At 37.8% G+C, this 144179-nt stretch overlaps 1 protein-coding gene across 5 annotated transcripts; it reads left to right on the forward strand.

The window, feature by feature from the left end:
• The first annotated feature begins 17753 nt into the window (after positions 1-17753).
• Positions 17754-119928, forward strand: LOC131076624 (pre-mRNA-splicing factor ATP-dependent RNA helicase DEAH7). Of its 5 annotated transcripts, none has more exons than XM_058013906.2 (18): positions 17754-17949; positions 18057-18198; positions 18755-18898; positions 19000-19215; positions 19884-19936; positions 20148-20583; positions 20730-20900; positions 21053-21201; positions 21337-21446; positions 21601-21709; positions 65244-65421; positions 65630-65859; positions 65981-66160; positions 66294-66365; positions 66488-66664; positions 109070-109131; positions 117936-118088; positions 118180-119928. In XM_058013906.2, exons 3-18 carry the CDS (start codon positions 18787-18789, stop codon positions 119777-119779), a joined length of 4008 nt encoding a protein of 1335 aa, XP_057869889.2. In that variant the 5' UTR covers positions 17754-17949; positions 18057-18198; positions 18755-18786; the 3' UTR covers positions 119780-119928. The 5 variants fall into 5 exon arrangements, with proteins under 5 accessions (XP_057869889.2, XP_059077265.1, XP_057869890.2 ...); XM_059221282.1 differs by having other exon boundaries at positions 18057-18178; XM_058013907.2 differs by having other exon boundaries at positions 18106-18198.
• The last annotated feature ends 24251 nt before the right edge of the window (positions 119929-144179 follow it).

The following is a 144179-nucleotide window of genomic DNA, read 5'->3' on the forward strand; positions in this document are numbered from 1 at the left end:
CTCAACATGATTATCTCTAGTACGGATGTCATTATCATTCATTTCCCTTGAGGTTCATCATTCAAATCCGAAATATTCCTTTATATGCCGATACTTTATTACTTTGTCTTCAAAATTATCTATCCTCTAACTTGAACCCTGAACCACTCAAAAGTAGTTCAGAGGTTCAAGTTCAAGACTGCACTAGAGAACAAAACATTCAGCCAAACAAGGACTCACACTTTATGAACGCGACTCACAAAAGACTTAATACAAGATGTTTGAACCTTGAACCTTGAACCACTAAAAAGAAGGTTCAAAGGTTCAAGTTCAATGACAATTATCACAGTTTATTGACACCCTATTAAACACAGCCATGACTTTATAAACCGACTTTGAACTTTGAACTTTGAACCACTTTTTTGAAAAGTTCAAGGTTCAAGTTCAAGGAAGGCCACAAAATGAAAACTTTCTTTAGATGCGAAAAAATTAAAAGAGCAGACTAACAATAACACAAGATGTTTGACGTGAAAACCCAAATGGGAAAAACCACAGTGAGCAGAAACTCACAAGTAACTATCTACAGAATAGAAACCAAACTGGTTAAGGTTATACAATGTTCTTCACCAAAATAGATCCTGTTAGGAATCTAGATCTCTATTAGGAGATAAGTCCTATTAAAAAATACCTTGTTAAAGGATTTTAGATCCACAGTTGTGAACCACCTTGTTAGAGGATTTACAAAGGCTTTGCTGGGCCTACCCAGTTAAGGGTTTCAGACTTGTCGAAGATATTAGTAATCAACAAGTGAATGATCTAGATAATAGCATAGTATGCTTAGTTAGATCCCTGACAGCTCATTGTCAATGCATTTAGCATTACTTCACTCTTCAATATCTCCACACTCTATCTCTTCACATAGATCTAATATTCTCTTCGATGATCGCATATAATCTTTTCTATATCACACATACAAACCCTAAACATGATGTCCTTATAAAAGAATCTGATTTCATGTCGGTCCAGTAGGATTAGACTACAAGTTCCTAGGCTCAGTGCATCTAGACACATTTGGTAACATGACACAAAATCACCGCCAAAGTGTCAGTGGATGATAAATCATCACACATTACAGAAATACCGATTGGTAACTCATCACCGAGTAATACCGATTAATACAATATACCGATTACCGGTTGTCAAAAATGAAGACTGGTAGATCGTAGTGTTTCGATCAAAGGCTAACTACCGCTTGGTTCCTTCGTACTGCTTGAGCTCCTCGTATCGCTTGGGATCTTCATACCGCTTGAGCTCTTCAGTCAATCTGTAACCGGTAAACATCTTCTGCAAAATACCGAGTCTAAAGACTATACATTCAATAACACAATACCAGTTGGAGCAATTACCGGTTGAGCATAACTCATACATCAAAAAAGTGCGTATCCATCATCAAGAAAGTGTGTGTCCATCAATGACAATCAAAACATCATCAAAATGCTAACAATCTCCCCCTTTGGCATTGATGGAAACACAGGAAAATTTTGACATCTAAGTGTTTTTACAACAAAAATACCATAATCAAAATTACTCCCCCTAAGCATATACACTATCCCTTTTGTAGAAATTACAATGTACACTACTTCCCAAAATGGTAACATGAAAGTATACATGAAATGGTAACATTCACCAAAATTTTAATGTACACTACTCCCCCTTTGCCAACAATGACAAAGTAATGCAAAATAACCACTTTTTGCTTATAATAAAATAGAGTAGACGTTCATGACAATAAGGAATGAAATTTCTCAAAAATAGATTTAAAGTCCTAAATAAAAGTTTTCATGGCCAATGTCCATGACTCAAGTAATGAGGTAGCAACCTCACTTTCAAGCTTCATCTGGAATACCATTTCTTCCATTGCATCAATGGTACTCATGTCTTGAGTTACCGTGATAGCTTCTAGGTTGAGAAAACATTTCTGAAGAATCTACAGTCTTGGAAATAGGAGCAGTTGAAGCTCCTACAAATCTTTAGTCCGGTTGCTGATCTCCGAGTCCATCTTGACAGTCTGATGCTGATAATGATGAACAGTTTATCCATAGGTAGTGAATGAATCATATTGCATCTTGAAATTGTTGATATATGTCTGTAACTCCGATTAGAGTTTAGCTTTCTAGTTAAGCACATCGTCACAAAATAGATGGGGTTGGCAGATTTTACTCAACAGTAATTTACTTTCACCCATAGCAACATTGATATCCTTTTGTTGCTTCAGTAGTTGTGTCTGTAGTTCATTCATTTGCTTGACTAAGGCAGTATTGAGTGCCTTTTCATGGTTCTTCTTTGCAGTTGCTTCAACAACATCTTCCAAGAATTGTACTTGGTCCTCCACTACGGTACAGAGAAGTTTGAGCTTGAATAGAGAGGAATCAGTACTGGGGAGGTTGGTACCGGGAATTAGACTAGTAAGGGTGTCCACCACAGTTTGTATGACATCATGTTCCTTCTTCCTCCGTAATTATTCCAGTCTCTCCTGTGCAAGTTTGATGCCTCATAGCATCTCAGACTCATCTGTTGATTGAAGATCAATAGGACTGGTGGTATCAACCTGTTTGGTTTGATCACCGGTTGCCTTAAGAATCTCCACTTGTTTTTTCTTCTCTGCTTCCTTCTCCTCTTCTGTTTTTTTCTTATCCTCTTCTTTCTTCTTTTGCTCCTCTTCTTGTTTCTTCTCCATTTCTTCTTTCTTCTTGTCCTCTTCCTGCTTTTTCTTCTCTTCTTCATTCCTTTCTTCTTCCTTCCTCTTGTCTTCTTCTTTCTTCTTCTCTTCTTCTTTCCTTTTCTCCTCTTCTTTCCTCTTCTCCTCTTCTTTCTTTTTCTCTTCCTCTTTTCTCTTGTCTTCCTCTTTCTTTTTCTCTAACTCTTTCCTCTTGATTTCATCTTGCCTTGCATTTTCCTCTTCCGCTTTCTCTTTGTCCAGTTTCTCTTTTTCAGCTTTTTCCTTGTCTCGTTTCTCTTTCTCTTTGTCAGGAGTGACATCCTCAGTATCTAATGCACCAACATCAATAGTATCAATGTGTTATGTAACTCTTTCACCTTCACTATCAAATGCCTCTTCTGATTGGCCTGAGGATAGGTCAGGTGCTTGATCAGCCTGCTTAGCAGCTTCAGATACTCGGTGCATTCTGACAGTAGCTTTAGCATGTATATGTGTGTCCTTTTCCACTTCAGAAGCTTTACCTTCTAGTAGCTTGAGTCTTCTCCTTCTCATGAAGAAAATGCCTTTGTGCTTATCCATTATTTCAAATAATTCAGAATTTAAGGCATCAGGAAAGTATTGTGCAAAAATTTTCTCCCTGATCTCCTGTTCCTTTTCAATGGCAATGCACCATTTATTATCTAAAGAATTATACAAATAATCTGGTGTAACCAATCTAATCTCAGATGGCGACTGATCATTAACACATAAATATTTGATGACTTCATGTTCTACTTCTTCTTTCTCACTATCAGTAAAATCATCAAAATATTCCTCTAAATCATCGAGCACTTTCCTCTTAATATTCTTTAGAGTCATTTGACAATGTGTCATTGGCTTATAAGAGGAAATATCTATATTTACCGGTTCTAAAGTTGTAGGTACATTATTGGTAGACTTCGCCTTCTTGCTTGATTGCCTTGTCTTCTTTGTTTGAATTTCTGGTTCAGTGTCCTTTGACTCCGGTGAGTTGGTTTTGGTTTTCCACTTCCTCTCAAATACCTTTGCTAGAATAATCTCAGGTTTCTTCTTAGCTGGTGACCGCTTGGTCACTTTCGGACTGGCAGAGGTAACCGGTGCAGATACCAATGGTACTGTTTTGTCCATTTTCTGTTTTGGTTCTTCAACTGGTGTGACCCTCTCCAAGTAGGTACCGATTCTGTTTTTCTTTGCATCCAATGGTGAGGCAAGTAGGGTAGAGGCATACCCGATCAATAGGTCATTCACCACTTCATAACCCATAGGTTCAATTGCTTCCTTTCTCGGTTCCACCGCTTCCATTATGCAGTCATCTATCCTTATTATGAAGCAGATGTCATCTTCATATTCTTTCACAATATCATCAAATTTCCTCATTCTCTGGTTCATTTTCCTCTTGAATTCATTAAAATACTTATTTATAACCTCAGGATATCCAATTCCTACTGCTTGTAGACTTTTCTTAATTTGTCTAGAAACCGGTAGGTCAACAGACCATTGAACATCACCTACTCCAGGGAAATAACCTTGAAAGTAGAAGAATAAGCCGACCAGAAGTTGGCCAAACTTGAACCTTAGAGAATTGTCCTGTTTGATGGACTTCAGGTTCAATAGCAATTACTTCTATAGACAGGTACATAGGTCAAATGTAGTGTCTTCCTTGATCATTCTGTAAGCGGCATTCATTGCAGTAGCAGGGACATAATTCATTCAGCTGGCATAAAATATCCGGTAACCAATCACCATGCAAGCATATTTCACTAGATCATCTTTAATGGTGTTGACGGTAATTGCTCGTTGGTCACTCATAGAATCGGTGAGCTTTGTCATCTTAGTTTTGGTGACCTTCCGTAGAGCTGGTACCTCTCCAATATTGCAGAAACTGATGACAACATGAATTGCTTCTGGTGTGATGTCATCCGTCTACTCGAGATACATCTTATCACCATGTACTCTGCTGAGGATGATGCGGATATGTTCTTCTGTGAACTCTTCCAGAAAGTACACCGCATTGTGCAGTTTCATCTTCTCAAGGACACTATACTCAGGTTTGATCTTCTTGTCATCCCCACAGATGGGAATGAATCACTAGGGATCCTAGCTCTTCCAATTTACAGTCTATATACCTTGAAACATCTCCCTCAACAATAACTCCAGCGGGTATTTGAGATAGGGCATTATATTTCATTTTATTTTGAAGAAATTCGGCTGAATCTACAGGTGCACTAGAACTAGAGTGTGATGTAGAAGCCATGATAAGAGAGAATTTTGAGAAATACCTTCACAATCCGAAATTTAGGGTTTGCCAATGTCGCCCACAATACACCACTTCGATTGCTAGATTACTGCTTAGTGTTCTTCACTGATAGATTGAAAAAGATCTCTGGATTCCTCTGCAAGATTTTTGAATTCACTTTGAATCGCTAGACGAATCGCTCTTTGTTGCTCTGCTCTTGAAAATTCTTCTCTCGAAAATAGATAAGTGATAATGACGTCGAAAATCCTTTTAAACAAACTTTTACCTACCATAATAAATGCATCACCGTTAGGGCACAAACCCTAATTTTGCCTTTTACCACTTCAAGTCTTCTGCCGATTGACAGGTAACATATACCAGTTAAGGTCTTTACCGATATAAACCAGGGGTTCAAAATATTTCACCGATATGTTCCCCCTAAGCTTTTTTGAAGCTCAGTTTGCTGGTTCAGAGACTTCCACACTAGGTGCAGAAACCGGTTTATCCTGTGACACTTCTTTTGATTTCTTTTTCCAAGTTTTATTCATTTCTATTTGAATGGTTTCAACATCAATCTTCCCTTCTGGAGTGATTGATATATCATCCGATAGGTTCTTTCTCAGTTTGCAAGTTTTGGCAGTGTGTCCTGGTTTGTTGCAATGATAACATACTGTGTAGGGGAAAAAGCGAGACTAGGTTAACATGCCCTAATCCTACCTTTTGACACACATTACGGAATACGAAAGAGCCTAGAGATATCACACAATTTGCTACTTCTTTTTGTGAAAGAGAGAGCCACGGGATATCTATTAGGATTTCTATTCCCTTGTTGAAATTGAAAGCTAAAGTGATACAAGTTCAAACCCTAACCTCAAAATGTAAGTATGAACTAGTAACAAGTTTGCAGAATTGAGATTAAACAATGAACAGCTGTAAATGTAAGGATAAAATAAGAATGCAGATATGTACCTGGAGTCGAAATCAGACTGAAAATGTTCGGGACGGGGGCGTGGGCGCCACTGTCCTAAAAACTGCACCGGAAACCACTGTTTTGCACCCTGAAACACTGTCTGGAAACTGTCGGAAAGCTGTCTGTCCAGAGGACCAGGGCGCCCAGCGCCTCTGTCCCAGGGACCAGGGCGCCCAGCGCCCCTGTCTTGGCAGGACCAGGGCGCCCAGCGCCCCTGTCCCAGTCTTCTGAGCTGCAATTGCACACAGAGTTCTGTCTCAGTCTCCTCTTTCCGGATCTGTGTCCTGCGGCGTCGTCCGAATCCCGAAACCTGCAATAATATCTGAAAAGGGGGAAGGGCGGCTATATAGGGTTTTGCCTTAGTCAAACCCCCGCTTTGGTGATTTCCACCTCCACGAATAGCCAAGTTGTTTTGTAAAATGTATTGTGTGTGCAGACCTAGTGTGTGTGCAAGGTCCAAAATGCAAGAAAGCAAACTAGAGCAACCTAGGAAGTAAACCCTAATTGCTTGTAAATGATAATGCAAATGCTCTAAATCAAGATGCAATGTGATCTAAAGCATGAATAAATGATGTATCAAAGCTTATGTAAGGACATGAAAACAATATGAAATCATACCCAACCCTCAAGGGAGGAGTACAAGCCAATCTTCAGTCGGTAATCTCCTATTGTTCTTCAATGTCTTCCAAGCCCTAATTGGATGAATGAATGAATTTGATAGATGCTTGATAGAATGATGTTGAGTGTTGTTGAAGTCTTCAAAGATCTGCCCTTTCGCTGCATATGAAGTTCCTGGAAACCAAAAATCGGATCCTTTCAAATGAGGAAAGAGAGCTCTTATGTATGAAACCCTAGGTTGTAAATTCGTATTTTGGCCGACCTAGAGATTGAATGTCCCGCCAATTTCTTGGGGTTAAGCTTTATTTTATGATTGGATCGTGCTCCCAAAATTTCGGGAAAAATGTTCGGGACCATGTTGCACGGGCGCCATGGTCCCGACAACTTTTCACCAAATTTTCAGGGCCGTCAGATATGATGATTTTAGAGAGAATCCCGAAGTTACAGGTGATTTCGAGATGTTTTGACCCCCGAAATCAAGCCCCCAAGTTCAAAATAGGACCTAATTAGGGTTTTTGATTAAATGATGTACTGGAAGAATAAAATGAAAGGGGCACACTTTAATGAAAGGGCCCAACTTTATGATATGGGAGATGATAAAATAGGACCTTAGACCTAATTAATTTAATTAATTAAGTGCTAAAGGGGAAATGCAATGCAAAATGCAAAATGCGCCAAGGCGGGTGCTAAACTAGGTGTGAAATTGTACCACCCTAGCAAGTGCGTACAATTCACGACGCTACATTTAGCCCCCACTTTAGCGGTCATATGAACACTACGTGCATATGCAAGCTAAAGTACAGAAAAGTAAACATTATTTGAAAAAGGATATATCCATAAGTCTGTCGAACGAAGCCCCCAGCGGTATCTGCAGTACACAGTTAGGAACCGCACCCTACAAAACACACGTTAGATCACAAAATCACCTAATGCTTACTAAGGAAGGTGATGAAAATTCGAGGGTAGCTATATGCCCCCCCCTGTTTCGGCTTGCTAATTTTAGTGAGTTGAAACGGGGTATCATGTTTACCACTTCGAATTGTTAAAGAATATTGATGACAAATGCTCACAAGAAGATTTGATATGAGATCAAAAACTAATGGAGAATCATTTGGTAAGAAAGAGGACTAAATCTCAATTCCAACACAACAAAGAGTGTGAGGATTTGAGAGTTCTCTAACACAAGATGAAGGATGTACATGGAAACAAAATGCAAAGAGAAGAAAAAGAAAGGAAAAAAAAAGGCATGAATACACACATTGGTGATCCATGAGTTAGACAAATATAACATCTTCTAGAATAAGACAAAGAAGAGAATAAGAATGCAATACTTCCCTCCTTTGCGAGGTGAAAGTGATTCTTAATGAAGGATGACGCTCTTTTTAACCCAATTAGGAGAGTGAATTCATTATAGATGTATTTTACCAAGTGCAAAAGAGGTTGTAGTCAAGGACTTACACCTCTTGTAAGAGAGAATCCTTGAACAAACAACAAATGCATACAAGGAATAACATCAAGTAATAAAGTTCACACCATCCACGAAATAGGAAAAAGTGGATCCTTAGATAAAAATGAGGAAAGATCATTGCCTCCCAAGGATAAGGTCAATGAGAAAGACTTACACAATCTTCTAGGGAGAGATTTGGACATAAGCAAAATAAGAGATGTATGAAATCACTCTTGTCCCCATAGGAACAAGAAAATTAGGCTATTATGTTGCTTCAAAAAAAAAATATGATTGCACTTGACATTGTACCATCATGAATGACAATGAGCCCCCAGTAAATGAGCTACCAATGTCACATAATGATGAGCAACATAATAGCCATTAATGTTATTTAAAGACATGATAGATTGAATGAGGTATTTGAATATGACATGCTAAATGCTCAACTATAAGTGAGATCAAAAACATGTATAAAATTGAAGAAGAAAAGTCACAAGAACTCTTAGAAGAGGGATAAGTGTAATTCATTAGAGCCTTATCCCTGGAGGAAAGGACTTTATGATGAATAGGAGATAAAGATTCATAAGTGGATTTAGAAATTTGAGGGGATTCATAAAGAGATTTGTTCATTGCCAAGATTTCCTTATGAGGGGAATGAGAGTTGATAGAAGTAGAAGATGATTTAGTTGAAGTGAGATCATCATCACTACTAAATATAGCATTCACATTGAGAGATGGTCTTTTAGATGCTTTAGTGCGTTTGCAGGGATTATAGCCAAGTCCAAAGGCATAATTGTGAAAATTAGTCTCTAGAGGAACTTTTATCCCTTGTTCATGAGCGCCACAACCATTTCCATGATACCCATGCTTAGCAAAAATGCGAAAACCACGACCATAACGATCAACCATTTCAGGAAGAGAAGGTGGTTTTTCATAAGAAAAAGAATCAAACTCTTCATAATTAGAGGTGTGAGGAGAAGAAGTTTGAGAAGTGGCCACAAAATTATTGCTCATAGATTCAGGTAAGACTGATTGATCTCCAGTTTCTTCCTTCTTTTTACCTTTAAGATCTCTAGGAGGAACCCTATATTCACCTACAAAGGTGGGATTAAAATCAAGAGATCCCCAATCGTCTTCCGCGAGAACCTTCTCAGGATCAAAAGCCTTTTCATGTGTAGACTCAAGTCCAGAAGGATCTTCTTCAGGAGCTTTAGGCTCATCCAAAGAATTTTGATTATTAGAGGGTGATGATTTATCCATAGGTATCTTGTTCAAAGAGTCATTACTAGAAGAGGAAGGCTTAGAAGAACTCCCTTTGGAAGTAGATGTTTGCAAACAAGCCTGAAGATTAGTATCGCCTATCAAGGTATATGTCTTATTGTTATAAATGAATTTAACTTGTCTATGCAATGTAGAGGGGACAGCTTGCATACTGTGAATCCAAGGTCTCCCTAATAACAAGTTGTATGTTAGATTTCCAGACATAACATGGATAGGAGTAGGCAAAGTAACAGGTCCCACTGTGATTGGTAAGGTGATAATACCTAATGAAGACTTAGCCACATTATCAAAGCCTCGAATGGGATGAGAGTCAGGCTCAATAAGGGATGTATCCACATTCATCTTATGCAATAGATTAATGCTACACACATTAAGGCCAGAGCCATTATCTACCAGTGTTCGTCTTATAGCAGTGTCATTTATGATAACCACAATCATCAAGGGATCATATTGATGTTGAATTTCACCAGTAGGCAACTCATCTTGGGTAAACACAATTTGAGCTTTAGGATTCATCACAGAGTTAACCAAAGACACTATATTACTAGATGTATTAGGTGGAGGAACATTCAAATCTTTCAAGGCATCTTGTAACATTCCATGATGAGCAGAAGAAGTTTGGATCAAATCCCAAAGGGATATCTTAGCAGGGGTAGCTTTAAGTTGTTCTATGAGATCATAGTCCTTACTAAGCATTTGTGAAATACGAGGCGCTTGAGGAAGAATAGGTTGGGAAGGAGGAAGTGAAGTGGGGATAACTGGAGGAGGACTAGGTTGCCTATTGTTTCTTGTGTTATAGGTATGGGCAACTGCATGATAACTCTCTCTAGTTAGTTGCTTAGCATACTCATAAGGGCTCTTAGAAGAATAACCTCCTTGCACAGTAATAATAGGTTTCTTAGGAGTGCAAAAAGAATCATTAGCATAACCACCTTGAACCACTAAGATAGGCTTATTTAAAGGTTGAGAATTTTGAGAAGGACAAGCACCTTGGACAGTGAAGAGAGGTTTGTTAGGTGTCTCATTCACATGTATCAAATTGATTGAGGATGGTTTAGAGGAATGAAAAAAAATGTTGGAAGAATTGTTGATAGTCTTCTCTTGCACTAAAATCTCATCACGAATCAAATCAATTTTAGGAGAGAGACAAGGGATAGGCATTGATGTTCTAGTAGGAAGAGTAATACTAGGAAAGGTCATATCATCCTTTATCATCACAGGATCTACATGGGGAATAAACTCTCTAGGAGAAAGATCAACATTACTCTCTAAAGTCTCACTTTTGAGAGGGAGATCTTTGAAAGACATGTTAACCATCTTGCTTTGAACTAGGGTTTCCTTATGAGTAGAACCAAGTTGAGGAGAGGGAGAATAATTGAGATTCAAGGAAGGTGAGAAATTATCAAGGGAGAGAGAATAATCTACACCTTCTTCTAATGGTTCATCCCAAATAGTGAAGTGGTTGAAAGGAATGTTTGAAGTATTGTTAATTTCGGGAGAGGAGCTAACATTGTTTATTAATTCCTCATCCTTAGAAGGGAGAGCATCAATAGATGTGTTAAACTCATCCTCTTTCCTCAAAATATGTTCAATATGATCTTTAGGGGAGAGAGAATTAAGGAAAGTGCTTATTATTTCATCTTCTTTCTCTAAGGGATGCTTATGGGTAAGACAAACTTTAGGAGAAGGGTAAGCATTTATCATTAATTCATCATCTCTAGTGGGAATTTTGTTGGAAAAGGAAAGGCCATCACTAGGAAATGTAGGGATAATGTCCTCTTCTTGCACACAAGGATCCTCATGAAGGGAGCATTTTTTAGGAGACACAAAGGCATCAAGGGCATCATTCAACAAAGCATGATCATATCTATTAAAAGGTTTATCTTTTGATTCAAAAGGAGATATCTCTTCATAGAGGGGATCATTGAAAACAACCATGTTACTAGATTTAGTGGAAGAGCTGATAGGAATGTACCCTTGAGAGGAATCATTCGACTTATCTTTCTCATCACAACGAAATGGCATAGTAACAATGTTTATGAGTTTTTGGTAAAATGAAGGTTTGGTATATTTAGGTTTCAAAAATTCATCTAAAGCTTCATCTAACTCATAATCATCACAAATATGAACATCTTGCAAATAAAAATCTGACATTTTGAAATTGCATAAAATTTAAACACACAATGCAAAGAAACACACTTTTTTTTTTTTTTTATAATGAAAATGAAATGAAAACACACTAAATCTAGATCTAGATCTAACAAATGCAATGCAAGAGGAAGCAATGATAGATTCACGTTGGGTTCACCAAAATGTGTAGGGGAAAAAGCGAGACTAGGTTAACATGCCCTAATCCTACCTTTTGACACACATTACGGAATACAAAAGAGCCTAGAGATATCACACAATTGGCTACTTCTTTTTGTGAAAGAGAGAGCCACGGGATATCTATTAGGATTTCTATTCCCTTGTTGAAATTGAAAGCTAAAATGATACAAGTTCAAACCCTAACCTCAAAATGTAAGTATGAACTAGTAACAAGTTTGCAGAATTGAGATTAAACAATGAACAGCTGTAAATGTAAGGATAAAATAAGAATGCAGATATGTACCTGGAGTCGAAATCAGACTGAAAATGTTCGGGACGGGGGCGCGGGCGCCACTGTCCTGAAAACTGCACCGAAAACCACTGTTTTGCACCCTGAAACACTGTCTGGAAACTGTCGGAAAGCTGTCTGTCCGGAGGACCAGGGCGCCCAGCGCCTCTGTCCCAGGGACCAGGGCGCCCAGTGCCCCTGTCTTGGCAGGACCAGGGCGCCCAGCGCCCCTGTCCCAGTCTTCTGAGCTGCAATTGCACACAGAGTTCTGTCTCAGTCTCCTCTTTCCGGATCTGTGTCCTGCGGCGTCGTCCGAATCCCGAAACCTGCAATAATATCTGAAAAGGGGGAAGGGCGGCTATATAGGGTTTTGCCTTAGTCAAACCCCCGCTTTGGTGATTTCCACCTCCACGAATAGCCAAGTTGTTTTGTAAAATGTATTGTGTGTGCAGACCTAGTGTGTGTGCAAGGTCCAAAATGCAAGAAAGCAAACTAGAGCAACCTAGGAAGTAAACCCTAATTGCTTGTAAATGATAATGCAAATGCTCTAAATCAAGATGCAATGTGATCTAAAGCATGAATAAATGATGTATCAAAGCTTATGTAAGGACATGAAAACAATATGAAATCATACCCAACCCTCAAGGGAGGAGTACAAGCCAATCTTCAGTCGGTAATCTCCTATTGTTCTTCAATGTCTTCCAAGCCCTAATTGGATGAATGAATGAATTTGATAGATGCTTGATAGAATGATGTTGAGTGTTGTTGAAGTCTTCAAATATCTGCCCTTTCGCTGCATATGAAGTTCCTGGAAACCAAAAATCGGATCCTTTCAAATGAGGAAAGAGAGCTCTTATGTATGAAACCCTAGGTTGTAAATTCGTATTTTGGCCGACCTAGAGATTGAATGTCCTGCCAATTTCTTGGGGTTAAGCTTTATTTTATGATTGGATCGTGCTCCCAAAATTTCGGGAAAAATGTTCGGGACCATGTTGCACGGGCGCCATGGTCCCGACAACTTTTCACCAAATTTTCAGGGCCGTCAGATATGATGATTTTAGAGAGAATCCCGAAGTTACAGGTGATTTCGAGATGTTTTGACCCCCGAAATCAAGCCCCCAAGTTCAAAATAGGACCTAATTAGGGTTTTTGATTAAATGATGTACTGGAAGAATAAAATGAAAGGGGCACACTTTAATGAAAGGGCCCAACTTTATGATATGGGAGATGATAAAATAGGACCTTAGACCTAATTAATTTAATTAATTAAGTGCTAAAGGGGAAATGCAATGCAAAATGCAAAATGCGCCAAGGCGGGTGCTAAACTAGGTGTGAAATTGTACCACCCTAGCAAGCGCGTACAATTCACGACGCTACACATACCATTCCAGGTGTTCTCCATGGTATGTTATTCATACTTTCATTCTTCCTTCTGCATGTTGTAGCAGTGTGACCGCTACCATGACAGATCAAACAAGTTGCTCTTTAACTAGTAACTACTTGATAACCACCTGACCGATGGTCATAGGTATTGTACCGGTTGGGATTCTGGTTCACAGAGGGTTCCGGGATAACTCCTTGAGTCCTTGGAGGATATCTCCCAGTGTTGTGCAAAAATGACTTGCATTCAAATGCTTTATGCCCAAACTTGTTGCATGCATAACAGTTTCCGTTGAATCTATTGGATCTAGGCATATTGTTTTGAAAATAAGGAAAATTGTTATAAGCCTTGCTTCTACATACATTGGCAGTATGTCCTTCTTTGAGACAATTAAAGCAAACAGGTTTAAATTTTTGCTTACCTTTATCCTTGGATGTCGATTGCTTCTTTGATGCTTCAGCTTCTGTTCTAGAGGTCTCACCTTCCTCATATCTAGAGAAACCAAGTCCAGTGGTATTCTTTACTGGTTTTGCCGATTCCAACTTTTGCTCTAGCTTAGCAGTACTCTAATTGAATTTGGCAAGTATGTCCTTTGACTCAGTAAGTTACTTGGAAATAGCAACATTGGATTCCATCAAGGTTGCATTCTCATAAATAGCCATGTTTAGTTCACCTTGCATTTCTTCTTTTTCCACTTTACTCTCTTGGAGATGAGTGGTAAGGGTACCGATTTCTTGCTTCAACTTGGAGATCTCATGATCTTTATCTTTTACCAAATCTTCAGCTTTCCTTCTATTCTCAAGCTCTTGACACATTTTGATAGTTAGTCCTTCCAACTCTTTTCTCAGATTGGCTTTAGATTCATTCAGTTTTTCAACTTCTTCAACTAGGGCATCCATGTCAGATTCATTAGAAGAGCTATATTCAGTAAGTTCCATTAGTTTTTCAACATGCTCTCTTCTTTTGGCCAAAGAGGCTTTATACTTGACTTTGAGTTCATCATAGGCTCTCTTAGTCTGAGTGAGACGATGAGTAAGTTCCCTCACATTGTATTCCCCCATATCTCCTTCCAAGTGGTTAGACTTATAGAAAGGTTGGCTTTGATACCAATTGATGAATACTAAGAGGGGGGGTAATTAGTATACCAAAAAATACCGTATTCAAACTTTTAAACAGTTTAGTAGATAACTGGTACAACAGATTCACTAATAAACCGGTTAAGATAAATGCAAACCAAATAGCAAACAAAGCATTCACCCATAAGAGCACAATCATCATAACACAAGATGTTTGACATGGAAACCCAAATGGGAAAAACCATGGTGAGCAGAAACTCACAAGTAACTATCTGCAAAATAGAAACTAGACCGGTTAAGGTCATACAATGTTCTTCACCAGAACATATCTTGTTAGGAATCTAGATCTCTGTTAGGAGATAAGTCCTATTAAAGACTACCTTGTTAAAGGATTTTAGATCCACAGTTGTGAACCACCTTTTAGAGGATTTACAAAGGCTTTGTTGGGCCTACCCGGTTAAAGGTTTCAGACTTGTCAAATATATTAGTAATCAACAAGTGAATGATCTAGATAATAGCACAATATGCTTAGTTAGATCCTTGACAACTTATTGTTAATGCATTTAGCATTACTTCACTCTTCAATATCTCCACACTCTATCTCTTCACATAGACCTAATCTTCTCTTCAATGATTGCACATAACCTTTTCTATATCACACATACAAACCTTAGACATGATGTCCTTATAAAGGAATCTGATTTCATGTCGGTCCAATAGGATTAAACTACAAGTTCCTAGGTTCATTGCATCTAGACACATTTGGTAACATGACACAAAATCACCGCTAAAGTGTCGGTGGATGATAACTCATCACACATTACAGAAATACTAGTTGGTAACTCATCACAGAGTAATACCGGTTAATACAATATACCGATTACCGGTTGTAAAAAATGAAGACTGGTAGATCGTAGTGTTCCGATCAAAAGCTAACTACTGCTTGGTTCCTTCGTACCGCTTGAGCTCCTCGTATCGCTTGGGATCTTCATACCGCTTGAGCTCTTCAGTCGATCTATAACCGGTAAACATCTTCTGCAAAATACTGATAGTCTAAAGACTATACATTCAATAACACACAATACCAGTTGGAGCAATTACCGGTTGAGCATAACTCACACATCAAGAACGTGTGTGTCCATCATCAAGAAAGTGTGTGTCCATCAATGACAATCAAAACATCATCAAAATGCCAACACAAGTATAGGTCTATTTTGACCGATATTAGGTTATTTTTTATTTACATGTGGACTATTTATTTATAATATATAGTATAAATTTGTGGTAGGATTAGATATTATGAGCACAATTGCTATAACGATTATTGGACCCCGTTCAACTACTGGTCCCTCACCCCTATGTCGTTAGCAAACATTCTAGGGAAATAACAGTTTTGCAGGCTTCTTGAAAACCGATGCCTTCAATTCCATGCACCCACCGCATTGTAAGGTGTCACATTGTAAACATAGTTTTACCGCTTTTTGTATAGGTAAATGCAGGTGATGATATTAAAGGAACAAGGCAAATGTGTGTATTTCAAACTTTTTAAAGAACTTTTCCCAACGTTACAAGTTTTTATATCTATTTTAAAATAATCCAATTCTTTAATGTCCTTTTTGATTAGCCATTCATTTTCTTATAAAATTTGAAATTCTAATATTATAGATTTTAATAATAATTATATTATAATATATAATGAATATCATATATAAATAAAAAATTATGTTTAATTTTTAAAATTTTGATTTTGTTTATTGTAATGATAATTTGATTTTTGTAAATTATATAAATAAACAATTTTAATATATTTTATAACTAATTTTAATAATAATTATTTAACTTAAAGAAGTTTATAATAATTATAATTATTTTTTGAAATATTGTTATTAATAATTATAAGTTATATTAATTAAATTAATTAAATAAATAAATTATGAATTGACTTATAATTTTTTAAACATGTTTCTTTTTTTAAATTTTTTTTAGTTTGGTTTCATTTGTAATATTTTATATAAAAATTAAAATTTAGCTTTAACAATCCTTAAGTCTATATGGCTTCCTTATCGAATTTTACTAATGTTAAATTTAGGTGAATGAAACAATGTTGATTAGTTGTGGGATTGTGTAAGGAGTGTCAATGGATAATATTGCCACCAAGAGACACAGTGCTGAAGGTCATAGCATTGAGAGACACACCACTAATGTGTGTAACAAAATAGTACCAAAGATAGAGACAAAAACTGATCTATCATGTCATTGTTGAATCCCATGTAGGTGATGGACTTTAGATTTAATTGCTGTAAAAACCTTGTGGCAAGGTTTGTGACCTTCATTGTTTGTAGGCCTTTCTATAATTTCTCTTTTCCACCACCATTGTTACAATATGTGAGATGCTTAGGAAGGTGCATGGGTATACATGTATAATTATGAAATAAAGAAGAACTAATAATTTGACCAGGGGTACTGGGCATCATTGATACCATTATAAATATACAACTTAAAATTAAAATATAATTGTGATAAACTTAGACATATCAAGACACACATTTAGATAAAATATTTTAATGTATATCCATACTAAGTAAACTTTTTGTATTGAGAAGTGTATAATACAATGATCTTCAACTATTGTTTATGTTTTCATATCTTTTACATCGCAAGTAGGGAGACATTGGATTTTGTCATTCCTTATCCTATTTATGTAAAAAAACTTGTAATAGGGTAAATTGGAAATAATATGACTATAAAAAGTAAGCATCTACTAATCTAAAATGATAACTCTATTTGATTCAACTATTATATAATGATACAATTTTATTTGAATCTCAACTTCTCTTATCATAGAAATGTATCTCAATTTCTTCATCATTAAAATGCTTCATAAATGACAATTTAGGATAATTTTGAATGTACCTCTAAGAATTATGTAAACTAATAATATTCTTGTAATCAATCCTCAACCATATATTATATCTACAACCATGTATTAAACATAATATTTCCCCCTTTCTAATCTAATACATTTAAGCATAACCCAAAATCTAAAATGATAAGCTTGATCTCAAACAACAATTCCAAACACTAAAATTGTGCTTAGATCCATAGAATGATTATATGTAAGCCATGACGTTGACATGTTTTTGTAAGGAAAACCATTAATACTCTACCAAAAGATTTAGAGGTTTTGTTTCCATGTGTTTAGATCCCTATAAATGGATGCATATTGGTTTGGAACTATCACTTCTCCATTCAATATTTAAATGTATAAACAAAATGATTTGCTAAATGATATATTAGTTGATTTCATTAATTAATAAACCTTCCAAACCTCTTCAATGAGTAAGCCAAGGTGCAATTGCTAGTTTTAAAATTATATAAAACTAAAAAAATTGATCTGTTGATAAGAACTTGCGAGTGAAACCGTAGCTGTTTACTTACTTTCGAATTCCTTACACCTTCAGCAGCAAGCGTACTCCTTTCTAAAACGACGGCTTAAATTTGTCGTCGAACAATTCCAAATTCTAGATTTGAGTCTGGAATCCTAAAATTTTCGAACGTGAATTTACAGTGTAGGGGAGTGGTCGTCGCCAACGTCAATATCATCACATACAAACATTCTCAGGATTGGGTACATACTTTCTTTTTTATCTTATAAGCATGGTATTGTGTACATATATATAGGTCTGCCTTAATAACTTTCAAACTCCTCAAAGTCGGTGTTAATTATCCTTACAGGATCTATTTTATTGATTTGGCATTGTTTTTGAGGCTGATCTGGTTTAAGAGGTGGTGATTATGTACAAGGAAATATAAGCTCGCTGCAGCCCTCGTTCAACTTTCAAGGAAGATTTTAACAGGTCTCTTAAGTCCATTTAAGGTATGCCTCTTCATTTCAATTACTGTTTTTCTTTTATGCGAGCATGTGTATAGGGTTTTAAACGCCATGGAAATGTGGGCAAATCTTCTCAATTTGAATCCTGTACATGGATTTTTTCTGCCAGTAACGGAAGAAGTATTTTGGGTCGAACATGGTTGAGGGATTGATGCTGATACCTGTTTTCTCTTATTATTCTTATTGCTTCTATTGGCATGTTAATTTTGGGGTTTATGATGATGCCATAAGATTAGTCATAAATATATAAATGGATAAAGATTAGATATTTCCTCCAAAATGTAAAAATAATGCATCAGGTGGTTTTTAGGTCTGTAGAAAGACACCGAAGGGGTCGGTGCATTTACCTGCTGTTAACATTACTAGTTTACTTGTCACATCAGCACTTCTTTCCTTGTTAATCACAATCAATTCTTTCGATGTCAATTGGTCAGAGATCATTACAATTCGGGAGTGAATATACATACCAGTCTTTTTGTAAATGATTTATCTTTTGTAATAATTGGACTGAATTCATTTTTCTCGTTGGTTGTTATTTTAGGTAAAAACTAAAAAGTGATTTGCTGCGCAATCATGTTAGCTTCAAATATGTTGGAAGCTGAGGAAGAAAGTAAAGGGGGTCTTCAAATCCCTGGGAAAGATAGAGTTATATTTAGAGCACCTTCCACCGGAAAATCTATTTTGGGTAGTCTACTGTTTCTTAAATATCAAGTTCATCTAATGATATTTGGAATATGCCAATGTTTTTTCATGTACTAAATGGTTAGGATTTTGCATAATTCTTAGGTTTGGATACTCTGGCCCGGGCAAAGAGGGCAGCAGTCGAGAATGGGTCAAGCTTGCATAAAACAACTACTCTTTCAACTATGGAAGAGGGTGAAAGAGAGGAAAACCTGGTCATTGATGGCAATGAAGAATCTTCTGAAGCTCTTGATCATAGAAAAGATAGCAAGGTGATGCGTAGATATCGAGAGCCTCGTCTAGAAGATACCCCATATGTTGGTAAATAATCTATTCAGAAATTATTTGCTATTGATAATGTTATTCAATTTTCTGAAGTATCTGACATCTGGTGATCGAGGGCATGCACTATAATTTGACAACAAAGTTAATTTTAAGAATCCACTACATTTCTTCTATAGGTATATAACAATTCACTTATCCTTTCTCACTTGGTATTGTTAGATGCTATTGATAAGACAAGTGTATATTTGCTCATTTTGGAATTGTTTAAAGTTATCATGTTTATGATTCTAGGCTATGGGCTTGTGTGTGCTTTGGTCAGATTTAGGCGCTTCATTGTGTTGGAGGTGTAGTGGTGCCAGCTTGTTTTTATAGTATTTGGGATCACTAGGACACATTTATTGTGCTTTTCTAAATTGGTATTTTTGTTTGTTCAATAGTGGCCTTAACACTCCACTTCTGGATTATTATGTGATTTGTCCTGCAATAAAAAAGATGTTTAAGCTTTTAGCAGAATCATTATTAAGTCATTACAAAGCAGTGGAGTGAGACCATTCGTTACATTTATTCAAATCAAAAGTTGCAAGGAAATATATGAAAATTATGTTCTTCTGTAACACGAAGGAAATCCTATAGTCATCTTTTTCTGACAGCTCAATTTTTGTAACATAATTATCATTACTGAAATCAAAGGAGTGGATTGACAGGTGGAATAAATGCTGCTGACTCAGAACGATTGTATGATAAAGGATCAGCTGAAGTATGTGAAACTTCCTTTGTGAGATGTTTATTGGTTCTCATTTAAATCTTTTTTAATCTTGAGGAATATTTATGACTTTTAGTTTTAGTCTCAAGTGCAATTGTTTTTGGATGTTTATTAATTATTTTTAAAACTTGGTTTTCAAAATCTGAACTGTTTTCCATCTTATTATGTTGTAATTTGTGAACTCGTCTACTTTCTTGTTTCAAAGGATTCAAGCCTATCTAGTAGAAGTCCTTACAGAGGAGGAGATCAAAGTAGAGCATTTAGTAGAGACAGAAATAATGATCGGGATGGTGGTCAAGACAGATACAACACTGAAAGAAGGAGATCTTATAGCGATGTGAAGAATGATAGAATTAGTGAGAGTGATAGACATAGAGGAGAAAGGAGGGAATCTAGCAGACATTTAAGAGATAGAAGGGACAGTAGCAGAGATAGGCAAAGCAGTGAAAGTAGTAGAGAATCTAGCAGAAGTACAGGGGATGAGTGGGACAAGAGACGAGAGAAATGGGGTCATGATTCTAGGGAACCTTTGAGAGATGCTAGAGAAGGGTGGTCAAGTGATAGAGATAGACACCGCCGGAATGAATATGAAAGGCATGGTGCAAAACGACATAGAAATGATTACTCTCCAAGGAGATCAGGTACATAATTTAGTATAGCATGTATACATGCTTTGTGTCATTTTTATGTAACTTTATGTTGGACATTATTACACTACAGTGTGAATCACATGCACAGAAACTCATGGCATACATCTTATATGAGTCTTCACATGGGATATGATCAGGTAGGTCCGACTGGGATGATGGCAGATGGGAATGGGATGATACACCACGTCGAGATAAAACACCTGTTCATGAGCCTCATCTTCCAATGCCTTCTCCAATGCTGGTTGGTGCATCACCTGATTTACGCTTAGTGTCACCATGGCTAGGAGGAGATACGCCCTGTGCTCCAGGTAAAGGGCTAAACAAATGGTATAAATACTGTTTCTTTGGATCATGGATGGATACATGAATTGGTAGAATCTACATTCTAAAGCATTTGCAAGCTTAATCATATATAATCCATTAAATAGCTCACTGATAATGATGATTATAAACATGGCAGGGTCTGCAGAGTCTCCTTGGGACTATATCTCACCATCTCCTGTACCAATACGTGCTGGCGGATCTTCAATGAAAATAACCAACTCTCGTTCAGGGGTCAGGTCTCATCAGTTGAGTTTTAATTCTAGAAGCACAGAATCTCAGAATGAGGTATGAAAAATGTTTGCATTGTCTAATTTTACTAGAATTAATAGCATCTATGCTTGTATTTTTGATGATTTGAGATTTTTTTTATCAAATTATTTTTTGTATTTTTGTTTTCATTTTTTATGCTTGCATTATCAGGAGGATGCAATTGAAGATAAAGCATCTTTTGGCAAAGAAGATACAAATGCTGTTAGTAAACAGATGGTGGAAGAAATGGAGGAAGCAGAACGTGATGCTGACCGAGCATGGTAAAAGAGTTTGTGATTATCGAAGATCTTTGGTTATGTAAATGAGGATTAGGGTAGTTTTCCAATTTCAACTCGCCAAATAGGTTTGATAATAACTGTTTGCTTCTTTGTTAAGATAAAAGTCTGCTAAGAGCTTATAGCTTTGTTTTTGTAGGTATGACAGGGAAGAAGGGGGAACAATGCTAGAAGGTGACAGTTCATCATTGTTTTTCGGAGATGATGCAGCATTTGAGAAACGGAAGAATGAAATGGCAAAGCGATTGGTACATTGTTTTACGCCCACAAGTAGATACTAGAAGGGATTAAGAAAGCAATGAATGAGTGTTTTGTTCAATGTTGTATATCATTGCCGGTTTGCACTGAATAGTTTGATCTTTGAGTACTTATGTTTGATACTAAAATAGCTACTGGTATAGGTAGCGATATGACATTTTTTTTGAAAAATGGGAGACATGTACTTGGAGAAGGCAAAGATTAAATATTACATATATAATGACAATGAGGATAAAAAAAAATGTTAAAAATAAAAAAATTGTTAACATACTTAAATGTGTAAAAATTAACATTTTAAAACATAGAAATAGATGGCAATGAAGATTTTAAATAATTGATAATTATATTAAATGTTGACAATTATGAATGAATGAAGCACGGTAGCTACCAAATGTGAAAAAGATGAAAAACATAAATGGTATATGGAAATTATATATGATGACTCATCTAATGGAACATAAACAAACCCAGAACTGAACGTTGCTTTGGCTATGTCATTGGTCTGCAAGTAGGGGTAAATCATTGAAGCCATTTGTCTCGACTCTCAATGACCTCATCCTCCAAGACCTGGGGTACTCTGTTAGATGGAATTCGGTTCCATTTGGTTGAAGAACCCTTCTTGTACCCTGTGTTTGTACAAGAGACAAGATGAGGTGGGCTATGAATGTAGACCAAATTCTTTGCCTTCTTCAACTGTGGTTGGTTCCTCTTCAATGAATGAATGAACCATAAGCACTAAATTCCTCTAACAAGTTGAAGAACTGGCTACTTGTGAGAGTAATTGAATTGTTTCAGGTGCTTCAGCTCCCTGGTTCCACCACCACTCAATCGGATCTTTTGTTGCATGCATATCATACAAAGCTATCATGGTAGAAAAATTGCCAAAGCCATGTGAAAACTCATTCCATTGGGTCCTGATAAGGGGAACATCCTCTTTTTTTTCATTGCATGAATTTTTTTCTTTTTTATTGCTCCTCTTTTCTCATATGAAGGCCTCTTCTTGTTTATTTTTGTGTTGTATGATGTGCCATTTTGGATTTAAAGCATAGGCAGCACTATGAAGATGTGTGTTAAATTTGTCCATCTTCCATGTTTTTTTGGCTTCATCAAAGCATATAAAGAAAAGAATCCCTCAACTTCTGTAAGTTTGTCTTTTACTTTTCTGTTTTTTGCACCTAGAGAATCAATTTTTCATAAATCTCTCCTCAACATGGCTTCTCAGAACTTGTAAATTGGATTACCTCACGAATGGGTTGGATGAAGTCAATTACAAAGTTATTGTTGGCCTAGAAACAATTATTGACGATTCTCACCACAAATCTAGTATCAAATTTAGATCAAGTCCAAGATCCTTGTGTTATTGACTATTGTGGAATAGAAAGCCCCTTTGGCCACTTATAGACAATTAAGAAGTGTGAAGTATGAAGCAAATTGTTTATCAGGAGGTTTGAGGAGTTCTACAAATTTTCAATAAGTGGCTTGTAAGTGGTGATGATTACATGTGAACAGATTTATTTTTCTACCATTCTCAGTGAGCTATAAGCTTCACTGAACATGCTAGTGTCTTTAAGTGCATTATTAAATGAATACTTCATGTCTAGCATAATTTGAGGAATGCATTAAACTTTTTGGACCAACAAGCCTGCTTCTTTACAAACACCTTTTCCCTTCATGTGACATTTTTTAGCTCCATCCTTATCTATGTGCCTTGCTAGGACTTTTACAAAGTACTGTGTTGTAAGAACTTTCACTAAGTTACATGTGACAATAGCTGTTCCATCACTCTCTTTACCCCCTAAAAAAAGATCATCATACTAGTGCAGGGGAAAGATGGTCTCGTTCCCTCCTACCATTTTAGATACGAAAATTGACTTTTTTTGTTAAGCATGGAAAGTGGGCCCCTCTCCCTTAATATTAACATTGAAAAAAGAAAAACATTGATTTCATACAAAATATTTATTTGCAATTGAAAACAAGAGTTAATAAGATCAGGCCACCAAAGCCTACTTAAACAAGAGAAGCAACAAGTCCTTTAGATATCCCTATTATTCTCAATGGGATAGTGTTGCCCTAATTTCCAAGCACCCAAATTTTAAACTTTTGCATTGAAGCTAAAGTTGGGCAAAATTTTAATGTGTACTTTCAAGAGTTTTCGAGATATGTGATTATGTGGTTTTAGTTCAAGGCCATCATCTTCGAGTCTTGTCATGTGTTGTTCTGTCTTGCATTAGTCAAGATGCAAAAACAATTAAATCTTGAGAACCGTAAAGCGTCGAGGGGAACAGTCTCATTAGCATGTCTTTGTTACCATTTTGAGCAATGTTTCAAATGTCCATCCAAACCTAGTTCATTGTTTGTGATATTTTAATGCTTCAATTTTCGTCAGCCTCCGTTCGGAAAAAGTTTAAATCTTGCACTTGGGACTGTTGTGACATTTTCACACATCGCCCCATTGCCAATGGGGACCCCCTCTTTTTGTTAAATAGACCAAGTCTTTTGCAGTCCATGTTGTCTCCCAACCCTAAGGAATGAGTTATAAGGTCTTGTTGGTTTGGATTCTGGCCTTTGGAAGTAATGAAGTTACTAAGTAGGGAATGGATTCCTAAGGAATATACAACCTAGACAAGATTCTGTCTTAATATTGTCATCAAGTTGAGAATAAGGGTTTTAATGTATTGAGAAATGCATTGTGCTTATTGCTTTATCCTTCAAACTTTGCATTTTGCTAACTATGAACTTGATTAATGCTTGTACTTCACAACGTTTCATTGTCTTTCTTTAGGTATATTATGGGGAGCAAGACTTTGGATGCTAAGAGGACATCGTTGAGTGGGTGATATCATTGTCCAAGGAAGAGATTGCAATAATAGGACAAAGAATGTATAGTCAGAGGAAGGGAATGATGGACTTTGGCTAAGTGTCAAGATAACCCTGAGAACAGATATGAGGAAATCAAAAGGAATCCTTCAAGGAAGCCACTAGTAAAATTTGAGCATTTTTTGAGAATTTTCTATTTTTAGAAAGTTTCACTGTGGCCCCATTTGGTCTATTTTTGCATTTTGGCAAAAATTTATCCTTCAAAGGGCCTCCCAGTAAAATTTGAGCGTTTTCTGAGAACTTTTCCTATTTTTAGAAAATCTATTTTTTAGAAGTCTATTTTTAGAAAGTTTCACTATGGCCTTGATTGGCCTTTTTTGGCGTTTGGTCAAACTTTCTATTTTTAGAAAATCTAGTTTTAGAAAGCCTTTTTTTAGAAACAATTGAACTTTAACTGTAAGTGGAGCAGGTATCGAGATTCAAGTCCAGAAGAATGAAGATGAAATGCAGAGCATCAAAAGTCAGTGCAAAAAGGGAAAAATCATCTTCTAGGCCAAAACTCCACCCAAGAGTGGAAATTCTTAGTGAAGGAGGAATTTGTTGAAAATTGAAAATCCTCCTGTAGCCCAAAACTCCACCCAAGAGTGGAAAATCCACCCTGAGGAGGAATTTTCTGTGAGGACAAAAATCCTTCTTTGTCACTCCAAAGGTGCCCAAGTCTTGGAAATGGCTAAATTTGACTAAGTGTGGGAAAATTCCTTCTTCCCCCTCCAAGTGCACCCAAGCATTTCCATGTCATGAAGTCATGGAAATGAAAAATTGGTGCTAAGTGTTGGAAATTCCTTCCTTTAGGACAAAATTCTTGGAAATCATCAAAAATTGGCTAAGTGTTGGAAATTCCTTCCTTCGAGACAAAATTCTTGGAAACAATGAAAAATTGACACTGTCTTGGAAATTCCTTCCTTAAAGACAAAATTCTTGGAAACAATGAAAAATTGGCTAAGTGTTTGAAAATTCCTCCTTCAAGACAATGCACACACGAGCATTCATAGAACATGATATGGTAAAACTTCACAAGGAAACAAATTTTTCCTTCTCTAGGGTTGATATGTGCTCAGGAATTCCTCAGAAACAAAAAAGGTCATGAAATTTTTTCCAAGGCAAAGATATCTTCCAGTTCCTCCTAAATGCGCGCAACTTCATGATGGAAAGGAAGGATGAAATTTCACCAAGGAAAATTCCTTCCCCAAGCTCCAAATACGCCTATCTCTTGGAAGGGAAGAAATGATAAATTTTGCTAAGTGTTGACAAATCCTCCTCCAGGATTAATATGTGCTCAAGGATTCCTCATAAATGGAAACTCAAAAATTTGACTATGGAGAAATTCCTCTCCAAGCTCCAAATGCGACCATCTCCAAAATGTCAGAAAATGATAAAACATCAAGGATTCATCTATCCAATCCAAAGGCAACATCACGACATCAAGAGGCATGGAGGTCCAAGACGAGCAGTTCCAATTTATGACATACACGTTCAAGAAGGAATCCATACTTAGGAAGTTCATGGAGGAAGAATTCTAGTTCTAAACGTTGAAGAGGACATTCAAACTCCAAACATTCAGGCTTCAAGGCAATCTAGTTCTAGACCCCAAGGTTCATTTCAAAGATCAAAGTTCAATTGCAAGTGTAGAAGGAAGAATTTCCTCTGAAAATCCAAAATCAAAGGTCAGAAAGTTCAAGTGTGAAAGATTTGAACTTTGATAAAATCTTTGACAGGAAAGTCCAATTCATTCCAAGAAGGTGAATTCCCGAATCCAAGTACAAAGAAATGAAATGAAGAATCAGCTCGGCTAAGGGGGATACTCAAAGAAATTTAGATGGAAATCCTCTCCTCAATGGAGGAATTGTTTGCACAAGAAATGGGAGATAAGGAAATGACCACAGATAATTTGAAGAGCATGGTCAAGGAACATGTTTTCAAGGACATGAGTTCTTTCTCGAGAGTTGCCTCGATGTCATTTCCATATTCATCAGTTTCACGAATAGGATTCAAGTACTCAAGCTAGCAAGCGAGAAGACTCTTAGTTAGTGTGAAAAGGATACAATAGTCATGGAGTACAATCATGAGACTACTCCAAGTGTCTTTGTAGATGAACTCGAGATAGTGATGTCTAGGTTCATTGAATTTGCCAACAAAGAGAGAGATAAGGGATGCTTACTTCTAGATAATGAGTTGTTTGATGATTAGTTCACCCTCAGTTATTGTCTCTTTACTCTAGTTCTTTTGAATAAAAGGTGGTCATTTACTTTGAAACCCTTGGAGTTCCATCTTGTAATCTCGGCCCTTGATTACAAATCAATCTTGGCTATTCATTTGTGGAAGGATCTCTATAAAAGGCCCATGCCTGCTCATTTGTAATCATTAGATAGCTCATTAGAAATAGAGATCTCTTGCTCCTTAGAGTAGAAGTAGAGTAGGAGAAGGAGAAGACATTGTTGTAAGACTTGGAGAAATAAAATTTGATTTCATTGAAGATAAGGTGGATTCATGTTTATATCAGCTTGTTGCATGGTGTTCCTTCGATTTCCCAAGTTGTTAGAAGTGCATTGATGTTAATGGAGAATGTAATAATGTTTTATGAATTTCAATGGTTCATACTTTTTGTACTTAGATGGTTTCTATTTGTAGTGTAAAGTTAGCCTGAACCTTTTTTATATGGATGCTTGACTTCAATCATGGAATGTACATTGTTCATTATGATGGTGTTAATTGTGATATTCTTTTCATAATCCTTGGAAGATTGCACTAGTTCTCATGGAGTTGTTGCTGAGCATGGCAAAGAAGGACTTGGTTATTGGGAATTTGCCCATTGGAGCATGATCCATTACCCTCATTGTCCCTAGGAGTAGATTAGAACTTCTTAACCCTTTCTTGTTTGTCCTTTTTTTTCAGTTCCAGTTAAGTCTATTTAAGGAAGATGCATCATAATCTTGCAATATCCAATGGTGAAGTTCCAACCCTAGCATCAAGAGAAGTGAAGAACAACAAAAGCGTAAGTTCCTCTTGGATTACCAACATACATCAGCCAAAAGAGATCATATCCAACATTAAGTTGCATGTACGCAGTAGAAACCTTGGAGTCGCCTCAGTGAACTTTTTTTTGCAATCTTAGCATGTGAGGAGTCTTCGTTCAAGAGAGGATAAAGTGTCTTTGGCATTTTTATTCTATGTTGGTGTGGTCACAAAACACCCATTAACAAGGACCTCGTCATGAAGAAATCTCCTTAGGTTATGCTCACCTAGCATCCTTTAATGTCTGGTTCAGATTTTGGAGCAAAATTTCATCTTAGTCAAAAGATGTGTATTCTTTTGAACTAGGCTAATAGGTTTCAAATGGGAAACATTAAATTATTTGTCAAAATAATTTTAATATTTTTAATTAATTTAATTTATTTCCCATATTAATAACTTGGGAGGGAAATATTTAAAACACCTTAAATCATACTATCCTCCCTATTGTTGCTCAAAAATCCAAAAAGTTAAAGGTTAATCCCTCATCCCATTTTGTGCGAATTGCTCACAATGCTTACTTTTAACCAAGTTAATGGTTAATCCCTCCCCCTATTTTGTGCAAAAGGCTCACAATGCTTAACCTCTCAACTAAGTTAAAGGTAATCTTTCATCCCATTTTGTGTGAAAAACTCAAAGTGATTAACCTATTGACTAGTTAATCTCCTGTGCTCCATTGTACATTTTTCAAAAACCTATTAACCTCCTTACTTTGTAACTGTCATATTGTATGGTTCAAAATGCCCTCTTTTTGTGAACATGAGTGCATGATGTGAAATCAATGGTCAACCACTTGAATTATTTTGCGTTATACCTTAGAGGGATAGTTCTCAGTGCACAATGATTGCAGCTTTATGAACAAGGAAGATTTGGTTGAATAGGCTGTAGAAATCTGGAGCAAATACATTTTATGTTGAAAGCACTTCAATATGGCATAGGTGCGAGGTAGAAAGGCAAAAACAAGGTACATAGATAGTTTGACAAACTGCCTTAAATTCACGTCACCTCATGGAGTGCAACGATTGCAGCCAAGGCGCAAAATCGAGTAAATGCCATTAGAAGATGTAAAGCCAACTTGCTGCCCGCCTAAGTAGCAATAGCAACTATGAAACAAGCTTCTGGATATCCACTTACATACATGAATGGTTCGAAAGAATTCCTCAAAGAAATGTCAACTCATGGACATAGATGATTGTAGTTACAATGTCAACATGCATGTAAAATGTGCGAGCAGAAGCAATGCGTGCTTGTTATCTGATAGAATGTGAGGAGATATCATCTTATGAAGTTTATCGCTCTAGTCAACATGCATTCAAAATGCATAAGAATAGACAAGGCTTCCTAAATTGTCTCAAAAAAGTACCCCATGGAATGTGATGATTGGAGGAGGTGACAAATGCCTCAAGGAAATATAGATTGCTGAAAGAGATATCATCATGTGGGATTCACACATAATGGATGTATCGAAAAGGCCTGAGAAACTTAGCAAATTTAGTTAGTAGGAGTAAAGACAAATACCATTCTATTTTCCTCTATTGTACATGGTCTTGTGAGGAGTATAGTCAATGCAAGTGAACTGTTCTACACCATACCTCAAAGAAATATCATCTCTTGGAAACACGTGATTGGAAAATATACACAAATATATTGAAGCATCGAAATAGTGTGCGGACATGTGTGCAAAATGTGAAATAAGATACAACGCTCTTGAGTTATTTGATAGGATGCATAAAGATATTGCCGGATGGAATGCAATGGTTGCAGAATGTGCACAAATGGATGTGTTAAAAGGGCTTTATTAACTTTTTAAGCAAATGCGGCGAGCAGGTGTAAAGCTAAACTCCTAAACCTTTGCTAGTATTTGTCCCTTGCATGCACAAGAATGAGAGCTTGAAATACGTTATGGACAGCAATCAGATATATAATTGCAAGTACATTAATTGACACACACAAAATGTGGAATCTTAGACAAACCATTTGAAACATGGAGGCATAGATGGCATGTGAGATGTTTGACAAAATGTTTCTCAAAGAGGTGTGATCTCATTGAATGCAATTTCTATAGAATATTCATCGAATTGAAGCTACCTCAATGGACATGTATATAAAGAAATGGGGACATGGATATGACTACAAGAATGTGTTTTCCTTTTGCTTGTGGATCAATACGAATATAGGATGAATTGCACCCATAGATATGGGAGATCAACACAAAGTTGGTGGAATAAGCTTGATACATGGAGGCAGCATGGAGAAGTGCTATTAAGGATTCTAAGAATCTTTGAGTATGTTTTGATTGGTACACAACATACAAATTCATCCTCCCAGCTTGCGTCGAATTGTGAGCTTTAGAACAGAGTATCAACAGTTCCATGAGCAAAGCATCGTAGACACATGGTGGATCTTGTTCAAAAAGAGGTTAAATCCTTGCTACAATCAGTTTTGGTAATGGTGCTTATTGTGATATGTGCTAATCCAATTGTACTTAAGGTCCTGGTGCACACTTAGAAGCAAGTGAGAAAGTTGACGACAAAGCATTACAAGAATGGTTAAAGTTGGTTATTGCTCCTGTAGAGCTGGCCACTTTTATTGAGGGTTCATATGTTCTTCTAGAAAAGGTGTATTTGACAAGTCCAAAAAAGTTGAATGCTACTTGACCTCCCACGCGCGCGTTGTGAATGCTACAACGGTACATGATGGGGAGGTGAGATCAAGCATCCAAACTCTTATATCAAACGCCTCAAAGAAATTTCATCTAATGAAATGTAATGCTCATAGATTCGAGGTTGATGTGCATATAAATGTGGAATCCATGAAGCAAACGCATTGATTCATAAATGCTCTAGTCAATATGCTTGCAAAACGTGAAAGGTCTAATTCATTATTTTTGATATGCTTGATAAAAGGATACTGGTCAAGAAGGCATTCTGTATATTGCATTGCTAGTTTTGTGATAAGGTTCTCCATTATGAAGATGATCGTTGTGTATGCATTAGAGGTGGTTTCTCTCTCTCTCTCTCTCTCTGCCAAAGTGAGTGTGTAAGGAAGGTATAGACATTGAAATCGTTGTGCTCTTAGAGAAACAAATTGTGTTGTGTTTTTGTTGCAAATGATTGTGAGATGGCGAAATCGTAATGTCCCCTTTTTAGGTGACAAGAGATGAGCAAGGGTTGACCTATCATTCGAGCTCCCATAGGTCAATGGTATGGTTAGGGGACTCATTCTAAGGGTCATGGAGCTTTGCAGGGGCTCTGTGAGTTGTTTTGAATCTTCAGACGACAATTCCTACTTTTTAGGGAGGTCTCCTATTTTTTAGCGAGAACTGGTAGTTGAATGGATGACCACTCGGGGAACCAGGGAGTAGAGCAGGATCCTTTTGAGCAGTTATAGGTGTTTGGAGAGTGGTTCCTATTTTTTAGGGCGAGTCCCTACTTTTTAGGAGGAACTGTCAATGGGCCTGTGCAAGACTCGGGCATCCTTCAGTGGTATTAGAGCCTTGATCTTGTCAACTTGTGGGATGTTGAGGTTGTTTACAAAATGGAGATGTTAGAGATGATTACAGAAATGGAAGAATGGGAAAATGAAATTGCTGCCACTAAAATTGCTAAGTGGTATAACAAATATCAAAAGAGGAAGAATCTTCTAACATTTCAAGAATATCAAAATTCATTAAGCTTGACTATTCTTGTGAATGAGGAGGTTATCATAATTTTTGATGAATATTTAAGTGAACTTGAGGAGGTCAAGGCTACCGAATCTTTTGACAGATATTACAAGAAAAAGATGCTTGTATCAATTGAAGATTTGCCACCAAGATATGACCATAATTCCGAAGTTCATAATAGCAGTGACATACCTTCTCTTCCTCAAGATATGGCAGCCTTTGGTCAAGAAGAGAATAATGATTTGCATTCTAGATTTGAGGGTGCAGATGGTGCTAGCATGGGTTATGATGATGCGAATGATACAAGCCATCATAAATCAGATTTTGTGTACTTTGGGGCAGCAGATATAGAGCATTGCCAAAGGTTGAATGAGGATTGGTTACATAGAGAAACCCAAGCAAAGATACTTGCTGCCCAAGCAAGACAACACCTCCAAAGAATCAAAGAATGCCACAATCAGCTAGATGATGCAAGGAAACAAAGGGAATCATCCATTAGATCTCTATTTCTTCCAAGGGAAGAAGAGGACAGCGAAGATTTATTGAAGAGGTATAAGCATAAGTCTGATTTGCTGAGTTTGATCAACAATTCTCTTTCATCTAATGAGTCAAATTTGAAACCTTGCATTGAGAACATTCAAGTTGGGATGGCTAGTTGTGAAGTTGATTCCTTTCTACCTAGAGTTGATGAGATATTGGGTGGTATTCATAGTGGACCAGCCACTAAAGGTTTGTCCATGTTGCAAAATGAAAACATCTACTATTCATCTGTGGACTTGTCACCTCTTTCATATGATAAGGCAGCGATGTACTTATTGTTTGGCGACTTAGTTTTCTTAGATTTGACAACGGGCTATGAAGATCAGCATGTAAGGGACTTCATTTGGTGCATGGCTAAACCAAATATTTACATGGCATCCTCCAATGAAGACATACTAACTTTTGGAGAAATTGGGCAAGCTGCAGCCGCTGATCACAGGTTTTGGAGAAATTTCCATCACACCTTCCTTGTTGGAAATTGACTCACTGATGGGTTCATATTAGCATTGATGGTTGGTGGTACTTGTGGCTTCAATTGGAGTGAAGTTCTCAACCGGTTAGGTGATGTGTAGTTTCCCAATAGTAGCATAATGGGTATTGACATGACGGATGGATATGACAATACAATGATTTGGGATCTTGGTATTGACATGTGTGGTACACTTCTTCAGTGGATCCATGATGAGTTGCTTCACTTGGAGTATACAGATGTTTATATCAGAGTAGCGTAGTAGTTTGGTGGAGCATTGTTTCTTAGATTGGTATGAGATCCAGGAATTAGTTGTCATTGTGCAGGTGCAGGGAGGATTGTAATGTCCCCAATTTTTTAAAAGTGACATTAATTAAATTAATTCTTATTAAGTTGCCCAAAATAAATATTATTCAAAAGGATGACTTATTATAAAAATTATGATATGTCACTTTAGGTGTCTCCGCAGGCAAAATCAGAGGCTAGGAGATGATTGGCTAACCAAGGGAGACTTAGTCATTTATTTGGCCTTGGTAAGCTTATAAGGTGAAAATTTTATAATATTTCACTGTAAGTCACTTTTTTAAAAATAGAAATATTTTATGTAGTGACTTTATAATGAAGGTTAATTAAACTACATAACCCGAGGACGCGTCCCCGGGTTAAAATCCCCCGTCCCCATACCGGGGACGTTTCGGGGACGGCTAGGGGACGTACCCTCGCCGTCCCCAAAATTGCAAAATTTGTGGGAAACGTCTCGGAAACTTGGGGACAATAGTGACTCTCAAAGGGGACATCCCCCCGTCCCCTAACTGTCCCGGGGACGGCCAACTATCCCCCTTTTCCCAGCACATTTAAAAAACAGAAAAAGATTCAAATGCTCAAAAAAACATTTTTTTATTTTATTATAGGTCTATAAAATTGGATTTTTATTGATATGATGGGTAAACATGTCTGAATCACTTCCAAAAGCACTTATAAATAATGAGCAGCAGCCTGGTAATAAATTTCACAAACACTTAGAACACGGTAGTGCGTAAAAAAGTGGTTGTAGGTCTGCAATATTGGACTTTTCACAATTATGAAAGGTAAACAGGTCTGAATCATAGCCAAAAGCACTCAGAAATATGAATAACAACTTGGTATATAATTTCACAAACATCCAAAACTTTGTAGTGCATATAGAAGCGGTTGTAGGTCATAATAGAAATGGAAGACTATCAAAATATCCTTCAACCAGAAATAAACAATGAACTACATGCAAACAAGTGTTGGCATATTGACAATGTATTTTCAATTATGAATGCATATTGAGTATTGACAGTGAATTCTGAACATAAATGTGGTATGTTAAGGTTCTATAATGTACATATACTTGCTTTATCCATGTTTTCATATGAATATAATGTATATATACATGCTTTATCTATTTTTCAAATGAACATTTCAAATTTCACTATATATTTTAAATTTTCCCTATATTTTATATAGCCATCTTTATCTATTAGAAAACACGGATATAATATCTTAAAAGAATACAATGAAGTAGATTACTATTGTTTTTTACACCTTTTTTACATTTGCGCCCGAAATATTATCATCTCCTCTATGTACCAAAGAGTCTAGAATTGAACTTAAATTTTCATTTATTTGCCACTCAAATTGAAGCGACTCTTCGGGTCAAGAGTTAAATAAGAAAACAATAAATAGAAAATGAGTCCGTATCCAAGCAATTTTCAAGGATCGATCCTTCCTTTTTTACCCTTTGTCGTCCCCCCGCCGTCACCAAAATTGGCAAAAAAATTTGCCGTCCCGGAAACTCGTCATGTCGTCCCTTGTCGTCCCCATCCCGGAAACTTGGGGTAACATAGATTTTATTTAAACAAACTTGTCAGATTGTGCCAATCAGCATTCGGCATCTTACAGTGGCTGAAAGATGCCTGAGTCCTGCAAGCCAACTGACTGTTCCTCCTAAAAAGTAGGGACTCACCCTAAAAAATAGGAACCACTCTCCAAACACCTGTAATTGCTCAAAAGGATCCTGCTATGCTCCCTGGTTCCTCGGGTGGTCATCCAGTCAACTACTAGTTCTCCCTAAAAAATAGGAGACCTCCCTAAAAAGTAGGAACTGTCGTCTAAAGATCCAAAACAACTCACAGAGCCCTTGCAAAGCTCCATGACCCTCATAATGATTCCTATAACCATACCGTTGACCTATGGGAAATTGAATGATAGGTCAACCCCTACTCATCTCCTTCCGTCTAAAAAGGGGACATTACAGTCCTCCCTTTTCGAAGATTGCTTGCCCACAAGCAATGCATCACTTTCCCACCAGAATCCCACACTAACTGTAGGTAGAACTCTATATGCTTCTGCTGCTCCACTTTGATTACAATACCCGCACACCACAAACCATGAAGCAACAACACACTAGAAACCATGCGAAACGATGTGTCAAACAATTCAACACTCGGGTCCCAAATCATTATGCTACCATATCCCACAGATTTGAGGAAATGAAGGTATCTCCAAGTAGCTTCAACACCAAACAATTCTCCAACTCCAATTGATCACCCAAGGATGTGTAAAACATCCATTATAGGTGCAAGGAAAGGTATAGCAGCCCTTCCTAGGTTGCTGATATAGAACAGAACAACCACTGTAAGATGACTAATGCTGATTGGCACAATCTGACAGGTTTGTTTAAATAAAATTCTTTGGCCCGCGAGTTGATGTTTTGAGTTTCAAAGAGTTTTGAGGTTTGCTTGCATGTTATTGACTTTTTGAATGTTACACAATGAAGAGATATGCAAAATACAACTAAACTAATACTGAAAATTGAAAATCAGAACTCTTAGTTTTGTTACAGCAATACAATTTGACAAAGAATGACAATTAATTTTGCCCAAGGTGCAAAACTTGCATACCAGGAGTCCTGAGCTTGCCTGGTTGAGCTTCCTTATTTGACTTAAATTCAATATATGCTGATGTAATAGCTTACTGAGTGTGGAATCAACTTCAAATGACTTTATTGACTCTAGAATGAATTACCAAAAACAATTGGAGAGGAACTAAGCAGACTCAGATGGAATTCTGATTTCTTACCAGGTGAGCCCTTCCAAGAATGAAGAATTTCCCTGTATTATTGAATATGCTGATCACAAATGACCTTATTTCTCCAAAATAACTACTGACTTCTTCCTATTTGCTGCTAACAATGAATTTTGAACAAAAATACTGCTGCAAAACCCCTTATTTTATTTTATTGAAAACCCCAGGTAAGCTGAAATCAAAGAAACGGGACTCAGACTCGGACTCGGGACTCGGTCTCAGACTCGGCTCCAGACTCAGCTGGACTCGGGAAAGTGAAAAACTCAAGAAATTTAGAGATTTTTAAAGATTTAAAACTTGTTTCAGGCACCTTTTATTGAATACACCTTAAAGACACAATAACATCATCAAACTCGGCTCATTTGATTACATACACAAGTATACATCAATCGCATAAGCATAAACGCAAATTGTAGTTGAAGGAAATAACAAACATAGATATATAAATATTGTCAAATGTATACAATATTACAAAACTCATGGAATAAAAAATCCATGTCATTATATGATCATCATCAAATGTATCATACAAATACCAAAGGTAAATACAACTACAAGCCTATAGCTCAGAGGAGCCTGCACCCTTCGGCCTCGGCCCCCTGCGAAGGCGTCTAAGGTAGGTCCTGGATGATTTGACAGCCATAGCCGCTCCCCGTGACACCATGCCATGCTCACCAACATCAGGAACATCCGTGTCACTATCTGCCTCTGAATCTCCTGTCTGTGCTCGTGCTCTCCGCTCCTCCTCTGCCATGGCTATAGTCTCAGCCTCTATATCTACCTGGTCGATCCAATCAGTGTCAGACTCAGAGGCTAAAATTTTCCCTACTTCTATCGACGCAATTTCCCCCCATATTTTTCGATGGGGGTTTGGGGGCAGCGCCCCCAAGGTGGGGTCAAGGGGCATTGCCAATAGGCAATTTATGCCGACAACATCACCCCCCCCAAAAAAGAAAAAGTTGTCTTCTAGACGACAAGCAAACATCAAGTAATATTTGGGAAGACTAACGACAGACAGTGACTTCGACTGGACAACCCCAATTTGTAGTGTACTTGCGAAATCAAATGGGGGTTTGGGGGCAGCGCCCCTTGCGGGGTTGAGCGCCCCTTGCGGGGTTGAGCGCCCCTCGCAGGGTCCCTTCAAATTGCAACCTTGAAAACCACACGGAACTCCATGGCGCCCATGATTTTCGTGATTTTTTAAGACGCCAAAAACATTGATTTCTACCTCAAATCCACACGGCGTGCGGTTTGGACTACGTACGGACCACCTCTCGTCTTTGTACAAAAATTCCTCTTCTACTTGTGCGTACGGAATTACCCCCGCACCAAGCTTCCCTCTCGATTGGTCGCCGTACATGTTGCCTGCGTGGTCCCCTTCAACTAAGTCCGTACAAATTGTGTACGATTTCCTTCCTCTAGCTGATTGTGTACGAACTATGTACGAATTTTTTCCTTCGTACGTATTTGGTATTGATTGTGTACGGATTTCTGTTGTCTTGCACAGTTTCGTACAGGTGCCTTCTGCCAATTCCTTCGTTTGTTCCGTACGGTTCTTGTACGGACATATAGTGGTTGTTGCACGATCAATTTCGTCGTCCTCCTCATGGACTGTGTTGTGCCTGCCACTGTACGGACTTACCTTCCAAGCTAATTCCGTACGGATTTTTTCCAATTTCTCTCCAACTTCGCCTAGCAGTTCCGTATGGTTCTTGTATGAACAAATGGTTGTTGTTGCACGATCAATTTCGTCCTCCTCATGGATTGTGTTGTGCCTGCTACTGTACGGACTTACCCTCCAAGCTAATTCTGCATGAATTTTTTTCAATTACCTACAAATCTCAGCAAATTTCCTTCGCACACCCTCACACCTTGTACGGATTACTGTACGTATTTCTCTCTCCAATTCTACGCACTCCGTACGGATTTCTCCTTTAGTCAGTTCCGTACGGATTCCTCCTTGCAATTTTGTATTCCCCGTACGGATTTCTCTATACGGTTCTGCACACCCCGTACGGATATGGTACAAATAGTTTGTTCTGGCTCGTACGTATATGTACGACCCACTTCCTTGTTGATGTACGACCATGTACAAACTACTTCCTCTGCCTTTATTGCCTTCTCTGCATCGAGTTCCTCCTGCGTCCTGGCTGCATAATGTGCTTAGAGTGGCCAATTCTCCTTCGTTCCCATACAGTGTATGGGCTAGGTTCTGCGCGTATCTCTGTGGGTCTGGGTCGTATGGTCCTCTTGTTGTGCGATCCCTTACTCCGTAGGGTGTATGGCTGGTGTCGTACGACCAAGATGGAATTCGTTGCGGCTTGTACGGTTCCTTTTGTTTGATTTTTCTTCTTAGTTCCATATTCTTTGACAATACGCTTGCATACGATCTGACTCCGTACGGGTATGATTTCCTTCCATGCAAGCTCCTTTGTTTGTACGACCCCTGTCCTTTGCCGGTGGGCTTTTTCCGTCCACTTCCCATCTCCATACTACCAAATGTATCATTCATAACTTTACATGCTTCCATCAGTTGCTTTTCACCAGGAGTTGTAGCTTCAAGAAAATTACATGTTGGTGAAAATATCTCATAGTCCTCCATTTGCCAGTGGAATAGTCCATTCAGGGATCTTGTCTCATCTTCCGAGCAATCTTCTAGTTCGAGCACCCCTTCATCGTTGGGTTTCATGCCTTTCCTCCCTCCGTCCATACCTAACTCTCCACCCTCAGACTCAGAGTCCGAGGGTGCCATTTTTTCACTCACCGCCTGGTTCCTCAAGTCAATGACGTGCTTCCTCCCGTCACTCTCGATCGAGAGTGTGTTTCGCTTCCAGTTATGATTCGCCTTGGCAGTAACCAACCATCCCCTCCCGAGGAGTGCATCGTATGCCTTCTTCTGTAACCAGATAACTACAAAGTCCAAGAAAAATTGTTGTGTCCCAATCATTACTTTTTGTGCCATCAATGTTCCCAACGACTGGATGTTGTGTTGGTCGGCACCTACCAAGTGGAAGGTTGTAGGGCAAAGCTTCGGCTTCCCCAGACATTTCCATGTGTCTTCTGGCAGTACATTTACTCCCGAGCCTCCATTGACAATGGTGTTGGTCAACTTCTTCCCCATTATTTCCATCTCGACGACCGCCGACTTCCTCCTGATGCTCACTGTCAACAACATTAGATCACTGGACTCATTCCCTTCGGTTGATGGTTTTCCCGTCAATTCCTCCTCGTGTGGCTTACATTGTTTCTAGAAGACTGTATCATCACTGACTGTGTTGGCAATTGCCATTCTTAGTTGCGGCATAGTTTGAAGAAGGTCTGCCACCTTGATGGGTATGGTTGTTTGTAGCACCTGCTGGACTATGTTCTTCTCTGACTCTCGCAATGACATACTTGCAGTTCCATTGGAAGTTACTTGTTCCTTCGCCAACACTTGTTCTACTTCGACTTGTCTCTTTTTCGTACCAGAGTTTGAATACATCGCCTTCTTTGTTTGTGCTCTTTTGATTGCCAAAACTATGTCCTCTTGTTCCTCTACGTCCAACATATTAATACCCTTCTGATTCGGGCAGTTGGTGTCTTCATGGTCACTTGGTCCACACCATTTGCACAATAATTGTATGTTGTCTTCTTTGTTATGGCAGTCTCTCGCAAAGTGTCCCCATTCACTACATTGTTGACATTGTATGTTAGGACGTCCTTTGGAGTCGTACTGCATTTGGTTTCGCTCTCGTTGATTTCCATAACCACTTGGCGATACATTTTGTGATTTCGATGGGCTAGACTCTCCCTGTGTAAAGAGTACTTGTGTACTTCTCATCTTCAAATTGTACGGGCACTCCTTGATTGAATGCCCCAGCACTTGGCAAATTTCACAAAACATACTTCTAGGACAATTACCTTTCCTGTGTCCCTCCCTTTTGCACTCAATACACCATAGTTCATTACCTTCATTGTTGGTTCCTTTCTCAGCCTTCAATTCTTTCATCATTCTCAACATATCCCATCGAAGGGCTCGTACGGTTTTGGATTCTTCGTCACTGCTACCTTCGGTGCTCTCATCATCATCAGTCTTCCTCTTCTCTCGAGAGGAGGTTTTATTTTCACTCTTGATGTCCATCGCTCGATTGTACACATGGGCGTATGAGGACGAAGGCACTACTTTCATCTTCTTGTGTGGTGAGGGTATCAATCCCTCCGTGAACCACCTCTTCTTCAATCCGTTGGCTGACTGGTTCTCTATCTTGTTCAATAGTTCTTTGAGCCTACAGTTGTAAGCGCGTACATTCTCATTTTTCCCTTGCTTAGTATCATAGATTTCAGCCACGATCTCATTATCATCCTTCAAGAGTTTGAATTCCTCCTAGAATGCCTTCTTCAGATCACTCCATCTCGTCTTGTGTTGGGTGTTGAGGTCTGTGTACCAGTCAATGGCGATCCCCCGAAGGGTGGCGGGAAATGCCTTTAGCCAGTAGTCCCTGTCATCTTGGCCATTTGCCTCCCAAATGGTATTGCATGTTTTGCAATGCCGTACCGGGTCCTCCGACCCGTCTCCCATGAACTTCGACAGTTTCTGCTTCTCCTGGGTGTTCAACATTGTTTTCACTCGGAAGGTATGTGTGTATTCGCCTTGTGTGCTGGACTTGGGTGAGCTATTTCGACCGCTATGTTCCGGTGCTTTCCCTGCACTCTTGGCCACGTAGGCCTCCTCTACTTTTCCACCTTCAGTGTCCCCAACACTTCGAGTACTTCCAGGTGTGTCGGACCTGAGTGAACAGTTCCGACCGCTACGTTCCGGTGCTTTCCTTGCACTCTCAGACACGTGCGTGTCCTCTACATGTCCACCTCTAGCGTCCCAACACTTTGAGTACTTCCAAGCTTCGACTCGTCTCTGTGCTCCCTTTGACCGAGGGTCGGCGGATCACCTAATTGCTTGGTCTTGACCACCTTGTGGCCTCTTCTCACCTTTGATGGGATCTACGAACATGAATCACTCAAGGCTGACCAGATTTCTTTTAAGGCAACGACGCCAAAATGTTTGCTGTTAGAACTGGTAAATTAAATACAGGAATTAATAATGTACATGGCAATGCATACTAGACACGGCAGTAAAATATATCTTTATTCGCACATTCAATTATTATAGAGAAGAGACCAAAGATGGTCGGCCAAGGATTACAATAGATCCGACAATACCATGCCACTTCCTTGACAGTACACGACATATTTAAAGGACCTGACGGTTGCCGAGAGGTACACAACTGTCAACCAACCGACACATAACCACCCGAGACTGACAACCCACTCAATACAATTAATTAATACCTTGTCGGATAACAAATATTTTCAAACATAACAATAGGCAATTTATGCCGACAACAGCCACAATTCTTTTCTGCACTTAATCTCTCTTCTCTCTTTTTCTTCTCTGCAGCATCAACTTGCTCTGTCTCGAGCTCGTCTCTTTATCCCATGGTTTCCTGCCAAAAATCAATTCAAATTCGGAGCAGTTAGGGTTTCTTTTTCTCGACACAATCTGCATGAGATCTAATCCAGTTTGTCTTTGGTCGATCACCTGTACTCCAAGGATGCATCTGTACACTTTTTCATTACCCAATGCATACTTGCTTAAGATAGCAATCACGTACATGATTTCCTACTTTGAAATCTGTTGACTCATAGAACACTCAGCTGTTTCCTTTTCGATGTCTTCTTGCAATCGGATTTCCTTTGCATTGATCCAGGCGCCAACTGCTCCCTAATCTTCCTCTGTTATGCTCTCTTCCTCGAGCCGCATCAGTCAGTTTCAATCCCGTGATTTGTGGCTGTTTCATTAATGCCGACTAGCTGTTTCAACAACCACGTCGATGGAGGCTTCACCGACCTCTGCATGTTTGCCACCTCAGCTCCACATGGCATCACAACGGTCAATCACTTAGTTCATTGACACACAGTCGGTTCATACTTGATCATTCAACAAACTCATACCGGTACCGGTGAGGCCTTCTTCTTTTGCTAACCGACAGTGCACACTTCACCGGTAACACATCTAACTTTAACATTCTACATCTTCATCAAAAACATGCAGCCAACCTCCAAACCAGTGTATTGCTCTACTGGTTGTTACTCACCAAGTTAGTATTCACACAATCTACATCCCGGTTTATGCCTTACCGGTAAGCCTTCATTATGTCTGCTCACTCTCATGTGAATTGTCATCATAATGGTCACTCCGTTCTTCCCGGTTGACATCAATGACAATCTAATGCCAAAATGCCAACAATCTCCCCCTTTGGCATTGATGTCAACTTATCGCAAGACACTATATACCGGTACATTTCTCCCCCTTTGACACAATGACAAAGGGTACTGTACACTCCCCCTTTGATCCATACCGACCTCCCCCTTTGACCGCTATCAACTCCCCTTGAGCCACATAAATCCTTCCTAGGCAAATGACACAACTCCCAACTTGTGTTGGAGGTACTCAAAAGTGCTTACTGGTAATGGTTTGGTGAAAATGTTTGCTACTTGTTTTCCGGTAGGGACATAATCCATCCTCACCTTCTGTCCTTCAACCTTCTCTCTGAGAAAATGATACTTGATAGCAATGTGCTTTGTTCTGGAATGCATCACCGGATTCTTTGTTATGTTGATTGCACTCGAATTGTCACACCGGATGAGAATAGGATCAGTGATGTCCACCTGTATGTCTTAGAGGGTCTGCTTCATCCAAAGCACCTGAGAGCAACATGTAGCAGCAACAATGTATTCAGCTTCAGCAGTAGATAGAGAGATTGAGTTTTGCTTCTTGCTATGCCATGAGACCAACCGGTCACCTAGAAAGAATGCACCACCACTTGTGTGTTGGCATTGCACACTCCAATGAGAAATTGTAGGTGATTGAAGGTATTGTCATTGATGGCAACTTTGCAATCCTATGGCACCGACAGACTCTACACCGATAGATAGTTTACCGGCAGCGACAAAGATGATTACCGACAACCTGGCCGACAGGATTTTGTTTATTGCATATTGTATTTATTTGTAATATCTTTTTGTAAGCCGACAAGGCATATTGTAATAAGACTCATATATAAGTATGAGATCTTGTAGATCATTTATGATGCGGACATGGGAAGATTATTGCAGAAGTAACATGCAAATATTAAGGCAGATTTTGGAGTAAGGTTTATGGTTATTGTATGAGCTTAAACCGGTACTGAACCTGGCATAGGAGATGCTGAACTAAAGCAGTACATTATATTGGATTTGCATAATCCATTTTGTAAGTCAGTGAGACTTCCTTTTGTAATTAAGCAGTGAGCTTTAGGCAGTTGGCCTTCCTGCATGTGCAGGCCCCTATTGTAAGTAATATCCATTCATTGGTCAGTGAGTGAATATTTTGGGTCACAAATCCCACCGAGGTTTTTCCCACACCGGGTTTCCTCGTTAAAAATCTTGTGTTATGGTGTGCTTTCTATGTTGTGCTTATTGTTCATATTTACTGCATTAATTCTTGTTTACCGGTACATTGTTTTGGAATGTAATTTATTTAACAAGGTCAGAAAATCTATAAACTGGTTAGATATTGATTCACCCCCCCTCTCAGTATCTTTGGGAATCCTAACATTGTGCTCTTCCGATCATCAATGTAAGGTGCCCAATCAGCATCAGTATATGCTTCCAAGATAAAATCTCCTTGTTTAGGGTACCATAATCCATAACTAAGTGTCCCTTGTAGGTACCTAAAGATTTTGCTTACAACATTCATATGTGACTGCTTAGATGCAGCTTGGAATCTTGGTCACTATGCATGCTGCCTGAACTATATCCAGTCTTGAAGCAGTTGGATACAATAGATTGCCAATCATGGATCTATATAGAGTCTGATCCACCACCGATGATTCATCATTCTTGCTCAATTTACTGCCGGTCACCATGGAGGTACTTACCGGTTTACAATCTTCTAGTTGGAATTTCTTCAACATCTCCTTTGCATACTTGATTTGTGAGATAAAGATTCCTTTATCTTGCTGTAATATTTGCAAACTGAGGAAGTATGTCAATTCACCAAGCATTGACATCTCAAATTCTGACTGCATCTGATCAGCAAATTCTTTGCAGAGGGTGTCCTTGTTGCCTCCAAAGATAATGTCATCTACATACACAACCACAATGATCATGTGGTTCCCATCTTTCTTTATGTACAAATTGCTATTAGCACTTCCCTTTTTGAATCCCTGCCTTTTCAGGTACTGATCTAATCTTGAATACCATGCTCTAGGAGCTTGCTTTAGGCCATACAATGCCTTCTTCAACCGGCACACAAATGTCTCATCATCGTGCAGCAGAAACCCTTCCGGTTGCTCCATGTACACTTCTTCCAAATTTCGATTTAGGAAGGTAGGTTTTACATCCGTTTGGTATACTTTATAACCCTTGTAGGCAGAGAAGGCTAAAAACATTCTAATTGCTTCTAATCTAGCAACCGGTGCAAATGTTTCTTCAAAGTCAATCCCCTCTACCTGAGAGTATCCTTTGCACACTAGTCTAGCTTTATGCCAAACAATCTTACCTTCTTCATTCATCTTATTCCGGTAGACCCATTTTGTGCCAATGATGTTCTTGTCTTCCGGTCTAGGGAATAATTCCCAAGTCTTGTTCTTCTCAATCTGTTGCAATTCTTCTTCCATGGCATCGATCCACTCTTGTCTTTTGCTGGCCTCATTGAATGTTTTGGGTTCAACTTCAGTCATGAGGCAGAGGTTGACTTGTTCATCATTCCGGGCAAGTATTCTTCTAGTCTGCACACCATCACTCTTATTTCCCAGAATTTGCTCTTTCGGGTGATTCGGCTGTACATATCGGTTGGGAGCCTTCTTGGATGCTTCCTCTGGTTCAATGTCTGACTGAGATTCATCATCTTCATCACCTGAATTATCACACCGGTTAACCTTTGGTTGACATCCTTTGTGCATATCCTCATCAACTTTTACATGCACACTCTCAATGACTCTTCTTAGTCTTTTGTTGTAGCATTTGTAGGCCTTGTTGTTAGATGCGTAACCAAGGAAGATTCTTTCATCACTCCTGGGGTAAAAAATTCCTAGTCCATCCATAACTTTCTTGATGAAGCACTTGCTTCCAAATAATTTGAAGTATTTGATTGATGGCTTCCGGTCATACCACAACTCATAAGGTGTCATTCTGTTGTTTGTTCTTAATTGAACCCGGTTCAAAGTATATGCAGCAGTATGAACAACTTCCTTCCAATATGTGTCCGGTAGACTGGCCTCATTTAACATGGTTTTGGTCATCTCCTTGACTGTCCTGTTCTTCCTTTCTACCACACCATTTTGTTGTGGTGTCCTAAGAGCTGAGTATTGCCTTCTAATTCCATGTTTTTCACAAATATCTTCAAATTCATTTGATGTAAACTCTCCACCCTGGTCTGATCTTAGGCATTTTAACCTGCACCCACTTTCTTCTTCCACCATCTTCCTAAAGATCTTGAATCTTTCAAATGCTTGTGATTTATCTTGCAGGAAGGTGACCCATGTCATTCTTGAGTAGTCATCAATAAAGAGCATAAAGTATCTTTCTCCTACAAGTGCTCTTGTCCTAGTTGGACCACACAGATCTATATGCACAATTTCAAGTGGTCTTGAGGTGTTGTGCTCTTTTGTCCTGAAGCTTACCTTAGTTTGCTTACCTTTCACACATTCATCACAAAATGTGCTTACCGGTTTGATGATGGGTGGAATATTCCTCACACACCCCTTTCTGCTTACTGCAACTAGGTTATCAAAGTTTATGTGGCCTAATCTTCGGTGTCACGACCAACTTTCATCTACTTGTCCTAACATACATTGGGACTCATAGCATTCCTTCAGATTATAAACATTGCCATCTGTTCTCTTTCCTTCTGCCACAACTTAACCGGTACTGTCTTTCTTTATCTGACAACCGGTTGAGTCAAAGGTGAATTTGTAACCTTTGTCACACATCTGACTCACACTTAGCAGATTGTGCTTAAGGCCTTCCACATAATATACATCACGTGTCTTCAATTTTCCATCAATACAGAGTGCCTTTTCCATTTATTTTGATGGATGAGTTGTCTCCAAACCTTACTGAACCACCATTCCAGTCTTCAAGTTTGATGAATTTCCTTTTGTCACCAGTCATGTGGTTTGAGCAACCACTATTTACAACCCATAGATTTTTCCTTTCAGCATGTAAGGCAGTCTGCACTATGAGATTTGATTCTGCCTTTTCCTTTTCTTTCTCAACCCATACCGGTTTGGTTTCCTTCTTCTTGTCAGCTGCTATATTGTGCTCAGGTTCAGTTACCGGTTCTTGATCAGGATTTGTCTTCTTCTGCTTGATCTTCCGGTTTGTACACAACTTTGCTATGTGTCCAAACTCTTGACAGTTATAGCATTTTACATCTTCATATAAGGGAACATCTTTAAAATTATTGTGGGGTACCAGTTTATTCTTTCTACATTCAAAACTCTTATGACCATATCCATTGCACTGATAGTAGACAACATTCATATCACAGAGTGCATTGAATGAATTTCTACTTTCATAACTCATAGAGGGCTTATTGATTAATCTACAGTCAACCATTTTATACGCAAATTTGTTACACCAGTAATAGCAACTGTTATCACAAAAGCTCACACCCTTGTTGAGCTATCAGCTCACCAACCTTGTGAAACATGGAAACAACCCCGAAGTGTGGGACCTTGCGCAAGGGGGTTGAATCTCCGAGAAGGCCGGCTTCCTTCTCAATCTAAGATGCAAGTGTTGAACCAACTCAACACTTTAAAACTAACTCCTAAGCCTACCCTAACAACTTGCAGAGGTAAAGGAAAGAGAGAATGCTTGAAATGAAAGGAGGTGATGCACCAAGAAGAGATTGTTTCTCTCCCTACCGAAATGGCACAAGGAACCAACTAAAAAACCCAAGAGATGCACAACTTCAATTGCATAAGTGACCCAAACGCATGTATGGAGGTTTGAATTTGTTGAGTGCCAAGAGGGGAGAAGGATTCCCACAAGTCACACTCAGAATACAAGTTAACACAACATAGATGGAGAGAAAAGCCACAAGACATACTCCTATACTGAAGGTAATAAAGCATACACAACATACATAGGTTAGAAGGAGGCAAGATAGTGATTTTCAATTAATCATAAGGCCAAAAGCCAATCTTACAGTTGCAGAAATGCAAAAATAATTACAAGTCTTTAAGAGAAGAGAAGAGCATAAGAAAGCTCAAGCCAGCAGGGAGAGAACCCTTTACAATGAGGCTTAACAACCTTTATATAGAAAAGAATGGTTACAAGGGTGATCATGACCCCTGCATGTCAGTCTGGAGGTGCAGGGAAGTGCATGCACTTGACCTGTACATGCAAGCAACCTAGCCATACCCACAAAGGGCAATCCTGAGAAGGTGGATTGACTAACCTTCCAAAGTCAATCATGACATAAGTCACCAACCATGGCCCCGTACCTCCCTTGATGGAAATCCTGCCAAAAACATTAAATGCACCCCTGTGGCTCCTCAAAAAAAAGTGCATAAGTCACCAAAACTGTCAGAGCATTTAAAGCCTTGAGTGTTGATCACGCCATCTGGAAGTGTTGCAAGCCAGAAGCAGGTTTGGAAGACTGCGGAAACCGGGTTCACTGTAGTTGGGGAACTTCGAGGACCGGAGTCACTGTAGTTGGGGAACTTCGGAGACCGGAGTCACCGTAGTTGGGGAACTAGGAACTTGGGAACTTGGGGGTTCCGGAGTTCTGGGGTAGAAGGCTAGGAACTTTGGAATCTGGGGGTTCCGAAGTTCCGGGGTTGAGGAACTAGGAACTTCGGAACCTAGGGGTTCTAGAGTTTCAGGGTAGAGGAACTAGGAACTTCGGAACCTGGGGGTTTCGGGGTTGAGGAACAAGGAACTTGGGAACCTGGGGGTTCCGAGGTTGAGGAACTAGGAACTTGGGAACCTAGGGGTTCCGGAGTTTCGGGGTTGAGGAACTAGGAACCTGGGAACCTGGGAGTTTCGGGGTAGAAGAAGAGGCAGCAAAGGGAAGGAACTTCGAAACCTCGAGGTTTTGGAGTTCTGGAGGAGGAAAATAGAAGAAAAGCTAAGGGAAGGAAGGGAACTTCAAAACCTTGGAGTTCCGGAGTTCTGGAGCAGGAAAGAAAGCGGCTAAGGCAAAGAAACTCGAAACCTCGGGGTTCTGGAGAAGAGAAAGAGAGGGCAAAGGAACTTCTGATAAGGCAACACTTCAAACCATGATTTCACTAGATTTATTCTTGATCAACTGGGGCATCGCTGGTCCATGGAACATATCTCTGATCGATTGTCATTGATGGACCAAGGGTGTCATAAAATTGACAACATTTTTGGCGATTTCTGCAGGATGCTTGCCTGTTAAACATGAAGTCCAGAAGCCTTAAGCATCCATTGGGCACTGAGTCATGGAAGGCCCAAACATGTGTGTGGCATCACTTGGAGGAAAACTAAAAACTAGAGCATACACCCTCTTAAGGAGAATGCGGTATGTGCATAAGCACTTATGAAAGCAAAACAACCTCTAGTCTGGCTTGAGATAAATCCCATTCACTGGGATTGGAAGAACTTCGCCATCAAGCCTAGAGAGATGAAATGCATTGGCCTCCTTGCAACTAGTGATGACATATGGACCACTCCAGATAGCATCAAATTTGGAGTGCCGCCCAGCTTTGGCTCTCTCTGCATCTCACTTGAGAACTAGATCTCCCTCTTTGAAGATCCTATTAGTAGCCTTTTTATCAAAACCCTTCTTAACCTGCTCTTGATGAGTCTTAAGTGTATGCATAGCCTGACTCCTAACCTCCTCTAGCTCCATCAACTCAGCTAGTCTTACTGTCATGGCATCATTCTCTATTAATTCCAGCTGATGTGCTAGTTCAAGAGGGGGTAACTCTAGGGAAGTTGGGAGTCTTGCTTCCTTCCCATATACTAGCATGAAAGGGGAGTTACCAATTGCCCTCTTGGGTGTGATCCTGTCAGCCCATAAGACTGTCCTCAACTTAGTGTGTCATGCCCTCTGATTGTCTTCAATTGTCCTTTTAATTATCCCGATGAGGTTCTTGTTGGAAGATTCTGCTAAGCCGTTACCCTGAGGGTAATAGTTGGATGATGTTTTCAAGTATACACCATGCTTAACTGCTTAAGAATTGATTTGGGTTCCAACAAATGCCCTAGCATTGTTTGATATGATGGTGGAGGGGACACCGAATCTTGTCACAATTCCCTCAAAGAATTCCAACACTGAGGCCTCAGTGGCATCCCTTAATGCAACTGCCTCCGTCCACCTAGTGAAGTAATCTGTTGCGGCCAAGATCCACTTATGGCCAGCTCTAGAAGGTGGGTTTATCATGCCAATGAAGTCTAAACCCCATTGGGCGAACGATTGATTTGCTTGGATGGGATGAAGAGGTAGGGCAGCTAGTCTTTGCTTCCCAAAGAAGAGAGCACATTTCTTGCAATTCCTCACCCATCTATGTAAGTCACTGAATAAGGATGGCCAATAATAACCAGCCCTCATTATTTTGATAGCCGTAGTCTTTGCAGAGAAGTGGACCCCTGAAGAGCCATCATGAAATTCCTCTAACAATTTACTGACTTGGTTTTGCTCGATACATCTTAGTAAGACTCCATTGGAGTCTTTTCGAAAAAGAGTGCCATTGACTAAGACATAGGGAATGGACTGCAACCTGAAATGCCTTCTTTTGGTCTTGTCCAAACCTTTGGGGTATCTACCTTCTATTAAGAAGGTGGTCATGTCACTTACCCAACTGAATTGAGTGTTGTTGCCAATTGGTTGATCCTCTTGTAACACAAGGGCGACCTTTGAAGTAGTCTCAGAAGATGAGACAAGCTGTTCACATAGGCCCCTGCCTCTTACAAGCTTGGTGATCTTGATGTTGATGTCATACTTCATGACCTTGGCTATCCATCCAGCCCTCTTCTCACTGATGTCCTTGTTTAGAAGGAAATCTTTGACACTTGCATGCGAAACTAAGAGCTGGATCCTATTGTTGGACAACATGTGTCTGAACTTTTTTAATGCCCTTACAATAGTGAGGACTTTCTTTTCTACATAGCTATACTTAAGCTTGTAGTCCTTTAGCCCTTCATTAAAGAAAGCAATAGGTTGCTCCAACTTGTCATCATTCAGCATGCTGGATTCACCTCCGAAGGTATAGAGGATAAAATCCGTTTCATAATTAGGATTGACAAGGGTAGGGGCCTGAGCAATTGCTTGTTTGATTTCTTCGAAACCGGCCCTCCCCTCCTTGGTCCATCTGAAAGCGAAGTTTTTCTTCAACATGGAAGTGAGGGGTTTTACCATGGTGGCAAGGTTGGGAATGAACCTCCTCACAAAGTTGATCCTACCAAGGAAACTTTGCAATACATTCTTGTGACTGGGGAGTGGTAGAGAAAGAATAGCCTCCACTCGCTCTGATCAATGGTCAAATGTTCCTTGGATACGATGTGTCCTAGCAATCTTCCTTGATCAGTAGCAAATTCACACTTGCTAGGGTTCAAGGACACACCATACTCCTTGCATTTCATGAACACTTGCTCAAGATGACCAAGATGGTCAGCTGCATGCTTCGTATAAACAGTTATGTCATCAAGGTATACAAGTACAAACTTTGCTAATACACCCTTGAAGGCCATGTCCATTGCTCTTTAGAACATGGCACTTGCATTGGTTAGCCCAAAGGGCATTTTACAATAAGCATAGGTGCCCCACTTAGTAGTAAATGCAGTCTTGTATTGGTCTGATTCCTGGATCAAGATCTGATTGTAGCCTGAATACCCATCCAAGAATGAAAATCTTTCCGAGCCACTGACCTTTTGGAGAATTTGCTCCATAGAGGGAAGGGGATAGTGATCCTTGAGGGAGGCTCTATTGAGATCCCTAAAGTCTACACATAGTCTGATTTCCCCATTCTTCTTCCTTACAGGGACAAGGTTGGCCACCCAGGAGGAGTGCTTGATAGGGAAGATGATATTGGCCTTTATTAGCTTGGTCAACTCCTTCCTCATTAGTGGCTCAATCTTGGGGTTTATTGGCCTTTGTTTCTGTCTTACTGGCTTTGCATCCGGGTTTAGCTCTATGGTATGCTGGGCTAGGCTAGGATCAAAACCCTTCAAGTCTTCATAGGTCCAAGCAACTATGTCATCATATTGTTGGCAAAACTCAACGAAGGCCTCTTGTTCGGTTGAGGAACACACCTTGTCCAAGTTCAAGGACCTACCCTCAGCAACAACAACTAGCTTGTAATCACCCCTCTTTGCAGCCAAGTTCATCCTCTTCTTCAATTGATCAACTGAGTTGAAAATGCCCTCCAAGGTAACTAGACCTTTAGGCAACTTGTTGGAGTTGAGTTGCATGATTTGATCTCCATACTGGTCTTGCAGCTTGGACTGATTTTTAGCTGAAAACTTTGCTTCATTTTGCAAGAAGTTGACGATTTGCTGATCGCTTTCAAACACTTGCCAATTCACTTGATTGTCCGGGACAACAGGCCTCACAATAAGTCTGATGTGTTGCTCTTTCTCTCGTGCAACATGCGGTAGTATGTCAAACTGAACACCAACCGCTGCAAGCCTATGAACATGCTTGTTTTGACCTCTAGGAATGCTCTGGGTATTGAAGGCATCAAATCCTTCAATCAAATCCCAAACCCTGTGTTTGTATGATTTGAGTAGGTTGTTCTTTGCTACGCTTTGGGCTCGGATGTGATTAACAACCAACTCACTATCTCCAAATACTTGCAGAGATCTGATCTTTCTGCTTTGTGCAAGTTGGAGACCTTGGATCAAGGCTTCATACTCAACGACATTGTTAGTGCAACCAAATTGAAGCCTAAAAGAGAAGAAATATTTCTCCTGCTCAGGAGAAACAAGCATTACCTCGACGCCTGCACCATTCTTGTTTCTTAAACCATCAAAAAACTTGTTCCATAACCCCTCTGAATCTCCTTGCATCTTGATGAGGCTAGGGATAGGAGTATCCTCTTCATGGATACAATAGGTGCCAAGCCCAGTGTCTTCAGTCTCAGCTAATGGATCAAACTGAAAAGCATTGGCCCATTCGTCCAGCAAGCAATCAGAACCTCTTGCAAGAGAGTAGCAGGCTCATGGACAACACACTCCTCCCCCTCTTCATGCAAAGTGCAATTCATGTTTATAGGGCTAGGGGTGTAGGGCTCAATGTGGTTTTGGGCAATGGGCTCTGCCCTTATGGTGACCTTGGTACCATACCTTGTTCGAAATAGCATATGGGACCAGTCGAAAGACATGTACCCACCTATCTTGGCGGTGAAGTCTCTAGACAGGCAGATGGCAAAGAAGGCAGGGAGGTCGATGATTGATACGTCTTGCAAGACAGTGCAACCAGGGCATGGATGCAAGGTTAACTTCAAATTTTTTACCACCCCTACTGTCTTTATAGAAGTGCCATCGAATTGGACCACACCTTTGGTCACAGATTCGTATTCTATGCCAAGAAGATCAGCTACCTTCTTAGGTATGACCGAGCTACTAGCTCCTGAATCTATCATGCAATTGTGAACCAAGTTATCTCCTATGATTAAGGAGAGATAGAAAGGGGGAGGCTTGTTGATCTTGCTTGAATCTTCTTCCTCCTTGGGCTGCATCAAACTGGTGGAGACTGCCTTTTCTCTGATTGCTGCCTCCTCACCTAACTGATTTACTTCCTTCAGTGCCTCCTTAAGCAAATCCCTTTGAGATGGGATTGAATGGGCCTTCCACGTAGTGACATTGAGGTTGTCCTTCATTTGATCAACTATGTTGAAAGGGATACCGACTGATTTTAGAGGCCCCTTTGAGGCTACAAGGTTTGCCTTTTCTCTTTGGATGACTTGGGTCTCCTCTTGCCTCTTGTTCCCTTGCATGGTACTTTGGCTTGTATCATGGATGGCTACATTGGGTGTTGGAGCTTGGATTGATGTTGAAGGTGAGCTAGCCTCCATGGCTCTCTCCTTTGACCTTGCATACTGCAGCATGGACTCACTATTTGTTTGGTTCAAACCACAAAATTCCGCCTCCTGCCAATTGACAAAGGTAGAATCTCCTTGGGAGTGAGCCTGGTGACCAACACTAGGCTGATTTGGGTCATATTGTTAGCTAGAAGTGGTCGGCTCATCTTGCACTACTAAAGTTTGGACAAACCCTCCACTTTGGCATACACCTTGGTTGTGTGGCTGATTACATGGTTGACACCAATCTTGCTCTTGGGCAAGGTTATTTTGCATTGGAACTATCGCCTTTGAGTTGCTTGCGTTTGTGGGGTTCACACTATTCAAAGGCCTGGCATTGCTCCATTGGTTTTGCCCTTGTGCTTGGTAAGGTCTGTTATATTGAGTTTGCTGTCTTTTTAGTGCCACCAATTCATTGCCAAAGTTTTGCAATAGAGCCTTAACCTCATGGAGCTCATTGGAGGACATAGAGGGCGTGGATGATTGCCTTGCGGGAGCCATGGGGATAGGAGCCACGGTGGGTTGAGTCTGGGAAGAGAGGCATTGGAGCTATCTTCCCAGCATGAATCAAACAATTTTCTGCTCTTATGGCTATGTCATATGCACCCGGTAGAGAGGCTCCACCCATTGATTGTACCATGAAAGCTATATTGCTGTTGAGAGCTCTAAGATAATACAAGAAGGCATGATTTAGGGATGGCTTCACTACAGTAGGAATCCTATTCCATGTAGTATGGAATCTGAAGTTGAAGTCTCCCATGAACTTGTGGGGTGCCCTCTTGATCGTAGTTAATTGCTCCACAAGTGATAGGTGATCACTTTTGTCTTCAAAATGGTTGCACAATTTCTCCCCCAATTTGTCCCAATTGTGGATGGAGCTAGACGACAACCCTCTATACCACTGCAAGGCTTTGCCTTTCAAGGATGAGGCCAAGAGTCTGACAACAACATCGTCTTGAGTGATGTTATGGACGGAGTAGATGTTTGCAATGTCTTGAATGTGCTCAATGGGTGTAGTAGTTGTTTCACCAGTGAAGAATGGTATACTCTTCAATGCAACCACTGGTATGTCATTCCATTGAGTCAAAACAAGGGGACTCCCCCCATTGAAGGTAACAAAGACTTGATTTCTTGCCATGTGAAACAATGGTCTATTGATATGAGTGATCGGAGCCCTTGATTGCAAAGGTCTTGTAAATGGAGATGTAGAACGAGACCTGGGAGATGGAGTGTTTACAACTTCGTCATCCCTGACTGGTGATAATGAAGGTCTACCTCTCCTCCTTCTAGAGCCTGCAGATGGAAGCTCTATGAATTGGAAACTACCCCTAGAAGATGCCCTTGTATGAATTCTGGGCATGAAATCTACAACCGCCCTCGGGAGCTCGGAGGTCCGAAGTTGCGGAGTGTGACCACTTCGGCACCTCGGGAGCTCGGATGTCCGAAGTGAGGAAGCTCGGGAGTTCGGAACCTGGGGGTTCTAAGTTTCCGGGTCTAAGCACTTTGGAACCTAGGGGTTCCGGGGTTCCAGAGTAAGTAGAGTTACGATGACTTGGGAACCTGGGGGTTCTAGGGCCCCAGAGTTATGAACTTTGTGTGAGCACGAACTGGTCCTTGAGAAGAGTCACCAAGTGCTTGAGAGATGACTGCCTCTAAAGGCCAAAACATTAAGAATAACACTAAATCCTTAGCATGTGAATTGAATAAGTCCCACCGGGCGTGCCAAAAACTGTTATCACAAAAGCTCGCACCCTTGCCGAGCTATCAACTCAGCAACCTTGTGAAACATGGAAACAACCCCGAAGTGTGGGACCTTGCGCAAGGGGGTTGAATCTCTGGAGAAGGCCGACTTCCTTCTCAATCCAAGGTGCACGTGTTGAACCAACTCAATACTTCAAAACTAACTCCTAAGCCTACCCTAACAACTTGCAGAGGTAAAGGAAAGAGAGAATGCTTGAAATGAAAGGAGGTGATGCACCAAGAAGAGATTGTTTCTCTCCCTACCGAAATTGCACAAGGAACCAACTAAGAAACCCAAGAGATGCACAACTTCAATTGCATAAGTGACCCAAACGCATGTGTGGAGGTTAGAATTTGCTGAGTGTCAAGAGGGGAGAAGGATTCCCACAAGTCACACTCAAAAAACAAGTTAACACAACATAGATGGAGAGAAAAGCCACAAGACATACTCCTATAATGAAGGTAAGAAAGCATACACAACATACATAGGTTAGAAGGAGGCAAGAATAGTGATTTTCAATTAATCATAAAGCTGAAAGCCAATCTTACAGTTGTAGAAATGCAAAAATAATTATAAGTCTTTAAGAGAAGAGAAGAGCATAAAAAAGCTCAAGCCAGCACGGAGAGAACCCTTTACAATGAGGCTTAACAACCTTTATATAGAAAAAAATGGTTACAAGGGTGATCATGGCCCCTGCATGTCAGTTTGGAGGTGCAGGGAAGTGCATGCACTTGACCTGTACATGCAAGCAACCTAACCATACCCACAAAGGGCAATCTTGAGAAGGCAATCCTGAGAAGGTGGATTGACTAACCTTCCAAAGTCAGGCATGACATAAGTCACCAAGCATGGCCCCATACCTCCCTTGATGGAAATCCTGCCAAAAACATTACTTGCACTCCTGTGGGTCCACAAAAAAAAGTGCATAAGTCACCAAAACTGTTGGAGCATTTAAAGCCTTGAGTGTCGATCACGCCATCCGGAAGTGTTACAAGCTAGAAGCAGGTTCAGAAGACTTCGAAGACTGGGGTCACCATAGTTGGGGAACTTCGGGGACTGGAGTCATTGTAGTTGGGGAACTTTGGGGACCGGAGTCACTGTAGTTGGGAAACTTCGGAGACCGGTGTCACCGTAGCTGGGGAACTAGGAACTTGGAACCTGGGGGTTCCGGAGTTCCGGGGTAGAAGACTAGGAACTTGGAAACTTGGGGGTTCCGGAGTTTCGGGGTTGAAGAACTAGGAACTTGGGAACCTGGGGGAACCGAAGTTCTGGGGTAGAGGAACTAGGAACTTGGGAACCTGGGGGTTCCGGGGTTGAGGAACTAGAAACTTCGGAACCTGGGGGTTCCGGAGTTCCGGGGTTGAAGAACTAGGAACTTGGGAATCTGGGGGTTCCGGGGTAGAAGAAGAGGCGGTAAAGGGAAGGAACTTCGGAACCTCGGGGTTTCGTAGTTCCGGAGGAGGAGAATAGAAGAAAAGCTAAGGGAAGGAAGGGAACTTCGAAACCTTGGAGTTTCGGAGCAAGAAAGAAAGCGGCTAAGGCAAAGAAACTCGGAACCTCGCGGTTCCGGATTTCCGGAGAAGAGAAAGAGAGGGCCAAGGAACTTTTGATAAGGCAACACTTCAAACCATGATTTCACTGCTTTTATCCTTGATCAACTGGGGCATTGCTGGTCCATGGAACATATCTCCAATCGATTGTCATTGATGGACTACAGGTGTCATAAAAATGACAATAGTAACCATGAAAGTTTGAAACATACTGGTTAGGTTGCCTTGGTCCTGAATGGGACTGCCTCATCGGGGGTCTTCCCTTGATGTTGTTGAATTTGGTGAAACCTTCATGATCAACCCTTGCATTTCTCCTTGGATCTGCATGTTGATACAAGAAGTGTGGCCTCCGGTTCATTGCTGTATACCGATTTGAGTGGCGATTTCCAATAGCATCTACATATGTCTTTTTGCCGGTATCCTTGCCTACAGTGAATGTCTTCTTTTCTTCACCTTCAAAAGAAGAGTTGAACTTTATTTCTTTGCCGGATTTATCATTGTGGGTTGAACTTTGGCCTACTTCAAAGCCTAAACCACCAGTGTCTTTGGATTGTTTCTGTTTGCTCAACATCTTGTCTAAGGCCTTGGTGCTGCCTTCATATTTGCTCCTTATTTTTATTTCTTCCTTACTTTCTTCAAGTTCCTTTCTGAGCTTCACTATCTCTACTTCCAACTCTTGATGCTCCTTTTCCTTCTTTGTCAGATTAGACGATGTAGCTTCACATATCCTCTTAGTTTCTTCCAGCTGCAATTTCAAGTCAGATATAACTTGACTGGACTCATCCAGGAATTGCCTCAAGAGATCATGTTCATCTATTGCAGCAAGATTGACCTTTTTGAGTTCTCTTCTTGTTTTGCTCAATTCCTCAAGAGCATCGATAAGTTTACCTTCGAAGTCCACTTCAGCTTCAATATCCTCCTCTTCCTCATCTTCATCAACTGGTTCACCAAGTGCCATGAAGAGATTGACTTTTCTGTCATTCTCATGGTAATCATCCTTTGATGCATTTTCTTCATCTGTTGTATCATCTTCAATAGTATATAGGCTGTTTTGATTCTAGTAGCCTCTCCTTCCTTGCCAATAGTCGTTTCTTTCTCTATCTTTGTCAACGGATTTTCTAAACTCTCTTTACTCATCTCCATCGGTTTCTTTGTGAGGACAATTTGCAGCAAAGTGTCCGACCTTCCCACAGTTGAAACATTTAAGCGGTAGCTTTCCTTTATACCGGCCGAATTCTCTTTTGAGCTTCCTGACAAAGTTTGCCGCTTCAACATCAGAATCTTCACTGGATTCTTTATGAGTAGCTGTTTCTTTCCCCTTTTTGGTGATGTTGAATGCTGCTTATTTCCTTATGGAAGTATCATCGGTTGTTCTCATCTCATAGGCTGTCAGTGAGCCAAATAACATCCATTGTAAAATCTTCAGATCCTTGGCTTCTTCTATGGCAGACACCTTAGTATCATACTTGGGTGTGAGAGATCTAAGTACCTTCTTGGCAAGAATCTCATCTGCAATCTCTTCTCCAAGTCCTCTGATGGTGTTCACAGTTTCATCAAATCTGTGAAGATAGTTTGCAATCTTTTCATCATCTTTCATCTTGATGCTTTCAAGTTGGCCTCTTAGTGCTTGCAGCTTGGCCTCTTTGACTTTTGCAGCTCCTTCAAACAACCTCTGCAATTTATCCCAAGTCTCCTTTGCTGAAACACAGTGCATGACTTTGACAAACTCATCATCAGACAACCCACTCAAGATAGCATGTTTGGCCTTTGTATTGTTCTCATACTCCTTTTTGGCATCCGAATCAATGGGAGGAACACTAGGAACATCATACCCATTCTTGACAGACATCCACACATCAAAACCCAAGGAGGAAATATAGGTCTCCATTCTTCTGTTCCAGAAGGCATAGTTGGATCCATCAAACATGGGGGTTTTGAGGAAGCAAACTTATTTCTTGCCATTGTGTTCAAAGTCCAGAATCTACCCAAGGTTTAAAGATAACCGGGAACCTAGGCTTTGATACCAATTGTTGAACACAAAGTACCACTGAGGGGGGAGGGGGGCGGGGGTGAATTAGTGGTTCCTAAACTTTTTGACTTTTCAAAGCAGCTTCAGAATACCTGTTAATAATTTAAGCACTAAACAATCAAACTAGTAAAGTAGGAAGGAAAGCCAAAGAGATCAATCATACAAATGCAACTCACAACACTAGATGTACGAGGAAAACCCAATATGGGAAAAACCTCGGTGAGAAAAGCTGCTGGAGACTACTGCTCCAATCCAGCTTCACACGTAAAACACTGGATTACAAAGATTTAGAGCATGAACCCAAGGAGCACCAACCCTTTCTTCTTTAGGGCACGAACCCAAGGAGCACCAACCCCTGCACCAAGCTCCAACTTGGCGATGTATATTGAAATACAATTTAGATACAGTTAAGGCTTTTTGTTGCAAATGAATTCTGCAACTCTTGATCAAATATCTTACTGCCGGTTGACAGTCTTTTCTCCTCCACTGAATCTCACACTACCGGTTGTGAGATTGCTTTCTCTAATTCTTGGCCTCTATTATCACTCTTTCTCTCTCACAGTCCCACCACACACTGTGTCACACCTGGATGCTGCCTTTCTCTACTACACCTTGCCGATTTTGCTTAATTGTGAAACTATAGTTATACTGGTACTCAATCACTGCTGGTTAAATCCTCTCACAGGTTTGTTTGCTTACTTACTCTGCAACTTTCTTAGAATACATTCTAAGGCCACAATTCTTTTCTGCACTTAATCTCTCTTCTCTCTTTTTCTTCTCTGCAACATCAACTTGCTTTGTCTCGAGCTCATCTCTTTATCTCATGGTTTCCCGCCAAAAAACAATTCAAATTTGAAGTGGTTAGGGTTTCCTTTTCCCGACACAATCTGCATGAGATCTGATCCAGTCTGTCTTGGGTCGATCACGTGTACTCCAGGGATGCATCCGTACACTTTTTCATTACCCAATGCATACTTGCTAAAGATAGCAATCACGTACAAGATTTCCTACTTTGAAATTTGTCGACTCATAGAACACTCGGCTGTTTCCTTTTCGAGGTCTTCTTGCAATCGGATTTCCTTTGCATCGATCCAGGCACCAACTGCTCCCTGATCTTCCTTTGTTATCCTCTCTTCCTCGAGCCGCATCAGTCAGTTTCAATCCCATGATTTGTGGCTGTTTCATTAATGCCGACTAGCTGTTTCAACAACCACGTTGATGGAGGCTTCACCGACCTCTGCATGTATGCCACCTCAGCTCCACATGGCATCACAACGGTCAATCACTTAGCTCACCGACACACAGTCGGTTCATACTTGATCATTCAACAAACTCATACCGGTACCGGTGAGGCCTTCTTCTTCTACTAACCGGCAGTGGACACTTCACCGGTAACACATCTATCTTTAACATTTTGCCTCTTCATCAAAAACAAGCAGCCAACCTCCAGACCGGTGTATTGCTCTACCGGTTGTTACTCACCAAGTTAGTATACACACAGTCTACATCCCGGTTTATGCCTTACCGGTAAGCCTTAATTGTGTCTACTCACTCTCATGTGAATTGTCATCATACCGGTTACTCCTTTCTTCCCGGTTGACATCAATGACAACTTAATGCCAAAATGCCATCACTTAAGTGCCTGGATGATGGTATAAAACTCTTGATCATAGACATAGTGCCTTTTTAAAGTCTCATTTAACTTATCACCAAAGTAAGCAATTTTACTTTCTTGGCTCAAGACTACTCCAATTATTTTCTCTTTTGCATCGTAGTATGCTTGAAACACACCATAAAAATTTGCAAATGCTAATACAAGTTGTGCTGTTACCTTATTTTGAAGAGCTGAAACTCTTTTTTGCTACTGTTGTCCTTTTAAATTTACAACCAACACCTTTCGTGGTCTCCATGATAGGCGCATAAATGCAATTGAAAATTGTTTAGGCCATAAAAAATTCTTGCTTCAAATATACTTCTTGGTGATGGCCACTCAAAAGTGACCTTTACCTTTTTCCGAATCCATCCTTGGATCTTTCTTTCTATTTAATGACAAATCCTAGACACACTAGTTGGCTTCTCATCAAATTGCATTTTTTCAAATTAATTAACAACGTCTCTCTTTTCAATATTCGCAAACCAATCTCAAATGCTTCAAATGCTCTTCTTTTGTCTTGCTAAAAATCAAGATATCATCTAGATAAGCAATCATAAACTTATCGAGAAATGGCTTCAATATTTTGTTCATCTATTGCATGAATGTGCTTGGTGCATTGGTTGATTTAAATGGCATAACCAGCATCTTGTAGTATCTATTTTTGGTTATGAATGTGGTCTTCTATTTATCCTCCTTTCTAATCCGAATCTAGTGTCACCCACTCTTCAAGTCAATTTTGGTGAAGTATTTAGCTTCACTCAAGCAATCCATCAAGTCATCATTTTAGGTTGGTGGAAAGTGGTACTTCACAGTTATTTTGTTGATGGCTTGTGAATTTGTGCACATGTGCCACTCATCATCTTTCTTTGAAACCAATACTATTGGTAGTGCACTGTAATGTCCCCTTTTGGGAATTACCCTAAATTTTGCCCTAGAATCACAAGTTCAAAAAAATAAGAAATGCAATATAGTTAGACACATAACATTACCCAAACGTGTTTAAGAATGATAAATTTTGATGAGATCCTACAATCATGTTAGCCAATCATCAAAAATACAACTCATAAAATCAATCATTTCTACTAGGGTTAAAGAACATATAATCATAACTATCTTAATCATATAATATCTATAATTTATTAGTAGTGTTCAACCATAATAGGGCTTGGATAAGGAGACATGATAGGGTGCCTGAAGCAATCCTCACACTAAGCCCAAGAGCGGATATACCATCCCTCTTGGCCCCATGTGGCATCCTGCCATCCATCCTTCATGAGGTTGTGTACTTAGTGGGGAAGCTTGTACCTCTCCTCCCTATTTGTGCCACCTTATTCATTTTCCTATGATTGAGACTTCTTTGAATCTATTCCAACAATCAACCTTTCTGGAGGTTGGTGGGGAAATCACAATAGGGTGTCCGAAGTTACCTTCCCATCTAATCCCAAGGGCTGATAAATCTTTCCCCCCTTGGGCTCATGTAGAGGCTGCCAACCATCCACCATGAGGTGGTGTTCTTAGAAGAGGTTCCATAACAGTTTCTCCCTCCCTGTATTCCCTCACTAACCTCATCATGATTGATTGCAGCAACCCACACTACTGCTTATATTCAAAATATGAGATGTTATGTATCAAATATGTTTTTTGTTGTACACACATTAAGGCCAATACAAGTATGTGAGAAATTTTGTATTAAAACATTATCATGCTGCATACATTAAGCATATATATCAAGCATATATCCATGCATACCACAATATTTACTAGATTAAGGCTGGCTGTATTCTGAATTGCAGATATCTTCCTCAATTTATTTATCTGCCTTTATCTTCTTTGTTATTCGATCAACTTGCTGGGTTGTTTGCTTGATGAACTTCCTTTTATTTATATTTATTCTGATTTCTATTTATGAGTTATGATTCCCTGAATTTCTGGATACTATTCCTCCCTTATTGATCTCTTTTTATATCCTCAAGCCTCCATGAAGAGAGGTTTCTCTTTGAAGAGTGACGACCCTTTCAAAGGACACGACCTTTAGTTTATAACCTCTCTTTAAACTAATCGTTGGCTTTGCTGTTATTTATTTATTCATTAACATCGCTGCTCATTATTCTATTTGTGTTTATTATTAATACACTGCTTTATCGTTGCCTTAGCTAAACATATAACTGTCCTTTATTTGCTGTCTTTGTCTTATATAGAATTGTAGCCCGTAGAAGTCTGACGTGGAGTTTCCAAGGTTTTGGTACAGTACTTTTTCCTCCAAGGAAGGAAGCACTTTAAGTAAATATTCTTTTGTGTTTTAGGTACTTACTGCCACCTCATTATTAGTCAATGCAGCCCCTAAGTCTTCCTAAATCTGACGTAACATCATATTGTTTGATGCAAGTTTAAGGGAATTAAATCTGACACTTTTCTGACATCCTCTGTGGGTTGCCTGCTGAAGATATAGACTTATATTCGCATCATCTTAAGGAGAAATCACATTAGTTCTAAGGTTCTCATAAAATATTTCAATGGTGAATAATTTCTGACAAGCTGAAGCATTGTGCTGCAAAGAAATACAAGCTGGTGGGTCTACCAAGCAAGATGTGATAAGCATTCATGGACATAATATCACATAATATCTCATCTTTATATGCCCCAATTTGAAAATTTACTAAGCATTGCTCGCTTACCAGAAGTTGATGTTCTCTTTGCAATTAGGAGATCTTGTATGGTTTGGGGTGTTGTGATCCTATTCACCTTGTGTTTCTCCACCATCTCTTTGAACACCAAGTTGTCCATGCTTCCACTAGCAACAAGTTTGCAACACTTTCCTTTGGACTTGCATATGGTCTTGAATAGGTTCTTCCTTTGTGCAGGCTTATCCTTTTGCTTCGCTAATTTTAATAATATTCTCTTTATCATGAGAGAAAGTCCAAACTTGGGTTCCTTGAGGTGATGCTATGCCTTCCGTATGAGCTTGGGCAATGTGGTTTCTTGTTTTACCTGTTTCTCCATGGTTTTATTGTGCTTGTGAAAACTCGAAGGCTCCATTGCCAACTTCTACACATCGGTAGTAGGTGAATCCTCTATCTCCTCTTCCATAGTTCCCTCTTCCATTTGTATCTTGATTGAAAATTTCATCTTGGTAAGTACTAGATTCTCTCTCATTGTTCTGCTGTCTTTTGTTTTTACCATATAGTCCTTTTTCTTTGGAGGATCTTCCTCTTCCTTCAGACTTGTTTTGCTTCTCATTGGCTAAATTGTCTTTGGCTTTCAAGGCACATTGATAAGATTCTTCTATTGATCCCACTTGGATCATGCTATACTCTTGTACTGTCATTTGGAGCCCATTTATATTCCTTGCAACTGTTTCTTTGTCATCCTCTACATGGCCTGCTGGGATGTTGACCCTTTGGAAATCTTTTGTATATGCTTTTTATGCTCAAATCCCTTTGCTTCAGATTCTACAATTGCTTCAACAAATTTAGGTGGCAATTTGCAATTAAGAAACTTTGAGTTTAATATTGCCACCATTCAAATCCATGATGAAATCTGCTTCTTTCTCTTCCTTTGTCTATCCAGCTGTACATGATCCCATCATAAGGATGCATGACCCTTCGATTTGATAATAGCAAGTTTCCCCCTCTTCAGGTCTTATAGGAATTCAATTTGAAGTACTTCATCATCACTGAAATCCAATCTGCAAGCTCTTCAGCATTTAAATTCCCTCTGTAGCAGAGAGTATCCATCCATGGTCAATTCCCAAACAGTGACATAGCCCTCAAAATAGGCTCATTCATAATCTTCCTTTCCTCCTCCTTTGCCAGTTTGCTCTTTTTCTTTTAAATCTTCATTAATGTTCTGATCAGGCACACCTCTCCTTTGTGCCTTAACTAATGCTTCCAATCTTGCGAGCATTGCCCTCAACGTTTCTGCCATTTTAGTGTTTCCATGAGCAATGTCATCTCAGCTATTGGTAGTTACATGATCCTCAAACCTGCAATAAAACTTGTAGACCTTTCAAGATGAACTCCCACTTCAGCAACCTAGTGATCTTACTAGCTCCAATACCACTTAAGCAGTCATAGACACAGGTGCCCAGTGAAGGGCTGTGAATATCTTGCTGCCTCACACACAAGTAACAAGAAAAGTACAACCTGATATGACAGCACTCAGAATTTGTATGAGAATTTTGTCATACTGATGTCAACTTATACCAGGTGTTAACGTGCAGCATGGCTGCAAGTTCAGAATTTGTAGAAGTGAGTTCCTGATCATACAGGCCAACAGTTTTGACCCTTTAAAAGATATATATTTTTTCACATTATTTTCTGTTCTGTGCCTATTGCTCTGTCTTCTGCTTCTGAACCACCTAGACATATTCTTATATGAAATTAGCTGCTTAATGTGTTGAAGCTACGAACAGTTTACAAGCGAATAGTATCCACAATCTGCAAGTTGTAACAGCTACAGCAAATGATAACAAGATATTTGCTCACTCAGTAATTAAAACTGTAACCACCAGCTAAGAATAAACAGGAGACTATTCCCTATTCCTCCCCGAAAAAGACAAACACTGGCTATGGAAATTGCTGCCACCGTAGATGGTTGACCCATGATTTATGCTGGGAATAGTTGAGTAAAGATGAAATGCTAGATAGGATGAAATGGCTAATCAAAGGAGATTGCCAGCCGTGTGGACCCTTGCAATAGTCAGAATATTTGACATTTTGAAGAAATACTATGTAAGAAGATGAACTGCTAGGACCCATGGCTTCAGGTGCTTGTAAAGGAGTTGTGGATACTTCTATACGAACAGAAGATGCTGGATACCACACATGTAGACTTGTTGAAGTATTACATCAATCCAAGGTCTTTTTGTAAATATCATTCAATATGGAGAAACAATACAAACACTAGTTGGTCATGCATTAGTAGACAATGTATATAGAAATGGGAGATGTAGTGCCACACACAATGAATTGAGATAATACTTGCCAATCAATTATATTATTTCCAAATCCCTTGTCAACAACAATCATGTTAAAAACAAAATTCAAAGCATAAGTGCGGCCAGCCATGGTTGGTACACCTATGACCTCTCGTCCAAAAATAAGGAATGAAACACCCAGAAATAGGGAGTAAACCTGTCAAAACATACCAAAAGGACCTGCAACACAGACACTTAAGTCAAGCCAAAATTGAATAGAACAGTATTTTTGTGTCTTCAGGATTGTGAGAGCTTTGGATGCTCCTGCATCATCCTAGCCTGGGTTTGACTTAAATTTTAAAGTGCAATTGCAAACTAGTTTTTTTGACCTGGTAATTTGTTGTTGACATATCTGCTGGCAGCTGCAACTGTAAATTGTCCAACTCCTCTCTTCAGTTTGCAGTCTTTACTCTTTTTTTTCTCTTTCTACTCCCATCAGCCTCACTGTGGTTGTTGTCGTCTTAGTTTTTTTATGTTGAAAATGTAAAATTAACATGTTTAAGGGTTTTGGCAATTTGTTTATAGTTCTATAAATTATTTTTTAATGACTTTTTTTCGGAGATGACCATGCCAGCTGAAGACACCCCATCAAGAAGAGATGTAAATGGGCATCTCTGGTTACAGGGGATGTCTCTGTACCAATCTCCTGTATCAGAGTTACATTGTAGGGGGCAGGAGACAAGTCTCTCAGCTACACTGAATAAATTGATAATACATTTCTTAATAATGTATCTTGTCTCTGTTTCTTAAAATTATTGTTTTATATCACAAAAAGTCACTTTGGATTTAAATTATTTTCTTGATTCTCATATTTTTGTGTTGCAAAACTGTAGACTAGGAAAGATGGAACAAAGATGAGCCTTGCACAAAGCAAAAAGATGTCACAGCTTACTGCAGACAATGCACAGTGGGAAGATCGGCAACTGATGAGATCTGGAGCTGTTCGAGGAACAGAAGTGCAAACAGAATTTGAAGATGAAGAGGATAGCAGGGTTATTCTTCTTGTACATGGTGGGGATCAATTATAAAACTTTTATAATTTTAATGGGTTCTGTTTCTGAGTCCTGACAATTGGTTATACTCCATAATTTAATACTAAATAGTATTTGTGAAACAATTCAGAATTAGTCAATGTTAGTGGTTCTAGTTGCTTCAATCTGATGCGAGTGCCCCTTAAAACTATTCTCACTTTGGCTATTCTTTCAAATGTTATTCACAGATACAAAGCCTCCATTTCTGGATGGTCGTGTTGTCTTCACAAAACAGGCAGAGCCTATCATGCCCATAAAGGATCCAACATCAGATATGGCTATAATTTCTAGAAAAGGTTCTGCACTAGTGAGAGAAATTCGTGAAAAACAAAGCATGAACAAATCTCGACAACGGTTTTGGGAGCTTGCAGGGTCTAAACTAGGAAATATTCTTGGGGTTGAGAAAACAGCTGAACAGGTACATGCTGATCCTAAAAGTCTGTCAAGGTTCGAGCTGTATGTATAGCTGCCCAGTTTTCACTAATGTAACATTATGCATTCTCTCTGTTGAAATGTCAACTGACTTTCTTTTTTATCAGGTAGATGCAGATCAAGCAACAGTTGGTTCAGAAGGAGAGGTTGATTTTAAACAGGATGCAAAATTTGCATCACACTTGAAAGAAAAAGGGGAAGCAGTCAGTGAGTTTGCCAAATCAAAGACATTAAGTGAACAGCGGCATTATCTCCCAATATTTTCTGTCCGAGATGATGTTTTGCAGGCATGCCAACTTCTTTTTATTTTTTGAATGACTGCTCATGCTTATCTGAACCTGAATATAAGCAGTTTCTCTTGATAACATATTTAACCCAAGTTATTCTGCTAGTAATTGTATATGGTTTCCACTTTTTTAGGTTATCCGTGAAAATCAAGTAATTGTGGTGGTAGGAGAGACAGGATCAGGGAAGACCACACAGCTTACACAGGTATCATTCCTCCATATGTATGTGGAGCCTTTTATGTGTTTATTTCCATCATATGTAGTAATACGATATTAATTCCTTCTTAGTTTTGAGTGTCATTTTGAATTATCATTATCTTTGTGCAGTATTTGCATGAGGATGGATACACAACATATGGAATGATAGGATGCACTCAACCAAGGCGTGTTGCAGCTATGAGTGTTGCAAAGCGTGTTAGTGAAGAGATGGAAACTGAATTGGGAGATAAAGTTGGTTATGCTATTCGCTTTGAGGATGTTACTGGACCAAATACTTTAATTAAGGTAATTTAACTGAGTTATTATTGCATACTGATGGCAATCACTCTTGCTTTGTCTAACATGTCTAATATATGCACTGTGGACCTTCGCTTTGATGTTTTATAGAGCATAAGATTTTGAGAGAATGAACCCACTACAGGAACTCGTAAATTTGTGAATATGGTTGTATGATTGTCATAATATTGAGTTTTCATTCAGATTTGTTCCTCTCATCTTTGTGTTGGAGCATAAAATCCCCAAAGAATAGATTTTTAATAGAGGATGTTAATGGCAATGGTGGCTGAATTGATTTGTAGTTGGAAAGATGATTTTCATCTAAGTTACTAGTTCGAGTTTGCCAATACTGCTGATTTTTTTGCCCTGGGCTCTCTACAACTGGGTACAGCTGTGTGGACATGTGTAAATATATTAGAAATATGTAAAAGTACTCAATTTGCTAAAACAAAAGATTCATAATTCATTGGTTCAATGTCAGATGTCAAATCATTGCAAAATTACAATCAATAATCTTCATATTGCTCTTCATCGAGAGCATCAAGGTCAACATTTATTCTACAATGAAAATGATAACTATCCTCGAAATTGTCTTGTGTTATATAACAATAAGGCAACAAAAGTGCACAAACAGATTTAGAGTAAGCAGGACAATATGAACAGCAGAATAATCTTAGTGTTCAGAACAGTGCAAACCTCGATGTAGGCATAACTTTTGACAAGCATATATTTTCTTGTTCTCTTCACTTTTTTATTTGGTGAATTTGCATAGGCTTATGCACACTTGCAGCAACTCTTTCATCAATAGAGAATAATGCTCAAGGTATTCCTCTTCTTGTGTTCTCCATATCTATTTGGGCAGTGTTCGTTATTCATGGTAGCTTCTTTTGTAGTACTTTGAATGCCTGTGGCATTTGGGGCAATCCAATAACCTGCAACACCTCCATGGCTTTCTTCACTTCTATGAAGGAAGAGGTTTTATGTGCATTTGCCTATGATGTTCACAACAAACTCAGGATGAAGGTTGTCAGTGGCTTGTCACCTTCAATGCTCAAAGTAGTCTTCTCTGGGATGAACCCATAGGGAACTCTGGATGCCTAGGCCAGATCTTGGTTGAACCCAGGCCTGCCTGAGCCTCATAGCCACACCCAAACCAAATCCAGGTAATTCAAAGGCCATTTCTGCTGAACCTGGTTTTATGGGTTGTTATCTTGTGTCATCCGTTCACATTTTAGTCGATATGTTGCATTATTATCATGTATGCTTCATTGTTGTTTTAACTATGCAATTTAGATGTTAGAATTCTGGCAGTAGACTTTGACAAGTTGCAATTTAGAGGTTAGAATTCTGAGTAGCGTCCATTTTGACATTAGAGATCACCCATGCAAAAGATTTCCACTGCACCAAATTGCATATTTTGATTTAGATCAGTAAATTAGAGGAAAGCTTGTGAAAATGGGTGGATAAAGTATTTTTTTGTCTGATGATTTATGCTCCTTCCTGATCCTAAAGGGACATATGCATATTCTAAAAGGCAAGATAGCTTAGATGACCCTTTTTATTCAGAGTTAACTTGTAATGAACCTTTGCTGTACCTGCCTTGCCTTTCTGATAATTAGGGCCTGATCTATCCACCGAAGGTTGGATTTAGGGCCACAAAAGGAAATTACGGTTTCCTGCAACATTTAGATATTTTATTTTATGTAAGCAGTAATATTAGATCGGTGGCATAATTATTGCAGCACAAAATACATACACGACCCATTCTAGATTTTGAGGATTTTCCAGGTTGGCTGGGCTACCCATCCAAACCCATCCCGTCTCTTAGGGCTAATAGGGCCACCTGAGGATGGGCCCAACATACCCCTGGCTTGCACTCATTATCTTGAATGTACTAACAAACAAGGAATATTAGGAAGATAACAAATGCATACATAAAACATAGATTCATGACTATATTACTTGGTTAACATTTATCCATTATATATAAATTTGTAGGGACTAATTCATTATATTTGTGCCTAGTTGCAAAAACATGACTATCATTAATTAGTATTCTTTTTCTCTACATATTAGTTGTGTTTGAGAATGAATGAATTATTTTTATTCTTTTGTCTATCACTAAAGTGTATTTTAATGCAGCATTCTAAACCTGATATTGCAGGTTACCTATCTAGCGTGAAGATTAAGTTCATTTTACCCTTTTGTACATTATAGATGTGCTTAGTTCATTTGGTAAGACATTTTTAGGCATGGAACCGATTTAGCAATTAATCTGGGTCACTAGTTAAATTATATTAATTACTGTTATATAAGGAATGAAAACAGATTTAATACAATTGGCACAAAACATACTTCAACATTTCGACATTTAAGCGGATTGGCCTGGGGACGTACCAGCCTACTGGTGATGGGAAGGAATGCTTACTAGGCGCTGGTTCTTCATCGCTGGGAAGAACCAGCGACTTGATAGTTCTGATACTTAATATAAGTACAGATCCAATAGCCAACAAGATGAGAGGGGGGGGGGGGGGGGGCGAATCATACAAACTTAATCATCCATAAAAACATCAGATTCAACCTCGGTAACATATATCAGTCATATAATAAAAAACTGTCAAACATGCAAACTCAAAAGCATATGAACAATATAAACCTCATAACACCAGATTTAACGTGGAAACCCAAATAGGGAAAAACCACTGTGGGATTTCGGACCCACTAAGAAATATACTCTTCTAGAGTATGCTCGGTTAAAAGAAATTCCTGTTAAAGATTACAAAACACATTGCTAGATGTGACCCGGTTAAGGGATTTCCCTCAGATCTGTTAGGATCTTCACTTTGTTAGAAGTGACCTTGTCAAAGGATTTCAAACACTCAATCAGAATGTCACTTTGTTAGAGGATTTACATATAAGACTGTTAAGTCCACTCGGTTAAGAGATTTCCTGTCACTTTCACAAAATAACAGTAATAGAATCTATCTGCAACTTCACATCTAAAATGCTAAAGCAGATTCCTATTTGTTCAATACAATCTAGACATAGAACTAATCTTGTCTATCTGCTGGGCATCAATACTCTGTTATTCTAACAGGTCTTCAAGCTTCTGTGCTCGGTAATCACTATGTAGCATCCCTGTGCATACACTTGCCCGCATACATTGTTTATCAACAGTTCCTTATTTATAAACAATCTTCTAACCGCTTAATCTCCTTGATCACATTTCCCATGATCAATCATAGCCATCAGATCTTCAATCTTGTCCAGGGTCATTGTATCTTTCGATTTGAAAACGTTTTACCCCCCCTCGGAACTTGCACATTCACCTTGGAACTTGTGTTAGGGTAATGCGGTTTAATCTGAGCTGTAGATCTTCTTGCCGACTTTCCATTGCCTTAGATTCGTTAACAAACTTCTTCTACGGCTTGCCAATCATTGATCCGCTCCAGCTCGTCAGCATCTTTCATTAAATATCACATGTAAACATTTAATGCATTCTGTTATAGCTCGGTTACAACTCGGTGAATACTAAACTTTACTCGGTAGACATTCTGTCTTCATTAACCGACTAGGTTCCTTAGGGTTTACCGACTAGGTTCTTTGCTTGATAACATAGTATAGTATTAACCTTTACATTTTACAACATATGTATGATGTTAAAAAAATCTAAAACATCAAGATCTCATCATTGTCTGACTCGGTAGAGTTGCCCATTGAATAACTTATCCCCTTATTCATCATATTCTTTCCTGTGTCTTTACCGACTTCTTTATAATCTTCATATCATATTTCTTAAGATATGGCAACATCATACTGAATTAGAAAATCATTTTCTTGACATCAATGACAAAATAATAATATCAAGATAGTAAAACATCTTTAATCAGTTATGTCCATAATCATCAACAACCTTCTCAATATCCTTGTAATATTGCCAACACGACTAGCCCTTTTACATCGTCTGCTGACTGATGCATTCCCCGGGCAATCCTCATGGTTGTCTAGGCATCATAAATTATGAAAACTGAAATAAATATTATTACTGAGTAACGAAATTACCTGTTGGATGCTTCTCCTTGTCCTTCTCTCCTTGTCACTCCCTCTCTTGTGTTTCCTTGGGGTGTGGTTTTATACCTCTTTGAAACCACGCGATTCCCTTTGAAACGTGGTGTCTATTCCGGAGGTGGCTTGGGAATGGACGCATCCTTTCATTACTAGTTAAGATAAAATGTATTTTAAGTGGTAAAAATAATTTATGTATTGAATATATATATATATTTATGTACATGTATTGTTTAATGTTTCTAATCATTGCCTGCTGTCTACATGGGAATATGACACAACTAGTAGCTTAATAAGAAGTTATACTTTGACAAATAAATAGGATTAATTTATCAAAGGCTAATTGGAAAAAGCTGATGTATACAAGTGAAAGGCTTTGTTTGACAATTGCTATCAAATATGCTTACTACCATCATGATAAATCCAGTAAATTAATGATAGACAACTTTAAAGTTAGTAGCTGACATGAGAAACAAAATTGATGTAAAAAATAACCATTGGGATGTCAAAAATCTTATATAACAATTTCATAGTTAGAACTTTGAAACCATGCTCATAGTCATGAATGACATGGTCTGAGACTCTGAGCAATTGACCCTTGACCCTTGAATTTATGATTTGGAATCTTGAACATATTTCTCTCATCCACATAGGAAGGGATTCTCATGTAGCAAGGTTTTCCTCGAACACATGCATCAACGTTGTGCATTGTGTAAATCAATTCTGATAAAGAAACTTGGCAGAGTATGCAAAGAGGATGTCACCGTCATAAGACCATAAAACATAATGTTCTGAAGTTCTCACAGGATTAAAGGAATATTTCCTTTCAATGCTCAAGCTGCGTTGAATACCAAAGTTGTATGTAGTTCCGATCTAATACTGGCCACATTCTGAATTTTATACCTATGATATAGAGGAGATAGTATGGTTGCTATTAAAGAGGTCTTTATACAAAGTAAGTGCAATGCATGCTTGCACATATGAAGCATCATAGTTGTGGTTAACATACACTAAGGACCACTCTGAACCTCACAAATTGATCTATTGAGGTGTGTGCTATCTGGGACACTGAACTCTTCATTGATAAATCTGTTATGGCCAATGTATCAGAAGCATTTCTCCTGAGACCAGCACATGATGAAAACCACTACAAACAAAGAATAAAATTTCCATTTGGGTGCTGTTATCAGTTTTGAAGAGAACATAATGGGAGACACTGTTCTACTGCAAAGCTCTTGCATCATGATAAGAGAATTTACAGATAAACCTATTCTGGAGAAGCAATGCTAACACAACCTTTAAATGCAGTAGAAGGAAAGAATGGCATGGTCACATTATATGAGAAATCTTCCCTTGGTAAGTCATTTTGAGAAAATCTAAGTATAAAAGGACCTACTCACTGTATCGACTCAACCGCTCAATATACAATTAGGCATTTCATAGTACTACTTAGCTGCAATCCATGTATGAGTATCTATAGGCACATCAGTACAGAAACCACTAAGCAGTTATATAATAATCAACCAAAGAACCTCACATCAAGGGCCAAATACTTTTCTACAGTGGCAAGACTGCCTCCCCCCATTACCTACCTTCACCCTGGCCCCTTTGAGTCATGATGGGTTGTACAATTCATAAGGAGTGTAAAACCTGTAAAGTATACAGGACATATTGAACAACTTATGCCTTGTGCTTGATGCACATGTTTATTCAAGCAAAACCCATAATGGTCTATATAGTACCACTGCCCCAGAAACACTGCTTAACATGTCATAGTATTTTATAAACAACAGGATTGTAATGATCGGGATGCACACATTTAAGTCATTGGGATACACAAATTGTGGCATGCATATCTGCACCCAAGCATGGCAAGCAAGCAACTTTCAATGCGACACAACAGGAAAATATATATGGAATTCAGCACTAGGAGCAACACATGTAATAGCTACACACTATGATATTCTGAATATCAGCATTAGTATGATCTGAACATTAGGATGATCATAATCTAGTTAGAAGTAGGTAAGAAATGTGATGAACAGTAAGAATTGGAGATGTGCTTTTGAATAAATTACTGATGTTCATTAATCAATGACATCCTTTTTTATTGGACTGTATCTGGGTATGTTATTTCTACAATTCTATTTGTTGGGCTAATCCAAATGCCCAATTGATGATTGGGAACATCAGCGGTGAGCTATTTCAATCTAACAAATCTTCTCCCTCAGCTTCCTCCTCTCATTGGTTCCCTCTTGTGTTGTTCATACTAGAGCATAAATGTGCTCTATCTTTATCAATCAAGTTATATCCCTTTCCATTTGTCAAGCTCTGTTCCCTTGTTTGGTTAGAGTCTAAACTCTTCCAGGAGAAATGGGCATCTCCGTAAATTTGTTCCAAGAGGCCATGCATAATTTTCATTCAGCTCTGGAATTGTTGAGCTACATGATATCTTTTCTCTATCAGGCTTTATCAGGTTTTTAAGAACGGTAGAATTGGGCTTTTACTATGTTTCCCTGGAAGTGTATGCCCCTTCTCTCCTCTATGGCTGCCTTAGATCGATGGGATCACATTCGATTTGGGTGCAACTGCCATGGTAGCACATGCTTAGCATGGCAATTTATGGAGGCAGCCTGGAAATCCTACATATTTAGAAATTTGGTGCAAGTGCTTGAGCCCCAAACGTTGGCAACTCAAATGAAAAATTAAGAGATGGCTTTTCTTGTCCATACCCTCATGTTTTTCAATAGGAGTAATTGTCATGACTTTGTTGCCAAAGACCTTGAAGTTGGAAACAATGAGATTTTCTTTAATCCAAGACTTCTGGGAGAGGTCATGGACTGATTAGTGAGGAGTATAGGTTCTAAATGCAATTCACACAATTGTTGGCCTCAGCCGAGAATCAAGGGGCAATGATTTTGGTCAAGATCATATAGCTGATTATTTCTCAATTTGCAACTTATCCTTTCTACAATGCATTTTATTCACTTGTGTATGGACATGTGTGTTGCATCTCAATGCCATTAACTATGCAAATTTTTTGGAAGCCATTATTTGCATATTCACTAAATGATAATTTGTTGTTGTAATTAATTAAGGAGAGGAATACTCCTTATATAGAAAATTAGAAGACAATCTTTCCATAACGGAAATGATTGAGAATAGAAACACCAAAGACAAAGGAAACTGTAAGGTCCCCTTCTCCTCAGTGACCAGACAAGAGTTGATTAGCCTATTTCATGTCATCCCGATAAGCTAATTAGGAGATATAAGGGATGATATGCTGGTCACGACATTAATTTCTATTGGTGGAGAGATAAAAGGTGGCATTTTAATTTTTGGGATCTTATATTATTATTTGGTGAGAAAAGTTACTTTATGTTATAAAATAAAATTATAAAAGTAAAGTGGCTTTGTTTATAAAAATGATAATAAAATCACTTAGTCATAAAGTGACTCTATAAGTGTAAATGATGTTCAATTTTCAATTCAATATGCAAGATGTATTCTAATTTATATTTTCTCGATCTATGTATTATCTATTTATATTATAAATCTGATTATCTTCCTTTGTATGGCAGGTGAGAGGAGCATTTATGGATTTCAATGTCCTCACAAATATCGATTGATATATATATGCAAGAGGGGAGGATCAAGCAATGCCTTGACCGGTCATGTCTTATGGACATGACCGATCAAGACATTACTTGATCGCACCCTTTGATTTATAATTACCAATCGGTGGTTATTCTAATCAACAGCCCGATATTAATCGGTGTCTACGTAACTTAGTATCCAATGCCAATCGGAGTTTACGTGACATGTTAACCGATGCCAATCGGTGTCTATGTGACTTGTTAACCGATACCAATCACTTAACTAATAGTTAGATACCAAGCGGTGTATGCTTTGCCACCCGATAACAATCGGTTAATCCCGATAATCATCATTTGTTTACTGTTGATAAATCAACCGATATAAATCGGGATACATGGTTAACCCGATAATAATCGGTGATCACAGTTATAATGCAAACCGATATTAATTGGTATACTATGCTATGATATGATTATCGATAGTTTGAACATTGATCGACTAAGTAGATTGGACATATACAAGTGAAGAATGATCATCAATTGAAAGATCAATAGCTTGAAGTTTTCCTGATAGTTTATTGATAGGATAAATGATTGAATGAGAGACTACATTTATCTCTCATTCAATTATTTATCTTACCAAAGCTATCATGCATTAACAATAAGGAGTAAATAAAATAAAGTGATTTTTAATCCCACATTGAGTGTGGAAGCTCACCAATGGTTTGAGAAGTATTTATAAAGGAGCCTCGCCCTTCTCCAAGGGGGATATTATGTGATTGCTTGATACTTGATATTTCTCCTTAGTTGCTGGTGTGACAGTGACAACCATTTCTGAGGACGAAACCCCTTGGATATTTGTAGGTTGGACGGAAACCCAACTCTACTTGTGAGGTGGATTCATTCAGAGATCATCATTGAGCTTATTTGCAAAATTTTGAGCAGATTTGTGGAAGTTTCAGCTAAGGTTTGGACGCTACAAAGGAGCCATGTTGCAGGTTGAAAGTTACGTGAATTTATATGATATTTCTAGCTTTGGTGACCTCTTGTAGGGCATGTTTGGAAATGATTGCAAAATTGGGTATGTGTTGCATGTATTGTTTGTAAATTTCTGAGTGATTGCAGCATCAAATGCTTTTGTAATAAGTGCCAAAATTTACCATTCCAATAGTAATATACAAGGGTTTGCAGTTCCATTGTGAAAATTCTGTTATTTATATTTATTGTACGTTCTTATCATTGCATACACAAGAATATTGAAGATACGAAATAAACACAAAGCATTTTTCCAAACAAATTCATAAATTCCATCAAAATTCAGATAATAGGATATTTCAGAAACTTACTAGGACGAAAGGCATAAAAGGAAGTTTCTAAATACTAACTAAATGACTAAGGTGACCATTATAGAAATATTACAATATTATTTTAGTACCCTCCCTTAATGGTCATTCTGAAGAGCACATAGACAATACTGAGAGGGGGGGATCAGTATTGTACAACTTTTAAAAACAATTTGCAGAACAAGACCAAATCAAACAAGAATCAACCAACAAGACAAAAACACAGAGATTTCTTGTGGAAAAACCTTTTGTGGTAAAAAACCACAACATCGATAAGCTCTCATAAAAATGGGCACCAACCCTGATTACAAAGGAGAGCACCAACTCTCTGTACTGCTGAAGCACCAACCCCAGAACGTGAACAACCTTAAATACAAGAATCAATGAGATTTTTCTGAGCAGTTACAGCACCTCCCCAAAATTCAAGATATTCGGAAGTAATTCATTAAACACTAAGACACACTCAGAACTCTGAAACAAATACTTTAACCTCGGAATCCTATCTACCAATCTCAATTTCTTGAAGTTGAAGCTCCGTTGACACACTGTACAATTTCTCAATAGTAATACTTCAAAAAATCTCGATTCAATATGAAGCCACAAACATCAGTATAGTCAAAAAGGATTTCAGCCTTCACTTCCGTCCACACCAATAATCGCACTCTTCTCTTCTCATAAAAACAACACTGGAATCTATATTTTTTAAAAATAACTGCAGCTTAAAAGTCTTTTTTCTTTCTAACACACTGCTATTACTTCTCTCATCCAACTGCCTCCGAATCTCACAGTATCTCAATATATACTTTCATAGTTCACTTAACATATAGCAGGAAACCAGCACTGCAATTACCATCATCATCTGTTTTTATTTAATTGAGCATTTAAAGCCCCACGGCACAAACAGCTGCATCCCCCTATTTAGCACCAAAACAGATTCCATAAGAGATATGCATGATGGTCATGAATAATCAATCTCCTTAAATCCAAAAAACGTTACAGCTTGCTCGCCACTAAAAACAAACAACACAACTCCACGATGACTGCCCAGCTGACATAAGAGTTAAATTTTTTTAATCGGAAATTCAATTATTCCAAAGTATAGCCACTCAGCAAAGGAAAATATTTTGGACAAAAAAAAATTGTGTCGCACTTCCTTAAAAAATAATTCACCTCAACTCCACAATTAAAATCGTGGCCCAGTTGGAAAATAGACGGACTCCATTCAAAGCACCACTCTACAATATGATTCTATATAAAAGAAACCTTTTGCAAAGGAGAACACGTCTTTCATACAGCTGGAAATTCTTTTGTCTTCATGCATAGAAGAAGCGTTACGTGCAGCTGGAAATTCTTTTCGCTTTCTAGAGAAATGGCTTAATGAAACATAAAAAAGCTTTTCAACCATAACTTCTAGCTGCCCCCATATTCTGAAGCCGTCAGTCCAGAAGGAATAAAAAATTCTATTTTAAATAGTCTGACATCCTTTTATATCTGAAACCGTCCAGAAGAGTGTTGACGTGTATTTTGTATACTATCAAACACAGAATAAAATACCTAAAGGTACCTTATCCTCTCTTGAATAAAGCCTCTGATTGCTGAAGATATCGCGGAAAAGGATCAATCAGGATGACTCCAAGGTTCTTCGTTGTAGGATCTCTACGCGTGGATAAGCTCTCTGTGGTATGATGTGATTTGCTGGAATCACAAGGGGACTTACATTTGATGATTGAACTTCTGATCTGCTTTGAATATTGCTGGAACATAGGCTCTCACTAGCTTTGATTTGAAAAAAGGAAAAAAAGATGAGGGCGAGGAGAGGATCTAATCCTAATACTAAGAATGTAGGAGCAATGAATGATCTTTGATGAAATTCTAACTAGGTCTTGTTTTGACATCGCAGGACCATCTCCACAAGGCTAGTGCGATCTTCGAAGGAAAGCTTTATGATGTTCAAATCATCACTACAGGCATAGACACCATCAAGTTGATGCATATCAATGAAGAAGCGACAATTGAAGTTAAGCTTAGGCTAAACGATTCCAGTTGACTACGCAAGGCAAGTCTGCAATCAACAAACTGCTAGTAGTATGGATATACGAATTTCACCATCAATCAAGCACATTTCTTCCACTCGTCTAATAACATGAAATCAAATATGAGAAGTATAAAGACCATGCAAATTGTCGAATCGACCCATAAATTTCACCATTTCTTCAATGAAGTTTTACAAGTCTCTTACAACAACATCTTGGCAACAATCTTTGCCTTCTCTCTCTACTCTACTCTAATTACTATTCTAATCACCTTCTAACTACTCTCTATTCACTAACTCCTTTCTATTATTTCTATCTATCTGCTTCTATTCTATCCCCTTTACAAATGAAGAGCCGGGGCTTATATAGTGCCCTCAATACAATTCGATGGCTTAGATCAATTTGAGATCAATGGCCAAGATTTTACAATGAAAACCCTAATTAGGGTTTGTTACACCCATTACATAATATTTAATGCTTGACCAATGATAAAATTGTATTGCTTGGACACATGTCCTCTCTGGAAAATTCCACCAATGAATAGCCGGGGTAGGTACATCGAAGTTTGTGCCACCTTCCATGAGTTAGGTACATTGAATCTGGACATGCTGAGGTGGACCACACTGACTGGAGAAGTGATGACTAGGATGCCACCTCATTTGACACTTGGAACTTGGTAGATATTCAACTTGATGTTGTTGAGAAGCTAGCTTTAATTAATTCTTCTGGAACTATCTGCTTCTTCAACGAACCCTTTGCTCTGACTTCTTGTGTCCTTGATTTGCAGGATGATGATGTACCTCGCCTTGGAACGCTGGATTGGAAGAGGTCGTCCTTGTTGATGTTTGATCGAAGAAAACCATCCTTGTCGATGCTAGACCGGAGGAGGTCGCCCTTGTCCTTGCTTGATCTTCTTGGAGGAGGCCGTCCTTGATCTGGCTTGATCTTCCTTGAAGAGAGCCTTCCGACGTGTAGATCCTTCGAGCTTGGGAGTCGCCATCTTGATACCTACACAACATTTCACAATTAATAATATATCTTGAAGTGTAGAAAGGAAGATTCAAGATTCTAATTTAGGAAACTTCATGATAAATCTTGAATTATCATTTCCTAATTTAGGATTTTCAAAACAAAACGCAAAATTTAATCTTCAAAAAAGGTGCCAAGGTGATTACGCCATACCTCCACTTGGGAATTAATTCTAAAAAATGATGTAAAAATAAGGTGAATTTGCTAGGCAAAATGTAGATCAAGACTCCCTTTAGCAAAATGCGCCTCCTTTAGTCTTCACAAGCATCAACTCCACCACCTTAAGTCTTCAACACTTGAGGAAAATTCGCTCCAAATAGGCCAGCTTTCGCACTTCTTCTTTGCTTCTCCAAATCGCACTTGAAACAATGAATGAATGATTTGAATAATGAAAAAACACACCCCAAATATATAGAGCGCTCACCATTTCACCTCCCCATAGGCCGACTTGATGAAAATAGGCCAAAAAATAAATAAAATTAAAAAGGAAGAGGCCGACTTAATAAAATAATGAAAATGATACCTCAAGCGCTCTCTTTTTTAATTTTAAATTAATAAAAAATTAATTTTAAATGCTTTTATAATAGAAATTCAATTTTTTGAGGCCCAAAATTAATTTATTAAATGCCAATTTAATTAATTTTTTCAAATATTCCAAAGTTAGCAAATTTTGTTGAATTTCAAGGAATGTCAACGTTCAATTAATGCAAAAAATGAAGGATATCATCAATTTCGCCCTGGACCCTTGGTGAAGGCCAGGAGCGATTTTTCAATCTAGACCTTGCATATCTCCTTTTTTCGTCCAAAACTTCATCTAGGCATTTAAATGGTACTTTTAACTGGAGCTTCGAGTTTAATTTTATTTGATCTCTAGAAGGGAAGTGCCTTAGGACATTTTCGCCCTGGTTCCTTGGTGAGGGACAGGAGCGATTTTCCACTTGAGCCTAGGATTGTCAATTTTTTGAAGGCAATTCCTTGTTCACCATTTTTTAAAAGACATTTCTCATCTTGCACCACCTTGCCTTGGCGTGGTCTTGGAAGGAGATTGTTGATTTTGTAAAAATCGCCCTGGTCCTTCAGTGAGGGACAGGAGCGCCTTTTAGTTCATTGTACAAACTCTTGATCATATCAACCTCCAATTATCTTCAAGGCATAAAACATCATCCCTCGCTCCTTCTTGAGTCCTAGAAACAAGAAATAGCATTTCAAAATGTTAGGCAACTAGGCATATTTGGAGATTTCGCCCTGGCCCCTTGGTGAGGGACGGGAGCACTTCGCCTTGGTCCCTTGGTGAGGGACGGGAGCCCTTTTCATTCTGGACCATTGGAGAGGGACGGGAGCGCCTTTCGCTCTGGACCCTTGGAGAGGGACAGGAGCGCCTTTTGACTTTTTGAACTCTCTATCAGGATAATTTTTATGGAATATAACATTTAAGTATAAGCAAGAAATGCTTATACTTTAAGTTATATTCCATATATACTTTCAGGATGTTTGAGAGTGGTTTCAGACCTCCAGGAGTTATATTGCAAAATCTAGTTTTTGGAGGTTTTTCAGTTTCCAGACTTAGTTAAATTTTAGGATCAGGACTTTCAGACTTAGCCAAATTTCAGGATCAGGACATCACTCAAGCCGGACTTGCTATCCTATTGATCTCCCCGACAACACTCAAAATGCAAAGGCCAATTGACAAAACCCTAAAAAAAAAAATTAAAAAAAAAACAAAAACAAAAAAAACCTAGAAAACAAACCTTAAAAAGCAAAAAAGCAAGGGTCCCCATTTGCAATGGGGTGATGTGTGAAATGGTCACAACAAAGAGATAAAACAATAAAAACCACTTACCAATAAACTATCGCAGCCCATTGAATAAGACAAATATGCTTCTTTTTATCGGCTGATATGGAAGAGTCAACCTTCAAGGGATGATGTGGCAAATGATTTGACACTTGGCATAAACAAGTAGACAAGGAGCCAGCTGAAGTAGACACACAGCTAGGTGAAGAAGACAGGCAGATAGCTGAAGCACACACCCAACCAGCTGAAGTAGACAACCAGGCAGCACAAGCAAGCAACTAGCTCAAGCAAGCAACCAAGCAGCTGAAGCAAGTGCACACACACCTCAAGCAGTTCAAGCATGTCAACCAGCTCAACTGAAATTGAGAAAATCTACTGAATAAACAGTAGCTCATAAAACACTGCAAACTTAGTCCATTATTATTTTGAGTAATCCTCTAGCTTGAAAGACACAAGCTTGTTGACGGCCACTTGACATCGATGACAAAATGTCTAACACATTCTACTAACTACCTTACAAAATATGTGACATAATTTGTAGGTAATTTGGTCATGAATTCATAGAAGGCTGCCCCCTTCTCCTTAGAACGCTTTGCGACATGTGCTTGCTGCTGAGACCCTCCCTGGTTCTGTAGAACTTCTAGATATGACTAAGTTTACCATAATCCTTCTACCACAATACTTCCAACAGGATGTTGGATAACAAAGCCATCGCTCCCTTTATCTAAAGACATCGAGATCAGGTTCTCAAAACCCACAATTTTTTAATGAAAAAATTTGCATAAAAAACCCATCATGAATTTTTTTGAAAAAAAATCAGAAAACCCAAAAAACATCAACATCCTTCATGATTTTTTGTGGAAAAAATCAGAAAACCCTCCAGCAGAGAAGGAACCCATGATTTTTGTGTGAAACATGTTAGTTTATACTTTATTGTAACTTAGTGAGGAAAATAAATAAGGATTCAATCCTTATAGGGCTGGGCCCTTCTTCTTGATGTAATGTGGAGACTTAGCTGGGCCCTTCTTCTAGATGTAACGTGGAGACTCAGCTGGGTCCTATTCCCATGTAACGTATAGATTAAGCAATTGATGTCTATAGGGCTGGGCCCAAATGTAACGTGCGGACAAGCAATAGGGCTGGGTCCAAAAGGTAACGTGGCACAAATTGCAAGTTATGTAGGCCCCAAACTGAAATTGGGCGCCAAAGTGCAAAGTAGAATATGTAAAATATAGAATTGGTTAAGGCTGACTTAGAAGATTCAAACATGAATCTTGTATATAAACAAGATTCATTCTACACAATAGACACACATATTATTCATTGCTAGCCTTATGTGAATCAGCCTTTAAAGAGCAGCGAACTATCTTCTTGTGTCAGCGATTCATTCCTAGGTACAACGAATTGTCTCAGTGGTAGCGAAACATATCCACAGTCAGAAAATTCACTCCTATGCTCTGTGAATGATCTGCATGACAGCAAACAACGAATCTCGTTAGTGCAGATAAGTTTATCAAGCTATTCCTTGTGCCCTAGTTTGGAATCTTCAGTCTGTTGTTCTTATTTATATGTTGCTTCAAGTGCAGTAAGCAAAGTTGTATGCTGATATTGTCTAATATAAACTTGGATCTTGTTGCTAGGTTTTTCACCTCCAAGAGGGAGGTTTTCCCAGGGTAAACTTGTGTTGTGTGCCCTTTCTATTTGTGTGCTTTGATTCTTGTGACTGCATTATTATTTCTTGCTCATTATTGTTAATCTGATCACGAAAATCAACAAAACAATGGTGCAAAAAATGAATAGAGAAGCCACGGTTTTTGAAGGGAAAATCGTGCAAAAAACTAACAGAGAAACCACGATTTTTGAAGGGAAAATCATGCAAAAGCCTCCATGATTTTTTGTGGAGAAAAATCAGAAAACCCATCATTGATTTTTGAGGAGAAAATTTTACAAAACCCCCTTGTTTGTTCAAAAATTTTATTCGCCGCCATCAAGAGTAGTAAATAGAAACAAAACTCTTTGATTTTTGTGGAAAAAATCAAGCAAAACCCTTCCATGGATTTTTGTGGAAAAATCAGAAAACTCACGAATTTTTGATACTAATTTTTTTTACCAAAAAGGAACTTAAACTCTGATACCATGAAATGATAATTCGTTGTTGTAATTAATTAAGTAGAGGAATACTCCATATATAGAAAATTACAAGACGATCTTTCTATAACTGAAATGATCAAGAATAGAAACACAAAAGACAAAAAAGAAACTTTCTAAAACTAACTAAAAATGAAACACATAAAAAGGAAGTTTCTAAATACTAACTAAATGACTAAGATGACCATTATATAAATATTATAATATTATTTTAATATTCATTTCCATTATTTATATATAGTTGCTTGATCATGGCTTCTTCACCAAAACTTTGAAATATTTAAATTTCTTAAAGAATGAATTCTCGTACTTAAGAAAGTACTCACATGTGGCTTTGAGAAATTGATGAAGGTGAGTATATTCTTGGCTCTAAAAAAATGATGTCGTTGGAAATGACTTATGGTTAGTATGTACCAACTGAAGATGAGCATATGTTCTTCATGACTTTTCCTTGTTTAACTTTTCCTTATGATATTTTACATCAACATGACATGACAAAAACAATATCTGTACGATAGCTTATGAAGTCCTTGTTAGCAAAACATTGTCATTGATGTTAAATATAGTTGTTTGTTGTCAGTATCTCAGAACAAATTACTTACAGTATCATCCGTTCTTTGACATCAATGACAATGTTTTGCTAACAATCGCCCCCTTTGGAATTGATGTCAAATTCTCAGTATCAATATCTACAACACAATTGTATATAATCACAAAGCAGAATCTGCAACAACACCAATCACAACACAACACTCTTCTCCCCCTTTGACATCAATGACAAAGGGATGGGGTATGAAAGGTAAAAACAAAATCATACTCCCCCTAAGTAGATGCATGGATTAAAACAAACTTAGATAGAAAATGAAACCTTGGGCTTCCACCTATGCCAAAGGCAACCTTCACCAATCTGCCCAAACGAACAGTGTGCACCTTGTACCTATCTCAAATCGTAGATATTACCATCTGTTCTTGTCCCTTCAGCAATCAACCTGCTTGAATCAATTTCTTTGATTTCACATCCATGAGCATTAAAGTTCACAAAATATCCATTATCACATGATTGGGTGACACTTAGCAAATTATACTTAAAGTTCTCTACATACCAAACATTGTATACTTTGGAAGTATCATTAATACTGATAGAACCTTTACCTTGTATTTGCACAAATGACTTGTCACCAAACTTAACTACACCACCCTTCCAATTTGTAAAAGTATCGTGTGGTCCGAACAACCAGTATCAATTATCCACAAATTCTTATTAGGAGCAATATGAGCAATCATGGACGTGGACTTTTCTGACTTCTTTTCTTCTTTCCTCCATACTTTCTTTGTTTTTTTCTTGAAAACCTGTTCTCAGCCCTTTTAATTTTTGCAAAATTCATATGACAATTTCTTGCAATATGCCCAACATTCTGACAATTGAAACAAATTATATTGTAATCCTTCAAAGAATCAAAAGAATTTTGACTATCAAAAGTGATGTTCCTTCTTGGTAAATCTCTACAATTGGTTGCTTTATGACCAAAGTAGTTACACAAATTGCAATAACCATTAAAGGAATAAAACCTAATTGTTGTCATTCTGCTTGTGAAAGGATGCCACTGTGGATATCTTTGTTGTCTCTGAACTTTAACAAACCCATCAATATTGTCCTTTTTTCTAAAAGCATTATTAGAACTTTGTCCTTTTTCAAATGCCAAACCTAATGCACTTAATTTGATTTTTGTTTAGCCAACATTTCTGTCAACAAATCTGAACTTTTTTTCAAACTTAATCTGTTTGTCAAAACCTATCTTTAGTTGTTTAAGTTCATTTCTCAAATTTACTACTTCATTTTCCAATCTTAAACAATTTTTAGATTTTGACTTAAGTTCAAGACTTATTACCTCTTCTCATCTTTTGCCTTCTTCAACCACAATCTTTAGATTGATGATATTTTGGTTTCTTTCATCAAGTTCCCGTTTCAAAGTTTCATGTTCTTCCAATGCTGAAGTCTTTTGCTGTGTAATCTCCTTCCTCAATCTCTTTATTTCTTCTAAGGCACATAGAAGTTTTGCCTCAAGGCTTACTTCTCCTTCTTTAGTATCCTACAAGAACTCTTCATCACTGAAATTTGAGTTAGTAGGTCCAATTGCCATGAATAAAATGTCAGAATTAGATTCTTCACTACCCTCTGAGTGTGAAGTTTCCTCCTGGGTACATAAACTCTTTTTCTTCTTTGAAAAGCTCCGTTTGTTATGTTAAATTTAGCTATGAAGCCACCCAAGATCAATGTGACTGAAGGAAAGCAAGACAAGAATCCAGAGATGAACAAAACTCAACACTCTCCTAGTATTGAACTAGACTCACAATCTGAGCTAGTGTTCTCATCTCAGTACTTAGTGTAGGGAGAGGTGAGGGCTTGTTTATATAGAAAAATATGGGCATATAAAACCAAGAGGAATAATAACTCCCTGAGCCCAAAATAGGAGGGAGTTTTACCTACTTGGTAAATGCCAAGTACATGGTTATGCCAACTCAGGTAAAGACAAGAAATGGTTATGGGGAGGTGGCTAATAAATCCAAAAGAGGGTGTGACATTCAACCACCCAAATGTGGTTGTGAATGACACGTGAATGCAGGATTATGCCACGTCCTTACCCTAACCATTGTATTATAACCCAAGGAAGCTTAATAATGTGTAGGAAAATAAATATTTCCCACTAACATAAGGAAAATAAAAACCTACTCTAACACCCCCCCTTAAGTGTAGCTTAGGTGGGTGAAAACGCACAAAAATGTGTCCCGACTGCAAGGCCATGTTGGGTACCCATGTACAAAACAATCTCTCACAAACGGAGAAAAGGAGAAAACCCAGTGGGACAAAACTCCTCCCCAAAAGAGAGAAAAGAAAACAAGTTTCCCAACACAAGAAAGAATCCCATGCAAGGAAGAAATCTTCTCCAAGATAGAAATGATAAGAAAGACTATGCAGCGTTCCCAAAAGTAATCAACCGTACCAATGGTTGATGCTCGAAATTGGATGTAGAAGATGGACCACGGTCGTCGAACACCATTCCTCCCCTTAGGAAGAAATAAAACCAAAGGTGTATGTAGACTTTCTTCCCATTCCTGAAAGGAATATGAAGGAAGAAAGTACACAATGTATGAAGTCTCTGAATACTGCTCAGGTGTCTCCATGTTGATGCTGAAAGCTGTCACATCTAAATTAGGCGTTCTAGGCCACACTGATGAAGATGACAATCCAAAACCTAGTAGAGATGTATGTCAAACAAGATCCAAAGATTCGTGAATCTCCTCTGAAGATAAAGATGCCTCCTCCAAATGCTGCTCAAAAATATCCACACTCATGTCAAACTGTAATGAATGATCATGTGGAGAATGAACAAGAGGATCCGCAAGTTCCTCCACAACAATTGAAGAAGAATCAACTTCAACAAAGAGAAGATAAATATCATGAATAGCGTCTCCCAAGTCTGAAATATGAGACTCCACAAACAAACCTGCAATGTCTGTCAAGTAGTCATCCCAAGAAACTCGATGGAGGAGAAGGAATGCAAGGTTCAAGAACTGGATCTGATGTGAGAATACCCAGGTTCAAGTAACCAAAGTTCTCCTCAAAATCAATGTTCACACTAGGAGTGTAATCAACGGCCAAAGGATCAAAACCGTCATCAGGTGCAAAGTTCGAAAAGGTATATAACCGAGATGCATGATCAACCATCCCAGTAGCAATTATCTCTCTGCTTTCCAAGTCTTGAGTGATGACTGGATCAGGTGTAAACTCCACAGTCTTCCTTGTTTCACCATGGGTGATCTGATAGATGGAAAGAATATTGTTTGACAAGTGAGGGACACAAAGAACATCATTGAAGGTGCCATCCCCAATATCAATAGAACCTTTCCCAATTGCACTCATATGAGTGTTGTTGCCCATCAGAATAGGTGGCATAACACAAGGCTCAAAAGAAAAGAATATAGACTGTGTAGAAGCCATATGATGAGAAGCTCCAGAATCTAGGAGCCATCTCCCTGATTCACAACTTGTAGCACAAAGAGCTTTACACCTTTAGTTGATCCTGACTGTTTTGAGTTGGAAGAAGAAGTTGACTCAGACATTTTAGAAGGTAGATCAATATTGTTCTTCTTAAGAAGATGTTTGAGTTCATCAATATCCTTCTTGTAGCAAGAATGTTCTTCATGTCCATTCCTCTTGCATTATGAACAAGTATAATTCTTCTTAGATGAATCACCTTTTGAAGATGATTTATTCTGTGCTTGATCTGTATGTGGCTTTTTCTTTGAGTTCTTTTGTTTCTTGTCAGATTGCTTTGAATCTTTTTGTCCCTTAGGCTGATTAGCCAACAAGGCTTGATTCTTTGATGGCTTAATGAAACCCATAGAAAGAAGCTTTTGTTGTTCATGTATCAACATCTCAGAAAAAGATGCAAATGAAGGCTTAACATAAGCCGATCCCATAGTTAGCCTATGAGTATGAAAGCTAGAAACAAAAGATGCATATTCAGGACCAAGTTTGTTCAATACATTGCATTCCACCCTTTAGACGCAAGAAGATTTCTTTATTCAACACACAACCAAAAACCATTTTTTTTTCTCAAAGTTCCAATGCACAGGAGAGACACAAAAGACAACCTTTATGATTTTTCAGAAAATTCTATTTGAGAATACCATCTTCAAAAAACATCCATCAACCAATCCGACAATCCTATATTTTCACAATTCTCTGCATGAGAGAAACCATCATTATCGACAATAAGAACCAATCAAAGCTTGAGAAGCAAGTTGACTCAGCAATAACTCGAACAGTAGTCATTATTTAACATAGCAAACCCTCTTAGCAAAGTGACTTATAATATTCTGCCACAATATATTTCCAAACAAAAGTCATGCCCAACACACACTCTTCAAAATAAATCTTAGTGTCACAAAAAGATGAAAAACTCATTCATCTCTAACTAATCACCACACAATACCAAGTCTGCCCTACCAGAAAGAAACGTATCCTGACAAATTTGATAACTATGCCACCTGTTCCAATAAAAAGGTTTTTCCAGAATCGACACCTTCGACAGAAAAATAATATTACCAAAGGCATATGTTTTTAATGCCTTACATACAAAATGTAGGAAAAACGCTGCACCAAGAAAAAAAACGCATATAATTTCTGAGTTGAATAATCATAGTCACCAATTCTTTTTAAAATTTTACAGCTTAGTCACCTGAAAAAAATAACACAGAGAGCTTTAGAAACGTTTTTTTTTTAAAAACAACCTTCCAATTGATTAATGCCTCTGGAGAAAAAATATTGTTGACATAGAAGAACGGATTCCATTTGAATTCATCCATGCCATCTAATTGCATAATACGATTTCTAAAAGAAATTGACACCTCAATGTGTCATATCCACATAAGTCGACGCCATGAAGAATATTTCATAAATTAAATCTAAGCTATTGTAGAGGACGTGGCAACAAAAATAAAGATGTCTCTGAGAGTCTTTAGAACGAACATACATCATAGCTAAAGTGAAACGTTTTCAGCATCTGCCGTTACATTAAAGAAACCAAAGAAGCATTAGTCGCAATCGTCTGTGGCGCCGATTTTTTCCCCAAAAAATCGTGGAAAAGTCGGTCAATGATTTTCCATGATTTTATGGTGCTCTAATTGCGATTAAATCACGTGACTATTCGGCATAAAATCGCTCAAAAAATCGATGTTTGGAAAAACGTCGGAGAAACCCTAAAACACATGAAAACTTAAAAAAACACTGCAAAATTGTTATTGCGTTTGAGGGTTTTAACGCATTCCGGTTGCAGCGAGGGTAGCGGGGGCATGAAGAAAAAGGGCTTCAATTTTTAACGGCTGGCAACGACAATCAAGTATTCTTGGTCATTCACGAAAGCCCATTTTTTTTCGCAAGTTGTGAAACTTTGTCCCGATTGCATTCGGGTGTTTGTTTTTCTGAATGTATGGAAAAAATTTAATTTTTTGAATGTTGGAAAAAAAATTAGTTGATAGTAATGTGTTAAAAATTTATTTATTTAGGAAAATTATTTCAAATAATTACTATATACTATTAATTTATTTAATATAGATTGTTCACAGTAAATAAATTATGTTTAATACAATAGATTACTAAATAAATTAACAATATGTTAAATAAATTATATAATCCAGCAATTGCTAGAATTTTTAATATATTGTTAATTTATTTAATAATACACTGTAATTTTTAATATATAGTTAATTTATTTAATATAAATTATTTAAAATAGGTAATTTATTTTTAAATTACCGTAATTTATTAAACTTTAATTTATTAGTTAAATCAATAATTTATTTTTAAATTACTGAAATTGATTAGACTCTATAATTTCAAATGCATTTAGATCGATTTAAAATAGGTAATTTGTTTTTAAATTACTGTAATTTATTAAACTATAGTTGATTAGACTCTTTAATTTCAAATGACTTTAGATCAACAATTATTACAAAAGAAAGAATGAATAGCTTGGTTTAGAATAATAGAAGAGAATAAAAGTTGCTAGATTCTTCTATTTTCATTGTTTGCAATTCTTGTTTAGTATTCAGCTAGTTCCTATGAAATTTGTCCATAAATATTTAAAAAAGTTGTTTTTGACTATTTTTCTTTAATTTTTTACATTTTTTTGCAAATTCGATTTTTCCCCGATTTTTTCAAAAAATCTTATTTTTTTTGTTTTGCCGATTAATTCCCCAAATGATTAATGCTTCTTATTAAGAAACTACTCTTGCACCCTATTAAAAAACACAAAGATACAGACTTCATTAGAACCGTTACATTCTTGAACAACTTGATCATTTTGAACAGCAAGAATTTCCCTGATCAGCAGGCTGACTACACACAGTGACTTGATGCAATGCCACATGGAAGCAAACATACCGAAGTTCCTTGATCAGCAGGCTAAGTGCACACTTGCCGCAATGCCACATGGAAGCAAACAAACCGAACATGCCAACAGGAAAACAATAGTGACATCAATGACACATGTTAACAATCTCCCCCCGTCATTGATGGCAATAAAAACTGAACAATCTCCCCATGTCTTGCTGCTCCCTCTTTGACATCTGCCAGATCTGCAACACTGAAAATGGGGAATGGAAATAAAACAGTAGATACTCCCCCTAAGTTTATGCTGCAAATGAGTGATGAAGTTAAGTCACTCCAAGCTTCTGCCTTGTGTATTCAAATGTCTCTTTGGCAAGCGGCTTGGTAAAAATATCAGCTACTTGTTCTTTAGAACACATATATTCAAGCTTGACAATCTGATTAGCAACTTGTTCTCGCAAATAATGATACTTAATTGGAATATGTTTAGTACGAGAGTGCAAAACTGGATTTTTTGAAATATCAATAGCACTTGTATTATCACACAAAATAGAGATAGGTTCAACATACTTAACCTTGAAGTCCTGCAAGGTGTGTTTCATCCAAATAACCTGTGTACAATAAGATACAACTTCTATGTACTTAGCTTCAGCTGTGGATAATGAAATAGAACATTGTTTTTAATTTTTACTGAACCAAGAAACAAGACAACCACCAACAAAGAAAGCACCACCACTCGTGCTCTTTCTATCATCTACAAACTTCCCCAATCTGCATCAGTGTAGGCTGTTAGTGTAAAATCATTACATTTAGGATACCATAAGCCAAAACTCATTGTACCCTTAAGATACTTGAAAATTCGCTTCACTGTTTACACATGTGTTTCCTTAGGAAAAGCATGAAATCTTGCAACATAACCAATTGCCTGCATAATGTCAGGTCTAGTAGCTGTAACATACAATAAACTGCCTACCATAGACCTGTAATACGTCCGATTAACATTAGGAGATACATCATCTTTACTAAGTTTGCATCGTGTTATCATAGGTGTACTAATAGGAATACTATCTTCCATTTTGAATCTTTTTAACATCTCTCTAATATACTTTGTTTGAGAGATTAAAATACCTTTTGATGACTGCTAAATTTGAAGACCCAAAAAGTAAGTCAACTCACCCACCATAGACATTTCGAACTCCTGTTTCATGTTTGTAGTGAACTCTTTGCTCATGTCTACACAATCATTGCCAAATATTAGATCATCTACGTAAACAACAACCAAAATGCTGTTACCTTCTTTTACATAAAGATTGTTGTCCGCTACACCTTTTTTGAAGCCTTGCTGCTGCTAGCATTTATCCAATCTATCACACCAAGCTTGTGGTGCCTGTTTAAGGCCATACAATGCCTTTTTTCAGTTTGCAGACATAATCAAGTTTGTCAGTTAAAACAAATCCATCAGGCTGTTCAACATAAACTTCTTCATTCAAATACCCATTAAGAAAAGTAGATTTAACGTCCATTTGAAACACCTTAAACCTTTTATAGGAAGCAAAAGCAAGAAAAAGTCTAATAGCTTCAAGACGAGCTACAGGTGCAAAATTCTCATCATAATCTACACCTTCAAATTGAGCATATCCTTTACATACCAAATGTGCTTTATTTCTTACCACTTGACCTTCCTCATTCAATTTGTTTCTATAGACCCACTTCGTGCCAATGACATTTTTGTCGTTGGGTCTAAGCACAAGTTCCCATGTGTCACTCTTTTGAATCTGCTCAAGCTCCTCTTTCATAGCAGCTATCCAATGTTTATCTTCAGCTGCTTCTTCAAAACACTTAAGTTCAAACATGGAAAGTAATGAAACATCTTCATCTTCAAAATAGTTTACATTTCTTCTAGTGGCTCTACCTCCATTTTCAGGTAAAATCTGATCAACAAGATGATTTCTTTGCACAAATTTATGAGTCTTGAAAGAGGTCTTACCAACTTCACTCTCTGATTCATTTTCAGAATGTGTGCTTGCTGTCCCATTTTGCATACTAGATGAAGAAGGTGCATTTCCAGCTCCTAATTGAGAATTTTTAGGAGTATTTTGAGTGTTGTTACTTGCTGTCCCTGCTTATGGTTGTGAAGAGGAGGGATGAACAGCACTACTTGTCTCCTCTTTTTGAGCACTGCTGCTGCCATTTCCATTCTCATAAGAAGTGTTAGTTATCTCATGAACTTTAACATTAATACTTTCAACAATTTTGTGCAGCCTTTTGTTGAAACATCTATAAGCTTTTCTTTTAAAAGAATAACCCAAGAAAATACCCTCATCTGATCTAGGATCAAACTTACCTAGATTATCATCATCCCTTTTGATATAACAAGGACTACCAAAATATCTCAGAACAAAATACTTACAGTATCAGCCGTTCTTTCATTTCTTATTGTCTGTATATCTGATTGTATTTGTTGGATGACAGCGCTTTATGTTGGATGACAACACTTTGTGTTGGATGACAGCACTTTGTTGCTTGGTTAAATAATGGCTGTGAATATTTGTCACGATATGTTCTCAAGCAAAAGTTTATATTTGTCACGATATGGTCATGGTCTCAAGCAAAATTCTTACACTGCATGTTCGCTTAAGTCTATAAATATAATGCAACAACAGTTCCTATAACCGTTTGTGTTCAGTTAAGTCTGCAGTTAGCAAACTTCCAGCAATAGTTCATATAACTGTTTGTGTTTGGTCTAAACGGTGTAACTAGTTATTCTTTCTCTTTGTTTCGATATGTCATAATGACAAATTTCATTTGTTTAAAACAAAGGAGTTAAGGAAAGCGCTAACTAAATCGGTTAACAAAAAGGTGGTTGAAGACAGTTCAAACTGAATTGAAGTTATGCAGCATATATACACGTATGGGTGCTGCTCTTTGGGAAAAAGAGTGTGGAAGAAAATAAAGTAATGTATGAATGACGTGAAGTGATATTTATAGCATTATGAGTTATTTTTGAGAGATGAAAACATAGCAATCTTTAAAGACAAAGATGTGAACAAGAGTTTTATGAAAGAAGAGACGTTGTGGCTGATATCAATCGATCTGAAGTAAGACATTCGAATGTTCTGAAACAATATATAGATAGTTGAATAATATCTTGTTCCAAATACTCAGGTATAAGCTTTGCAGATAATTATAGTGAGAATAGCATTTCTATTTGAAGATTTCTTACATCTTTCTGTGATGCTACTATTAATATAATATTCAGATCTTGCCCTGAGCATATAGTGTTTTACAAAAAACATTTGGATATTTGTTCTTATCACATTATAATGCAGAGATACAGAAAATTTTGACAACTATCGTCAGGACAACATTCTGCAGATTTAGAAAAGAATTTGGTAACAGTTTGCAGAACGTTATTTTGTGGAAATACAGAGACATTGGACAGTTTTTTGCAGCATATTATTGTGCTGATATGCAAAGATATTTGATCAGTTTCTTAGTTTGTTGTATGAGTTTCTTCAGATGATTTAAGGGATACATTGGTATTTAAATTGTCAGTTTTTTTTGTATCCTCAGTTCTTAAAGTGACTATCAACATATTGAAATTCTATGATAACTGAATTGGTGTTAAGTTTGGAAGATTGTAAATGTGTAAAGAGTTGGTGCTCTCAGAAGGGATTAGAAAATTCCTTGGGTTGGTGTCCTAAACAGTGTAATTGGACTTTTGCATGTGAGGCCGGATTAGGACAGTAGATCCCAGCAGCATTTGTCACCGTGGTTTTCTACGTAAAATCTTGTGCTTTGAGTTCTTACTGTTGTATCTTTCACAAATTCAGTTGTTGTATCTTATATGTTTTTCGGTTTTCAGATTTAAGCTTGATAAAAGATTAAAGTTTTATTACCCCCCCCCCACCCGCACTTCTGTGTTCTACAATCCTATGACCATATTTAGTGTTGAAATTGTTCATGCCAGGACTCGTTTAAGTCATCAGCATGCACCATGAGAACAAATGGACAGAGTGCCGACTTAAAAGAACTATACTTATATAAATGAGCAGAATTATTCTTTCTAAGGCAACTACAACTTCAGATTCTTGCAATTCTCTGACTACAACATTGTGCAGAGAAAATTCCAGTATTTTTCATGTGAAAGTGAATAATTTTGTACATGGAAGGAAGGTTGAGTGAGAGATTAGGTACATCTAGAATCTTAGAATCATCCATTTCACTTGTGCTAGGTTCCAAGACTTCAACTGGAGAAATGCCACCCACAAGTGTTTGTAAAGTACTACAGCCAATATTAAAGCAAGCTTGTCCTTGGATTTAGTCATATTAGCAGAAGCAGCCAACTTTTGAATCCAGTAAAGAAACAATTTGATGCAGATCTGAATCGAGGACCTTTTCAGGTAGTCAATTCAGCAAGCAGTTTTTTAAAATCATAAAATACATTTGAACAGCAAATGATACAGTCTAATTTAATTCAGAAAGATAACAGGAATTTTGGCTTACGGCCACAATACATGCTATAACAAAGCATGAACATGTAGAAAGTTTTACTGAAATTACAAACCAAAAATTCAATAAAAAATCATTAATCTTCAATAGACACTAAGAGTCTACCACAACCTTCATTAGAATCTGGAATATTTTGATTATACCCCCAAAAAGGCTAATTTCCATTCATGATACTTCCTGAAAAAGATCCAAAATAACCTACCCACATGCTATATAATGTAATATCCTCAATCTGAATTTTTATGAAATATTTGATTTCTTTTGTATTTTCTGAATGCGGGAAATAAAATGAAACTAAAACAGCAAACTGGAATTAAACTGGATGCTCATCACAACTACAAATGGCTAAAAACCAACATATCAAGCCCTTAATTGTAAATAATTAGCAGATATGAAACCCTAGGATGCCAAATAACACTCAGATTTGAATTGGAATAGTTAGAACAGCATTACTCCATGTCAGACACCAATTTAAATCCACTAAGACTGATTTTATTTAATTGCAACTACCAGGAATAATAGTAAATGCTAGAAACAAAGTTTTCAAATATACAATTAAGTTGAATCCACTCACAAGACGTCAAGATCTTTAGATCTGACTTGTATGGTTGCTGAAACCCCAAGAATGACTTGACTGGCTGCTGTTATGTCTAGTGGCTGGATAGTATGGTTGCAGTGGAATCATCTACGATTGTGGTTGGCTGTTAGCATGGCTTGAATTGAAGATGCAGCAAAAAATAAGGATGGTGCACCCCAATATCAGCCTTTAGCATGCAGATCGCAGCTAGAGTAGCCGGAAATCCTTTGTCTCTCCTTGGGCACGTGTATCCTCGTATCCATTCCCGGATACATATCCGATACAGCCCGGATAGACATTGAATATTGTACCCATGTGTACCCCAAAAAACCTTGATTTTCAACCATGCTAGATACTATGTGATTTGATTTTTTTAATATTTGACATAATCTTCCTAAATTTAATTTTAAAAACCTTCATTCATGCATTTTTAAACAAAACCTACACCAAATGAGTAAGCGTTGGCCCATTTTTGAACTTGGCCAAATTTAAATTTTTAAGTCCTAGCTCATAGTCGGCCTTTTTGAAGTTTTTTTTAGTTCCAAACTTCCAAAAATTCTCTATTTCCTGACTTCCATAAATGGCCGACTTCTTGATAGTTCCAAAGTTCCAAAAATGACAGACTTCCTAATAGATCTAAAGTTCCAAAAATGGCCGACTTCCCGATAGTTCCAAACTTCCGAAAATTCCTGATTTCTTGACATCACTGATTCACAAGTCTAAAAATGCATCTGAAAAAAGTTGCAAATTTCTTGAATCTAAAAGCAACCCACCTAATATTTTGATCTCAAATGCCCCCAGTTTTAATTTTATGGCCATACAAGCTCATATGATACGTTATTTTAATATTTTCTCTATGGAGCGATATAGTTGGCAAGACCAGTTTACAAAAGAAGTACCTCAATTTTGTGAGCTGTTAAAAAATGGTTAAAAATCCATGTTTTATTTTAATTATCATAACTGCTCACAATCTTTCATTGCCCTAGGATGCTTGGTTAACCTGTAGTGAATCTACTCAAAAGTAGCTATAAGAGAAATTAAAAATTTCTCAATTTCTCTATAGTTTATGTTAGAGTTATCTTTTATTAGCTAATAATTATTTATTTAATTATAGTTTATTATACTCTATGCTTAAGCTAAACTTAGGAATCTTATAATTCTTTAGGGTTTTTTCCTTTATGGTTTCGAGTATCCTTTTATAAGGATTCTCTCTTTGTATTTTTATAACAACTGTAATTATTGAATTGCATTCTTGTTGCACAATCAATATGACTCCTCTTTTCTGGATCTTTGAATTCTGGCCTCCATAGTTTTTTGCTTCTCTCCTTCTGTGACAGGTTTGCATGCAGGTGATCTTTGGGAGCTGTAGAGTTGATTTTTCTTCAACTCCAATATGGTATCAGAGCTCCAGATCTGCATGCCCCTGTTCTCTTCATGAGAGATTTTGGGCCTTGTTCTTCAGATTTGAGTATTTCGGGGTTTGTGCAGTTGCTTTTTTCCATTTCCAGGGGTAGCTGATTTTTTGGTACATTTTGGTGCCAAATAGACCTCATAGTTGGATTTTGAAGGCTGATTCCATGAATTTTGATATATAATTTGCCTATTTTCGGTGATAGGGGCATGATTTTTTTTTGGTACATTTTTCAAGGCACGAAAATCCATACGGCTGTACCTACAAATGCGTCAGAAAATTTTTTCGTCAAAAAAAAAAAATTTATGCCCTACAAGAGGGTTTTTTTTTCTTTTGGCCGTAACTTGGTCATACGAAGGCTCTTTTTCAAAAACCTTATATCGTCGGAAAGCTCTTCCCGAGCTCTATCCAGATTTGGAGGTTTGAACTTTTGATTTTGCTGTTTTAATGACGTTTTTTGCTGTCAAAGCCAAAGGTTCCTTTTTGCACTCCGGGAGACATAACTTGAGCATCCAAACTCCGTTTTTCAAAAACTTTATATTGTTGGAAAGATTGTTCTGTGTAATTTCCAATCATATGAGTTTTGTTTCTAGATTCTCCTCCAGGTATATTTTATTCATTTTTTTGCTTTTCAGCACTCTGGTGAATATCTTGGATGTTTCAGGTCCTAGGATCTCCTTTTTTGAGTAGGATGTCTCGTCTTTGGTTGTTCTTTCTGTTTCCAGTCTTCTGTCTCTTCTGATCATTGTAGCATTTTATTTATGCAAACACACTGAGATAAAGTGCTATCATGCATTGTATATTTGGAATCTTGCACATCTTGTGCCTTATTGTACATGCACTACTTATAAAGTGCCATGGGGGGGTTGATGTTTGCCTTTGTTTGCCATCTACCTTTGTCACGTGAGTGTTCCTTCCACAACATTAGCCTCATGATGTGTGTCAAGCGAGTGTTCCTTCCACGACACTCTATACTTTCTCTATACCTTTGTTGTTCCTAGTTCTTCGTCGTGCAGTTCTTGTTGGTCATTCTTTTTAGTGTTCCTGTCCCTCTCCCTTTTCAGCATTATGGGGAGGTTTGTCTTGTTGTTCTAATGCTTCCTTGGTTCGATTGATCAACTCTTCAGACTTTGTTGTTTTATGCCATCTGTATCTTTGAGTTCAGTTGTTTGCCTTTGTTTGCCATTTGATTCGAGTAGTGTCATTTGAGGGCACTCATGCAGATTACAGTCTTCTCTACCTAGTCATGTTCTATTTCAGTGGAGGTTCTTCAGATCAGCAGTTACTCTTCGACAATGTTTGCAGCTATTTCATGTTTCAGTGGTGTTCTTCATTCTCTTCTTTTTTGTTCCTATCTTCTGGAACACTCTTGTTTGGAGGCTTCTGAGTCCTTCACTTGAGCTTTCTTCTCTTCTTGGAGGGGTTTTTTTTTTCCCATAGGGTTTTCTCCTTTTTCTCCACTTTACAGAAATTTTATTGTACTTGGATACCTCATCAGGCCTAGTTGCCGGGACCCATTGTTTTTTTTCTGCATTTTTTACATGCTTTTTTAGTCCTTAATTGTTTTTTAGCTACTCCCTAAGTTCATCTTAAGGGGGGGTGTTAGAGTTATCTTTTATTAGCTAATAATTATTTATTTAATTATTAGTCTATTATACTCTATGCTTAAGCTAAACTTAGGAATCTTATAATTCTTTAGGGTTTTCTCCTTTAGGCTTTCGAGTATCCTTTTATAAGGATTCTCTCTTTGTATTTTTATAACAACTGTAATTATTGAATTGCATTTTTGTTGCACAATCAATATGACTCCTCTTTTCTGGATCTCTGAATTCTGGCCTCCATAGTTTTTTTGCTTCTCTCCTATGACAGGTTTGCATGCAGGTGATCTTTGGGAGCTGTAGAGTTGATATTTCTTCAACTCCAATAGTTTATATACGATAATTTAAATTTTTGTAAGATGTTTTAAATTATTTTGAGAGCAGCAATTTCATGGGAATGTGAAAGGGTTATTTCATTCTATTAAAAAGTAGTTACAAAACCTGAAAATGTTGATTGGAGAGTCTTTAAATATGTAATAACAAATTATGGAAGGGGGAAAAAAAGGAGGGGGACAACATAATTTTCTTTTTGGCATAGTTTTATTGTACAGGGGTGTTGAGTCTGTGAACTCACATTTTGACATTGAAGGAATAGAGAGGATATTTTTGAGTCTTTGCATTTATTAATGTTTTCTTTCAATTGCAATGAACTGTGCTTCTTTGTAATTACTTTCAGTGTCATTCTGTTATATCAGAGTGTGCATGTATTTAATTCTAAAGCTTTGAATTTAGATTAAATCATCTGTTGAAAAGGGTCTGCTGTTCTTTCTTTCCTTGATATCATTTGTGAGTGTGGGATAAGTAAACTTTGTGTTGTTTGTCTACATTCACTTCATTCTAAAATCAATCTTTTGCATCTACTTTCATGGTTATGGGTAGGTGTTAGTTTGCCTTTTCTGCTTTCTGGTGAGAAGCATACCTTGTGTTTTCATTCATTGCATATCATTTGAAGGTAGCTGCACCTTGTAAAATAAGCAGAGAGCATTTGCAAGTACCATTGCAAGTGACTCAACTGTTGGTCAGATTGTCATTAACATGGGCAAAAGAGTATAAAACTGAAGTGACAAATTTGTTAACCAACAAAAAGACAAATGAAATGTTTTTCTATTTCAATGACCCATTTTTTGGGTTATCTTCCAATGCAACTCTACTATTTTTGCATATTGTAAAATGCTAAATCAACTTATCATTATTTATGTAGCAATAATGTGTCTATATTGCTTTTGAAGTAATGAAAATCTCCTCGAATAACTTAGAAAATTGTGTTAAAAATATGTGTGTTTTTAATGAATGACGCATCCAGCTGTATCCATATTGGAGTCTTAAAAAATGGCCGTACCTGTATCCGATACCGTTTCTGTATTTGTATCCGTATCCGTGTCCATGCAACTTTGATAACAACAGATTATGGTTTATAACTGCCTGAAAAATAGTAGGGACCTCTCTATGGCACTAGTGCCTCAACTTCGCCCAAATAATATGCAATAATTGATTGTAAAACAGCAGCAAGTATGAAGTGTTTGAAATCAGCAATGGATGATGATAGCCAATCCTCCTCAATGTGGCACTCAAGATCTAGCATGGAATAATGATGAGCAGCCAACAAAATTTAGAAATCGTTAATGGATATCTTCAAATCATGGACATGACATTTGCTTGCAAATTCAATTGCTCCAATCTCAATCTTTAAGGATACTTTACCAAAATCAGCTCCAATGCAACCCTTGTGCAGTATGCCCTAGATATAGATGAGGGTTTTCGTTTTTAAATCCGGCGATGGGAATTGAAGAGGGTTATTGTCATTGGTTGTGAAATAGAATATGAAGCTTAATGTTAAATTGGAAAATGAAGACACGATGATGCATAATGAATCCAGGTGCCCCTTATTAAAGCTTTCTAATTTATGCCCATGATTTAAATTTTCCACAACATATTTAAAAGCACTTTTCAATTCATTATAATAACATTATTTAGTTGCCCTTAAACATAAAATTACTAGGCCCAACTTAAAATAATATTTTTAACCATTTCCCTTGCTTTATCCTTTAGCCTATGGGAAATGAGGATATGCTAGAGTTCTTCTCCATGGCTATAATTTCAAAAAGGGGACATGCCATTGTACCGCTCTATCACCACATTAAAAATGATCCCAAAAATAGCAATAATTGCCATTAGAACTGACAACAGTTGCCCAGATCCCAGAAGGACCAAAAAATAGATTAAACTGATATTACTGCAGCAGGCACTATCAGCAGCTGCCAACCATACCCAAAAATAATGAATCTGCTTAATATAATGTTAAGATGCTGCCAAAAATAAAGATGAAATAGCCACCCATAAGCAATTATGAATCTTTGTAACTGCTAAAGGTGAATCTGGGCAATGAAAATAGTTTCTGCTGCTATGACACCCTTGGTCCACCAGTGAGAACCGATCAGAGATATGTTCCATGGACCAGCGTGGCCCCAGTTGATCAAGGAGAGAAGAATCATGAAGTGTGAAGTGTTGCCTTGTCCGAAGGAAGTTCCTCCCTTGGCCTTTTCTTCTTCTCCGAAACTCCAGAACCCCAAGGTTCCGAAGTTCTTTTCTCTTTGCCCTTGTCTCTTTTTTCTTCCTTCTCCAGAACTCCGGAACCCCAAGATTCTGAAGTTCCTTTCCTTCCCTTAGCTTTTCTCCAGTTTCTTCGGAAATTTGGAACCCCGAGGTTTCGAAGTTCTTTCCCTAGCTTAGCCCCTCCTCTCCTTAGCCTTTCTCTCTTTTTCCCTGGAACCCCGGAACCCCGAGGTTCCGAAGTTCCTTGTCCCTTTTCTCCTTCCCTCTTCGGAACTCCGGAACCCTGAGGTTCCGAAGTTCCTAGCCTTCCTTTCCTTCGCCTCTTCTCTTAAGCATCTCCTTTGCCCGGAACTCCAGAACCCCCAGGTTCCGAAGTTCCCCTTCTCTCTTTAGCCCTTTCCCTTTTCAGAACTTCGGAACCTTGAGGTTCCAAAGTTCCTTTGCGTGGTTCCCCGGAACTCCGGACCCCCGAGGTTCCGAAGTTCCCTTCCCTTGCCTTTACCGGAACCCCGAAACCTCGAGGTTCCGAGGTTCACTCCTCCCCCTTCTTCCTTCTTCTCCCCGGAACTCCGAAACCCCAAGGTTCCGAAGTTCCTTCCCCTTTTGCCTTCTCTCTCTAGTTCCTTCGGAACTCCGGAACCCCGAGGTTTCGAAAGCTTTTTCCTTCTCTTCTTCTCTCTATCCTGGAACTTCGGAACCTCGAGGTTCCGAAGTTCTTCCCTTGCCTTCCTCACTTCGGGAGTCCGAGCTTCCTTCCGACTGGCGACACTTCCGGATGGCGTGATCGACACTCTTAAGACTTTTAATGCTCCGACAGCTTGGTGACTTGTACACTTTATTTTTGTGGAGCCACAAGGGTGCATTAAGTGTTTTTGATAGGATTTTCATCAAGGAAGGTACGGGGCCATGCTTGGTGACTTATGTCATGGCTGACTTTGGAAGGTTAGTCAATCCACCTTCCTTAGAATTGCCTTTTGAGGTATGGCTAGGTTGCTTGCATGTACAAGCCAAGTGCATGCACTTCCGTGCACTTCCAGATTGACATGTGGGGGTCATGATCACCATTGTGACCCATTTCTCTATATAAGGCTGTTAAGCCTCATTGTAAAGGGTCCTCTCCCAGTTGGCTTGAGCTTTCTTATGCTCTTCTCTTCTCTTGAAAACTTGTAATTATTTTTTTTGCATTTCTGCAACTGTAAGATTGGCTTTTGGCCTTATGATTAATGGAAAATCTCCATTCTTGCCTTCCTTTAACTTTGTATGATGTGTATGTGTTCTTACCTCCATTATAAGTGTATGTTTGTGGTTTTCCTTTCACATGTATGTTGTGTTAACTTGTTTTTTGAGTGTGACTTTGTGGGAATCCTTCTCCCCTCTTGACACTTAGAAAATTCTAACATGCACACATGCGTTTGGGTCACTCATGCAATTGAAGTTTGCGCACCTCTTGGGCTTTTCAGTTGTTTCCTTGTGCCATTTCGGGTGGAGAGAGGAACAATCTCTTCTTGGTGCATCAACTCCTTTTATTTCAAGCATTTCTTTCTTCCCTTTACCTCTGCAATTTGTTAGGATAGGCTTAGGAGTTAGTTTGAAGTGTTGAGTTGGTTCAACACCTGCACCTATTTGAAGAAGGAAGTCGGCCTTCTCCGGAGATTCATCCCCTTGCGCAAGGTCCTACACTTCAGGGTTGTTTCCATGTTTTACAAGGTTGCTGAGTTGATAGCTTAGCAAGGGTGCAAGCTTTTGTGATAACAGTTAGTTAATTATAAAATAATGGAAAATTAGCTACGGAATCACAGCTATAGTCAAGGCTAAAGCATTGGTAGAAAGTTCTTTTCTTAGATGTCTGAATCCTGCTTTTCATGGTCTCTTTTAAAGTTGTCACACAAGATGTCTATCATTATCACAAAACAATGTTTAGAAGTCTTTTTCTTTTGATTGAGTGTAAGAGATAGAAAATGATGGTACATTTGGATCTTTTTCATAATAGAAGTCTTTTTGAGTCTTTATGCTATCATAACCTGATTTTTTTAAGGTTTTGGATGAGTTTTGTTTCCCCCTTTACTAGGTGCTTACAAAGTATCCCAATGGCATTTGGAGTGAATCACCCTATGCATCTATTGTGGAGTGAAATGTGGACAAACTTGGACACAATCATTATAATCATTTGCTTATCTTTCTTCTTGGAATGATATTTGATTGTTCTATTGAATGATTTCTAAGGAGACGGAGGCTCCAATAAGCAATTACAAAAGATCTTTCCATAACGGAAATGATCGAGAACTAAAGACATAAACAGAAACATTTTAAAAAAGAAACTAAATGATTAAGATGATCACTATTGCAATATAACAATAATACCCTCCGTGAATGGTCATTTTACTCTATACCCTACAAAAGACTTGACATAATCTGTAGGTCATTTGGCCATGAATGCATAGAAGGCTGGCCCCTTCTCTGAATGCTCTGTGACATGAGCCTGCTGCTGAGACCCTCCCTGGTTGGACTTCTAATTAGCCAACCGCTTTCTGCAGAACTTCTGTACATGACCGAGTTTACTGCTTGCCAGTGAACCTCCGAGTGCCTTCCAACATGATGTTGGGTAACAAAGCCATCCCTTCCATTATCCAGAGACACAAAAATCAAGATCAACTTCTCAAAAACTTCAATTTTTGTTGATAAAAAGTCAGCAAAAGATTGAAAAAAATCATCAAAAAAAGCTGTTGTAAGATGACACAATTTTGTGGAAAAATCGTCAAATCCTCGATGTGATGCTGAAATCACACGATTTTTTGAAAAAATTTGACAAAAACCTTTGCTTTGTGGGAAAAACAGTAAAAACCCATGAACTCAGAAACCATGATTTTTTTGGAAAAAAATCAGAAAACCCACTGATTTTTTTGGAAACTAATCATGCGAAACCTGGTCTGTTAAAAAAACTTTACTTGTGACCATCACAAGTAGGAAACAGATCTAGAAACCCACAATTTTTCCAAAAATCATTTAAAAAATACAAACAATTGTCGTGGAATGAAGAGGCACCAGTCACGGAAAAACCCTTCTGCAGAGCCATCGATTCATGACTGTCAAAAAATTCTGCAAATTTCTAAAGAAACCAAGTCTGGAATGAGATCACATGATTTTACAAAAGTGCAGCTAAAAACCCCTAGCTGCTCAACAAGGAACCCAAGATTTGCAAAAACAGACTCCGATTTGCAAAATCCCTGGTTGTAGAACCCTTAACACTTCAGAAAATTATCTCGGGAAAAGAAAATGCAGCAGCAGGCGCAGGTTGCTGAAAACCCTCACGCGGAAGAACAGATTGTGCAGAAAGAACAACCACCCACGATTTAAAAAAAATTGTGCAAAAACCAGAAAAACCCTTGAATCACTAGGCAATTCTGCAAGAAAACGCTGTGATCTGGAAAAAAATTCTGCGTGAAAACACTGTCCACAATCTCTACAAAGGAGCCATGTTGCAGGTTGAAAGTTACATGAATTTATATGATATTTCTAGCTTTGGTGACCTCTTATAGGGCATGTTTGGAAATGATTGCAAAATTGGGTATGTGTTGCATGTATTGTTTGTAAATTTCTGAGTGATTGCAGCATCAAATGCTATTGTAATAAGTGCCAAAATTTACCATTCCACTAGTAATATACAAGGGTTTGCAGTTCCATTGTGAAAATTCTGTTATTTATATTTATTGTACGTTCTTATCGTTGCATACACAAGAATATTGAAGATACGAAATAAACACCAAGCATTTTTCCAAACAAATTCATAAATTCCATCAAAATTCAGACAATAGGATATTTCAGAAACTTACTAGGACGAAAGGCATAAAAGGAAGTTTCTAAATACTAACTAAATGACTAAGGTGACCATTATAGAAATATTACAATATTATTTTAGTACCCTCCCTTAATGGTCATTCTGAAGAGCACATAGACAATACTGAGGGGGGGATCAGTATTGTACAACTTTTAAAAACAATTTGCAGAACAAGACCAAATCAAACAAGAATCAACCAACAAGACAAAAATACAGAGATTTCTTGTGGAAAAACCTTTCGTGGTAAAAAACCACAACATCGATAAGCTCTCATAAAAATGGGCACCAACCCTGATTACAAAGGAGAGCACCAACTCTCTGTACTGCTGAAGCACCAACTCCAGAACGTGAACAACCTTAAATACAAGAATCAATGAGATTTTTCTGAGCAGTTACAGCACCTCCATCACTAGCAAGAGATTTACAACATCCCCAAAATTCAAGATATTCGGAAGTAATTCATTAAACACTAAGACACACTCAGAACTCTGAAACAAATACTTTAACCTCGTAATTCTATCTACCAATCTCAATTTCTTGAAGTTTAAGCTCTGTTGACACACTGTACAACTTCTCAATAGTAATACTTCAAAAAATCTCGATTCAATATGAAGCCACAAACATCAGTATAGTCAAAAAGGATTTCAGCCTTCACTTCCGTCCACACCAATAATCGCACTCTTCTCTTCTCATAAAAACAACACTGGAATCTATATTTTTTAAAAATAACTGCAGCTTAAAAGTCTTTTTTCTTTCTAACACACTGCTATTACTTCTCTCATCCAACTGCCTCCGAATCTCACAGTATCTCAATATATACTTTCATAGTTCACTTAGCGTATAGCAGGAAACCAGCACTGCAGATCCACAATCTTTTAAAGTGTCTGGTTTTCCCATAATTCAGATCCACAATCTCTCAATTGAGATCAGAAACTTGAGTTTTGTAAGATAGTTTTTAATGGTTGGGAATTCCATGATCTGAGGAAGGTAACTCATTCTTCAATTGAAGAGTCTTGATTTCATTTATCTCCTTGAAATATTCCTATTTCAAAGTGTCCAATTTCTGAATATGTTATTTCAATCCAGCTGAAATAGTAATGTCTATTAAGCATCGTGCCTCATCACAGCTTCAATAACTGTGTCTTCTGTGTCTCCTTCGCTAATATTGTCCATGTTTCGAGAGTCATTTTATATTGCACATTGCTCTGCAACAGGTCTACCATAGATGCCTTTCATGTCTGACAGTTATAAGAACTGAACAGGGCAGGTAGTTCCAAATTGGCCATTGCAGCCAAAGTCACTTTCAAATTTAGAAGATTTTGCAACCAACTTGTGCAAAACCAAAATCTGTATTGAGTTGTTTAAGAGTGAATGAGAATCATAAATAAAGTGCTTAGGAACAACAAAAATCAAAGCACTGAAAGAGTTGCTAACAAGAAACTATTGATGAAAGAGAGCAATTCTCCCCATTGGTACAAATTGTGTGCCTTACAACAGCCCAAATTTCTATTTGGCAGTCAATACTGCAATTTGAAGCTTAAAACTTTTGATTTTCTCAAGTTACAATTTACCTGTAGAAGGTTTATTGCAATGGCCAAGAAATTACAATACAAGAAACACACAATATTACTGATTTAACCTCTACAATAAAGGCTACAGAAAAATTATTACCTTCAAAAAATGGGTGCCTCAAACTCTTGGGAGCTTGCTGATTAGGAAACACTGCTCTCAAAAGAATTTATAAAGAAATATTTCACCATGCTGAAGATTACTGAGTCAGCTTTCCAATGCAACTGAAAATCCAAAAAATGACTCCATATGGCCAAGATATTGTAAAATAAAAAAATTGAAGGGCTTAAAAAATGATGCTTATTGGTGAAGAGGCATGCAAGAACCAAAAAATGTGGGTTCGCGAGCTGCCTTTATGCTGAAGGTGCAAAACCAACTAATGTGGGAGAAAGTAAGTTGTGGTGGGTTCAACTGCTTATCAAATTGAGCTATCTTCAAATAAGGTGAAAGTACCTCTTCGCAAAAAGATAGATATGTGGGCTTGGACTCAAGACTACTTAAACAAGCCAACACCTTACTAAAGGCTTGTATACCACACACAAAAGTTCAATGGTTATGAAAGTATTTTTTTCTTAAACTAGGAAAAATGTTGGGATGTGCATAGGCGATGGGAGTTGGGTGAGAGGAGGAGCCCCAGTCCAAGTTTGTAGAAGGCAGGGTCAAGGAAGCTTTGAGAATAGCCAATTGTTGAACAAAGGTGCCATTGTGGAATGACAAGAATTGGGAGCCAAAGGATGTTGCGAAACTGTTTGATGTGGATTTTTACTTCAAAACAAAATAAGAACCAGCAGCACAGCAAGAGAGAATGTGCCCTACATAAAAGCAGCTTAAGGGCATTCACATGGGTAGGTCAAAATATAGAGCTTGGGATTGTTGGATTGGAGTGAATGGGGGCTGAGACCCAAATAGTGTAGGCAAGAGGGCCATTGCAGTTGTTGGATGATGGGAGCAGATGTTGGTGGCAGGGAGGCTAGGTCAGGGCTGAAGATTTAAGGTGTCTGGTATCCCAAAAACACCCAACATTTTTTTACTCCTACATTTCTCTCAATGTTTTTTGAAAAAAAAAAATTCTCTTGATTTTCAGATTATTTTCTAAGTTGCCAATTTTGGTATGGGTATGGGGTTCTGGTATGCTGGTACGACAATTTTTTTTTTCTTGGGTATGGCTGTATATACTATATATATATATATATATATATATATATATATATATATATATGGAAAAAATTCAAAAAATATACAGAATTATAAATATATTTAATAGTATGATACTTCATCATTGATCAATGGTGGTGATAAAGATAGATATGAATTGATAGTTCAAAATTTCAACATAATATTGAAATTTTAAACTATCAATTGGCATTTATCTTTCTTTCCATGCTTAGAACCTTCTTTACATGGTTGTCACAGTCCAAGACCATGTGATACTATGCTTCTGTCATTAGTCTGCAACCCACACACTTGCAAAAAGCTTCAGCCTCTGGAAGGCTTACATACACAGATTCCTTAACCACTTAAGTCCAATGCTTGGCTGAATCAGGGCCATGGATGTAATACTCAGTGCACACAAAAGACCATGTGGCTGGATTGAAAAACCCTTTCTCAGAGAAGATGGTGTAATCCTCCTGTTCCAGAAGCTCCTGGTTTTATAGCCTTCATAAACAGTAAAGCCTAGGTAATCCATGATAGAAACAGGCTTTGTGGCTACAAGAAATGGCTTGGAAACTTTCCTATGAAATGTTGGGTTTCATTGCCCCATATGTATGTAGATATGTCACATGGGTGTTGCCCTAAAGTGATATGTCCAGCTTCAATGGATATGGCTGGTCTGGGAATTTTGTGCAAAAGGATGTCAGAAAACATGCTGTCTTTGCGTGGTTTGTTAATAGCTACTTCTGTTTTGTTCTCAAATGAGTTTTTCCTATCCTGGACTATCATGTAGGTTTCTTAATGCATTCTTTTATGCTCAATTACCACGGAAGAAACCCTGGTATCCAACATTCCCTTTGCAGCCTCACTCTGTATCCATATTCTTATTTTGAGTTGAGGGCCATTTTGAGGGTATAACTGGATGGCTGTTGCAGTGTGATGGATCCAGGACATTGGGATCAATTCCTTTTGAAAGTATGGTATCCAATTCAGATTCTTCATGGTTTTGTATCATTTTTATCTTTATGAAGCCACAAACATGGCCACTGCATGCAATGACACAGCATTTACACACCGTATATCAGAGGAAAATAGAATGCAAAAACTCTTCAACCATTTGGAAGAAAACTGATTGCTGCATGGCATTGGAATAAAATATATGCTTTATAAGTTGACACCTGTGGGAGTGCTTGGGACTTGGGAGCATCCCAGCTGCTCCGGGTTTCCTGAAGATACATGACACATGCATACACTCCCATAGGTTCCATAGATTATTGAATGTGGAATGGATTAGCGAGTTTTTTAATTTTTAGCCTTTTGCATTTGGTGATATGGTTGGACATGATCAAAACCACCATCAGATGGTAATGCACTGTCCTTTTCTATTCAATGTGTGAGCACCTGGCAACACCTCAGAACAGAGCAGGACAGCCATCATGTTGAAATCTGACATATACTTGTCAGATTTACCCAGGATTAGCCTTGCTGATTCTTTCCACATGTGCATATTCAACTGATAGATTTTTGACACAAATACAAGGAAAATTAATTATATTAAAATGCCAAAAATACATTGATCAACAACATGAGTTATAGTACGATCACTATCCTCTATTTAAAACAAGAGGAGATAAAGGAGAGAAAAGCATTTCCTTGGTTAAAAACTTAGGTAGAGAGGAACTAGGAGACATACATGCAAAAAAGAAAGAACATGTGTATGCAAGAGATTCAATACAAAGCTATGTGTAGTGATAATTCCAGTCAAACTAAAGCTGTGGATGTTTATTGAATTTACTGCCAAAACATTTTATTTGAATGAAAAATAAAGTAAACTATTTTTTAGGGAAATCAAAGAAATTTTGTTTAAAGTGTATGGGCTCTAGAGGGCTTATATATGCCAGCACATGTTTTAGCTATGCCCTGCCTAGCATTTAGCTAGGAACTTTAGCAGACTGACCTAATTTTCACAATCTTGTTTTAGTCTTATTCTTTCATGCTAATTTAATGTTCTACTTTTCTGATATTTATAAAAAAGTGGTTGACATTTAATGAACCTATCTAGTACCAAATGATAACTTTTTAAGTTATCCACATGATATTTTATTAATGCTAATTTAATGAGATTATCATCTGCCAGTTTTTATTTTAGTATTTCATACTCTTAAGAAATTTCTGCAGCAAGTTGATAAATTACTGTATTGCAGATGGAATGATGCTGTCTTCTTTATTTTTACATCATTCAAACCTATTGGTACGTTTAGCTTTTGAGTAATTCTGAAGATTGATGTATTGTCTTTTGATTCTTGCAGTATATGACTGATGGAGTGCTGCTACGGGAAACTCTACGTGAACCTGACCTTGATCAATATAGGTAGATTTTTATATGTGAAAAATATTGAATTTTTCTTTCTAAAACTCAAAAGGTATATACCTGTATTAAATTTCACGAGGGCAACATTCAGTCTTGGCTCGTGTTGGAAATATGATTTTGGGTGGTAAGATTTGTTGATTTTAAGCAATCAGATGTTAATTTAAGCAATTAAATTATAATCAGACTGTGAATGAAAAGTAACAATAATAAAACACAAGACAAAAGACACCAATACCCTGGGAAAATCTCCCTCTTGGAGGTGAAAAACCTAGCCTCAAAATACAATATGTATTATCCCAAATGTAGGCAATTACAAGGCAATAAACTTATCTCAGATTGCTGTTCAATATATCAATGAAGATTGCAGCCCTTATCAACAGCAGATGGCTAGGAGGATCAGCGGCAGATGTCTAAGATCAGATTCGCACAATAGGAGTCCTAATCAAGTTCGCATGAAGATCTTTGACAACTTCGTCACACAGAATCAACCTTGATGAGTTCGCACAATAGGCTTGTATAAATTCGCATGAGTGAAGGAGAGATCGCTGCTTGGAGAGCAGATAACATTTGCATGAGATAATGATATTGTAATGACTTCATTTGTTGTTAGATTTATATCCCACCTTTGGCGTCAACCCTCAAGTTGGCTTGCATTTAGTCAATTGATTCATTTACATTTATTGCCTTCACGTTACAAGTTTGGGTCCAGCCCAAAGTTATAATTAATTGCCTTCATGTTACAAGTTTGGGTCCAGCCCAAAGTAACAATTAATTGCCTCCATGTTACATGTTTGGGTCCAACCCAAAATAATTCGATTTATATGAGAGATAATACATTTGTATTTAGAATGTAATAATCAGGTATCCGAGCTAGCTATTATTTTCAACACTCCCTCTTAGCTAGGGGGGATATCTGCCACTTGTCATGATCCATTCATGACTTTCATCTTGCATTGACCGCAAGGATGAATGTATAAGCTCCATAGAGTATACCTTCAATAAAACATATAAATATCATGCATTCATTTCATGATGTCCATCTTGCATTACCCGCAGAGGATGGATCCACCTTGCATTGCCCGCAGAGGGTGGAAGAGGTTTTACACTTCAGCCTTCTCCCAGAGAAGGATACAGTGTCACCTTGCATTGCCCACAAAGGGTGGAAGAGGTTTTACACCTCAGCCTTCTCCTAGAGAAGGATACAGTGTCACCTTGCATTGTCTGCAGAGGGTGACTCCACCTCGCATTGCCCGCAGAGGGTGGAGGATGCAAACTAAATTGCATCACTGAGATTGAGACTCCCTCTCAATCAATGCTGTGTTCTCCACAATTCCAAGTTTTTCTCTGAAGTACTCAAACTTCACTCGAGCTAGAGGCTTGGTGAGAACATTTGAAACCTATTCATCAGTGTTGATATATTTCAGCTGGATGACACCTCTTTGTGCCATATCACGAACATAGTGATAATGAGTTTCCACATGTTTTGACCTGTCATGAAACATGAGATTATTAGACATTTTAATACAACTCTGATTATCACAATAAATAACAGTGGATTCCCAAGGTTGTCCGAACAACCTAGCAAGAAGCTTGCGAAGCCAAACTGCTTCTCTAGTTGCCACACTTGAAGCAATGCATTAAGCTTCTGCAGTACTTAATGCAACTGAGGACTGTTTCCTACTAGCCGAAGAGATCACAACGGAACCCAAGCTGAAATAGATTCCTGAAGTGCTTTTCCTATCAGTAACACTTCTAGCCCAATCAGAATCAGAGTAGCCTTCCAAATTGATTACTGTGTTGATTGGATACTTCAGTCCATAGCCAATTTTTCCACGCAAGTATCTCAGGATGTGCTTGGCTACCACCAAGTGAACATGCTTTGGCTGGTTCATGAATTGGCTAAGTGCACTCACTGCATAGCAAATATCTGGTCTAGTGTTGACTAGATACATCAAGTATCCAATCAATTGCCTATACTCTGAAGGATCTGCAAAATCAGAATTAGCTGCAGAAATACTCAACTTCTTTAAGTTAGTTTCCATATGAGTAGACATAGGTTTACAATCTATCATACCAAATCTTTTCAATATATCAATAGTATATTTTCCTTGACTTAAATAATTTCATTAGGTTTTTGCCACACTTCTAACCCTAGAAAGAAATGCATTAGGCCTAGACCTTTCATTTCAAATTCAGTAGCTAATTCTTTCTCACACCTAATGATGAGACTATCTTCACCAGTTAGAATAAATCGTCCACATATAAAACCAAAATTAGCATTTCACCATTAAATACTTTAAAGTAAATGTTAGGATCAACATCATTCTTACAAAACTCTAAACTAACTAAGTACTTATCAATTCTTTCATACCAAGCTCGAGGAGCTTGTTTGAGGCCGTAGAGAGCTTTCTTCAGTTTGCACACATGAATTTCTCTATTATGAATCTCATAACCTTCAGGTTGTTCAATATAGACTTCTTCCTCAATAACACCATTAAGGAAGACAGTCTTTACATCCATCTGATATAACTTCCAACCTTTGGCTGCAGCAATAGCTATAATAGTTCTAATGGAAGTATCTCTAGCAACAGGAGCAAATGTTTCTTCATAATCTATGCCTTCCTTTTGAGAAAAACCACTTGAAGCCTCTTGAGGTGTATTCACCTCCATTGTCAGATCTTAACACTTTAATCCTTTTACCGGACATATTTTCAGCTAGAGCTTTAAATTCTTTAAACCTACTCAATAATTCATCTGATTCTTTAGATTTTAGAAAGTAAATCCAAGTCTTTCTAGAAAAATCATCTATAAATGTAACATAGTATAGGAATCCGCTAGGTGAAGGAACAGACATGGGTCCACATAGATCAGAATGAACAAGTGCTAATTTTTCCTTAGCTCTACTTTCACTTTTATGAAATGGACTTTTAGTGTTCTTACCTAATGCACAACCTTTGCAAGTATCATCATGAAATTGATTAAGTTTAGGCATACCTTTAACCATCTTTTCAAGTGAAGGAAGTGCTTGATAGTGAAGATGGCCAAGCCTTCTATGCCGCAGCTCGCTAGTTTCAGGAGCTTCATGAATGAGTGCTTGAATGGGGTTAGCTGAAAGCTTATACAAACTATCATATCTATTTCCAATAACACGAGCAAATTTAATACCAGATTTCTTAGGCCATGCAAGTACTTTGCCCTCAGAAAATGCTATTTGATAACCTTTATCTTCTACAGCAGAAATAGAAATTAAAATTCCTCTTAATTCCAGGAACAAATATAATATCACTAAGATGCAAGGACATGCCAGATTCTAAATTTAAAGAAGTGCTACCAAAACCTCTTACCGAATACTGAGCATCATCACCAATTACCACATGAAGGTTGGACTCTTTCTCCATCAAGTCTGAGAGATGCTCTCGATATCTCGTGATGCGTCTAGATACACCACTGTCTATCAACCAAGTGTTACTATCGATTGGCACATTGTTGGACAAGGCATAAATGAAGAGGTAGTCTTCATTATCCTCTGAGTTTGCAACTTCATTCAGGTTGGCCTCTCCTTGCATGGGGAACTCGGACATTCTTTAGCATAATGTCCAAACTTGTCGCATCTGAAGCAACATACATGTGAAAGATCCCTTGGCTTCTTCCTTGAATTGTAAGCAGAAGGTCTGGAGTCTCTATCTCTTTTGAAGCTGTTCTTCTTCCAATGGCCACCCTTTCTTTTGACATGTTGAGATGCAAGCACATGTTGATCTCCTCCATGAGAGCCTTTATGCATTCCTCTGGCAGCAAGGTGTGACTCCTCTTGAATGCAATCTGATCGGAGGCGATCGAAGGAAGGAAATTCAACTCTTCCACTTATGCTTTGAATAAATGGATCCCAAGAGTCAGGAAGACCATTCAAAGCAATCATGACAATATCTTTGTCCACAACTTCGCTTCCAATGGCGTTGAGTTGGTCCTTCAATTTTGAAATCTTCATGAAGAAGGACATAACTGAATCTCCTTTGCTCATTTTGACTGAAGAAGTTGCTGCCTCAATGTAAGTGTCCGACTAATGTTGTTGATCTCATATATCCCTTCTAGATGTTTAAACATCTCTTGGGCTGTCTTTAGTTTGGAGATAATTGGAACAAGATGATCCTTCACGGAATCAATGAGGAACTTCTTTGCCTTGAGAGCATTCTTCTTGAATTGCTTTAGCTCTTTTGGATCCGAAGGTTCGGTCAAATCCTTGTCTTCCACAAACTGTAACAGCTCTAATTCTTCAAGAGCAAGGAGGACACGAACCTTCCATGATGTAAAATTGAGGGCACCTTCAAGTCTATCGTCTACTTTTAGACCTGTAACCATCTTGCAAAACTAAAACAAAAAACTGAAAGTGAAGGACAACTAATAATCTGATTATTTAGAATGAACCTAAAGCTCTGATACCATGTTGATTTTAAACAATCAGATGTTAATTTAAGCAATTAGATTATAACCAGACTGTGAATGAACAGTAACAGCAATAAAACACAAGACAAAAGACACCAATACCCTGGGAAAACCTCCCTCTTGGAGGTGAAAAACCCAACCTCAAAATACAATATGTATTATCTCAAATCTAGGCAATTACAAGGCAATAAACTTATCTCAGATTGGTGTTCAATATATCAATGAAGATTGCAACCCTTATCAATAGAAGATGGCTAGGAGGATCAGCAGCAGATGTCTAAGATCAGATTCACACAATAGGAATCTTAATCAAGTTCGCATGAAGATCTTTGACAACTTCGTCACACACAATCAACCTTGATGAGTTCGCATGAGTGAAGGAGAGATCGCTGCTTGGAGAGCAGATAACATTTGCATGAGGTAATGATATTGTAATGACTTCATTTGCTGTTAGATTTATATCCCACCTTTGGCGTCAACCCTCAAGTCGGCTTGCATTTAGTTAATTGATTTATTTACATTTATTGCCTTCACGTTACAAGTTTGGGTCCAGCCCAAAGTTACAATTAATTGCCTCCACGTTACATGTTTGGGTCCAGCCCAAAATAATTTGATTTATATGAGAGATAATACATTTGTATTTAGAATGTAATAATCAGGTATCCGAGCTAGCTATTATTTTCAACAAGATTTGTATGACGATCTTCATTTTTGGGATTCTTCTATAAATTGATGATATCGTGTTTGATTATGCCTCTCAGATCTTTATCTTATTCTTGGGAAAATATGGCCATGTTTACTTCTGCTTCAGTGGCAGGTGCATTTGATTGGTGTTGTCTTTGACAGTGGTGATCTTTGTAATCTGGACAAAATTTTTAGTCTCTATCTCATCCCTGCTTATATTTGCTGCAGTTATCAGTTCTTTTGTAAAAATCTGGGGCAAGCTGCAGTAACTCTTTCTATATTTTGGCTTTACTTTCATAAATATTTTCACATTTAAACCAGTTTGTCATTGATATGGCATTATTTATGACTAACTTAAAGAAGAATTTTATGTTACCAAACCCTTCTTTAGTCCAAATGGCAATTTTTTCATCTGCAGTATATCTCCTTTTGCTGCAGGAATGACAACTGAGCAGTTAAACTTCTGCTCGTGCTGTTTCATTGCATGTTAGGCTTGGTTATATTGAGGAGAGCTAAGAATATGTGGAAAGAGCTTCCTGTTTATGTTTGTAGGATTTTTAACCTCCCCTTAAACGTGTAAATTTTGGACCCTAGGATGAAGTACCCTGGGATCCATTACTACCTTATTTGATGAAGAATTTGAGGTTGCTGAAGCTGCATGTTCCTAAAGCTGGAGGGCTTTCTTTAGCAGATATATGAGTAGATGGTTTTCTAGATGTGTAGCTCAATGGTATTATTGTGCTTGACAAATTGACCCTGCAACATAAGGCATTGGTCTAATTTTTCAGTCTAGTAAGGACCTTGGGTGAACTCCAGGTCCACTACCTTGTTGCTTATGACAACAGAGCATATCTCATATGCTGTTCTTTTATAATGTTATCACATCCCTTTTTTCTTTTTTTGTTCGACTTTGATGAATTGCTGCTCCAGAATGATAAGCTTTTTCTGATGCTTAGATAATCATTGCTACATTTTGGAATGCTTTAATGTAGATTCATACTATATTGACTTTTGTGGTAAGTTCTTTAGAGAAATAATCTCTTTACGGTGCCGAGAAAGAGAAGTGTGCTGATATTACTGTGAGCTTTAGTAGTTCCCTTTCCTTGGACCCTTTGTTTTTCCAGTTTACTGTACCAATGGGTTTTGTCAAGTCATCTCTTCTATATCCTTGTACCTGTCTTAAATTGATCAGCTGCATATCGAAAGGGCTCCCCTGAGATTGGAAGGATTCCTGTTTAGAGAGTGAGCTTTTGTCTATAATAAATGAAGGGAATTTTGAGTATCTGTTTCTTTCTCTATTTGACTTGATTTTTCTATGTTATTATCTATCAGAATTAGAGTGTTAAAAGAGTTGGAAGTTTCAAGAAGTATCTTTTCCCATGTTGCATTTTGCATTTCTGATGTATGCTTTGTTGGTTGATTCTTGTCATCTCTTGCCTCAGCTTGGTTTTATGTTGATTTTCCATTTCTGTTATCTTATGGGAGTCTTCTCCGCTGTCTAGCTTTTTATCTTATGGGAATCTTCTCCGCTGTCTAGCTTTGTAATAGGCTATCTGATTCAAACAGTGAAAAGTTGTGTTTTTATTGTTCAACAACTGATTGCACACCATTCTATCTAGGTTTAAGATGGTTCTTGGTGGCAGGTTACTGTAGTATGAATTCAGATGCAGTGATAATCTATCATAATATCAATCTTTATCAAATTTGTTTCCACTTAAACTCACTGGATGTTACATGCAGCTTTTATCTGGAATAGTACTAGACTTTACATTTATTTGATTGAAAGGTTCCTTTGTTTCGTTAACAAATGCAATTTATGTTTGAAGATGCCCAATTTATTCATGAATCAAGGTCACCCTTCGAAGAGAGCATCCCTACATACCTTGGAGATTGTCACGGGGCAGTGTGGACATCTATGCTGTTGGTTTTCAGTTCATAGGCATCCATTTCTGAATTGTCTTCAGTTCTCGATATAGTTTTTATTTGAACTTCTCTAGTGGATTGTGGATTTATGGTAGGATTCCCTTTCTTGGCAGCAACAATTGGCTATTTTAACTGGGAAGAAAGCTGGACAACTTTTTTCTTGCTTGCTTCTGTCAAATTTCAGTGGATCTGCAAGTTGCTTTTAACTGCAGCTCTGGTTATAAAAAACACAAAGTTGTAAAATATTCCTAAAAAGAATGTATTTTAATAATTTAGGGAGCATATAACTGATTTCCTTCATATATAGATCAATATTAGAGTTCAGTACACAGCATAGATCAAAGTTAGAGTTCAATCCATATCAACTGCCCTCATTTTCTCCTCGTAAGATGGAAGGAGAGCCTTCACATCTTGCCCAAACTCATGTTCTGCTGTGTTACATAGCTACACATCCTTGGGGATTTGTGCAAGGTGAAATTTGGTGCAGTTTATGCCTTCTCCCATATGCAGCCTGCAGTGGTTGCATATGACCATTCTGAGCTCTGTACATGTAGTGCCATGCTTCTATGTTGGTTCTCTAGCATTGCCACCACTTCTGTTCATTGCTGATGCCATATTCTTTCCAAAAATGATATAAAACCCTAATATAAAAGAAAAAAAAAAGCAAAATTTAGATACAAACCCTGGGAAGTAGACAAAAATAATATAAAATTGGAAATAGAATAAAAAAACAAACAAATCTGACTAGCTACACTGAAAGAAAGAAAACAAACATTAACAAATGGTACATAACTGTCAAATGCAGCTGAAAAAGTCTCTAATATCTATCAACCATCACTCCAAATTGCATGGTACTGTGTAAACAATCAAAATCTACTCAATACACGTAAAGGATGGAAGCTGAAATGAAGACGATAAAAAATACATTCTTTGACAGTTGATAGGTGCCGGTGTTTTCATGAAGGCAGCCAAGTTTTTCACTTAGACTCTTTGAGCTTTTGGTGAGTTCTCATCTAAAACTTGGCAGCAAGTAACTCATGCCATCCTTTTAGCTTGTGAGTACTTGCAAGTCGGAAGTTACTTGCTGAGATTTCAAATATGTTAAAACTTATCTCATAAGATCACAAATATTTGTCTTTATTTTAGAGCATGATGGTATGTATTGAAATTCTGTGGAACCTTGAATATTTATGAAGGACAAAACGTTCAAGATTGTTGGCCTTTATTCAAGCTTGTCTCACTTTACTTTTTTCACAGGATAATAATCAGATGCCTCTAGCATCTTACTTGTTTCAGCTTCATCTAATGCACTAACACTCAATTACCTGTTTATTTCATTTGTCTTGTATCACTTTACATTTTTTCACAGGATGATAAAGAGATGCCTCTAGTGTCTTCTTTGTTTTTGCTTCATCTAATGTACTTACAAACTCAATTCCCTGCTTATTTCATTTGTCTTGTATTACTTTTTTCACAGGATAATAAACAAATGCCTCTAGGACGTTACTTGTTTTTGCTTCATCTAATGTACTTCACTTAATTTCCTGTTTATTTAATTTGTTTTGTATCACTTTACTTTCTTTGAAAGGATAATAATTAAATGTTTCTACTCTCTAGTATCTTAACTTTTTGTTTTGCTTCATCTGATGTATCATGCACTCCTGCTTTTTTCCTTTGTTTTGATTTTTGCAATGATCTGAATACCTTATCTAAAGTAATATATGTCAGGATCTCAGTTTTGGTTTTTGCTTATGCAGTATAATTGTCATGGACGAAGCGCATGAAAGGTCTCTTAATACAGATGTGTTATTTGGCATATTGAAACAAGTGGTTGCACGGCGCCGTGATTTTAAGCTCATTGTAACATCAGCAACTCTTAATGCACAGAAGTTTTCCAATTTTTTTGGAAGGTATGCTCACCTTGTAAATTGTATTATATGAATGTGTTTTGAAACATATGTATATGCTCATTAATTTCTGTCACAATTTTCCTATTAACAGTGTACCTATTTTCAATATACCGGGACGGACATTTCCTGTGACTGTACTCTACAGCAAATCACCTTGTGAAGACTATGTGGAAGGAGCTGTGAAACAAGCAATGTCCATTCATATTACCTGTCCTCCTGGAGATATTCTCATATTTATGACAGGTCAGGATGAAATTGAAGCTACTTGTTATGAATTGGCAGAACGAATGGATCAGTTAGAGTCAACTACAAAAAACAAAATAACCCCGTTATCAATACTTCCAATTTATTCTCAACTACCTTCAGATCTTCAGGCTAAAATATTTCAAAAAGCAGAAAATGGTGCTCGCAAGTGTATTGTTGCCACAAATATTGCTGAGACATCACTTACTGTTGATGGCATCTTGTATGTCATTGATTCTGGGTATGGCAAGTTGAAAGTCTACAATCCAAGGATGGGTATGGATGCTCTTCAGGTTTTCCCTGCAAGCAGAGCTGCAGCAGATCAACGTGCTGGTAGAGCTGGCAGGACAGGTCCTGGGACATGCTATCGTTTGTACACTGAGACAGCATACCAGAATGAAATGCTTCCAAATCCAGTTCCTGAAATTCAACGGACCAATCTGGGAAATGTTGTTTTACTATTGAAGTCATTGAACATTGAGAACCTTTTGGATTTTGATTTCATGGATCCCCCACCACAGGATAACATTCTCAACTCAATGTATCAGCTTTGGGTACTCGGTGCTCTTGATAATGTGGGCAGATTGACTGTTCTTGGAAGGAAGATGGTTGAATTTCCACTTGACCCTTCTTTAGCAAAAATGCTATTAATGGGAGATGAACTTGGCTGTGTCAATGAAGTCCTGACTATTGTTTCTATGCTCTCTGTTCCATCTGTTTTCTTCCGCCCTAAAGATAGGGCAGAAGAAAGTGATGCAGCAAGAGAAAAGTTTTTTGTTCCAGAGAGTGATCACCTGACACTTCTGAATGTTTATCAACAATGGAAATCTAATCAGTATCGGGGTGATTGGTGCAATGATCACTTTTTGCATGTAAAGGGATTGCGTAAAGCTCGTGAAGTGCGATCTCAGCTTTTGGATATCCTGAAAATGCAAAAAATAGCACTGACAAGTTGTGGACCTGATTGGGATGTTATTCGGAAAGCGATTTGTTCAGCATACTTTCATAATGCAGCTCGATTAAAAGGTGTTGGCGAATATGTCAACTGCAGGACTGGAATGCCATGCCATTTGCATCCTAGCAGTGCACTATATGGTTTGGGGTACACTCCTGATTATACAGTCTATCATGAACTTGTTCTCACAACAAAGGAATACATGCAGTGTGTAACAGCTGTTGAGCCTCAATGGCTTGCTGAATTAGGTCCTATGTTCTTCTCTGTCAAGGATTCAGATACCTCAATGTTGGAACACCGGAAAAAGCAAAGGGAAGAGAAAACTGCAATGGAGAAGGAAATGGAAGAACTGAGGAAAAAGCAGAGTGAGTTAGAGAATGAATGGAAAGAGAAGGAGAAAGAAAAACGTGCTAAAGAAAGCCAGCAAATAGCTATGCCTGGTTCTCGGCAACGTGGAACTTATCTGCGTCCACCTAAAAGGTTGGGCCTTTAATTTTTTGTACCATGATGTATACTAGATGTTATTGAGCAATCTATCTCTGACCACATTGGAGGTCTGGGCATTTTGTTTTCTTGTACTATGCTGTAAACTATTTATTGCACTAAGGAAATATATACGCTCAATTTTGTTCTAATTAGAAACATAGATTTGTATCACAGCTAAATGAAACTTTTCTCTGAGACATTAGATGTTGTCTAGTAGGCTCTTGGGTATTTGGTTGCATTATTTTTGGTTGAATGCATCTGTTAGGTAGTGGGAAATGGAACCTAGTGAATAACAGTATGAACCGTGAAGTAGATCTCAATGCTGTTTAAGATTTATGAGCTTACAAACATGGATAATTGAAATTTGTAATAATCTTATTCTACATGTGTCTTAATTGATACGATTCATACGTATGGTCAACAGCTGCAACTTTGTTTATATATTGTAATGCTTTTTCCTTCACATAAGTTTGTATTTAATAGTGATAAAAGTTGTGGTCCTACCATCAAGATCTATAGTTGTATTTTTCTTTCTTCTGCCCATTCTATCAAGATTGGTTTCTGAATTGTTCTTACCCTCTTAACCATAGGAGCAGAAATCACAAAAATAATGTGGTAAATCATAAAATTTGTTAATTGTAGGGTTTCATGATATCTTCCATATCTGGAATTTTTTAAATACTAGCAGAACTTGATGGATCTACCAGGTCAATTACATTGCTGCTTTTTAATAAATGTCCCTGAAAAAATAATAAACTTGCACCGGTGCAGATTGTGATTTGGGTTCTTTGTGGATTTGGCTAGGGAACTGGAAAAATAATAACATGGCAGTTTGTTGGGCAATTACCTAGGTACTCATTTTGTCTGCCAAACTTGTCAAACTTGGCAAGTCCTGTCATTTAGACTCAGTCAAGTGTTGTTTGAAAATCAGGAAAAAAAAAAGAACAAACAATTGAGGACACTAAAATGTAAAAATGTGAAAGTAGATAAAGGTTTGGAGGACTATTGGAGGTTTGGTTAAAAGTGATGAAGTTATGAAAAATTGCATGCATCATGAATGTCTACGTGGTTTCAAAAGATATTTGAGAGAAAGAAAGATATTGAGTTGCACATAGACCATGCTCCTCTTAGAAGTAGGATTGAAGCAGAAATAGTCACCAGTAAGGACTCCTATCACCTAGAGATTGTCAAAAGGAACATTTAGTTTAAATCAAACGATGCGTTGAAGGCTTTACACTGATAAGTGGATTGACAAGCTGTTGGAAGGATCTACTAAGTGGCGAAGACTTAATCCTTAAAAGAGGAGGGGGCATCTTCTAGTGCTGTGCTTCAATGCTTTCCCTCGAAGGATGGGATTTTTTGTTGCAACAACTTTTAGCTTTGTTCCAAGTTATATTTTTAGTGATAACTACAAATACCAATCACAATGCATTTTTTCTGAAGTGCCTATTTTTGGTACAAACTTACCAATCACTTGAATGCATTTCTTAAGGGGATCGTAGCAATTACATGTCAACAAATAATTGACTTATGTGTTGTAATTTTACTGGCTTTGGGCAGAGTTCACTTTGCAAGGAGCGTAGTTGCATTCTACTTTTTGTTTGCCAACAGGGCTACAATTGTTGATTAAAACTTGATTAAAACTTGAGTTTTCAAAGGCGATCATTGTTCTTGATTAACATTTAAAAGAGTGCAAATTTTAAAGAAGCTTAGAGTTGGGCCCAAAATAGGCTACATCCTAGTTTTAAAGACACATGTAACAAGTTGTAAAGAACTCTCAAAGAGTTATCTACAAACTTGTCACAGGTATTTAATATTTTCATATTAAATATTAAATACCCAATATTGTTTGAGATGAATTGAAATTTGAGGGCATAATTAAATAACTTTCTCATTTTGTTGTGAAAGCTATATTTTCAAAGTGTTAAATGCCTAGCCCTCAAAAACTTTTTCTTGTTGACAACCATAATTTGCTAGTGTATCTTGATAAAATAGCCATGAAGAGAACTCTAACTTGGGACCTTTGGGAGGTTATTCCATGAACCACAAAAAAAATCCAAAAAGCTAGGAGGAAAGGAATTTCTAATTGATCATTTTCAACAAAACAAGAATTGTGCACATGATCTTACAACTCTAAGACCTAGGAGAAGTTTATTTGTTACAATGTATGGAAATGGTTTTGAGGCTAGGCTACTTAGAAATGCATGAAATCTAGATTAAGGAAAAGGTAACAGTTCTCAATTTCCTTCTTGCTCAGGAGATAATTGAGTGGGCATGCAAATGCTATGTCAAGATAACCAAAATTATGAAGGATTCAAGGGGTAGGCCTATTTTCACATTAAATGGGCATCTATTTCAAAAAGTGTTTGGGATGACATTAGAAGAAAACATACCAAGACAATTAGGTTGCTACACTACATGATAGGGTATTTGAAGATGAGATTGAGTCTTGGATATGGATAAATTTGAACTTTGCTTAAAAGATGTATACCAAGGTTTATGCTAGATTATGAGTTTTGATGTTGAGCCTAAATATGAGTCTCAAGGTGCTTTGGTAATATTGGTTGACAACCATTACTCTCACAACAAGAAGTTGTTTGAATATGGAAAATTTTGTGTCACATCCCCATAAAACTCCCTACATTTTCTTTTGTATTATCTACAGTATTCACCCCCGCTCTCAGTATTCTACCGGATACTTATTCTTTCATCAGACCATCAATTGGTATTAGAGCAGTCTTGCAGATATCTTTACCAAACCTCTGCCTAAGACCACTTTTGAGTATCTTAGAAGTCAATTGGGATTTGTCCCTCTTCATGACGTTAGTTGAACATTATGCTGATCGTATCAGTCCCTAAATTACTTGTAGAATCTTAAATGGATTGATGGAGTGGATGTATTCCATAGGGGGAGCATCAAGTTGTAGAATGATGTTGATGCACATTGAGAGCAGAATTACATGTTTTACTTTCACTTTGACATTGTTGTCAAAGGGGGAGAATAATTATGTGTCTGACAAGGTGAATACTTGGTAATGTAAACCAGGATTCCTATTCACCAACGGCAGGCTGAAGACACACAGGGCAAGGTGAATACTTGGTAATGCAAACCAAGATTCCTATTCACCAATCTTAGCAGCAATCAGAGGAGTTGATATTTGTATTGCCATCATTGCCAAAGGGGGAGATTGTTGGCATTTTGAGTTTGTTTGGCTTTTTGAGTTTGTTTGGCATTTTGAGTTTGTTTGACATTTTGTATAAAGACTACAATAATGATATGTTGTCATTGATGTCAATTGAAATGGTAAACAGTATTCATGTTATTGCTGATATTGTTGTTTTTGATATTGGCTAGTAACTGATAAGAAGAGAGTTGTAGAAGATGTTGTAACCGGTGTATGTAAAGTTTGTGAGTTGAACCGGTGAATCGGTGTAAAGGGTTAAACCTTTCTATGTAATGTAACCGGTAAACCCTATCAACTGTTAAACCCTAACCGATCAAGTTTGTTGGTTTATTATCTGATGAGCGGTAATGATGGAGACACGTGTGATCATTGTATAAGGATAAATTCAAATTGGTTTGGCGTTTTTGCTTATTGTCTAGGGAAGGAGCAAAGTGGATTGCATTTAATACAACGTGTGATGAGTTACAAAGTCCAATGGAGCGGTGATCATGGGGCGATTGGAATTGTCTTGAAGAATGTGAAGAGATTTTCATAATTTCTAATGGTCAAGATTGAACCAACTTGTTTGTAATCTCAATAATGAGAATTAGGATTTTGTTGTGTTACATACCTAATTGATTTGTATTTAAGGTTGATGAAGTTGTTTGTAAAGGTTGTTGGCAAGGTTGAAAGAAAACGTGTTGAGTGTGTAGTTGCCCAACTAGTGAATGGATTTGCACTTTGAGTGAAGGCAGATTGAAGCTTAGAAGGATTTGATCAAGCAAAAATAGTGCTACTCAGACAGATCAAGAAAACCCGTTGTTTTCTAACAATTACAGCATAAGTAAAATCCCTTAACTGGGTAAGCTCTAGCAGGTTTGGTTACCCATTAAATCCTCTAACAAGGTGGTCCATTAGCTTGGATTCTTAAATCCTCTGGCGAGGTTACTCCTAACAGGGTATTGTGCTTCTAACAAGGCATATTTGTAAATCCCGTAATCGGGTGATTCCTAACCGGAATTAGTTCTTATTGTAAATCTCTAATAGGCTTTGGCTTCTAACAGAGCGAACTTCGAAAGAGTTCAGATAGCTATCCTTGTGAGTCCCATCTCACTGTGGTTTTTACCTATTTGGATTTTCCTCGTATAAACATTTGTATCAAATGATGAATGCTTTTATGTCTGTGATCTTATTTCTTGATTTGATTAACTTCTAATAAGGCATGTTAAGTATAAGCATTGGGAGATGAATTTGTTGAGCTATGATTAAGCATTGTTGATGTTTACAAGATTGAAGGTGTTTACTGTTAAAGTTGTCACAACTGTTAAACTGGCTAATGTCAAGTATTCCTATGAATATTGATCTTGATTGAGATATGTTTTTCAATATACTGATTCACCCCCACCCTCTTAGTATTCTACCGGATACTTATTCTTTCATCATACCATAATGGGCAGCTTTTGGAGTGTGGGATATTTCTCTTGAAAAGGTTTTCCCTACTTAAATAAATGTGTTGTGGTATGCATGTTGTTTATGTTTATTTCTGTTAAGTTTGTGTAACTATTTTAAATTCTATAAAAGTTTTGCACTACCCTCCTCTCAATGTTAAGATTAGTGTTAGGAAGTCATTTTGCTACTTAACTTCATTTTAAGTGGTATTAGAGCTTGATCACCTTTGATTTTAGTTGTGGGTTGTAGGGTTTTTGAACTAATCTAGAATCAAGTGGGAGTTTTTGTACAAGATACTTTTTGATCTTGTTGTAGTAATTTTGTAGATGGCAAGTTCATCTAGGAGAATAGAGGTGGAGGGTTTATTTGGAATTAATTTTGAGATGTGGAAGCTAAAGATTTAGGATTTGCTAATAGATAGAGATCTAAGGGATTCTATTGATGTGAATGTCTCAAGATGTATAAAATTACGGTTGCTACTTAGTATGATGTTATGGACCACAAAGCCAAGGGCATAATCATATTATTCTTGGAAAACTCTATTCTAATCAATGTTCATGAAGAGACCTCTACAAAGAAGCTATGGATTAAATTTGGTGAGATGTATCAAGTGAAATCTTTATTGAATCAAATTTTCTTAAGGAAGAAATGATATTCCTTGAGAATGGAAGAGGGTGGATGAATCATAGATCACTTCAAAGAATTCAATATGCTGGTGTCTCAATTGACATCTGTTGGTTTTAAGATGGACGATAAGAAGAAATTTCAGATCTTGCTTTGTTCTTTACTTGATTCGTGAGTACCTCTTGTTATGACTATCAGTAGTACTTCTATTGTTTTGAAATTTAAAGATGTGGTGGGTGCCTTTCTTGGTTAAGAGATGCCGAGGAAGGTATCTATTAGTTAAAAGGAATCCCTAACTATTCATGACAAACCTAAGTAGAAAGGCATGAAGAATGAGAAGTGGCATAAATCCAAGTCTAGAGGGAGATTCAATTCTCCTAGAAAGTCCAAAATCATTTGCTAGAATTGTGGTAAATTAGGACACTTTCGTAAGGATTCTAAAGAAGGAAGAAAGAAGAAGTTTAATTCTGATTTTGAGTGTGAGAATGAAGATGGTGATGTTGGCAAAAACAATGAAAGAAAACTGAGGGGGTGGGGAGGTGAATCAGTTTTCACCGGATTAAACAAATTAAACTCAATCTCAGATCTGATCAGCTGCAACAAGAACAAAGGTAAACACAATAAAAACAACACACATAACACCAAGATTTTGACGTGGAAAACTTGGGTAAGGGAAAAACCATGGTGGGAACCCATCGACAATAAGATGATACTCGGTAGTAGTATGTGTAGATATTACAATGGGGAATGCACATGCATTCAGGCACACTGCCTAGAGTTTAGTGCTCAAAATATAATAACCTGGAAGGATACAACCTTCAGGGAAGGTTCACTACCTTACAATAGCATTCAGACAATAATCTTGTTTATACGAACTGAAAGAATACCATCTTCAAATGCTTGATGACAGTTCCGGTTAAGCACATTTGTCTGCTCTGCAACACTCTATGCTCAACACCACACCGAAAGATGAATTCACTTATTCACACATATACCACAATCTGATATTGCAGACACAACCAAACTTCCCAAATTACATGAATATAACACCCATTTATACAAATCATCAACCTTGACTATAAGGTCGGCTCAACCCTTAATACCTAATTACCAAATTACATCACATGATACATAAATCAACCACTAGACCAATACAATGTCATTGTTGACATAGCATGAACCAAAATCAAATCCTTGAACATGCAACACCACTAGAAATCGCGTCAAGATCATCCTCAACATGCTACACCACCAAAAATGTCGCATAACATGAAGAACATCACCGTACTCATAAGATCTTCAATAACACGCACATTGATCAATGCAGACCAACAAAACAAATAGGACATGATTAGGAAACACTAACAAGCACGTTAGAACCAATTGCAATAGTTGCACCAACACCACTTAATCAAATCTTCATCGATCAACATGTTGATACTTAAGAACACTCAAATAACAACAACTGGGACTAGAAAGATAACTTGCAGAGCACCAAATCACAAACTAGTTGAATTATAGATACACATGAACATCCTAAACATTCTCCCAAATCCACAACTCAAGATATAATCATTTCAGAGCACAATGGATCAAATACTAGAACTCTACAACACTAAACACTGAAAAACCAATCCTCATACCGAAATCCATAACTCGATCAAATAACCACATAGCATCAACACATAATCAACTAGATATACTTCATTACTGAAATTGCAAGTCTGCACCAACTGAAACAACCAAACCAACTCATTGCAATCACCAGAACACCAAAACACAAGAATATGTTGACATCAATGACAACAACATATCCTAGCAGCATCAATATCCAACAATCTCCCCATTTGGCATTGATGGCAACATATGAATGTGAAAAACAATCAATGCAAAGAAACAAATCAACGCGAACGATCTCCCCCTGAAATTAGGCACACAAAGCTTCCAAGATAAGACAATTTTTCACATGCTTCTCTCCCCTTTTGACAATAGTGTCAAAAACCTATACATATCATTATTCTCTCCCTCTAAGAAGGACAATCTCTCCCCCTTATGATAAACTCACAAATCACTTAACCACACACTGACTACTCCAGCTGAGTAACAACACCTACTCATCAATTTGGATAAGAAGATAAGACTATGAAGTACACTGGATTGATGCATCTCAATGCATCTAGTTCTCATCAGGAGGGGCAAAAACCCCTAACTTATCTCTCAGATATACAAATGTATCTGCAGGAAAAGGCTTAGTAAAAATATTCGCAATCTGATCTTTTGTAGATACATATTCCAATTTGACTTCTTCATCACCGACTTTCTCCCTCAAGAAATGATACTTAATTGATATATGTTTTGTTTTAGAATGTAGTACCGGATTCTTGGAAATATTAATAGAACTTGAATTATCACAATATATAACTCTAGGCTCATCATAAACAACTCTAATGTCTTTCAACATCTGTTTCATCCAAACTACCTGAGTACAACTGTTAGCAGCAACAATGTATTCAACTTCTGTAGTAGATAGAGAAATAACATCTTGAGTCTTTCTCATCCAAGAAACTAACTTCTTTCCCAAATAGAATGCACCACCAGAGGTAATTTTTTGGTCATCAACATCACCGGATTAACTTTCTAAGATTCATCATGCTTAGACAACTTGCATCCAGTCACCATAGGAGTTCCAATAGGTTTGGAATAAGCTAACCCAAACTTCTTCAAAAATTCCTTCACATACTTAGATTGAGAAATGAAAATGTCTTTATCAGTATGTGTAATCTACAATCCTAAGAAGAATTTCATCTCACCTATCATAGACATCTCAAATTCCTTTTGCATATCATCAACAAATTTTTTCCTCAAATCATCATCTCTTCAAAAAATAATGTCATCAACAAAGACTTCAACAACCAACATGTTATCATTATCAACCTTAAAGTATAAATTACTACCAATAGTACCTTTATAGAATCCCAACTTCATCAAATACTTGTCCAATCTAGCATACCAAGCTCTAGGGGCTTGCTTAAGTCCATACAATTCTTTCTTCAATCTGCATACCATGTCTCCTTCATTTGATAATGAAAACCCATTCGGTTGCTCAATGTAAACTTCCTCTTCCAAATCACCATTCAAAAAGGTTGACTTTACATCCATCTGATATATCTTGAAATTTTTATCGGTAGTATATGCAAGAAGTAATCTAACTGCTTCAATTCTAGCTACTCGAGCAAAAGTCTTCTCATAATCAATTCCTTCCATCTATGACTATCCCTTACATACCAATCTTGCTTTGTTTCTAACTTATTCACTATATTCATTCGATTTATTCCAGAACACCCATTTAGTACCAATCGCATTCTTGTCTTTAGGTCTCGAAACAAGTTCCCATGTATTTTTCTTCTCAATCTGATTCAACTCTTCTTCCATAGCTTTTATCCAATCCTCATCTTTATAAGCTTCAACAACATCTTTAGGTTCAATCTTTGAAATCGAATATACCTCGTCAACATCAATCCTTCTCCTAGTCATCACACCTTTATTTTTATCACCAATAATCTGAGTTTCTAAATGATTTAATCTCACATACCTTGGAGTCTTCTAATTACTCTCATTCTCAGGTTGTTAAACTTCTTCATCGACAACAACAATATCTGGATTAACTGTCTCTACCAAATCATTTTGCTTTAGGATCTTAGTAGGTACTTTCTTTGAAATAACATCCTGATCATCAAACTCATATCCACATGCTCTAATCTTCTTTTCATGACATTCATCAACCTTCACATTTGCACTTTCCACTACCTTTCTCAACCTCTTATTGTAACACGAATAGGCCTTGCTCTTAGTAGAATAACCCAAGAAGATTCCTTCATCACATCTTGCATCAAACTCTCCTATATCCTCATCTCTTTTGATATAACATTTGCTTCCAAAAATTCTGAAATATCTAACCGTAGGAATATGACCAAACCATAGCTCATAAGGAGTCTTACCGGAATCACCTTTTATATGCACCTGGTTGAATGTGTAAACAACAGTGCTAATAGCTTCTCTCCAAAAGGTCTGCAGAACATTCCCTTCAATCAACGTAGTCCTAGTAGCATCCAAAATAGTTTTGTTTTTCCTTTCAACAACTCCATTCTACTGAGGGGTTCTAGGAGTAGATAATTGTCTTCTAATTCCATTCTTTTCACAAAATGAATCAAACTCACTAGATGTGAATTCTCCTCCTTGGTCAGATCTCATACATTTTAGCTTCAATCCTATCTCTGTCTCCACCTTAGCTTTGAATATCTTGAATTTCTCTAGTGCTTATGATTTCTCCTTTAGAAAGGTAACCCACATCATTCTAGAGTAGTCATCAATCAACAACATGAAATACCTATCACCCTACATACTTCTCACTCTTGTAGGACCACACAAATCAATATGCACAATATCTAACAATCCATTAGATGTATACAACTTACTTTAGAATGATATTCTTATTTGCTTTCCCAACTGAAATTCTTTACATACCGGATTAGAAAGTTTAACAATTTTAGGCAAATTTCTAACAACTTGAGTAGAACTTATCCTAATCATGCAATCAAAATTAACATGCCACATACTTCTATGCCACAACCAGCTTTCATCTATCTGAGCAATCAAACAACTTTTCTCACCAGTATTCAAGTGAGAGATATTACCTTCAGTCTTAGTTCCTTATGCAATCTCTATACCATAGGCATTCAAAATCTTGCATTTACCATTCTTGAATTGACAATCATATATCTTATCAACCATCTATCCAACACTCGAAAGATTATGCTTCAAACCTTCAACATATAAGACATCATCAATATTATGCTTACCGTCAAGAGAAATAACACCTCTACCACGAATTACACCAACTTTATCATCTCCAAATCTTACCATACTACCATCATACTTCTCCATATTCATAAATTTACTTTTATTACCAGTCATATGATGTGAACAACCCTTGTCAATTACCCATTCATATTTTTCGTCAATCTTAGCAGCCAAAGCTTTCTCCTCAACAATGTAGCATGCAGAATTCACTGGTACCAGACTCTCTTCCTTGATAGCAATAAATACAAATTCATCTTCTGAATTCCCATTCTCAGACTCTTCATCCGTCACACCTTCATCAACAACATAATAGCATTTCTTCTGATATCTTTACTTCCAGTTAGGCTTATAGGGCTTGTCATACTTATCATGCTTCTCATATCTATCACGCTTATCAAATTTATTGTGCCTATCATACTTTGACATTCTTTCAAGACACCTAGAAGCAAAATATCCTATCTTATTACAAGAGAAACATTTCAAAAGTAACTTTCCATCATACATACTTCCCTTAGGCAATCTCCGAGCAATAAGTGCTTCAACCTCATCCAACTCTCTTTCCTATTTTTCCATCTCTCTCATTTCTCTTTCATACCTTGAAACTCTAGATGAACTTTCTCTTAGATCATACTTCTGCTTCCCATATACAGAGGATTTAAATGCAGTTTGAGATTTACCATGTGATTCTCCAAATTCACTCAACTCAAAAGCAACAAGTTTACCAACCAGCAAGTCTCTTGTCACAATAGTCATAGTTTGGATCTCATCAATAGCAACAACTTTAGATTCGTAAGCATGAGGCAAGGATCTCAACACTTCAGCAAAAATCTCGTCTTTTTCAAGAGTTCCACCAATACATCTGATGTTCATGACAAGTTCATTCACTTTAGCCATAAAGGATGATATGTTCTCATCTTCTCCCATCTTCAACATCTCATACTTTCCTTTCAAACTCTATAGTTTAGCAACTTTGACATGTTTATCTCCTTCATACAAAGTCTCTAACTTTTCCCAGATCTCATGTGCAGTCTGTAATCCCATCACATTATTCATTTCTAAATTGGCCAGGGCACTCAACAATGCTTCTTTAGCTCTTATGTTAGATTAATCATCCTTGATCTCACTTGTAGTAACCAGTCCATTCTGAGGAACATTCATCACCAAGATACTTCAAATGATACTCTATCTGATCCTTCCATACAGTGTAATTGCTTCCATCAAATCTTAGACTCTCTTTCTTGAAAACATAGGTTGTCATTCTATATCTCCTCAAGTGGTCAAACTTCTTCTGGAGGATCTAGCTCTGATACCAATTGTTGGCAACAACAATAAAGGAAAACTGATAGGGGAGGGGGGTGAATCAATTTCACCGAATTAAACAAATTTAGCACAATCTCATATTTGATTAGCTACACTAAGAACAAAGGAAATAATAATAACAACAACACACATAACAACAAGATTTTGACGTGAAAAACCCGGTTAAGGGAAAACATATTACAATAGGGAATGCACATCCATTTAGGCACACTGCCTAGAGTTCACTGCTCAAAATATAATAACCCGAAAGGCTACAACCCTTAGGGAAGGTACACTACCTTACAATAATATTCGGACAACAATCTAGTTTGTATGAACTGAAAGAATAACATCAAATGTTTGATGACAGTTCGGGTTAAGCACATTTGTCTGCTTTGCAACACTCTATTCTCAATAGTTCACACCGAAAAACGAATTCATTTATTCGCACATATGCCACTCTTTGATAATGTAGACACAACCACACTTCCCAAATTACATGAATATAACACCCATTTATACAAGTAATCAACCTTGACTACAGGGTTGGCTCAACCCTCAAGACCTAATTACAAAATTACATCGCACAATACATAAATTAACCACTAGAACAATACAATGTCATTGTCGACATAGAATGGACTCAAATCAAATTCTCGAACATGCAACACCACCAAAAATCTCGCCAAGATCATCTGCAACATGCTACACCACCGAAAATGTCGCATAACACAAAGAACATCACTGAGCCCATAAGATCCTCAATAACATGCACATTGATCAATGCGGACCAACAAAACAAATAGGAAACGATTAAGAAACACCAACAAGCACGTTAGAACCATCCACAATCGTTGCACCTGTATGCCAACAATGTGGTCTTCCACCTGCAAGAGGGAAAACACTTCAAACACACCAATGAAGCATTGTATTAGATGTTAGAAATCAAAACACATGCATAGATTAAGAACTCTAAAATCACCCCATTGTCCTCTATCTCTAAAGATCTCTAAGATTCAAGGTGGCCCTCACTTGGAAGAGAACTTGATCCTCAAGATGACAACCTAGAGAACGAGTTATATGAAAAATGCTACTAGAATCGAAATGGATTCAACTAGGATTCTAGTGAGTGCTAAGAGATGAAGATGAAGATGAAGGATGGAAGCTAGGTGATTAGGAGACAAAGTATATTCCAAATTGAAAGCTAAGTATTCTATGTGAGTTAATTAAACTAAGATGAGAATGCAAAGCTTATAAAAGAAGTGAAATTAAGCTAGGATGAAATATTAAAATCCAACTAAATGAAGCTAAACTATGTGCTATAGATGCTTGAGAATGATGTTGATGCTTGGTGATAACAAAGAGAGCTCCTTAACCTGCAATGTCACTATATATTTGATGCACAAAAGACTTGATCAATTGAAGAAGGAATGAGCTCTATTTATAGGTAAAATAGAGAAATGGATGGTTGAGATTGAGCAATCTCAACAAGAGCTAGGATTGAAAGTTATCAATCCATGGGAGAGATTCAATCCAATCCCAAGTTGACAAATGTCACCTTGAGAGGGATTGAGAGGATGCTAAACAAGAATTAGATGCTAAGAAAGCAATTAGGGATAACCTCAAGGAGTGACATCATTGTCATTAACCAGGGAGGCATGCTATTACCCAAGAGGTAAACTCTTGTGCAACATGGGAAAATGGTTAAAGGGACAACCATCATGGCTAAAAGGTGTGGGTTTGTAAGAGGCATTAAATGCCTTCTGAAGACTTTGGAGGCTAACTTGCCCCAAGAGGAAAACCACTAGTGGTTTATGTAAGAGCCTTACATGTTTGGAAAACTCAACAAGTTAACTTGTTGAGATAGATAAATTCTTAAATGCATTTGGAAGACTTTCTTCCAAATTTCAAGAAGTGACCCCCAAATTTAGGGAAGGAAATGATTAGGAGATTAGACACGATTAGGATGGGATTAGGAGGTTTCTAGAAGGATGATTATGGAGGCAAGTGGGAGATGTAGGAGAATGCAAGTGGGTGAGGGAAAATATGATTTTTAGTTAAATTAAAATGATTTAATTTAGCCAAAAGGGATGCAACTAGCATTTGCAAGATTTTGCAAGTGGGGGGATCTACAGATATATTTATGATTTATTTATTTGTAAAGGGGATTTTCAATTAAATGTGAATTTAATCAAAAGGGGCAAAAGGGATTTTAATCAAATAAATAAGATTTATTTAATCAAATGGCTAAGGGTACTTAATCAAACCTTAGTTTAATTAATAGGTTAGGCTAGAAGAAGGAGATTTAATCAAATCTTTAAGTTGATTAAAAGGTCAATTAGAAGAATAAGAATATTAATTAAATCTTAGTTTAATTAATTGGAAGAATTAGCGATAATTAAATGAATAAGATTCACTTAGTTCATTGTGCAACTTTTAGGTTTCTACATTTTGCCCCTCTTTGAAGTGACATGTGACCACATGTTGATTCAAAGAAAAACGCTCAATTTGTCGTTAAAATTTTTCGATATGATGTTGCCAAAATTGGCGATATGATTTCCTAGATATGAAAAAATGATTTGATATGATACGTTGATGTGATTATGTTGATATGAAGCTGATATGAGACTTATATGGAGATTCAATATGATACATTGATATGGAATTGATTGGTCGATATGGAGCTGATATGAGACTGATAGCTTTTTGATATGATACGCTGATATTGAATTGATTGGTCAATATGAGACTGATATGGAGATTCGATATGATAATGCCCCCTCGAGAGATCGTTCGTACACTAAAGGCATGAATGATCTCTCAGAAGAAGAAGAATGTTATGTGAAAGATAGAAGAGTGGATAGTTGATGACATGCATGGGTTTGATAAGATTGATTGGATTGATACAATTGATCAGACTGATTGGATTGAGATCAAGTCTGGTTTCAGGAATGACACCTCCTATATAAGACAAAGATGATCAAAACGTCTTGTTTCAGGAACAATATATCTTGTATAAGACTTGATCAAAACGTCTGGTTTCGGGAAAGATACATCCTGTATAAGACATGCTAGAATGGATTAGATGAAATGGATTGATAGAATTGATAAGATTGAGATCAAGTTTGGTTTCAGAAATGACACCTCCTGTATAAGACAAAGATGATCAAAACGTCTGGTTTCAGGAATGATATATCCTGTATAAGACCTGATCAAAATATCTGGTTTCATTAAAGATACATCTTGTATAAGACATGATAGAATGAATCAGATGAAATGGATTGATAGAATTGATAAGATTAAGATCAAGTCTGGTTTCAGGAATGACACCTATATAAGACAAAGTCGCTCAAAACGTTTGGTTTCAAGAATGATATATCCTGTATAAGACTTGATCAAAACGTCTGGTTTTAGGAAAGATACATCGTGTATGATGAAGATATGAAAGTGAAGAAAGATTCCATGATGATGCGATAGATATGCATGCAAGTGATGCAATGATGAATGTGACTAGATGATGATGATGATGAGATGTATCTTGAAAATGAGATGTATGATATGAGATGTATCTTAAAAATGAGATGTATGATAATAATGATAATGATATGAAACCTAATGCGATTTTAAGATAACAATGATAATGCAATGATAGTGAGAATGCAACTACATGCCTGATTAAAATGATAATGATGTGCAACCTAGTGCGTTTTTAATATGACAATGATAATGCAAGATTAAAAATGATATGGTAATGATATTGATAATGATAATGATAATGCACCTACATGCATGATTAATATGATAATGATGTGCAACCTAATGCGATTTTAAGATGACAATGATACTAATGTCAGCGCTTCCTTTGTTTTCATCATCGGACCTTGATTTGTTGAAAGTTGATACAAGCATCATGGTATAATTAAACCGTAATGACCTGAGTATAACTTATATGTATTTTGATATTGCAAGATGACACAAGCATCGAGGTATAATTGAACCAAGATGACCTGAGTGTTGCTTGCATATAACAAACAAGAGTTAACCTTTGTCCTATGCAAATCTGAAATGTCTTCAGTGATATGTTGTCTGATAACGTCGTAAGACAAATTGGTATAGTAGAAGGCCTCACTCTCAAATAGTAGACAAAGAAAACATCACACTCCTTCCTTGTTTGTCTAGTCATTGAGACATCCTTGAGTCACTTAGGAGATATGATAAGAAAAAAATAACAACCAAGAGTAAGCATGCATGCTATCTGAAATGTATTCTTGTCAAGTAAAAAATCTTGCAAATAGATCTTTTGTTCAATTCCAATCAGTTCAATTCCATGATGTCTAGTTCTTCTTGCATTTCCATTGTCATTGTTGGTTGTTCTAATCCTTGTCATCCTTCTACGTGTTCGGTTTGATATCTAAAACCCTCAAGGCGAAATGCCCCCAGCGAGGTCAGGGTTTTGCCCCTTGCCGTTGATACTACCTCGATATGGTTATTTACACTGATTACCAAGCCATGGTGGGATATGAGTCGGATAACTGATTCATACAATCAAGGACAATGACTACACTAAGTATGTCTAGGATAATGATGTGTGTATAAGTGTTCTGTGATGGCTATTGGCTTAGATCAGAAGGAGCCAAAGATATGATACAAAAACTGATAGATAGAGGAGATGCTCTCTCACAAATGGTGTCTATTGCTAGGTTTTCACCATTTGTTTTTATTGCACTTTTTGACTTGTTTTTAATTTTTTAATATTTTTCTTGATTTTTTTTTTTTTTTTTTTTATGTCACAGAGGGTTTGTTTGCCAGGTTTTCACCCTAGTGACGATTTTTAATACTTTTTTTTCATTTTTTGCTTGCTCCGTGCATTGGACGACTCAAGTGTATAATTTCTTCAGATGCATGCTATTGGTTGGCTCATCAAGAACACCCCCTTCTGAAGTTGATAACTAATATACTCCTGATCCATAAGCTGATATGATAACAAAGGGTCCCAACCAGTTGGGTTCAAATTTCTCTTTATTTTCTCGATCTTGTTGATTTTGAGGATTTTCCTTTTAGGAATAGGTCACCAACTTTGAATGCTCGTGGGATGACTTTGTGATTGTAGCTTATGCACATTCTTTGTTGATATGCCTTGCGATGATCAAAGGCACGTTGGCGACGTTCATCTAGCAACTCAAGTTCTTGCAACTTGTTGACTTGATATTCCTCATCTTGTATGAGACCTTTTAATGACACCCAGAGTGATGGAATCTCTACCTCAATAGGTAGGATAGCTTCTGATCCATACACCAATGAGTATGGTGTACCTCCTGTAGGCGTGTGGATACTCGTTCTATAGGCTCAAAGTGCAGGATTAAACTGGACATGCCAGTCTTTACCAACATCATTCACTATCTTTTTGAGGATTTTCAAGATTGTCTTGTTTGAGGCCTTTGCTTGGTCATTCCCTTGTGGATAATAAGGTGTTGAAAAGCAATGCTGGATATAGAATCACTCACAAAGCTCTTGTACATCTTGATTTTTGAAAGGTCTGCCATTATCTGTGATAATGGAACTAGGGATGTCGTACCGACATATGAGGTAGTTCAAAATAAAGGAAGCTATCTGTTTGTCGGTCACTCAGTGGAATTGCCTCAATCGATTTGGTTAAGTACTCGGTGGTCGTGATGATGAACTTGTGTCCATTATACGAGGAAGAATGAATATTTCCCACTAGGTCGAGTCCCTATTGACAGAAAGGCCAAGATGTAGTGAATGGTTACAACTCTTGCGTTGGCGCATGTATGAGGTTGCCATGAATTTGGGACAGGGAATTTCTGAGCAAACTGATAGGACTCTTTCTCCATTGTCAGCCAATAATATCCAATCCATAGTAGTTTCTTGGCAAGAGTAGGACCACTTGAATGTGTACTACAAATACCTTCGTGAAGCTCATGTAAGGCAGAGTCAGATTCGTTATGATTGAGGCATCAAAGAAGAGTACCATCAAGACCTCGACGATAAAGCATATTATCAGTTAAGGTATAGCGGGCTGCTTGTTGGATAAAGTTTCAGTTTTGGTTATGAGATAGATCTGATGGGAGGGTATTGTCTTTGAGGTAGGCACAAATCTTCCCATATAGGGGTGAATCAGAATCGTTAAGGGCACAAATTACTTGGGATTCTGCATTGTCATAGGCAGGGGAAAATAATTGCTCCACCAGGACTTCATAGTGATTCTGTTTATCTGAAACTTGTAGAAGTGAGGCAATAGTTGCCATTGCATTAGTAGCTCTTTTGTTTAGCCTTGGAATCTATTCAAATGTGTTGTGAACAAAGTATTTCTTAAAATCCTCCACCATGCATTTGTACGACCTCAACTTATCATCTTTCACCTGATAGTCATCATTGATCTGATTAATAACTAACTGCGAGTCCCCATAGACTTTCAATTATGTGATTTTCCATTCCACGACTACTTTGATACTTGTCACTAGAGATTCATACTCAGGGATATTATTGGTGCATGGGAACATCAATTTGTAGGATCTCAGAATTGTGTGTCCTTTTGGATTGACGAACAAGATGTCAACACCTGATCCATGTTGTGTATAAGCTCCATCAAAGTATAGGGTCCATTGCTTTGGCGCAAAAGTGAGCACATCCATATCTGGAAATTCTACCTGTAGTGGGTGTTTGTCTGGTAGAGGTTCTTCTGCCAGTTGATCTACTATTGCTTGTCCTTTGATAGCCCGCCGTTCTATGTACTAAATGTCGAGCTCGCTTAGGATCATGACCCATTTTGCTAACCTCCCAGTGAGAGTGGCTTTGATGGGTAGATATTTTAGTGGGTTGATCTTTGCCACTAGCTTGATAGTATGAGCTAACATATAGCGTCGCAACTTTTGGGAAGCGAACACTACAACTAAGCAAGATTTTCTTACGAGTGTAATTGAGTTCATAGCCATTCAGTGTCTTGCTAATGTAATAGATGGCTCTTTCCTTTCCTGTTGAGTCCTCTTGTGCTAGTAATGCCCCCAATGACACTTGTTGTTGATATGTAGAGGATGAGTGGCTTTCCCGCTATTGGTGGCACTAAAACAGGTGGATTCATGAGATATTTCTTTAGCTAATGGAATGATTCTGTACACTTGTCGTCCCATCTGAAAGCTACATTTTTATGAAGTAGATGGTTGAGTGGGAGACATTTGTCCGCTAATTGAGTGATGAACCTTCTAATAGATTGTAGCCTACCTTGAAGAGATCGTAGATGACTAATGTTCCTGGGAGGTGGCATTTTCATGATATCTTGAACCTTTGCGGGGTCTACCTCGATGCCTTTTTATGATACAATGTAGCCCAAGAGTTTTTTGGACGTGACCCTAAAAAAACACTTTTTAGGATTCAATCTAACATTGAATTGATCTAGTCGTTGAAAGATTGTATCTAGAATGTCAAGGTGTTTTGCTCTTGTGAATGATTTGGCTATCAAGTCATCTACATAATCCTCCATAAGAGTATGCATCATGTCATGGAAGATTGTTGTCATTTCTGTTTGATAGGTTGCACGAATTTTTTTAAGCCAAAAGGCAATATGTACTCCATGGACATGTGAATGCAGTTTTATCCTAATCTTCTGGAGCTATCTTGATTTGGTTGTAGTTGGAAAAACCATCCATGAGCAATAGCATAGCATGTCATGTTGTTAGATCGACAATGGTGTCGATGCTTGGTAAAGGAAAGTCATCCTTCAGACAAGCCTTGTTGAGATCCTTGAAGTCTGTACAAATCCCGATTCTTTTATCTGGTTTAGAAACTGGCACAATGTTAGAAATCCATTCCACATAATCAATGGGTCGGATGAATCCTACATCAACTAACTTCTTCAGCTCTACTTTGACCAATATGGCGACATGTGGGTTCATCTTCCTTAATTTTTGTTTGACAGGTTTAGTTCCAGGAGCGATGGACAAGTGATGCATGATGAGCTTTGGATCTATCCCTAACATGTCTACATAAGACCAAGAAAAGTTTATTTACTTCTTCTTGAAGAATTTGACAAAGTCAGGTTTTTCTTTTTCCATTAGTGATTCTGCCAAATGTATGGTTCTTGCTGCTGCTTCAGTGTTGATATTTATTGATTAAGTTGGTTCAATCAAAATGGGTGATCTCTCCTGGTAATGTTTAGGAAGAGTGTCAAGTCTCCCATCTTTAGGTGCCTCAAAGAGGTTTTCACCATTAGATGTGTCCTTTGTTTTTTACTTTTTTGTGTTCTAATGCTGCCATTAGATGGTTTTCACCATTAGATCGATTGTTCATTTTGTTCATTTTGCGACTGAGAGACTTGACACTCCCCTGATTGCATATATCCTTATGTGGTTCGCTAGTGGAGCATGTTTCAGGGTTGACTGAGCAAAGGTATTGAACAATGGCCTCATCATCTTGGAATATTGGTATATCATTGTGTTCAAGTTCTTCCCAGTCTATAAGGTCAAGATATATGAGAGGTAGGGAGTCATTTGGCGGGTAAAGATCAGCCACTATAAGAGTCATAATAGAGATATTGTCATAGTTGTCTATAGCACGAGTGAGGTATATAATAGTCTCAAGGTTTTCGATGATACTCATTGATATTTCCTCTTTCGTATTGAAGTTGCTCATTCTCACTAGCCTCATAGATATGTTGTGGTCCGAATTCAAATGATCTAGATTTTGAGCCTTGTCATGCATGGATTGTATCCACCTCAATATCCTTAATAATATCTGAAAAAGTATCCCATTCATATTCATTGGAATCTATTTCAGAATCGGTGTCCAAGGTTACCCCATTGAACCAGATAGGAATGTTGTATGGCGAAAAGAGCTCACTAATAATCAATACCAACTGTGTAGGTTGTTTCGATTCAGGATATGTACTTGTTTGTACTCTTTGGATTTTCTCATTTACAATTTCCCTTCTTTGAGTATAAATCTCCTCTGGTTGTGGCTTGCATTCGGTTAGATCAAGTGCTTGTACATGATGTACTTTTTTATAAGAAGCCTCCTCTATTTGGATAGCGAGTTCTTCTTATCACTTCTCATTTTTTTCATTCTCTTGTTCTTTTCTTGTCTTTTTTGTTGCTTGGTGTAGCACCTCTTGCCATGAGTCGCCGTTATGTGTTATCTTTTCTCTCCATTGGGGTTTTTGATGGTGATCTTTGTCCACTCCAACTATAATAATAACAACTTTAATTGAAATCTCAATCCGAAGTTTGGACATTCATCTGGTAAAGTTACTATTTTCATGGCTAGTGTTCATTTAGTTATCAACCTTGGGACGTAAAACTTGAAATGGGTCTGCACTATATATGCACTAAGCTCCTTCAATGGCTATTCTGCATTGCTGCAGTAACTAACATTCTGCAGAAAGGAAAGGCAAGAATGAAAATCATAGAAGACTACATGAAAGCTTATAAAAACAATACTGGAATGATCTAATATAAATGACATAAATCACTCTATTCTAGCTTGGCTGCAGGAACAGTCAGCGGATCTATTTCCAGTGGCTACAGGAACAATCAAGGCATGAACGTCTACTGTAACTAAAGAAGAACTAATTTCAATGAACATAAACATAGGATCACTCACCAAGTGGGCCCCCTTGGATGAGTGATATCAAGTTTCCAGAAAAATACTTTTAACATATCAGAACAACATATCTTTCATTTATTGCTTCCTGAAAATGATCACATGTTCTAAAAGAAAAACTCCAGGATGCTTGTCAAAATTCTCTGCTTTATTCCTTTCTATTCTGTCTAACCTCTAAGAAAAAGGAAGAGCTTATTATAAAGCAAAGATCAACTACAATGGACAACTCAAATCACGCCCAGAAGAAGAGGCAGATGATTGACAGATGAAGAAGATAACTAGAGCTTGGCTGCAGGAAACATGGATCTAAATTGAACCACAATCTTTGCACACCATAGCGATATTTTGCGAATTCAATGCCCACTAGAGTTAAACTCCCATAGTGATGTATGGTTGTTCCGGTTATGCCGTACCTTGCGCTCGCTCGGCTCCTCTTCAGTTTGATCTCTAGTTATCTCATATGTGATTCTTCATTCTTCAAGCGCGAAAGGAGAATCTCCACCGTGGCATCGTTTATTATCTGCACTACAACAAAAACAACATACAAGGACATGCATATGTATTTTACTTAATTAATACATTCATTAACTCACATATGACACTATCCCAAATAATCCGCATAACAACAGGAACAAATCACTTGGCTGCAGAAATAAATTGGCATGGCTGTAGGAATAGACCGACAAAGTTCAAACATGATTTCATAAGTTCAGGTTTAACACATGGAATACATATAGTCAATTCACAATACTTCACTACCACAATGCAACCCAAAAGATGACAAAAACCTAAGAGATGATAAAAACATGATAAAGTATCAACTTATCATGCCCCTCAACTTTAAGAGTTTGCTGATCTTGCAGCAAAAGGAAAATTTCTGATTCTTGCTGTAACTCTTAAATCACCAACAATGCCCTGACCTGTCCCCCCTGAAGCCAAGTTCCAATAAAATCCTTTCATTTTTTCTAGTCTGGACCATCTAGCTGTTTCTTCTGTGACTGCATCATAGTTCTACTCTATTGGCTGGCATGCCAAAAGTGGCCACATAAGGATTGGAGGTTGAAAGATCAATGGTAGCTAGTTGTTGGCTTTCTCCCTGCCTGACTGTATGTATCTGGGGGCTCTTTGTATGGTTGCATGAAATTTTTGTAGTGAGTAAGGTTCTCCTTGTTTTAAATGTTCTAGTAGATTATTCCAACGCTGAGTTAACCCTTCTTTTGCAGTTGTCCTGTCAGTTTGAACCAATTGCTCATATGCTTGATAGACTTCCTCTCTCATTGGAAGCACTAATTTACTAACATCATCTCTTATCAGTAACTTTTGCCAATCATAATAAAGAACCCTTGGTGCTTGTGATTCCCTTCTTAATGGTAATGGACAACCAAGCTCTAATTTTCCATACTCCCTGGCTTGTGGCCCTATGATAATCTCATTTTGGATCCATGACATTAAAGCTTTGATATGGATATCCCCAATATACAATAAAGGATTCCACTCCCTGTCTGAGGGTACAACATAGTTATGTAAGTATAATTCACATAGCAAATTCTTCACAGTAGGTGGAGAGGTTTGATAAGCATAAACGAATTCTTCAGGTGTTTCTAGGAAAGGATTAAGGTCCCTAACAATGCGGTTTAGTTTGAAGTTTAGATATCGCTCTTTCAAATGTACTGCATAAACTCTTGGAGGTGCCCTACATCAACTCAGGAACCATACCATAAATTATTTCTACCTTAGCCTCTAATTCCTCAATTTTGTTATCTCTCTTTTCAATCTCTCTTTGTTGTTTATCAATAATCCCCTGCAACCTATCCTTCTCTATTTCCCATTATCTATAAAATGTTAAAGCAATAGATAAACTACTTAGGGATGAAGGAGGTCTAATAGGTACTACCTTAGATCGCAAGATTTCTTCAATAAACTCCTCATTCTGAGCTGGCATATCTCCAATATTTTCCTCAGTCTGCTGTAGAACATCTTCTACAGTTTCTTCAAATTGCAGTGCCATAGAAGAAAGATTTGCTAGTTTATCCTCAACAACATTTTCTTGAATTTCATCCCCAACAACATTTTCTTGAATTTCATCCTCCACAACATTTTCTTGAATTTCATCCTCCATAGGGCTTCTTTCTTCCGAAGTTTCTACTGCAATAACCTTTGCTGGATTACCCACAGGATGAGTCTTCTATGTCCTCCTTCGTGTTCTTCTTACATACACTTTTGGAATGACTGCAGGAGTTTTTATTTTTGTCTTACGCCTCTTGGCTGCAGGAGGAATTTGAGTTACCTGCGGCTGGGTAATAAGTTCTTCATCTGTTTTACTCATTTCTAACTCTTTTCCTTTCCTTCGCAACACTGACGAATCTCTTTGAAGAGAAGTAGAGGGTTGTTAATCAATTGATTCCGCTTCAATATTTTCTTCCATAATAACTACGGCTCCTTTAGCAACAAGCAAACCCTCATTTTCAACAGATGGATTATCTGCAACATTCTCTTCTTCAACCAGCGGGTTATCTACAACAGGGGCATCATCAACCCTAAATTGTTGTATATCCTCAAATACACCCCATTCCATTTGTGAAACATCTCTCAAGGACCGCTGTACAAGTAGCTTAACCAATCCATGATGGCTAACGGAGCAATTTCTATTTTTTCACGTATCCTTAGCACTAGTAGAAATGAGATGGTATAAGAAATTAGGAACATTAACTCGCCGGCCATGCCGCAAATGACTAAGTAACTTAAAATGAGGTGAATGCAGATTCGAATACCGCCCTTCACATGTAATGTATTTCATAACATACAAAGCTACTTGAGGCCAATGTGTTGGTAGAGAAACCCTTCTAGTTCCTTGTCTATCCACCATTAAGGGTTCGTCAGTGGGAATTGTGAACTCTGCCCTGACACTCCTTGCGTCTTTTGATTCTGGAAAAATTTCTCCTTCCTGCAGCAACCCCGTTACTTCTGCTATTCACTACTCCGTAGCAATTACCCTCAAACCTTTAACTGTAGCTTCTCTTTCATTAAAGGAATGCATAAATTCTGCAACAATTTCTTCGTTGTAATCCCTGATTTTCAAGAAGTAATCCAACCAGCTGTAGTTTCAGAAATAATGCTCACAAAGACCATCCTGCAACAACCCTTCATGGACCGTTGGCTCATGGCGAATTAGATCACCACCCATCTTTTACTCTGATATTGTTTCTCTGCAACTGAACCAAAATATTTGATAGCCTTGCTAAAAATGAAATCTCCTTACATATCTTAATTCTGGCGGCAAACTTTATTATTCACTTGCCTGAAATAATAACATAATAAGTAATGATGGGGAGAAAATCAATTCGGGGTACCAAAAAGGATTGATAATTAATCATATTGGAAAACAAACCATAAAGTACC

This window comes from Cryptomeria japonica, chromosome 5, assembly GCF_030272615.1.
Source record: "Cryptomeria japonica chromosome 5, Sugi_1.0, whole genome shotgun sequence".
Classification (NCBI taxonomy): Eukaryota; Viridiplantae; Streptophyta; class Pinopsida; order Cupressales; family Cupressaceae; genus Cryptomeria; species Cryptomeria japonica.

Bases quoted from the DNA above. Each gene is read 5' to 3' on its own strand.
- LOC131076624 (XM_058013906.2), top strand. From the start codon at position 18,787: ATGTTAGCTTCAAATATGTTGGAAGCTGAGGAAGAAAGTAAAGGGGGT. The intron at 66,366-66,487 runs GTATCATTCCTC...ATCTTTGTGCAG, and splicing joins AGACCACACAGCTTACACAG to TATTTGCATGAGGATGGATA. The intron at 118,089-118,179 runs GTATGCTCACCT...TCCTATTAACAG, and splicing joins TTTTCCAATTTTTTTGGAAG to TGTACCTATTTTCAATATAC.